This window comes from Gopherus flavomarginatus, chromosome 4 (genome assembly GCF_025201925.1).
Source record: "Gopherus flavomarginatus isolate rGopFla2 chromosome 4, rGopFla2.mat.asm, whole genome shotgun sequence".
NCBI classification, from domain to species: domain Eukaryota; kingdom Metazoa; phylum Chordata; order Testudines; family Testudinidae; genus Gopherus; species Gopherus flavomarginatus.
In genome coordinates, this window is record NC_066620.1 from 97100040 (window position 1) to 97244218 (window position 144179).

Genomic DNA, 144179 nt, shown 5'->3' on the forward strand with positions numbered 1-144179 from the left:
AGCAAAACATCAAGTATAATCCCTGAAGAAAAAATAAATAAATCAAGCTATGGCTGTATGCCGAATACAAAACTCAGTAGTACATTAAAACTATATGGCAATTAGAGTTCTCTTAGAAGAGCCTAAAATTTTTACTACATTTGTCATCAAGTTGCTCCAAATAGAACTTAAAATGATTCTCCAAACCTGTAGTATTTAGCTCCAAAATACTCCTGAAATTGAAAAGATGTGCCAACTCCTATTTTCTGCCTTGGTTATCTCCACCCCAATACAGTCTATTCTTTAAATTAATTCCACACTATACTGTCAATCTGTTAGATATGCTTTCATTCACCTGCATTTAAGAAACATACTTCTAACTCATTTAAAAAAAAAAAAACAGTCTTAATTTGAGGTTTTTCATCAGTCACTCTCACTCTAAGGATCACAGCATTAAACTGGTAATAGTGTTTAAATATAGTAAAAACCTGTACATGGTAGTATATCATACGTCTGATTTTTAGTGCTAAATACATTAGATTAGGGGTGAACTCCCAAATACTTTTTAATGGTATTACTAAGCACTGCAAATCAGTTTAAAATATGTTAAATTGTTGACTGTTTTTAAAGAACTGAAAAACAAAACCAAAAAACTCCAATCTCCAATTGTAATTCTTCACATAGTCTCCCCATCTTCTGTAGCTCTCAGTCTACTCTTCCGCTCCTGTCATTCTCCAGAAATGGTTATAACATTTTACAACTGAAGTGACGGCAGGAGAATTCAGGTTAGACAGAATAGAAATCGGTTTGGTAATTTTTAGGATAGCTTTAAAGCAAGTGTGGCAATAGGGTTTTTCCTCATTATTTGTATTATGGTAGCCTCTAGAGGCCCCAGATGAGATCAGGGCTATAAAAACAGTACCAAGACAGTAGTCCTGCCCTCAAAAAGTTTACAGTCTAAACAGATAAAACACAAAGTGGGAGAGGAAATGGACACAGAGGTGAAGTAACTTGTGGAAGTCACAAGGCTTGCAATGGAAACCAGATTTCCTGAGTCAAAGGCTAGCACTCTACTCCTTAGATAATACTGCTGGTCATCCCCGTCCTTAGCCATCTTTCTTGGTTTCTTCTCTTTAGTTGCAGCGCTTACTCACAGTTCTTTGCAAGGATTAAGTACTCTCAGACCAGACCAGCAGTTCTCAACATTGTGGGCTGCATACGCAGCTCTCTCTCTGTGTCATGTGAGCCACTTCCCCACAATGTATATACACACTAGCTGTATGGCCCTGAGGATGTCATATGAGCCACAGCTGTGTGCTAACTGGGCCACATGCAATCAGCAGGCTGAGAATCACTGCTTCAGACTACATATAACCTCCACCCCCCCTCGAAGTATCTGACAAAGGGCATGAAAGCAGGAGAAACACACCTTAGTGACTGAAGTACCCGAGACTCAGTGAAAGCACCAATTTTACAAGAAGAGTGCTTCATTCTTACAAAAACAAAAAGAAAATCATCCTCCTAACCACCTGATTCCCTTGTAGAGCTAAATGAAGGCAAAGCAAAATATTCTTCACACAGAAAACTGCAGTCCTCCCTACAATTTTGAATAGCTTTACTAATGAGAAGCTAGGTTCTAAATATCACACCCTAGTTGAGACAGAGAAAAAACCTCAGAGGAGGATACTGCTGAATTCTCTTACTTTAGAAGAAGAAAGCAGGAGGGGACAGCATTAGAAGCTTGAAATTCCCTCACCGCATTCAATTTGTAGAACTGTGCAGTAGATATTGTAAGTGAGGCAGGTATCCTACAGAGAACAGCCCCTTCACTACACAGCCTTGATTCCTTCCCAGAGCAGTCAGTCCTGTGCACTGAATGGAGGCTGAGGTCCTATGGGAAAAGACAGAATACTCCGCATCACAACATACGTGCACAAGGAGGCCAAATTAAAATTACACAGACAGCCTTAATTCTAGCATGTTCTAACTTCTCAGTGTTGATTTTTCAATCTCAACATTATTATGTATAACAGTATGGTTATTCCAAATAAATGCAAGTAAGCACTGCCCACAGCTCTGGAGGCTTTCAAAGGGAAATTTTAACAAAATATTTAAGAATCATAGAAGTCTGAAAAGATTAAGCCAATTGAAGAGAAGTCCACTTGTCTCCAACAAGTTTCTCTTTAAAGCAATTACTCATGCCCGAAGTGGAGCATGGGTATTTTTTCCCCAACTGCCATTCTGAGTCTGGCAAAGCAGTAATATCCTTAGAAATATACCATGTGTACAGGTGTCATAAACAGATAGCTAAGGGTTAATGTCTCTTTCACCTGAAACACCTGACCAGAGGACCAATCAGGAAACAGGATTTTTTCAACTCTGGGTGGAGGGTTTTGTGCGTGAGTCTTTTGTTCTGGGTTGTCTGCCTGAATCTCTCTCAGCTATGAGGAGGATTTTTCTACTTCCTGCTTTCTAATCTTATGTTTCCAAGTTGTGAGTACAAAGTTGGGTTTTTGTTTTGTATTTACATGTCTATAGTTGCTGGAGTGCTTTAAATTGTATTCTTTTTTAATAAGGCTGTTTATTCATATTTCTTTTAAGCAATTGACCCTGTATTTGTCACCTTAATACAGAGAGACCATTTGTATGTATTTTTCTTTCTTTTTATATAAAGCTTTCTTTTAAGACCTGTTGGAGTTTTTCTTTAGTGAGGAACTTCAGGGAAATTGAGTCTGTACTCACTAGGGAATTGGTGGGAGGAAGAAGTCAGAGGGAAATCTGTGTGTGTTAGATTTACTAGCCTGACTTTGCATTCCCTCTGGGTGAAGAGGGAAGTGCTTTTTGTTCCAGGACTGGAATTAGAGAGGGTGGACTCCCTCTGCTTAGATTCACGGAGGTTGCTTCTGTGTAGCTCTCCAGGAGCACCTGGAGGGGGGGAAGGGAAAAGGATTATTTCCCTTTGTTGTGAGACTCAAGGGATTTGGGTCTTGGGGTCCCCAGGGAAGGTTTTTGTGGGGACCAGAGTGCCCCAAAACACTCTAATTTTTTGGGTGGTGGCAGCAGTACCAGGTCCAAGCTGGTAACTAAGCTTGGAGGTTTTCATGCTAACCCCCATATTTTGGACGCTAAGGTCCAAATCTGGGACTAGGTTATTGACAACAGGTAAATGACAATTTAATGTTGCTGATTCTAGATTAGCCTTTGTTCCATAAGAAGAATGTAAATTGAAAGTAGATGTTTGAAGAATTTATAGTAGGAGCCCAGTAAACTCAGAGGGCAAAGTAAAGTCTGGGGACAGAAAGAGACCTAAGATGAACTCAGATTCCAAAGACTGGGGTGTCTGGAGACAGACAGGACTACCACCAAAGAGAGACATGTGCAGACGTTTTGTTGTTTTAAAAATCCTTGTCTTATGTAAAGCTTTAGTCTTACTGTTAAGATCAAACAATTCCTTGGATTCATGGCTGGTCAAAAGCTCCTAAGGAGAACTACCACAGAAGGGGGGGGGGCGAGAAACCCAAAACACCCTCACAAAGCAGAGTAATTAGATATTACATAAATAAAAGTGAATTTTATTCCAGAATATAGTGTCCACCTGGGGAGCTATTCCAGTTAATCTCTCCATGTAGTCATGGCTTCTCTGAGCTACAAGAACTCACTTGGTCACTCTTGCAATTTACTGCAGTTTTAATTTCAGCTGTGATTGAGATGATTTTTTACAGAATGAAATCTTTTATTTTGCCTCTCTATATGATCAGGTGGGACTGAATCCCTTTTGGGTAGACCATCTGGGTTCTAACATCTTTATTAAAGTTCATAGAGCACATGCTTAAAATGTTAAAGTCTGTTAATTTCATGAAATGATAAAAACTGGAACAAACATTCATTTAAATGAATTATTTTGATCAGTAACTTAAAAAGGTGCTACCAGACAAATTCTGATCTTTGTCATTAAAAAAATATCTCCCACTAAATCACAAGAAATTAGCAGACATGCACAATATAGCATACTAAAGAAAATTACAAAAAGCAATACTTAAGGAAGGCAAACCACAAATATATCAAGCTGCTTCTTACAAGCAGTTTCACCAAAGAACAGATATGCAATGTTACTGAACTTTTAACAAGGATAGTCAGAACACCAAAACTGGGCTGTGCCACCTTTTGAGTTCTACAAAAAAAGTACCTAAGCTTGCTGAATTATTCACACACACGCTGAATAGAAGTGATTACAGTATTCGTCAAAAAAGACCCCCTACTGCCCTATTATCTTCTTAACACACTGAAAAGTCTTGGCAGTGGCTGGAGTAATAAATGGCAATCAAACATAACCTTTAAAATCAATCTTCATAAAAATGAAGTGTACATCTGTATTTCTCATAACCATTTACTTCAATATACTGCACTTCAAAAAGATTTCTGGTGAAGGGAAGAAGTTTTCAGTTTTGGTCCTTGATTCACACCGTGGATTGTGCTGTAACACCACATTTCAAAAGCACGACTAGAATGCAGAAACTGCAGTCCCTTTACTCCAGATAGAGAGATGACAAATTTATCACATGCCAATCAGATGATAGCCATCAATGAGTATTTTCACAGATATTATAGACAACTAGTGTGCGGGTCACTAACTTGCCGCAAGAGGCACATGACTTGAAGCCAGGGACCAGTGCATAGTCCTTCAACAGGGACAACTATTAAACACTACTATAATAACTATACAGAATATCAACAGAGAAAGTCGAACCTGTTCTGATCATGCAGAAACAGAGAAAGTACAGCCACTGGGAAAGAAACCTTGCCACAGCAGGAAGGATCATTCCAGCAACCGTTATAGGTGGTAAGAAGGAACTGAGAGGATGCTGGGCCGGCAGCGCCACTTATACTGGAGCATATGCATGTGGCTCCAAAGGACAGTAGAGCTGATCCTACGAATACCACTGAGGGAAAAGTCTCCAGCAACTGTGTACAGGGCGTGCACATATCTACTATGGCGAACATCATTCACATGAGCAAGCACTTGAAGACTACTGTGTCTCCTATCACTAGTTACCTCAAGCTCCCCCATCTCTTCCAGCTATCCATACCGTCTTCTGTTCGGTGGAGTCTGAATATATGTAGGGCGGGATGAATTAGAAGCAGTCAAGATAACTATTTACAAAAATCCGTACTAAAAGAACATGAAAGTTGCAAAGTGAAGCATTCAAAAGTAGGAAAGGTCAAACGATAGCAGCCTGTTCACTAGGTTACAAACACTGCATTACTTTTTAAAGTTATGTCAGTTTTAATAATCTGACCACATAGCTTGGACAATGAAAACAGATGTCAAATTCGCTTTCAAAATTCTCATGCTCTAAGACAGTGCTACAAGGTCTGGGTAGCAGACACATTCTATTGATCTTAACTTTGTAAAAGCTTGGTATTTAAACAACCTAAATTTGGGATTAAATTTAACCTGGCAGTGTCTGTTTAAATAGTACAAAAAGGGAAAAAACTATGAATTATCTTCCACAGTATTTCAACCTCTTTCATTATTTAAAGACCTGTGAGAGGGAAGTCTTGCTTGCTACATTCATCGCTCCCCTTCATTTAACAGAGTCAATTTTTTCAATGGCTACAGTAAAGTGCTCTTTTAATAATTTTTTAATTTAGATACCATTTTAAAGAGACCAATTAAGCTAATACCTGTAAGAAGGTGAGAGACTGACAGCTTCTGAACACAAAACTGAAATCATCTTTTTCATCCCACAGAATATTAGGCAGCCTCACTGCATGCTTGCCCACATTGTCCAGCTAACATGCCTCAACACTAATCTGAAAGGATCAACTCCAGTAACAAATTTCTATGCCCATTAAATGTGACCTTTGTGCCACATTAGAATTAATTGTGTGTGTTAAAGCTCTTTTTAGAAGCCTAGGACTATTTCAACTGTCAAATATCTGATCAGTAGATGTTGCTTGAATTAATCTACTATGCATAAGACTTAGAAAGTAGTAAACTCATGTTCCCCTCTCAAAAATAACAAGAGTATTATTTCCTCATGACACTAACAATCAAGAAAAATTAGGGATTACAACAATCGTTAAAGAAAAGTCTCTAGAAAATATGCTTTAAGTCTGTTCATGGTAAAAAATAAGGTTATTTACACATGATGTATAAATACATCTTTGGGCTACTTCTTAGCAACTTTAACTATTGGTTAAAACTTTTCAGTCATGTTTGAATAGAAAAGCACGTGTTGGGAAGGGTGTGTTTACTTTTCAATAAAGCTGGAAGCTAGCCCATAATAGTTTTACATTCAGGGATCAAAAAGTGTGTCAGTTGCTATTTTAAAGTCAGACTTTATTTTCTGGTTTTCCCATTCACAGCCAAATGCCTGACCTTGAAAACTCAACCAGGAGTCAGAGGGTACGTCTACACTACGGGATTATTCTGATTGTACATAAACCAGTTTTGTAAAACAGATTGTATAAAGTCGGGTGCACGCGGCCACACTAAGCACATTAATTCGGCGGTGTGTGTCCATGGTCCGAGGCTAGCGTCGATTTCTGGAGCGTTGCACTGTGGGTAGCTATTCCGTAGCTATCCCATAGTTCCCGCAGTCTCCCCCGCCCATTGGAATTAGGGGTTGAGATCCCAATGCAAAAACAGTGTCGCGGGTGATACTGGGTAAATGTCATCACTCAATCCTTCCTCCATGAAAGCAATGGCAGACAATCATTTTGCGCCCTTTTCCCCTGGATTGCCCTGGCAGACGCCATAGCATGGCAACCATGCAGCCCGTTTAGCCTTTTGTCACTGTCAATGTATGTGTACTGGATGCCGCTGACAGACGCGGTACTGCAGTGCTACACGGAAGCATTCATTTGCCTTTGCAAGGTTACAGAGACAGTTACCAGCTATAGCACCGTCTGCAACTGGAAATTGGTGATGACGGTTATCAGTCATTTAGCACTTTTTGCAATTGGAAATTGGCGAAGACTTATCAGTCCTTTTGTATCGTCTGCTGTTGTCATGGGTGCTCCTGGCTGGCCTCGCTGAGGTGGGCCGGGGGGGTCACGGACAAAAATGGGAATGACTCCCCAAGTCTTCCCCTTCTTTATGTTTTGTCTAAAAATAAAGTCAGTCCTGCCTAGAATATGGGGCAAGTGTACTAGAGAACCAGAGAGCACAGCCGCTCTGGTCAGAGCCACAGAGATCCCGCAGAAATGATGATGCCATTCTAGGGGGTGCCACTGCAACAACTCCACCCGTTGCTTCCCTCCTTCCCCAACCCTCCTGGGCTACCATGTCAGTGTCCCCCCCATTTGTGTGATGAAGGAATAAGAAACACTGACTTTTTAGTGAGATGAAATGAGAGGGAGACAGCCTCCTGCTGCTGTGATAGTCCAGGCATGGGGGGGGGCTGATGGAGCTCAGCCCCCAGTTGCTATGATGAGGACGGTTTTCAATCCTTTTGCACCATCTGACGGGAATGATCAAGAGTCATTCCCATTGTTGCCCAGACGCCCCTGGCTGACCTCACCAAGGCCAGCCAGGAGCACTCACAGGATGATGGGGACAGTTTTCCACCATTTTGCACCATCTGCCATCAAGAAAGGAAGGGGAGGGGATGCTGCTGTTCAGCGCTGCAGCACCCAGTCTACCAGCAGCATGCAGTAGACATAGGGAGACATTGAAAAAAGGCAAGAAACGATTTTTTTCCCCTTTTCTGTCATGGGAGGGGGGACGGGGAAGGGGGTAAATTGACGAGACATACCCTGAACCACCCGGGACAATGTTTTTGACCCTTCAGGCACTGGGAGCTCAGCCAAGAATGCAAATGATTTTCGGAAACTGCAGGGACTCTGGGATAGCTGGAGTCCTCAGTACCCCCTTCCTCCCTCCATGAGCATCCATTTGATTCTTTGGCTTTCCGTTATGCTTGTCAAGCAGCACTGTGCCGAGTCCCTGCTGTGGACTCTGTATCATAGCCTGGAGATTTTTTCAAATGCTTTGGAATTTCGTCTTCTGGAACGGAGCTCTGATAGAACAGATTTGTCTCACCACACAGCGATCAGATCCAGTATCTCCCGTACAGTCCATGCTGGAGCTCTTTTTGGATTTGGGACTGCATCACCACCCGTGCTCATCAGAGCTCCATGCTGGGCAAACAGGAAATGAAATTCAAAGGTTCGTGGGGCTTTTCCTGTCTACCTGGCCAGTGCATCCGAGTTCAGATTGCTTTCCAGAGCAGTCACAATGGTGCACTGTGGGATACTGCCCGGAGGCCAATACCATCAAATTGCGGCCACACTAACCCTAATCTGACACAGCAATACCAATTTCAGCGCTATTCCCCTCATCGGGGAGGAGTACAGAAATATGTTTTAAGAGCCCTTTATATCGATATAAAGGGCTTCGTTGTGTGGACGGGTGCAGGGTTATGTGGTTTAAAGCTGCTAAATTCGGTTTAAACACATAGTGTAGATCAGGCCCTACATTCCCTCCACCTGATTTTAGATGAAGTAAAAAATGTACATGATAGCAGTAGAAAAATACCAAAATTTAAACACTTTCAAAACATTCTAGAGACCACAGCCCTGCTGACCTATAAGAAGGAAAGAGCATGAGAAAGGCAGTAAGAGAAAGAATGAGGGGGAAGGAGAGGCTAAAAAAAAATTATTTTATTTAAAAAAGGGCTGGGTGCAGGGGAAATTGACCCACATAGCTGTAGCAGAATAACTCGGCATGTAGAAACTATCCTACAATAAAGACTTCATTCTAGAATAATCACTTCCAGTCAGGTAAAATGCAGCACTACAGGGTTCATTCTTCAGCTGGAAGTGGCCAAATAAACACTCTCCTGTCATTACGTGTAACTAGCGTGACACTAGAAATGGAATACATTTTTAAAGAAATGTCAGTTGAGTGTAGACAATAGCTTTTATTGACTTCAGAGGGGGCGGGAAAATGTTAAAATTCACTGCGGCCAACTGGGAATGGATATACACTTTACACAGTCTATTCCAACATTTTACATTGTATGCTTTCATACAATAGATATTTTATGTACTGGTCTTGATAAAGTAATGATAAAAAGTTTACTTTCACTGGTTCCACACCCAAAGTTTGCTTAGCCTTACAGCCATAAGTTATTCTCCATCACTGCAGTGCAAATTCACAATCCTTCTGCTGTCTTCAGAAACCAACACAAAGCAAACACTCTACCTCTGGTTTATTACAGAGCTGTAGCAGCGATGCTAAAACGTATGGCGAAGTCACTGTCATTCTCATTCCCTCTTTTCTTCAAGTGCTTTTAAATCTACGAAATAATTTCACATTAGGAAATTTTTATTCTAATTTCTCATTCCATATTTGAACACTTCTTTACTAGTTTAGCTCCGTCTACTGTAGGGCTTGTGCAGGCATAGCTATGCAGTTAAAAAAAAAAATTCACACCACTTAATCAACATGGCTATGCCAGTAACAATTCCTAAATGGAGACCTGCCTTCGATAATCTTTTCTTCCCTGAATATACTGCCATGTCAGCACATGAATGTTAGAAAACAAATCAATCACCAACTCACATATTTAATGGTCCCTTCTGACCTTAAAGTCTATGAGTCTATTTAGCAATCCTTCTTAGCAATTCACACTTCATAAGTTATCTGTGCCTTTTGTACCTATCTTTCTTCATTTTTTAAAAACACATTTACCTGAACTGCATTCGTTGCTTAAATAAAAAGTAAACAATGGAATCATTTTGTTTGCTTGAAAGAAGACTGGACTATTGATCAAGAAGACCATGATGTTTAATGTGTATTCAAAACTCCTAAACAGCAGTAAACAATTTTTCAACTGACTAACTTGATAAAATGGTAGTGTAGCTCCAAGTAGATGTGTTCCCCACTCTTGAATGGTTAAAAGAATTAGCTCATCTACCATGTTTTAAATTCATTATAAAAAATACACTAACGCAATATTTTGCTTAAGAATTTAAACCACACAATTCACAAGTTGCAGCTGTTGTGAAAATCAACTTTTCTATGGCTAAACTTTTCTGAGTTTAAATTCTCAGTGTTGCATTAGAGTTGTACTTTGCATCAAACTTCTTTTTTAAAATTAAGAAAAAAGAATGACTGCATACAGTAAATATACTAACAGCACTTAGTACAATGTGAGATTTAAATGGGGGGAAAGTAAAACAAAAAAGCAGCTGATCTCATTAGTTAAGCTCATTATGCAAGATCTCATTAGCTACTGTGACACAATAATGTGCATCAACATTACAGTCACTAATCAAAAAGAGAAGGAACAGGGACATAGAAGCTAAATCACTGTTATATTTCAGCAAACCAATCTCATAATTAAAATGTCAGAAAATAATTCAGTAAGTACTGTAATTCCATAGTTTCCCAAAGCTATGGGGCTGATTTTGAGAAAGGCCTAGTACTAGGGTAACTAGACAGCAAGTGTGAAAAATCAGGACAGGGGCTGCAGGGTAATAGGTGCCTATATAAGACAACGCCCTGAATATCAGGACTGTCCCCATAAAATCGGGACATCTGGTCACCCTACCTAGTACCCACACACCACCACTGGGCGTTTCAGATGGTTCAAAACTTTTTAGAATCAGGCCAAAGGCTAAATTAGAGAGGCAGTAACCTATACACAAGTTAAAAAAAATGCAACCAGCTTAAGTTACAAAGTCAGATTTTAGCTTCCTCCCACAACTTTGCCTTGAAAAAGGGTTTGGTCTAAAAAGCTGCGCATTTACTTTGAAGGCAAACAGCATTGGTGCAAAATGAAAAAAAAGTGTACTGAAACTTTTGTTATGGTTAATTATGAGTCTCATCCTGCTCCCACGAGTGTCAATAGGACTTTTGCCCCAACTTCAGTGACAGAACATTGTGCACTGTATGCGTGCACAAGCATCTTTTTATTGTCTGGCTGCAACTCAGAAAAATTATAAGTATTTCTATAGCTGCCAATTAATAGTGTTTCTTTAAAGTAAGTTATCAGATTAAAAAAAAAAAATCAAACACTTCCATATCTGTTACACTAAAACAACCTTAGGTTATTACCCTTTAAAAATAATCTAATGCATTTTTCTATCACTGCTCTGCATGTCATGCAGCTTGGACAAATGCAATAGGTTTTCAGTTTAATTTTTGTTGCTCATACAATAGTTCCAGTTTCAATGTTTGGATTGCAAGTATTCAAATCTAAATAATAACTTTTCATGGGAAGTTTCCAAACATTAGTATTATGTTTTGCACGTTTTTATTGTGTTTTATAAATACATAATCCAAGGCCTAAACTACTAGAGAACTTTTATTTATTTATTTTTTTTAGGGCAGACTACTGTCTGAAGTGCCCAACTTCTTTCCTCTGTTTCCGTAGAGCTAGAAATTCACTTCTTTAAAACTACATCAGCACAACTCAGGAATAAGGTTGTTATAGAGAGTACAAAGCAGCGTTTTTGTCTAGGTCCTATGTAAACTAATTTCCTTCTCCTTTCATAGTGAAGGAGATTTAAAACAAATATAGAGGAGTTATTTGAAGCAGAAAAAATCCCAAGCATGCTTAATAATAAAGAAGCAATTTATATGAAGAATGAAAACCTCAAATCCTTGACTGGTGAATTAAGAACACCATTTCACCAGGCAGACACTTCAAATCCAAAACTTTACGATTATCGTCTCTGTATTTCTTTGAAGGTGCACAAAACCACTACCGATAAAGACTATCCAGAGTTATTGTCATAAAATTTTTGCAAGGGATATTAAATCTCATGCTTCAGGGGTCAAGACAATCTCTAAATTACCAGAGATCAGGATGTGACCTGATGTGGGAGACAGATTCTCTCTCATCTGCCTACTGCAGGTTTCTTACTCTTTCCTCTGAAGCATCTGTTTCTGATAGTGGCCAGCACTGGGATACTGGACTAGATGGACTCAGGTCTGACCCAGTATGGCAATTCCCATGTTTTCCAATCATGCTGATGCCTTACTGAGTATCCATTCCTTCAAATTTAGTATTGGGAATAAAGCTTACAATTGTGAGCAGCTGAGGTAGTTAATGTTTGTACATAGACTCAGAGACCCATAACTTTTAGAATTTTTATTAGAAAAGTGAGTTACTAAACTATAGACGACATTTTGAATGCTGCATATAGTTTTAGAGAACCAATGGTTCCACACTGAGATTCTATTGTCTGGGACTTAATATGAACAAAATTAAAATTATGCACAAAACACATCACCACACAAATTACCAAGTCTGTGTGTGTGTATTTCAGCAATAAGAAGTTTCATTTATTCCCTGAAAACAGAAGAGTGATCCAAAAAACTGATGTTGTACATCTCTCTCTCTCTAGCATCCATGTGGAAGTGCCAATGGTTACTTATGCAGCAGAGAAAACTCAGATCTGGGGTCTCCAGTTAGCTATTTCAGACAAACATTTGGTCAGAATAATTCAGTCTCTTCACCAGAAAGGAGACATTTTTCATGACAGAAGACATCTAGATTCCCATTAAAATGGACAGACATAGAACAAAGACCTGAAAAAGAGAGAGATGGCTCTAAGCAAAAGAGACTGCCAAGTACATTTTCACATTTTACTCCAAAGATTTTTCTACACAAGTTGCCCAAGGCCACACTGATTTCTCTCTCAAGGTTCTTAAATAGGTGCCCATCACCATAGTATCTGATGTTGTCACACCCATGCATCAACTCCCAGCAACACAGAGCTAGGATTTTTTCCCCTAAAGAATATTAAAAAAATAGCTTTATATCCATTATATTAAAGTTGGGGAGAGGAGGAGGCTGAAAAACACAAATGCAGCTATAGGAGGGAAAACAGGAACAGAGGCTAAAACTAGGAGGATGATTTAAATTTGCACCCCTCCAACTAACAACCTATTTACTCTTTTACACTAATTTGGGGACTACCATATAAATGTAGCCCATTTTAACAAACATTACAATGAGAACTGTTCAATATTCCCAATTTTATAGAAATGGAGTTAAAAGCAAACATGATTCTGGGGAAAATAGGAGGAAGATGAGACCCAGAAGTCCAGGCAATCTTCTTTTCCTCTTATCTTTCTATTAGGAAATATTTCCCATGTATGTACTGAATAATCACCAACATTCACCTTGTTTCTTAAAAAGTGACATTGACAAAGTAATTGTTCATGTTCAAGTCACAAATTCCATGCCAGAGTGCATGAGTAGGCTACTTGTGAAATTTTAGGGTAAAGTAAGATATTTGGCCTTATATCTTATAATGCACTCAAGGAATGATCCAAAAGCTTATGAGCGTACATCTAGACAGCAAAGTGCTGTCTATATTTTAAAGAAGGGGCTAGAACAAAAAAAGTTCCATTTAGCCCATGACAATATCTAGGATGCATGCTTTCAGCAATGAAGCTAAGAAATGTATTCATTTACCCACTCTCTCATAATCAAGGAGAGAAAAGTCCCCTCAAAAGAAAACTTACATTGAGTACACTTACTGCCTCAAAAATATACAGAACTCATTGATAGTTACCATTTTTCAACTTGGATAATTTGAAGTGGGGATGGTAAAGAAGATGAAGACGTTGTGTATGTCAGTAGATGGGTATCATCCACAAGGAAAATATCTAATGTATGTTGCATAGTCTAAATACAGAAAGTGTAGTTCAGAAAGGTTTTGTTTTTTAAATAAATCCCAGAGATAAGTTCTCTCCAACATGGATGCTTTAAGCAGAATGTAGAAAAGTGAATTCCATCACAGGCAGGGATATTACTTTTACTCTACCTTCAATTTGATGGAAGAATTTTAACAAGGAGTTGTTAGCGCCTCTCCAGTACCATCACAGCATTTGATTATGTTGCTATGCATTATTAATGCAGTGCTGGAATTACTATTTACACAGGGTATTTCCATGACATTAATTTAACTATTAATTCCTTTATTAAAACCATTTGGCCTTTGGAATTTATACATTTGCTCTAAAAATGCCTAAATATTTAGCAATTTACTACATCCAACAGTAACAAAACATTTATAAGCATATGAACAAGATACATACGAACAGGCTAAATCCAGGGGTGCTTAGAACCATATTGGTTGGCTCCAAGGTGGTCAGGCAGTATTAGCAATGAATGTTTGAAGAGTTTACTTTTTTATATCCTTTAACAAACTACCAATTACTGACTTTAGCTAAAAACCAATTTGGAGAAAATTCACCCTTATTTCCAGTCTTAATCCAAATAAGATTTTTACAATCCCCTTCCTTCCCAAGGCCTTTCCTCCCTGTCTCCTCACCTTGCCTTGCTTACCAGCACAACAGTGGGAAGGATTGTGCTTGTTCCTTTTAAGTCAGTTTCTTTTTCTTTTTACTACCAGCACTTCATTTTATTAGTTACTTTTTGAACCATCCTTCCCCACACTACAAATAATAAGTAATACTAATTATTATTCTCACTACCTTATTTTATTTGCTGATTGGGGCCTTTTCCTTACTAGCCACAAGCTATAAAACAAATATATTGTTATCCTAAGCTAATTCTTTTACATTCATAATTACCCCTACAAGCAGCTATTACATTTCACATGGGTCAGTGAAATAATTTCTTCAATTTGTGTATCCTAATGCTTACTCTAAAATACCTGTTGGTATTTTTAGGATGAGAAGTGCTATATGCAGCATGCTATTATCAGTCTTAACAGTTAAACTCAGCACAGGTAACATTTGCTGCTGAATAAGATGTGATTTAGTGATTTCCACACAGTTATTAATGCTAAGATTGATGTAATTGATAATATTACTGCTGCACCATTACTCCTGTGGGATGGGGGAAGGGACATCTGATTGTGTCATGTTATTTAAAAATAATTCTTCGTATTTCCGTCAGTGGCAGTTCCAGTTTACAGTTCAGAACCATGAAATGTATCACTGAAAGAATCATATTGTAATATTATATTAGCCACATCAGGTTGTTGGCATATTCCATAGAGGGATAAAAATATGTTTTAAACACTTATTTGACTGCTCCTACAAATATTTGACATCTTTTTCCTAACACTTGATTTTTGACCATACTGTCACTTTAAAATCTTTAGATCATGTATTAGGAGAAGACAAGAAGCAGTTATTTAAATTCCAGAAAAGGAGAGCATGCACATTGCTGCCGCAATAGGTCAAAGTAGCCTGTACGCTATGATACCCTTTCAATAAAAGCAGCAGAGTTCTGTGGCACCTTATAGACTAACAAACATATTGGAGCATGAGCTTTCGTGGGTGAACGCTCACCCACAAAAGCTCATGCTCCAATACATTTGTTAGTCTATGAGCTCATACCCAATACGTTTGTTAGTCTATAACAGGGGTCCCCCAATGCGGTGCCTCTAAATGCACCCGCGACCTGGCCATTGGCTGAGCATCTGCCGAAATTCAGCAGCATTTCGGCAGTGACGCCTCTGGATGACACCGCTTGTCGCCGACAAGCGGCATCATCCAGAGGCGTCACCGCCGAAATGCCGCCGAATTTCGGCAGCATTTCGGCGGATGCTCAACCGCCACCACGGTCCTTCGTCTGGCGCCTGCCAGATGAAAAAGTTTGGGGACCATTGGTCTATAAGGTGCCACAGAACTCTTTGCTGCTTTTACAGATCCAGACTAACACAGCTATCCCTCTGATACTTTCCAATAAAGTAATCATTTACGGTTATTCTAACCCTTGAAGTGTTTTTCCATCTTCAATTAAATAAACCTATGTATAATAGAGGTAGTTTTACAGTTAATTTGTGATTTGAAGCTAACATTATTGCTATCTAGATCAATTAAAATTTAATTTTATGAATTTTTCAGTGTACCTCTCTGATATAAATTCCAGATTTTTTTAAATCAATACTAGAAGTGTGCTAAAACACCAATAGAAAGACAAAGGCACAGATCTGTAAAGGTAGTTAGGCATTGCTTTTCTCAGTGATGCAAGGCCTACATGACTTGAGCTCCTTACTCTTCTTTTTGCGGATACAGACTAACACGGCTGCTATTCTGAAACCTGTCATTAAGCTCCTAAGTCTCACTTTCAAAAGCAATTTAGGAGCCTCAAATCCTTCAACCTGCATGACTCTCCTGAAAACAATAAGAATTTGCAGGGACACAAAGATCTATCTGCATAAAACCACTTCCAGGATTGGGACCCAAGGTTGCACACAGTATCATGTTCTATCCAAACAGAGGGGCAGGAAAAAGGCAGCTTACAAGAAGACCACCACATGTCTATTTCAGTTTGTTATGTGCGCTCCTTGAGGTTTTTTAGTTTGTGGTTTTCTGTAAGTATTTTAGTTGCTTAAAAACTAAATCCGTTTACAATTTTTGTGTGCGCACATTTGGGCCTACTGAAGAGAGGAAAGTGAAATGAAGGAAAGAAGAGACGTCACTCGAGCAAAACAGAGATGAGGCGAATAAGAGATGAAAACAGGATGCAAGGGCAAATGAGAGAGGGAAAAGCATGACAGGGATGCAGGTCAGAAAGACAGTTGGACAGCAATGAAAGCAAACTATAACAGTCAAGATGAAAAAAAATGTTTTAGAGAATGTTAGAAAATATATTGCTCTTTTGGAAAGGGAGCAAAAGAGAATCAGTGGAAAGAAAGCCTGTTCCAGATAATGGGGTAGTATGTACAAAATGAGGAGGAAAAGGAATGTATGAAGTCAAGGGGAGGAGGGCCAAATATCCACGTTAAAGTGATATAAGTTCCCAGAAATAAGCTACCAAAATTACAAAAAACCTCTCCCCCGTTTCCCTTCAACTGGGGTATAGCAGTTGACCAATTTAAACAATTAGCCCCAATCTTTCAGTTTGAGAGCAAAGTTATCTCCTTCTTCCTGCAGCAAAAAGAAAAAGCAATTTTAAGACTGGTAAGTAATAGTTCCCTTCCTAAACTTTGTTCAGATGCATGTACTCAACTCTGTATACAATTCCTATTAACACTAATAGGATACATGCACACAGAAGAGATAACATAAATCCTGTTCCTAAACTGCTATATTTCCATTGGCATAACTTGTTTGTGTATACACTCTAAAATTATTAGTGTCTTTGGGAAACTGATTTGGCTAAAGTTATTTTTAGTTTGTGCTCTTAACAATTAATGCTTTTCTCAAGTAACATATAAGCAACAAGTATTTCTTAAAAGGAAAGGATAATCACTTGCAGCAAGTCCAAGCAAGAAAAAATGACACTCAATTTAGAAACTATTCCAAAACATCACTTTTCAATAGGGAATCACTTTCTAAAATATCTGCTTCCTTGTATAGCCCAAATATCCCACAAATATACCAAGCAATTAGCTACACAAGCTGATATTAAATGACGCTTCAGATGGTGACTGACAATTCCACTGCATGCATTTTTCTGCATAAGAACAAAATCCATCATACAACAGTAACATCTATTAGGGAGAACATTTTTGGAGCTCTCCTCTTGAAACAAGTAGTTTCTTAAATTCATTTAACTACATTTTGTTCACAATTTGTTAAGCATTCAATTTGAAGGGGAAAAGAGTGCAAGAATTACTCAGAAACAGTATGTGCACACAGATATATTATGCAGCCACAAAAGTCATGAAGTTATTTTCTAGTTTCAACATTTCCAGTAGCATTAGCACTTAAATAACTAGATGAAGTTCAGATAATTTTAAATTTAATCTTCAGTGCAGCTTACATGCAGTAACACTCACATAACACCTGGGCTCAGAGATACAATTTAAATAACTTTACTGGATTTCTAATATCAATTCAAGATGGCGAAGAAAAGCTAGCAGCTAGTCCTACTTTAACAGTTTTCAATTGTGCAATCAAGCAGAATATCTCAACTCAAAATATTTCCTTGGAGGGTCCAATTGTTTTAAGTGAAAGTTACAACTTCCCCTGTCAAGCCATCATCTATAATTTACTTCAAAGTATTTCAATTTAAAATGTAACAACTTGGACCCTGAACTTCCAAGCTGCTTTTTGTGGGACCAGTATGTGCATGCAAGTCCTACTGAAGTCAGTGAGTATGTCTACACTTCACACGAAGCTCCGGGCTCTTACTCAGGTTTGAGCCTATGTGCTCCCTTCCATCCACACATAAATCAGCCTGACTCAGGTCATCAAGTGCTCAGGACCCAGTCCTAGGACCCTGGTAGGAGAATGGGTAAACCCAGCTCGAGCCATGGACCTGAGTCTAAAAGGTCTGAGTATGGACATATTAGCATGGTTGTGAGACCCAGGACCAGCAACAGAGAGCCCAGGTTTACAATACAATGTGGATAACCCAAGCACAGGCTTAGAAAAAAGGAGTCCACAAGCCGAGTCCCATTGACCCAGGTTCACAATGCAGTATAGACATACTCAGTGAGGCACCACCAAGACTCAAGAATCTGCCCATGTGGGCCTAATTAGGGACATCTAGACTGCCAAAAAAGACACCACACAACAGCAAGCCTCAGAGCTCGGGTCGGGTCAACTACCACACTCACATTAGAGGGCTAAAAACATCAGCACAGACATTCTCACTCAAGCTGGAGCTCGGGCTCTGGGTCTCTCCACCCTCATCAGAGAGCAAAGCCTGGGCTGCAGCCCAACCGGGAATGCCTATTCTTAGCCCTGTGGTACAAGCCCTGTGAGCCCGCCTCAGTTGACTCAGGCTCCAGGACTCATTGCCAAGGCTTTTTTCCCTGGCAGTCCAGAAATATCCACTGACATCTTCAACAAAATCAGTTACTAATCAAATGCACTGAAAGGAGACATTCATAATATCTGCTTAAAATTGGAAGAGGAAACATACGTAATAACTATCATTGGTGGACATATTACCATCATTGCCCATATTAGCTCAACTAGGCACAGAGGTTCAACAAGTGTCACAGAGTCTACAATAAGATTTACAGTAAGCAGTTCCCTCTGGAAAGCAGTATCTTCAATGTATTCCAGGTGACATTTAAAAATAAACAAAAACTTTCAGAGTTCTGATTACCTGCTGAACTTATCTTCTTAAATGCTACCAATCAAGTAGCATTTCTGCATTTAGCTGGTCCAATTCAGAGACTATTAATGCCGCTACTTAGCTTCCTGAAGACGGTAAGCATCAATATGCACCATATGACTGGACCACTTTACAAGCTTTAAACTATGATTTTTAGAAATAACAGCTAAGTTTACATAGAAGGAAATGGTTCTTATGGAGCTAGAAGTGCCCATTTCTGGAAGAGATTTGTTACCACAGACTAAAAATTCATCTACACACAGTTTTTGCACCAATATTGGTTTGAAACTAGTACAACTAAGCAGCACAACTCCCAGGTGCGTAATTAAATCAGTATAACTTATAATAGATGTAGCTTATTCCTAGAAATGTAGAAAAATAAGTTAGATTGATATAACTGTGTTCACTTTAAGGGGGCTACATTGATTTAATTATTCCAGTAAAAAAAGAATCACATCCCTAATTGAAATAATAAAATTGGTATAAAAACTGTGTGTAGACCAGGCCCAAGTGTGCAATTCTCCACTATCCTGCAGCTTGCACAGTCAATTTCACCACTGCAAACAGTAGAAAATTTAGTACCTTCCGATTTGATATTTTGCACGTTGCCCTGCATATCGCATACACATTACATCATTGCAATGGAGAATTAGGCTCTAAAAACTTATGTGAAGGCAGTTTACACTGACACAGAAGAAGAAACTGTACCCAGCTAGATGTTGATAGAATGCTGAACAACATTTGAAAAATTGTCACTGAAACATAGGTGGCTCTACATGCACAAACATCATTTAGACCTTTTAAACACAGAGGACAGATAGTCTAACAATTACAGCTAACTTCATAAGAGTTAAAAAAACGTAATCCTAAATAGTCCAGTGAAAGGAATGTTATCCTTCTGTGCTCAACTCTGAGAAGGTGGATGGCATTTTTGCATGTCAGTTCTGATTCTTGAGAAATTAACAGACAAGCATCTACATCAGCTCCTCCACATCCTAACTCCTGCTATTATGCATGCTTATTACCATATACAGAAACACCAGAATAATTCCATTATGAAAGCAACTACAGTACAACATTGATTATCTAACCCCAGTTACCCAGAACGTTCTTTAACAAAAACAAGGTTGTGTCCTTGATGTCTATCACATTGAATTTTTTATCAATTACACAAACCTATATCCTCTCAATTCATTCAAATGTCCTCAATGACACCTGGATGAATTCAGCTGTACTGTATCTAGTTTTCATTTAATACATGCAGTAAGAGGGTAGGAGGGAACAAAGGCTTTAACATCACTTACTCAAATGCAAAGAAGAGTCCACTGGTGACCAAGATGAGAACCAGAGTCAGGTAGAAGACTCCAGTTTGCCGGGCCATCATGATCCTTCCGTTGCAAAAGAATTTGTTTCTTCCAGGGAAAACCTCCCATTTTCTCTTGGGAGCTGCTTTCTTTTTCTTATGGGGAGACTCCATGGGAGATAAGGAGCTGTGTGTGCTGATCTGACTGTATTCACAGTCTTTCATGGGCCCACTACCACCTCCAGGAGTCATCAAGGGAGTGTAATGAGGGAAACACCCCCAAAACAAAAATATTCTTCTGACAAGATAATTCTCCCCACTAGCCCCAATTTTTTTTTTTTTAAAGGCAAGTTTGTTACCAGAATGGTAGTAAACGTATCACACAAGCCCTGATTAACTCTTGAGAAACCAAAGCTGTCATACTAGAAATGCTTGGGAGGTATTCCTTCTTCCCCACCAAAACTACAAACTGATTTAAAATAGTCTTTAATGGTTATAAGAGCAATTTATCACAGGATAAAACAGGAACCAGAAAAAATTATAAAATAGACTGCTTGTCCACAAAACTTAAGAAGTGTTCATCTTTAATGGAGTGGTTGTTCTTTCCTCAAAAGAGCACACCCTCAGATTTCTCTGGGAATCAACATTTTGGGTAAAAACAGGTTCACCGGTTGAGTCTCTCCCATTCAGAGAGAGGTGTTATATTCCTTCAGGCAGCAGGTTTTACCACAAAAAGAAAAATGTATATTCGTAAGAGAAAATCCTCCTCACTTCCTCAAAGAGACAGCACACAAGGCAAGCACACACAAACCCAGCTGCAACTCCAGCTCTGGAGAAACACACTGTAGAGGGATTTCTTCCGCCTGATTCAATGCAAAGTGGCTGCTTTGCTGTTGTTTCTTCTTGTCCGTCTGGGGAGGTGAATTTTTATAGTAGATCTGAGGAAGTGAATGTTTATTATTTTCTATTCCCCTCCCTCCATAAAGCTAAAAAATGTTAGAGCAGAGAGGAAGCAGAGTCAGTGCCTGTCCTTGGCAGAAATGGACACCGTTGGAGCCAGTCCTCATCCTTTTTATACACGCATAAAAAGAGAAATTTCTCCTCCTCCTCACCCCTGGTTTGGACAGTGGGCGGTGTCAGCGTCTGGAGGTGTGTGGGTGGCGGTTTTCAAACCCAAGTTCTTCTAGACAACAGGTAAGCACCGTTTCCTCATGCCGTTCCTCGGGCTCGATCCGGCGTGGCAGCTGGTTTTCTGCCACCCCCCAAAAGAGGACTCACTGCGTATAGCATGTGTCTCTCCGCCCAGGACTCTTCCGCCCCATCGACTTCTCCACACGGAGTCTCCCTTCCCCGACACCGTCTCCCACCGCCTCTGAGTCAGAAACGGCTCAGTCAGACGCTGTGGGGACACGGGCTGCTTCCCGCAGCGGGGCAGAGGGGCTGCCGGGTCCCACCCCGCATCCTGACACCTCCGCGCACAGGGACGGGCTCGGGCTCACACCGCCCCGCAGCTGCCGCGGCTCGTTGCCGAGCCCAGGTGAGAGGAGCCCTGCGCACTGCGCAGCGCGGGGGCCGCTCCGCTCCCTTCCCCCGGCTCTGCCCTTAGCCGGGCTTGGCCCCGGCAGCCAGACCCAGCAGCGGCAGCAGCCACCTCTTCATCTTCGGCGCGGGGTCACGAAGGCTGCCGGTGCCCAGGGGGCACCAAACCCCTCCCCAGCCGCTCACGCCCCCTAGGGCGGAGGGAGGGAGCCCGGCCCCCGCTGCTGCCCTCGAGCCGGGGCAGGGTTCGCCCAGCTGCTCGCTCCTCGCCAGGCACCGGCTGCACCCCCGGGATGGGGCCCTGCGCTCCCTGCCTAAGCCCGCAGGTCCGGCTGGCTCCGTCTGTGGCCCCCGGCGCGCTTCGTAACACCGACGCCCGGCAGCGTCTCCAGCCAGCCCCAGGCGGCAGCCGCCCCCTCTGCCAGCCGCAGGGCCCAATCAGCCGCGGAAACCCGAGAGAGGAAGGAACCCGCCGCCAATACCCGGCCTGCGCTGAAGGGAAGGGCCCCGGTCCGCTGGGAGCTGTAGTCCCGCCCCCTCCCCTCCGCGCCGCCTGACACGGGGAGGGAAGAGGGGACGGGGCAGGCAGGACTACAACTCCCAGCATGCCGTGCTGCTGTCCTGTGGCGTGTGGGCGTGAGCCGCCGTATGTGCTGAGGTGGGTGCTGGGGGGAGAATACAATTACCTCTCCTGATTGGTAACTTGTATAACAATAAAAGTCTTCTATCTTCCTGAGCCTGGATGGCATCTTCCCACGCAGACACGCCTCCTGTCCCCCCTCTAATCACCAATCACATTCTGTTTCCCAACTGAACTCTGCCCCATCTTTCTGGTTCCACCCCCCATTTACTTGGCCTGTTGCTATTGTTATTTAATCTTTGTATTAGGATAACGCACAGAGGACCCAAATACAGTTGAAGGCCCATTGTGCTAGGCACTATACACGCATGTAAATACAGCTAATGACTGTGTCCTCTTTCCTTGCACTTTCCCACCACAGGCATTAGTTACTCCCTATCCTTGGAAGAAACACTGACCAGTGCCCAACACCCTCAAGCCATGGCTGAAGAAGGAGCCAAAAGATGCTGTTCCCTATTCTTTATGTGCTTCCTCTCCACAAATGTTGTTTCCCACCTGTCACTAAGCACTGTGACTTGCTGGCAGTCCTTGTTAGGCTAGCAGTAAGAGTTTACTCAGGGGCAGCTCTAGACATTTCGCCACCCCAAGCAGAGCCGCCTGCCGCCCTCCCGGCGACCGGCGGAGTGCCCCCCTGCGGCATGCCGTCCCAAGCACGCGCTTGGCATGCTGGGGCCTGAAGCCGCCCCTGAGTTTACTCAGCCAACTTGACCATTATAAAGGACCACGTAATCCCCTTGGGCACTGAAACTGCTTGCTTCCCAAAAGCAAGTTGGACCCTAAATTAATAGGGCTTCCAAAAAAAAATGATCCTGCATCTCACCATCATCGTGCATTAACCAGCATGACTGTGGTGTACAAGACATTTCTTTTGCAAACTTGATGACATCCCTCATCAGCACATAACATACACAGCAGTAACATCATCCCCCACATCCTCCTCAACTGTCAATACTCTGCATGCTACTTTGCAACTCTGGACGTAGCTGCATTATTATTGTTCTAAACCTCCATCATGAACTTGTTAGGCCTGAATAAAGATATTGCAGACAAAGCCAGTTATGCCAGCCTGAATAAAGTCAGGCTAACAGAGGCTTCTGGGTAATTCATAAGTGGAAAATGCCCGGGAGTTGCCTGTCTCTCACAGAGTTAGGCATCCATAAGATAAAAGGAACAGCATTCCTGGCATGATACCAGATGTACTGTGTTAGGAACAATGGCAAAACTCTCTGTTTCTGTTCTCTGTTTCTTTCTGACTCATATAAATTATATCATTCTTGTTTGTAGTAATTGTTTAGGCAGTATTATTTATCTTAATCAATTAGTTTTAAACATAATAAAGGTTTGGGTTTTCGTAATTAGTAAAAGGGAATTGGACTGCTAAATGAATAATTTGTGACGCGACGGAACTGTCTATAAAAATTATATGCTAGTTGTAAAGAAGCAAGCTGGTTCCTTTTGGAAGACAAGCTTGCTCTTCGTTGTCGTGTGCACTCTTCAATAAAGAGCTTTTGTTCAGACTTTGCTGGTGTTGCCTGTCACTCCCGCGGTCAGACAACGAACCTTGCCATTATTGGGGCACCGGGGTCCCCAACAAACTGCTAGTACTTCTCTTACTTTCTCCCTGATCTCAGCACAAGCATATGCAAGTACATATGTGGAGGCAACATTTCTTATGTTGTACTGACAGGCATTTTTAGTCTTCATCAGGCCTTTATTATCGCACTGCTAGAGAGTTGTCTTGACTGCTTTCATAACGTTAATGATCATATTGTGTGTAATTGCATGTTATCTCTTGGGAAAGTTGCATAAGATCACAGGCACAGTGGAAAGAAAAGCTAATGTATGTACAGATTTAATTGTTAGCTATATCTCTGCATGCAGGTCTTGGAAATAGCTTGTACATGCCCATACACCATACTGGTGCCTATTGCAAGCTGCTGTCTTGTTCTACAGAATCTCAGCTTTTATTTTTCTTTCTTAAATGACCTCTTAAACTGTTATGGTTGAGAAGAAAACTGAAACACATAAAACAAGTGTAACTATCTAAGAGCCACCCAAGTCTGCAGAAAGTCTGTAACAATAGTTCCATTCATCTCAGTGAGGTGTTAACTCAGATGCCCAGCTAATGGCAGCTATGATCATTTAAGATGTCAACATTGTGCAGATCTGTGATCATCCCTCTCCTTTCTTATGTGAGGAATAACAATCTACTATGAGTGATGTATCATTCTGGATTCACAGGTGTGTGGTATTTGAAGATACTACTACGTATGTTTTTAACTCAGTTGGAAAGGAGCCAATCCCAATTTGCCTTGCAGAGCCTATGGGCCTATTCAAGCCCCACTGAGGAGAGGAGCCAAGTTCAAGAGCTCAGAGAACATACACTCAGTGGAGTTAGAGAATACACACAATCATATTTAAACAACAGCAAAATACTCTGTGTGCAGTGTCTTATTTTGATAATTCGAGTTGATGGAACTTATTTTGTGGAGCTTGAAAGAATGCTACCAACTTTATTTTTCCAGTCTAATCTGTTCTTCACACTGACTGTAATATCCTTTTGCAACAACTGTAGGACATGTCTAAATTCTTCTAAAAAAGTTTACCTTCAATCAAGCATTTGAGAATTCTCCTCAAAAAGTGATTTGTACAGTTCACATTCCAGATACCTTAACATTTTTTGAAGCATTTGTCTTTTTTTTGACACTGTTAATTAAAATTGGTGCAAAGCATTGTATAGATTAAACCACAAATATTAATAATGAAATTAACCAGAGCAGCTAGGAAGGACCTATTTTTTTTAATAGAACATTGCATGTTCATGTACTACAATACTTTTTTTAAATTTCTCTCTCACTTTTCACGCAGGTTGATGCCATGTAACAGGTAAGCCGGTAGCACAAACACATTATTAGTATATAAAAATTGCACTATTGAAAAAATAGTGATGTCACTAGAGATGACTATATATTACCCTGTCTCAAGTGTACAGGTGTCACAAAGGCAGGTCTTTGAAACAAAGGGGAAAACTAATTTCCCTAGGTGACAAGTCTCCTCACCTATAAATATTTATCTATTATCACAGCTCAACACTTCCAAATTATCTGAGTATATGTTTCATATATACCAACCAGACTATTTAGGTGGGTAAACACTAGCTGACAAATTGTGCCCCGTGGACCCAAGGTGTTACTTGTATACCTCACACAGTGTGTTGCAGGAAAACTATTTTTTCATTCCAATCAACACACCAGAAGTTATGGGTTAAGCACAGAATTTAAAGACGTATTGGCATTGAAAGAGAGGAGGAAGAGGGGCTAGGACCATTGCCTATATTCTCACATTACTCAGGCACATTGTCCAAATTTTTTTAACTGAATATTGAAAAACCCATATGACTGAAATCATCTCCTTCATCATGGACTTTGAAATAACATCTTCAGAAGTTAATTATGAAGCATGACTGAACATCACATATACACAAGTATGCCAGTTTACATGTTAACAGTGCATATGATGTGAACTGTTCTCTGCAATTTGTGTTTTTCCTTATCATTTGTTTTTACTTTTTTTTTTTTTTGGTCTGATGTTTAAAAGTAAACACCTCTTCCTCTAGCACTGGCAGTTCTGCTGTTGAACCTCCACTGTTCTGACTCGTTTTCAATATCTTATTGGTAGCGGTAGCAGCACCACCACCACTCCCCTTTTTTTTACTGGCAGTTTTGTTGTTCACTTGGGTAGCCACCTCTTCAAGAGAAGATTTTTCTGTCAGATTTTAAACAATTGCATTTTCCATTGCCAATGCAGTATCTCTCGCAGACTGGATAATAATGTGGAGAACAGTCAATAAGTATTAAAATGCACATTGAGAAACAATCTGCAAGGAGCCCCAAAACCAACAAGAAGGTGGTCATAAGTACAATACAATACATTTAACTAGTTGAAGAAAGCTTTTGAGTGTTTCCCTATCACTACATTTTAGCAAAAGCAAGTTCTCTAGTAATTTTTTCTACATCACAGTTCCACCACAATACTACACACTCTCCTGTCTCTCTGGCAGACTTATTAAGAAAGTGGGAAAACTTTTATTCAGCAATCTCTGGAGGCTAACACCAAGTTTTATTTATTACTTGTTATAATCATATCACATGGTTGTTCTTTCAGTTTTGAATAATCAGAAACAGATTGGACTTAGATTTTAAAGGTCTAAAATGACTTGATTTAGAACTAGCAGAAATTTAAGGCAAAATAACTATAGTGTTTTAAGCTATAATTTTGGCTTCTCTTATTATGGATCCACTGCTGTGAAGAGAAGTCAGAACCCATGAATAAGTCCATCTAGTCCAGCAGAATGAAAGCAGAAATCCACTTTGACAGCAAGAAGAAAAGGAGACGATGACCAACAACAACCCTCAACTGAAAGTTTTCTGAAACAACCATGTTCTCCCACCCAAAGATTATTCTAAAACTGAGGAGACACAGAACTAGAACAATTATTACAATTTCAGTTGAAGAAACACACACAACCATTCTGCTGATGTGATGTTTTAACCCCATTTAACTTCCTTTCTTGTCCTAACTTCAAGGAAGGAAAATACAAACTCCCAGTAAAACAGGTCCATATAGAATTCCAGCTAAGCATAGGGAGGAGCCAAAAAGGTAGTTCCATACTAGAAGAAACCAAAATTACAAAGGCTATCAGTCCTCATTCTTGGGTGGCATAACTATCCGGAGTTAGGAAAGAATTATCCCCAATCCTATATAATATATTAGTATAGTACCACTCAAATAGTCACATGAATTATATTTTATTTTCATCTTCCTATGAACAGTCTAATGTGGGGTATTGCTAGAAGCAGAACATCATTCTAGATGCTTGTTTGATCTGTCCCCCAGAGAAACTCCTAAATATTTGACAAAGATCAGCTATCCATTTTATTGATTTGTAGATTATAATGGATTCACACTACTCCATCCTGACTCCAGTTCACCAAGCTGTCACTCTTTCCTCACTGAAGTCCCTCTTAAAACCCATTTTTCCATAATGCCCACAAGAAGTGTGTTTATCGCTTTAGAGAAAAAAAAGCAAGCATTAGGTCATCCCAATTTAGTTTTCCAAGTACATCCTGCAGTGTTAAGCGTTTGTCTTTTAGATTATGAACTCTTTGGTACCAAGACTGGCTTTATTTCTGTATGCAGTATAGTGCCAAGGACATGACCAGTACTAAAATATAAATAATACACACCTACAGTAAATTATATTAAAACAACACTATCAATGGTATTTTTAATTAGTCAATTAAGTGTTTTGATGGAGCATTCTTTTAATAGTATGTCCATATTTAAAATAAAATAAAAAACAGGTTTTTTTCGTTTTCCTGCTAACGTTTCAAAGGTTCTTTCGGGAAGGCCCAAGAACACCACCGAACACATTCAGGCCCATGTCTCCTACAACCTCTTTCTCTTTCTGTATATATATATATCCCCTACCACCACTTCTTCACTTGTATCTGTATTACTGGTAAACAATCTCTTGCAGTGCCTGGGGAACTGTGAACACAAGCTCCTGAGAGGGGTGCATGAGAGCGATGACATCATGATAGTAAATGAGAGTCAAGCTCATTTAATGGAAATTCCTATTTTTAATTGGGGGGGGGGAGAGATAAGGTTCAGTCCCTACCAGACCCCAATTCAAGTTGTTTGTAACATCCTTCCCCTGTTTGCAGCACACAAGGGGTTCTACAAACAAAAAGGTCTTTTTCTCCCTTTCCCTTGAGAGAGGGGGGGAAATCAGAGGAAAAGAAAGGCAAGAGAAGTCTGTATCTTAGGTGGTCTTTTGGGGTCACCCCTTGGAGCTTAACTTATCAGCTGGTATAGTATCTCTAACTAGGATCTACCATCAGCTGCCTTCTTGGGGCACCCTGCTTCAAGGCTGGTCCATGCAGCATCAGGAATAGTGAGGCCTGTGACTGTTTCCCTCTTGACTAGTCCATCTTTAACATACAGCAGCCTTCTTCCTATTCACCACTTCCTTTGGGGGTGGGGGGAGGTGGATATTCCTTTTTAAGCTCACCACCCCCACCAGGCAGCACAAGCCTTACGGGTGTGCCTGGTTAATGTTGAATAAGCCCAGAAGAGCTGGCTTGTTTCCTCTCTTCTAGAGTAAGGGTGTGCCCCTTCACAGGTGGGCTGTAGCTTATATTTAGGACTACATATTACCACCTAGGCACAGCAGAACTCCCACTTCTGTCAATAGAGCATATCCATAAAAATCAAGGTAGATGATGACTTTTAGCTATTATTATTTGTTTAAGGTAAAAATTTAAAGAGTAAAATTTTCAAACTATTCCGATGGGTCTTAGGTGTCTAATGGGGGTTTCAAATATATCTAGGCACCTATCTGCATCTTTATGCACCTACATACCTTTAAAAATTTGGCCTTAAATATCTACATGACTTTTGGAAAATAGGACTTAGGTGCCTTTGAAAATGTTGTCCTTCGTGTCTTATTGTCACATTCAGCACCATTCACTGGGAAAATAATTTCACCTTTAGGACCATTATCATTTCTGCCATTTTTTTTCCTTTTCCTCTTCAGCCTCCTTTTTCTATCATTCCATTGTCTTTGTGTCTCTCCTTTTTTCCCTTCTGCATCTTCTTCCCTTCAGCCATCTCCGATGTCTCCCTTGTAGGTTTCACTCCCAATCTTTTCCCTCCTATATCTGTTAAAATTATCAGCAATGAGCATTAATGCTGACAGTTGGATTAATGAAGAGTGGATCCAGTCACACCTCTCAGAGCTATTTTCCAGGCTCTCTGAAGACTCAAGAAAACACTGCAATGACTGCACTATTGTAACATTTGAAAGTTTATTTCTGAAACCAATAGGGCTAGAAACTTAATTTAAATGACAGTGTGTATTCTGCAGTTCATACTATTTATCAAAATAAATTTAGGAATAGGAGAGTGGAATAGAAGGCGCACAACTGGAAAAAAAAGTTCTCTTAAACTTAAAAGAAAATTAAATTGGGGAAAACATACTGGATCAAATTCAGACCTGATGTACCTCTTGCACCAGGTTTGAATTTGAATCCAGCCTTTGTTAAAACATATATATTTCTTAGGTAAAAAGAATATTCTTTAAAATATTGAGTTTTCAGGAGAAGGAAGAAGTGACAGAAGGAATTTATCCTGTTCTTGCAAAGATAAATTCAGAGATGTTTTGTCACAAGAAGAGATTTTGTGATTTCTTCCTTATATTTATTTTTGTAACCATTTTCTTTTAAGATTTAAGGTAGAGATGTAATATTTAAAAATATATTGTGTAAATCTTTTTTATTTTTACAATAAGCAATAAACAGCATAACTTTGTTTGACAGCACTATCCCTTTAAATAGATAAAAATACTATCAGATGCTGCATTCAATAGATTAAGAATGAAATTCATTTTGTCAAAGGAGCACAGAACACTATAAATATAATCTATTAATACTAGGGACAGCAGAATGAATTGTACTGTGTAACAACTTTCTCTTAAGGTCTCAAAGCAGTCTTACCTAACCATAGGAAGTTTGGGAAACTGAGTTTGTGTCTACAATTTCTGGGAAGGCCTGGGTAATCTAAAACGATGAGGCAGTATAGAGCTAAGAATGAAAAGACCACCAGCAACATAGTGTAGGCAACACCTACCACAGGCCTCAACCTTGGAATGAGCACTGCATAGCCATACCTCTGTGCTTACACAGAGCTCATTACAGGACCAGGGACATGTTTGTTCCAAGTATCAAGGAACTGTAAACTGATGAAAAATTAAGCATATTTTAGTTCTGTGAGTATATCAAAGCATTCTAAAACAAAGGGTTCATGCTCTTTTGTCTATTTGCTTCATTTTAGCCATTGTATACCAATTAGTGCAACCCAGGACCCAGTGCAAAAAGGTTTAAAATAAAAGCTACAGAAGGTCAAGAGAATTGACAGCACTTTTCTAGAGAATAAATATGGACCACTAAATGCAGAAGTGATTAGGATGCCAGTGTTTAGTTTTAAACTTTATTTCTGCTCTAAAAATGAAGCCCCATTTACAGCATAATGGAATTACAGACTTACTTTAATGATAACAGCATGAGTGGCGCCACTGTAATGAAAAATGGAAATTAATTTCCTAAGTATGATTTACAAAGTACAGTACTTCATGTCTCTACGAATTTTCAAACATGATGGTGCTCTAAAAATATCTGATCAAGCTAACTAACAGTGTTCAGTTAGTCATTGATCCTTTAATGTACTAGTGCACTTTACCTTTACTGATTTTATTTTCGCAATGTTTCAAGAGTCAGAAAAAGATTAGAGGAGATTAAATATTAATCAACAATTCCAATCTGCTTCATACTTGGGATCTTGATGTTATTATTTTCTTCTCCCCTCTGCCTCCTCTCTGGAACAAACCCCCTTCTCTGCCGAAAAAAGGTACCATGGAGCGTGTAACAATTATGCTTCATGTAAACTTGATGCGAAATTATACATGTTTTGAATATTGAGCTGTATAGAATACCAACTGACAGATGTGAGCAAACCAAAGAAAACCTAAGTCTGAGGTCAACTGAGTATTTAGCTTCAGCTCAGTTCTGTGATGATGAATGAAGCTGATCCACAGAAAACTGATGTTAGTCTATGAGGATATTCTGTCATTACTCCATGGTAGTCTCCTCAGAGTGTATCAGTTTACACATTTATTTTTTAACCATATACTGTTAGCTACCATATTGTACAGTACAGTACTGTTAGCTACTATTTAGCCCATTGATAAGGAGCCTAGTTACTATGGTGACAGGAAGATTAGAAGTGCATAGATAGATTAGATGGAATGTTTTGGTATTTACAGGAGAGCCAGATTTTTCAGAGGACCAAGATATTGCAGGGGGAGATTTTCAAAGGCACAAGGAATGCTTAGGCAACCAACTCCCATAGTCTGTCAATGGGAGTTCGTTATCCATCTCCCACTTATGCCTTTGAAATCTCCCTCCCTGAGTTGAGTATACGTGCTAAATGAATAAATAATTTGGTCTTTTAGGGAGGCCTGAAAGCAACACCGAATCCATCCAGCCTGCATATATCAGGCTGTGGAGCTCTCCCTTGCTCTTGGGAATGGTGGACTGACTATCTTTAGTGTGTTTCTTGAAAAACATAACATGATCATTTCTTGATGTTTTCAGTTCTGATGTTCTAATTTTCTTGTTTACTTGATTCACTGTATTGTCTATTAATGGAATTCTTTAAAGCAAATCCAATGTAGAGAAAATAATTGCATTTTCTAAGGAGTCCAGACAATTCATAGACAGTAATTCACTACAGTAACTTTCACATTTTCTTCTCTTGCTCAAAGGACACCGCCAACCTCACGCAGTTGGATATTAATTTCCTACTTTACCCCCTTTCCCTGGATGTCTCAAGCTGCTAATTAGCGTTCCTGTTTTCCAAGGTATTGGCATAATGGCTAATGTCTTGTCAAAAACCCTCACAGAGACTGAGATGAGATTAAAACAGGAATAAAATGTGAGTATTCTATATGAATCCCTGCCAGAACACCCTTTTCATGATGACGGCGTTCAAGGTTATACTCATTGCTTTTTCTTTTTGAGAGGAGTGGGAGTCTGGGGCGGCGCTATCGCTGGTGGGCTTGAGCCAATCCAATACTGCAGTACTTTCACCCTGCAGAAATTATTGAGCTGTTAACACAATGAAAATCTGTATTTTTTAAAGATTATTTAACATGCAAATTGATATTTCAATATGCAACTTGCTGTTCTTATAAACAGTATAAAAAGGAAATAGTATAAATAGAAAATCAGAAGCACTTTATTCAAATCACAGTATTAATTTATGTTACATGAATCATTTAATTAGAGGTGCTTTTCCTCTATGTACCCACAGTGATAATTATCTTTCAGTATGAGCCTGAGAATCAACTACTTCTTCCAGGCCTTTTTTAATTGCAATTTTAAACCACAGTAATTAAGCTGCAAGAATGACCACATGAAGATCATTTGGATAAAATGTTCACTGAAGCCGTTTAGGAGATGGTCCCTTTCACATTATGCCAATTATTTTGATATTTGATATTTAAGTACATAATGCTCTGTATTAAGTGTGGATACTTCCTCTTGATGAATGAATTGGCCCAGTTTCTTCTATCTTTGGACTACTTTGCAACATATTGCCAGTGGTAAGTGGCCCACAAACCAATTTAGCCAGCCATGGGAGGACCCCCCAGGTGGCATAGCAGCTCCTACATGTCCCATCCCAGGAACCAACATAGCAGCATATTAAAAGGTTGTGGGGAAAAATTATGTTTTCCTGGTGCCAGAACAGCCCTTTGGGGACTTTGGTAGCCAGTGTAAGTTAATGCACCGAGTCAGGATCAGAAGATAGCTAATACAGCTTAAAACCATGTTCATTCAGCCCCTCTCCTGAGTTGTACTGTGTGCTCCTCAAATGAAGCCAAAGATATAGGTCACAATCTACTCAGAGCAAAGTTATAGTTGTTGAGTGGCTAAAACCACATGCAACAATTTCAAAATGTGCCTCAGTATATTCAGTGCCTTTTAATGTTCCATCAACTGTAGACTTCAGTCACAAACTGACCAAATTTACTATTGAAGAGGTTTGAGTCCCCGTTACATCTGTAAAATGTACAGTTAGTTATTTTGCTGCCATCTCAGGATCAGTGTCTCTTGTTAATGAGGCCTCCTGTGTAGTCTGACCTTTAAGTAGTTTAAGCAAAAAGGCAAGGTGACCATTAATCCACCATTGTCTTTAACAATATAGCTTTTAAAAATTCTTTTGGAAGGTTTGGGCTTACACTTGGGCCCCAAAGGAAGCTAGATAAACCCAAATGTCTCAATCTTATTTATATTTTTCCATCTTTTTTTTAAATTCAGGTTCAGATTGCAAGTTCTTTAGGGAAGAGCCACATTTTCCTGTTTGTTTTATAGTGTCTAGTAGAATGCAGCCCATGCCCTAATTGGAGCCTTTAGGGCTACCATAACACTAATGAAAAAAAAAATATGAAGCCGTTTATGGAATGGAAATAAGGCAAGATAGTTTTCTCATGCTATTTTCACAGTCCAGAGACTAAACATGAAGTGCAAATACTACAATCCAGACACATGTCCAATTCTTCAGCATGGTGAGAGATGTCAAGGACTTGTGTCTTTAAAACTGTGGCACTTGGTGCTTGCGTTAAAAAAAATCCGTTCAATAGTTTTAAAGCATTGTCACAGGGTACAATATATATCTCTCAAGTCTTCCCTTTTCTGGCAGTATAAGCAGGAATATTCTGGTGTAACTGAATCTGGTCTCTTGCCTCCCAGAGGGATACTCCTTGCTACTTTCTCTTTTTATATATGACTGTAATGGGGCACGACTCACTGCTGCAGCACCTCCCGCTGTCATGCTGGGAATTAGCTCTTTCACAGCCCTGGAGTGCCCTCTGCAGGCCCATCTCGCCTTGCTGGACCCTCATGTCCCTCCCAGACCCCAGTGCCCCTTTCCACTGGGGTTCTGCCCCTTGCAGTACCCCCAAAGTCTCAGTGGGTCTCCCACCCCCTATCCTCACCTTGCCTCAATCTTGGCTACTGCCAGTCCCCATCTAGCCCATTCACTGGGGCAGACTGCAGTATGATTGCCACTCATCACTGGCAAGGAGGGTTTGGGCCTGCTGCTTCTGCCTTCCCATGGGCTGCCCTCTGCAACCCTAGTACCTTTTGGCCTTGCACTAGGCCAGCAGCCGGGGGCGGGAGGTTCTAGGCCAGAGCTCCCCAGCTTCTCTTGCCTTCCCCCAGCCCTACTCCACCTTAGGTACTCAGGTACACTCCACAGCAGCCAAGCCCTTCTCCCTCTAAAGGCAGAGAGAGAGTCTCAGAGCACCTGGCTCACAGCCCTTTTATAAGGGCCAGCTGTGTTCTGTTTGGGCCGTGGCCCCAGCTGAGGCTGCTTCCCCAATCACAGCCCTCTCCTAGGCTGTTCTAAGCCCTTTAAGGTGGGAGTGGTGCCACCACCCTGCTCCAATGGCCTAGTTGGGTTTCAAGACCTAGCTGCACCTGCTCTACAGTCACTTAACCAAACCCAGACACAACAGGGAAAACTAAAGTTTGGTCCTTGGCTCTGCTTTGCCCAACTACTAGTCCAGGGTCTCCTGGGACCCAAATGCATAGTATACTTTGTCACACAGATGCAGCTGTAGAATTCCAAGGAACCCTAACTCTACATGGCTCTGTTGCTGTAGATACTATATGTATTTTATACTTCTACAGACAGCTCCAACAAATATTTGAGGGGAGAGGCTGGTGGGGGTGGAGCAAATTTAGTGCTACACAATTTAGATTAATAGTGACAATGATAAAGTCATCTTTTTATCTACATAACTAGTTCAACAAGGAACGCAACAGTGCAATCTTTTCTGATACTGTCCTACCAATGTGTCTCAACCCTGTTCTGAAATAGCTCTTTCATATTCCAGAAGTGGTTTGATACCTAGTCATTCCTTGGTAGCAATACCAAGAATGCCAACAGGATTGCAAATTAATGCCATTTGTGAAGGTAGATTTTGTGATGAATAATGTGGACAGTGATCCACTGGAAACGGGAACGAAGTCACCAACTCATTTGACATAGACAACCAAGCCTTCATCACATAGTTATTATTTTTACTTTCTACCAAAGTGAGTTGGATTTGAACTGGTGAATGAGGCTGTATTCCTTATCAATCTCCTGAGCCATCAAATCTCCTCACTTATAATCAATTTTAACTGGAACGACCAGCATGTAAACAACAGAGGTTTACATTTCACTGCATGTCATTTTCACATACATAAAAAATAAAATTTCTCAGAAAGAGTTAGTAGGCTGGAATAACATCAAGTATACAACTTGTTCTCACTGTGTTTTTTTCAGCATATACATCTGAATGTAAAGAAATTCCAACTCACTGAACAGTTAACCCAGACTTTTAGTCTAGACCCTCCTACCTTCCATACAGAAAAACCTCTGACCAGGTTTGGAGATTCTTCAAGGGTGGGGTAGTTTACCCAAGTGGGTGGATAGGTTAGAGCCATGGCTCCCACTTTATCTTGAATTGGAACTCACTCTCTTTGCAGTGAGGATGCAGGCTAAATCACTCAGGTGCTAACAGTCCTCCAATGGCCTTCCCACAATTCTCACTGAAGGGCAGAGAACTGCTCCCACAATCGATTGGGAAAAGATCCTCAAGAATCCTCAAGCATCTCAGCACAAAGAACCATGGGATATGTCACCAGACACATATGGATAAATGCAGAAACCATGAGAACAAAGTAACACGGGTAGTAGGGAATCTGCCATGTGGGTTAGGCTAACGCAAGTACCAATCACCTGTGATAACTGTGTAGTGAAGACAAACTCTAAGTATGTGTGATGTTGGTGGACAGAGTTCACACTGGACCAGGTATAAAAGGCTTAATGAACTGTCCTGGAGACAGGGGAGGAGATTGAAGCCATTTCCGTTCCATATCACTAACCTGCAATATCGAGCATAGAGAAAATAAAAAGTGAGGAAGCTGGCTTTAAACGGCTGCTGCCACCCTTACAGATGGGTCTTGAGTCTGAGACAAAGAGAGGTCCTAGTGTGGGGGCTGAGCAGCCCTAAGGTAAAGAATCTAAATTTCATTTATTGAAATCTCAGATAATGTGAAGATTGGTTCTTCAAGTGGTTCTCCAAGACGTTTAGATAATCTGTTTGTCAGTACCATGTAGAACTCCCTTCTGTTATCTACTAACCTTGCCTGATATCGTCTTTCCCTTTATCATATCACAGCTCTACTTATTATGGGTAGCCCTTGTGCAATTAATTCTTAGTTATGCAAATAATCCTATTGAAACCTAATCAGGTCTACTTGCATGAGTATTCAAGTGAGGGCTACAGCATCCATAGCACCTCCCAGCAGGGATTGTGTCTTCTATTTTTCTGTAGGGTACTGTGCACATTTAAGGCACCTGTGGTGGGGTCAGATCTCCCATCAGACCTTATTGCTGCCACAGTTTCCCCTTCTGGGAAATTAAATAACACCCATACTTGGTGTCTGTTTATTAAAACAACAGTTCAAATGTCAGCTTAAACCAGCACAAGTCTTTCTATCATGCCACAATTTCTTCAGCCCCTTGCTAAAAGAAGGCTTTGTTGCTTAGAATTTCATCAAGCCTCTTCTCTCTATGGCTCTTGCTCCCACTCCTCACAAATATTGTACAGGAAGTAGCTTCAGACAGACCATTTCCTCTGGCTGGTGTGGAAAGTCCTGCCCCATGTTCCATCCCTATCCTACTTACCCTCAGCATCTCCTGTAAAGCTATTTCCTCCCCCTCTCAGATACAGCAGGTTCCATCCTATGGGAAGTCCTGTCTCCAGGCTACTATTAGGTGATTTTGGTCACCTGACCTAACTGCTGATCCAAGCCTAAATCTATCACCTACAGACGGATAACCAGTGACAAGGGGGTTGAGCCTAATTCTCTTAAAGGGTCAGCCCACCCTGTGATGGCCACATATAAATAGTTATTCATTCTTTCCATTTCTTGCATGAAATCAGTCAAAGACACATTTCCTTTGGGCCATATTAAAATGCTTTTCAATTACACTGAAGCAAAATAACAAGGCAATTAGAACTATTAAACTTTTACAGAGCACTATGCCAAAGTGAAATACATCCTCAGATCTTAAAGATACTACAGTAGAATCTCAGAGTTATTAACACCAGAGTTACAAATTGACCCGTCAACCAGGCACCTCATTTGGAACCAAAGTAGCAATCAGACAGCAGCAGAGACAAATAATAATAATAATTAATAATAGCAAATACAGTACAGTACTGTGTTAAATGTAAACTAGTAAAAAATAAAAGGAAAGTTTAAAAAATATATGACGATATAGGGAAACTGTTTCTGTGCTTGTTTCATTTAAATTAAAATGGTTAAAAGCAGCACTTTTCTTCTGCATAGTAAAGTTTCAAAGCTGTATTAAATCAATGTTCAGTAGTAAACTTTTGAAAGAACAACCACAATGTTTTGTTCAGAGTTATGAACAACCTCCATTCCTGAGGTTCTACTGTATATCCAATGGGAACTAGGAAAGCCTTTGGGAAACATATTTGCTAGCTCACTAAACACAAAAGTAATACTCCAGGACTTGGTGAGGGATTTGCAGTTTTCCCTCCTTATTTAAGAAAGGAACATGGGCAGGCCCAAGGAAGTACTGTATAAAGATCTAAAAGACTGATAGCAGTTGAGGAAGAGGTAGATATTTTAAATAGCAGTCAGGAACAAAATTACAAAACTTTTAGAAATATATAATTTAGCAAGGGACAAAAGAAATTTTAAAATGAGAAATATCCTGAAGATACTGGGTTCTATTCTTATCAGAATAGGTGCCTTCTGCAACATGAATGAAAATGTTAATCAGCTCTTGGCAGGTGCTATGTAACAGTATCCTGCCATCAACAGAGCAAGATTAAGGCAATCTGGGCCTCTAGGCACACCACAACATAGGTTCCTATGTAGCCTTCAATGACAGCAATTTATTTAAATGATTTTAACCCAAGTTAATTGATGGGACAATTTTCCCTAAGGTAGCAATGGGGTATATAGCAACCTGAATCATATGCACTGTCAACTGTTGCAAAACCCTTGGGATTCCTCTTGTAGACCACATTCTATTGATAAAACAATGCTAATTTAAGATATGAGTGAAATTATGGCCCAACTGACAATAGGTGTTTAGCCATTGACTACAGTGGGGCCAGGATTTCATCCAGTATATCTAAGATGGTGCTAATATGGTGCCAATTTCTGTAATATGTAAGCACAGACAATCATGTCATATTCCAACTCTGGCCTACTGAATAGCTGGAGACAAAATTAAGGTAAAGTAAATGTATTTAATCTTCTAACGAACTAAACTATAATTTAGGAAGAATAGATTTATGTTTAAGGAAGAGGACCTGGAATCAGGAATCCAGGGCTTTACTCATGGTTTTGCTAAACATCTCCAGTGTGACTTTGTGCAAGTTGTTTAATTTCTCTGTGCCTCAATTTCCCACATCTGTAAATAAAGAAAACGCCATAAACAGAATTTGTGAAGCTAATTTAATTAATATTTGAAGAATGCCTTGACATCCTCAGATTCAAAGCTCTGGTTTATTTTAATTATTTCTTTATTTGACAACTAACTGCAGAGTGTCAAGAAAGGTGAGAGTGTATCATTCTGTCTATGGTACAATTGGTAAATAATTATTCAATGAATGAGAGTCTTGTTCTACAATAGATATTGAAAAAAACGCAGTGACCTGAGGACCTGTTCTTGACATGTGAATTACAATCAGCAGATTTTTATTTCTGGATTTTTATAAGAAAGACATTGTTCTCAACAGTTTTTCCATTAAAACCCTGAGGGTGGTGTAGAAATCTTAATCATAGGTTCTTACTCTGTTCTTCAATTCTTGCCCAACAGACCAAAAAGCTATTTAAATGCATTTAACTATCACGCAGAAAATAGCAATACTTGGGATTTGAGAAAGATTATACAGCAGCTTGTTCATGTCTCCATCTGTCCACAAAGCTTTATTAGAGTGGCTGTCCTGTAGTTTCAAAAATATTAAGAGACCAGGTGAAGACCCCTTCAAAGACTGCATTTATAAAACCCAGCAAATGACAATCACATCAGTTTTACTCTATCTTAACTGCTATATTCCCTCCCTTTCCAAAAATGTGTCTGGCTCCCTCCTGGAAGTATTTATATAACCAACTTCTGTTGCTGAACTTGGCAGTTTGACCAATATTCAAATCATCCTTCTATATATTGGAGTGTATATATATCATATCCAATCCAATAGGCCCAGAACCACAAGCACAATTCTGTAGCTAATTTTGGCTGCAATTATTGTGGTTACATTCATAAATCAGTTATCTGTGTATGCAGCTAGCCAGTTAGATGAATTAGTATATATATTTACTAATTTTTGTATTTCTTACTCATGGCTCAGTGGGCTTATACATTACCTTTTTCTCCTCTGAAGAGCTAGATTCCAATGTGTCTTAGGTCACGAATGAAATTATTTTGGTGGCCTCAAACTAGTCTTCAGTGGAGATTTGCCAACCTTATCAAGCCACTATACAATCTTGCACAATTAGCAATCTCTGCTCAGAAGAGGCCAAGAATAGTAGGGGAATTGAAGGACAGAATTCAGATCCATTCACAGGGCTATGCTGGAAGCTTGCACACTGTGCTTGGCTGTTCTCAATGCTGTCAGTCTGTTGCTGGCAGGAATACTAACATTCACCAAATTAAAAAAAATTTAAGCAATGTATTTACATAAACCTGTTCCTTTTGCATTTTGCTTGAAATTCTCTCTTTCTGCCTGTTTTCCCTTGTTCTAAGATAAAGACCAATGCATACCTTGACAACAAAACATTTTGATTGCCCCCAATACATATTTTAAAATTCAGTAACATCTTTATCATAAAAAATCACAAATTATAGTCTGTGTTTTTATATAGTGACTGACACAATAAGTTCTACTGATTTATATTCAATTGTATACATTTTTTAATGTAGTTTCTATACTGTGTGCTCAGAATTACTATTGTGTAAAATTCTGGATATCCGTGTTTTTGTGTACACACACATGCACACACGAACACATGCAAACAGCAACTTTGTAACCAAATTTGATGGACCCAAACTGAGTACCTCCAATTTTGCAGTTTGGTTATGCAAATACAGTTGATTAGCTCAAATTCCAGTTTATTGGTTCTCAGGTTGTAGTCAAACTCAGCTAGCAAATGTCACTAGAAACTAATTTATTTTTATTTTTCAATTATCTCAACACTGTATCCTTACCATTTGTGCATATAGGATTTTAAGCCCTAATTTAATGACCGTCTAGGTATCTGATATCTGAAACATTAATAAAATCAGTGTTTCAGAAAAAACAGATGTTGGGTTCTATATGAATTTTGGAAAAAGGGGACAAATTAATTTTGGATAAAATTTTTTGGATAAACAAGCTTAAGAAAACTGACATTTACATGTATAGCCTAACAGTGAGAAGAGCGGAAGAAAGAAAGGTGAATTGGGAAATGCAAGCCCCTTCTATAAGGGATATTTCTCTTCTTTTTATGTAAGTGTAATTTTTTTATTCATGGTTGATGGTGCAAAATGAAGCCCAAGTAGCTAGTTTATAGTGAAGTGACACTATATCTTTCTGCCTAAATAGACCTGGTTCTGGCAGATCTTGATTGGTATTGTTCACTAGAACAAGCACCTTTACTTTGTAATCTCGAGAAATATAAATGTTATTCAGCAAAGAGACTAGATTTCATGGTGTCAAGTATCAGAGGGGTAGCCGTGTTAGTCTGGATCTGTAAAAGCAGCAAAGAATCCTGTGGCACCTTATAGACTAACAGACGTTTTGGAGCATGAGCTTTCGTGGGTGAATACCCACTTCTTCAGATGCATGTGGTGGAAATTTCCAGGGGCAGTATATATATGCTAGCAAGCAAGCTAGAGAGAACGAGGTCAGTTCAATCAGGGAGGATGAGGCCCTGTTCTAGCAGTTGAGGTGTGAAAACCAAGAGAGGAGAAACTGGTTCTGTAGTTGGCAAGCTATTCACAGTCTTTGTTCAATCCTGAGCTGATGGTGTCAAATTTGCAGATGAACTGAAGCTCAGCAGTTTCTCTTTGAAGTCTGGTCCTGAAGTTTTTTTGCTGCAGGATGGCCACCTTAAGGTCTGCAATAGTGTGGCCAGGGAGGTTGAAGTGCTCCCCTACAGGTTTCTGTATATTGCCATTCCTAATGTCTGATTTGTGTCCATTTATCCTTTTCCGTAGAGACTGTCCAGTTTGGCCAATGTACATAGCAGAGGGGCATTGCTGGCATATGATGGCGTATATTACATTGGTGGATGTGCAGGTGAATGAACCAGTGATGGTGTGGCTGATCTGGTTAGGTCCTGTGATGGTGATATATATGCTAGCATATATATACTGCCCTGGAAATTTCCACTACATGCATCTGAAGAAGTGGGTATTCACCCATGAAAGCTCATGCTCCAAAACGTCTGTTAGTCTATTAGATTTCATGGGTTTCATGTTCTGTTTTGTGGCCCTGTTAACAATTAACAGAGCTTGATCTTTCCTGAATCCTTTAAAGATAGATTAGAGGCTTTGCACATACTAGGATTAAACAGCACCATTACTCATTTCCTTTATTTTTACTTCCTAGTTCTGGGGAAAGTTTGAAAGAAGGTTATTTCTGATTTCAAATCATTCAGGACAAGTACCTTGTAAAGAAAATCCAGGAGTGATCAAAGGAGTATTTTATCATCAACTTTGTAAGGGAAAACCTAGAACAATATGAAATTATCTGGCATACAGTAAATGAATTAAAAACTGACTGATGGTCTCAAAAATGTAATTGTAAAAGAGGAATCATCATTGAGTAGGTGTGTTCCTAGGGGTCAGTTGCTGGCCCTACACCACTATTTTTCAACCTTTTTTCATCTGTGGATCTCTAAAAGGTTTCAAATGGAATGTGGACCCCTTTGGAAATCTTACACATAGTCAACAGACAACAGGTTGAAAATCACTGCCCTACACTATTAGTGCCTTACGCTATTTAGCCTTTTTATCCATGATCTGGAAGAAAACATAAAATCGCCACTGGTAAAGTTTGCAGATACCACAAAGAGTGAAGAAGTGAGGAGAGGTCACTGATACAGAACAATCTGGAACATTTGGTAAGCTGGAAACAAAGAAACAAACAATATGTGTTTTAATACAGTGAAATGTAAAGTTATACATCTTGAAACAAAGAATATAGGCTATATTTACAGGATGAGGAGCTCTATCCCACGAAGCAGTGACTCTGAAAAAGATTTGAGGTCATGGTGGATAATCAGCTGAATGTGAGCTTCCAGGCAAAAGCTTTGGCCAATAGGGCTTATGTGATCCTTGGATGTATAAATGGGAATATCAAGTAGGTATATGGAGATAATACTGCCTCTGTATTTGGCACTGATGTGACCACTCCTTGAAAACTGTATCCAGTTCCGGTGTTCACAATTCAAGAAAGATGTTGGTAAATTGGAAACTACTCAGAGAAGAGACACAAGAACTAATTATTAAATAATTGAAAAACATGCCTAATAGTGAAAGACTCAAGGAGCTCTATCTTTTTAGCTTAACAAAGAGAAGAGTAAGGGTGACTTGATTATAGTCTATAAGTACCTACATGGGGGAAAGATATTTGATAATAGAATGCTCTTCATTCTAGAAGACAAATGTATAACAAGATCTAATTGCTGGAAGTTGAAGCTAGACAAATTCAGACTGGCAAAAAAGGCCCAATTTTTTAACAGTGAGGGTAATTAACCACTAGTGGTGAATTTTCCATCACTGGCAATTTTTAAATCAAGATTGGATGTTTTTCTAAAAGATATGCTCTAGGAATTTTTTCAGGGAAATCCTATGGCCAGTTCTACACAAGTGGCGAGCTTAGATGATCACAATAGGCCCTATTGGACTTAGAATATATTATTATTAGTAATCCTATGCGCTACAATGCAATATACCACCAAAACAAAATGGTGGTGTTTTATACTCTCTTTTTACAGGTGCAAATGACTTCACAAGGAACAAGGCAGTGGAGAGTGAAGCCCTATCTATAAAATGTATTCAACAGTATTAAAATCTGAGAATCCCAGCTGCATAAAAGCAGTAACATATTTCAAAATAGGTCATTTAAAAATGGTTCCCATTTTTAGTTTATTCAACAGAATCACTTAAAACTTTCCAAAACATTTTATTTGGACCACTTTAGTAACATATATAAGTTTGAGATAGGAACAATAGACATAAGACTACCCACAAATAAAAATAAATATCTGTAACATACAACCAACAAAACACAAACCCTAAACAGAAGGGAGAGAGTCAGAGAGTCCTTGTTTTCCACTAGCAAATTTGCTATTGATTTTTACATAGACAGTACTCATACTATGGTAATGCACAGCAGTATGTGTCACATAGGTGGATTCCTTCAGCAAAGCATTACACATATGCTTAGATATATGCTTTATTCTCATTAACTTCAATAGGACTTCAGCACATTAATTTTGCTGACATGGGGTGTTAGTGACAACTGCTTGTCCATTTACAATGACTTGCATGTTTGGGATATATGGAAGTTGAGACCTGTGTGCGTGGTGGGGAAGTCTGAGAAATTTCCATTCTAAACTAGTCATTCCCTAACTAATCATTCAATGGCTTCCCATCCCCTCAGGAAACACAGTTTTCTCTCCTCTTCTGTATATATATATTTTTTTAACCAAGTGTATTATGGCATTATTTACTTTGTTTTGCAGAGTAAATACCTTGATGTGACTTTCCATCTGCCTGTCCTAAGTATTTTGCAAATAAACCATCGGTGGAGAAAACAAAAAACTGAGATGGAGAGATCATATAGACTGAATGTTAATTAATTATGTGTTATCAAGCTATCTTAGGCCCTATCCTACAACTTGATCATAGCAGGGTGGATCTGTGACTTTAGTGGGGCTCTATTTGGGTGTAGGAAGTTACATGCATGATATAATTGGCAAGACCAGTGTGAATTTTCTCTTCCAAAACACTACCAAAAAAGAACTGCTTGGATGCTAGGGATATAGCTAAAATGGAAAATCATAACATCATAGGACTGGAAGGGACCTTGACAGGTCATCCAGTCCAGTCCCCTGCACTCATGGCAGGACTAAGCATTATCTGGACCACTGGTCACTAACCAGTAGATCGTGATTGACTGATCGATCCTGGAGCCTCTGCCAGTCTATTGCAATCTCTGGCTGCTAAAAGTCTGGCAGCACAGCAGGTCTAAGGCAGGCTCCCTGCCTGCCCTGGCCCCATGCCACTCCCAGAAGCAGCTGGCATGTCTCTGCGGCCCCTGCGGGGCCAGGCAGGTCCACGCACTGCTGTAGCCCCTGCCCACTCCGCAGCTTCCATTGACTGGGAACTGCGGTCAATGGGAGGTATGGGGGTGCCAGCAGGTCTCTGCATGCTACCTGTGTCTTAAAAACGGTCTAAAAAAAGCAGATAAAGCACAGTATCTGCTAAAGGAAAAGGTATCTATCTCATGTTGAAGAGTGAGAGAAATAGTACAGTTTAGGAATATGAGAGAGAGAGATATTAAATGAGTCCTTGAAACAGTCAGCAAAAGCTCTCTGTGCCCTGGTTTCCCCATCTATACCATGGGGCTAACCATACTGACCTGCATGGTAATGCGCTTTGAGATCTACTGATGAAAAGCACTAAAAAAGTTAGGTATTATTTGCCATGTTGTAGCTGTGTTGGTCCCAGAATATTAGAGAGGCAAGGTGTCTCTCAGGTATTATTACTAATGAGCATATTTACATTGAGCTTTACAAAACATAGAATAAAACATATTTTTCCTTTATTAAAAAGTGTATTTTGCAGCAACGGAAAATACACTATAGTAGTATTATTGTAAAATTATGTGTCTGGCCAAGGACCAGGACCCCACTGTGCTAAGCCCTATACAAACACAGAACAAAAAGACATTCCCTGTCCCAAATAGTTTATATTACTGCAGAATACTTTAGTATTTTTTAAGAAACAAAGGCTGCCCCAAGAAATGGACAGACTATAATACACATGCAGCGTTAAGCCACACACCACCAATCTTCATGGGATTCCCGCTGCTCTCACAGCTTGTCCCTTCTTTTACAAAAGAAAAAATATATTTTATTGTCATCAGTTCTAGCCCAAACAACTTGTCCCCTATAGGGACCTCATGGTCAAGGGGCCACCAGATGTGACCTGTGGGTCTATATGTCCCTAGGACCAACTCCGCACACATCAGAAGTGGGAGGCCCTCTGAACCCTAAGTTAATACCAAGTCTGAGGTCTCTCTGGAAGGTGCCGATCTGCAGCCACATCTCTCCCCTCAGTGGGTGGGACGGAGCACACCCTCAACATGGGGGGGGCGGAATTTTAAACAGCTTTCACTCGCTTTATCCACACCGCAGATTAGCCTGCCTATGTCAGCAACGGTATGGCTACACTTGCAGCTATACATTGTTGGGAATTACAGCTGTCTTCGTACAGCTGTGTAGGGAAAGCGCTGCAGTGTGGCCACACTGACAACTACCAGCGCTGCAGTGTGGCCACATTTGCAGCGCTGTTGGGAGTGGCTGAACAGGCGTTCTGGGATACCTCCGAATACCTCTGGAGGCCAATTACAGCGTTTTTGGTGGCCACGCTGGCGGAGCAGTGCTGCATCACCAGTGCTGCAATCGTTATACCCCAGGCAGAGCAGGAGTACAGCCAGCGCTGCAGCCAGGGAGATGCAACGCTGTATGTGCCTTGCAAGTGAGGACAGTGGGTAGGTTACAGCGCTGTAAACCCACCACCAGCGCTGCAACTCTCCAGTGTAGCCAAGCCCGACATTTATAGACACTCCCTCAGCCGCTGTTTTTAAGTTGCCCCTTCTGGCTGATTGTTTCACTACTTTCTGTCACAAACCAGCCCCATAAACTGCCCCGCGGAGCACACCTCCCTTGCAGCTGGGGGGGGCATTATTTAAGGCAGTTTTGACTCCTAGGGGGGAGGTGTATCAAGGGGGAGGCAGGGCACCCCCTTAGCTGACGCTAGAAGGGACCGGAGCTGCGCCTCCCCTCCGCAGACGCGTCTAGGCGGCTTGGGGAAGCCGTGCCGTGGCAGAGTGAGGCGTACGAGGCACTCTGAGCCGAGCGCTGCCGGGTGCACAGGCGGGGCCTGGGCTAGCGAGTCCCTGCCCAGCTCGGTTTCCATCCGGGTTGCAGGGCGGAGCCTGGCTCGCAAACCCGAGCATGGTGCCGGCTGTGGGCGCGGGCGATCCCGAGGGCACCGCTGCTCCAGCTGAGGGGAACCCTGGGCTGGGAGCGCCCGTGGTACGGGCGGGCCCTCACCCCGCAGCAGCCCAGGACAAGTTCTTCTTCATCAAAGGTGCAGAGAGCCTGGGGGGTAAAGGCCGGGTAGCGAGGGGAGGGCGCTGCTGCTGTTGCTGCTCTGCCTAGTCTCCACAAGGCAGGAAGATTCCCTCTTCTCCTAATCACAGCAATAGTGTGAGAAAGCCCCTTGTCTCCAGGGCGGACAGGCTGTGTCCCAGGATGGGCTGTGGGGCTGGCTGGGGTGGCACTGGCCACAGCCTTGGTTGTAACAGGAAGGTCACAAGGATGCTGCTGCTTCTTCCCTCCCCAGCTGAGCTGAATTCCCCACTCTTTGCCCTTTGCCTCCTTGCAGGACGTATGGGTTGCAGGAGAGGTCATTGCTGCTCTAGCAGGTGCTGTGGCTTCAGCCACATCTTGGTAGTGACAGCCTCTGTCCACCCACCCCCATCTCTGAAGGGTGGTTCCCCCTGCACTGCTGCTGCCCCAGCCCCCCATTTAAGCCCCAAAGGGAGCAAGGGGACCATCCCTTTGGGTGGAACCTACTTCTCCTGCAGCTTGCTCAGAGGGCAGCAAGAGAGCGCAAGCAGGTTTGGAAATGTTTCTGAGGCTACTGCACTTGTCACAAAGCCACCACTCTGTATCTGACCTCTCAGGCCTCCGCAGAGGAAACCTGCACAACAGCTTCAGAAGATGAGCCTGGGAGCTAAAATTCACACTTTTACTAGACTGCAAAATATAGACTGAGCAGACACACTGGATTTATGGCTCATTATAACAGCAATCTGTTACCCTCATAACCAGCCTGTGACTGGAAAGTTGTTAATGGGCCACTGTACCTTGAATGGTCCTTTGAAATATGTGTTAACTATTTATGCTAAATAATCTGTTCCAGCTTATGTGTATCAATGAAATTTGAGTACATTTCCCAGACGTGAAGAACTCTGTGTAGCTCAAAAGCTTGTCTCTCCCATCAACACAATTGGTCCAATAAAATATATTACCTCACCCACCCTGTCTCTGTGAAGCAACTGAAAGTTGCACTTCCCCTTCTCCCCAAGACCCACAGAAGCCCCTCAGCTACCACCATGATATGGAAATGGTGCTCCAGGCAACAACAGAGATAAAGCTGGAGAACAGCTGCTGAACGTGTCTTCAAATATGGGCAGATTTCCAATTGGCAATTTGAACTGATGAGTGCTGCAAAAAGCAGTTAAGTCTCCCCCTTGAAGAAATGGTGCTGAAGTGTACAGCCATGGGATACATAGCTCTTGAGAGACCCAGGCTGCTGTGGGGAGATATTGTTCAGAGAGAACTGTAAAGGAGAAAGACCTTACCTGGGAAAGCCTGCAGTCTGCTTAGTTTTATCTGACTTTCCAATAGATGAATGCAGTATAGTTGTAGTTCTGTCATTCCCAGAATATTAGAGACACAAGGTAGGTGAGATAATGTCTTTTATTGGACCAACTTCTGTTGGTGAGAGAGACAAACTTTTGAACCACACAGACCTGACCAGAAGAAGAGTTCTGAGTGACTTGAAAGTTTCTCTCTCTCAACAACAGAAGTTGCCTCACCCACCTTTCGTATTGATCAATGGTTTTCAAACTAGGGCCGCCGCTTGTTCAGGGAAAGTCCCTAGGGGGCCGGGCCGGTTTGTTTACCTGCCACGTCCGCAGGTTTGGCCGATCGCGGCTCCCACTGGCTGCAGTTTGCCGCTCCAGGCCAATGGGGGCTGCAGGAAGGGCGGCCAGCACGTCCCTGGCCTGCACCACTTCCTGCAGCCCCCATTGGTCTGGAGCGGTGAACCGCAGCCAGTGGGAGCCGCAGTTGGCTGAACCTGCAGACGCGGCAGATAAACAAACTGGCTCAGTCTGCTAGGGGCTTTCCCTGAACAAGTGGTGGTCCTAGTTTGAGAAACACTGCTACAGATGATCAGTCTCTACAGGGATTTACGGGCAGTGTGCCCTTTTTCTTCTCCAGGAATGTGAAGTAGCAAATCAGTTTTAATTTGTTGATATAAACTAATAATTGATTTTTAAAGTACTATATTACAGAACTTTCCACGTCATTCACTAGATTGAGAAAATGAGCAGTTTGACAGCTATTCCTTTCCCTCAGGCAGCAGCTGATAGATTTGCACTTCTGATTTTTTTTAAATGCTTGAACACTTTTTTTCTAGGAAAGAAATTCATTATTTTAATTTCTTAAATTTTGTTGGCAGGTGGAATTTTTCTAGGTACTGTTGCTACTGCAGGAATGATCGCTGGTTTTGGTACAACACTTGCTATGGCTAAAAAGAAAAACCCCAACTGGTTCAATAAGGTTTGTCTCTTTTAAAGTACTATACAACCAGTCAAAAGTAAAAATAAAATCTTTGCTTCATAGTATATTATTGCATGCTCATTTTGGCTATACTAATTGTTAAGGATATAGTAGTTTTATAACCAGGAGGCCTGATTTTGCATCAATGAAGTCAATGAGAGCAGGAGTTAATTCTAAGTTACGTGTTAGTGTTCCTTACTGCTCTAGTGGCAGATCTGGGCTGGTTATAATAAAACCCATAAAAAAGTTTATTCAGTCTGCTGTGATCACATTATTATAATCCAATGAAAAATATTAAATAAATGTGTCACAGTTCAGGACAACTACATCTGTATTCCCCCTCTATAGTCCATCAAGGGCACATACGCTAGGCTTCTGGCTCTCCAGCCATTGTCTCTCTTGGGTGGAGACATGCATCTTTCATTTTTCTGACCAGGATATTTCCAGGCTACACAGCTCCCTAATTATACTATAAATTCACCAGCAAAGTCAGACCGCCTAAGCAGACCTGTTTGCTTTTTCTTCAGAGACTAATAATAATATTACTGCCCACAGTTGAGCTCACAGCACTTTCTGTGCAAACTTATTTATTCTTAGGGTAAAAGCATTACAGAGAAAACATATTAAAAACAATAAAAACCTACATGCACGAGAGATCATCCCAACTCCAACATGGGTTCTGACAGGTGATTAGTCCTTCAGACCCCACAAAGGATTCTTGCCTATGGTCACATGTTTATAACAGCCTCAGCACAGAACTAGCGCACTCATGAAAAGTTTAGTCCATTCTCATAGTTCAGAGCTCTTTACCTGCTTCTGGAAACTCCAGATTAATCAGTAGACAATGGGTTTTCCTCCCCAGGGCACAGCTTCAAATGCCGTCCCAAGTACCTCCTAGGAAGTCCACTTCACACATACTGTCCTAAACAGTTCTTTGAAGTTCCTAACATTTCCCCAAGGTATACATTAGTCAGTATCCTAGAAAAGTTGCATACAGTCCTACAACTACACAGACAATTCTATTTTTAATACAATGGATCCTTAAACTTAACAAGATTTAACTTAACTCAGTACGGTTTATCTGAGATGTTGCAAGAAATTGCCCTCTGTCACAAAATGATTGAAACACAAAGCTGTTAAACAGTAAATTTGCTGTTTAAAGCCTTGATTCTGCAAACATATGTAAACTTTACTCATGTGAGTGGTCCCATTGACAAGTTTAAAATTAAGCACACACGTTTGCAAGATTACAACCTATAAGATTAAATGAATATCATGTAGATAAATACACTGTCACAGATAAACCTAGTATGTGAATGATCACTGTTATAAATAAATACGCAGAAAGCTCTTTTAGTAAGATTATACAGAGAAAAACATGGACATTCAAACTTAAAGTGTTTACTCCATTTTTAACTTGTCCCGTGCCACCTAGGTATTACAACACATGGTAAATGTACTGTCTGTGACTCACATGTATGTAACACTTGCAATAAAATAAATAAAAAATATAGTGTTAGATCGTTCAAAAAGTTTCTAAAAGGTATTCAAGTTGAGGATATTTAGTATGTATCATTAATGTAAGTAGGGAATTTTAAAATAAAGATTATGTAAATACATAATATTGACCTAGTACAGGGGTAGGAAACCTATGGCACACATGCCGAAGGCAGCACGCGAGCTGATTTTCAGGGGCACTCACACTGCCTGGGTCCTGGCCACCCGTCTGGGCGGACTCTGCATTTTAATTTAATTTTAAATGAGGCTTCTTAAACATTTTTAAAACCTTATTTACTTGACATGCAACAATAGTTTAGTTATATATTTTAGACTTATGAAAAGAGACCTTCTAAAAACGTTAAAATGTATGACTGGCACGCGAAACCTTAAATTAGAGTGAATAAATGAAGACTCGGTACACCACTTCCAAAAGGTTGCCGACCCCTGACCTAGTAGAACATCTGTGCCATAAACATTTAGACCTAGAAACCTATAAATATTTTGCATTTTTAACTGCAAGGACAAACCTATGATGGGACTGTATGTGCAAGTATATCTAATCTTGGAATAGAATACAACTATTCAAGAAGAGTTTTTCCTTAAGCAGTTTTTCATTGAATGAGCATTTGTAAAATAAACACTTAAAATTGATCAAACACTAAACCTACTATAATATCTATTGCACCTAAGAGATACCTCATCCTCTAAATCCTTTTGATCTGACATACAAAATCATATCATTTTATTCATTGTACTTTCCATTAAGTTTATAACAGCATTTATTCTGAACCCTCAAAATCTCTTCTTTTGAAGGAGGGAATATCTGAGATCCATCCATCTTGCAAAACCTTACTTTAGGCTGAGACATATCACTCTGTGGCTGTTCCATACTGATCCCATGTCACCTCTAATACTAGAATATCTAGCAAAAAATGCAAACGCCCTCTAATTTCAGGTAGGTGAACAGTAAGATCCAGCGTACACATTTTTTTCTGTGAGTAATGTAATAATTCTTCTAAAGACAAACTAATAGAAAATAAATTATCAAAATCTAGATAATTTTAAATAAGAAAATAAACAGCAGGGTACTTTTAGTAGCAGAAAACCAACAGGGATCAGTTTTTTAACATCCCATCCTCTCCAACAGTGAAAAACATTTTTACAGTTTAGCACAGTGGTGGGCAACCTGCGGCCCATGGGCCGCACGTGGCTCATCAGGGTAATCCACTGGTGGGCTGCGAGACAGTTGTTTACATTGACCACCCTCAGGCATGGCTGCCTGCAGCTCCCAGTGGCCACAGTTTGCTGTTCCTGGCCAATGGGAGCAGCGAGAAGTGGCAGCCAGCACATCCCTGTGGCCTGCGCCACTTCCCGCCACTCCCATTGGCCGGTAATGGCGAACCGCAGCCACTGGGAGGTGCGGGCGGCCGTGCCTGCGGGCAGTCAACATCAGCAAAATGTCTTGCAGCCTACCAACACATTACCCTGATGGGGGCTGCATGTGGCCCACGGGTCACAGGTTGTCCACCACTGGTTTAGCACAATTATTATTCTGTTCAGAAGAGCCTTGTGTTACTAGAATACTGGAAAAGGTGTGATGTAGGCAGGGCTGGCTCTAGCAATTTCACTGTCCCAAGCACGGTAGCACACCGTGGGGGGCGCTCTGCTGCTCGCCAGTCCCGCGGCTCCGGTGGACCTACTGCAGGCGTTTCTGCGGAGGGTCCAATGGCCCGTGGCTCTGGTGGAGCTGCCGCAGGCATGTCTGCAGGAGGTCCACCGGAGCCATGGGACCAGCGCACCGTCCGCAGCCACGCCTGCGGCAGCTCCACCAGAACCGCCTGCCGCCCTCCCAGCAACCGGCAGAGCGCCCCCCGCGGCGTGCCGCCCCAAGCACGCGCTTGGCGCGCTGTGGCCTGGAGCCGGCCCTAGATGTAGGTGAGGATTAAGGTACACTGGGTGAGATTTTTTGGAAAAGCTTGCCGAGTGCCTTTCTGCCTTATACCTGGCTTTAGCAAGTGCTAAATATTTTGATGAATATTACATTTCACTGGATTTAAAAATAAACAAGCCAGGCTAGTTGTAGAATGTATATATACATTATTTTGTGGCAATATTGTATTTTGTATGGCCTATTTAGATTTGAAAATATACACAGAATTACTTAGTCTAATAATGCCCAGATTTTTTAACCTTCAAAGCTGTCTGCAAAATTCATCTTTCTCTCTCAGCTTTTGAGGAGAGGAGGGTTTGAGGGATATAAAGTTATAGTATCAGTTATTATGTTTTGTTTTGTTCTACTTAGAGTGTGTGAGTATAGTGTCATTGGCTTTTTTATGTGTAATTATTTGTAATTAATGTTGTGACATTCAAGTTTTGCAAGATATGTAGAAACTAAGACAGTTGTCTCATTTTAAATATATTAAGAAGTAAGCACACGGTATAATAATGTAATTCCACAAATTATATAAATCCTGTTACCAATAGCACAGTTGGTTTCATTCTGACTGGCTATTATTTTTTATCATCTTGCAATGATGTTTTAAAACAACTGTTTCCTTGGACATTACATTAACACCATTTTAGATCTGTATGCTCTTCACTGGCTAACCTGCCCTACTACTCAATATGAAATTAATCTAGAGGACATTGAGAGGGGATCCTCTCAATGACACTGATGAATAGTAGGTAGATTGTACATGGCACCAAATGAAGTGAAGGATTTTCCTTTTCGGTTGAAACCTATATTTGCTGTTAGCCCTGCAACTGAATTAAAACAGTTTATCAGCAAACATCAGTGTCTACCAAGAATTAGAACTTTAGAGAGCATAAAAAGGAAGTGCTGCTTTTTGTCATGCTGTGAGGATAGCTGGTGAACAGTTTCACAAGACTGAGGCTAGACTTTGAAAATGGTATAACTGTCAACAAAAGAATGGCTGAGGACTAGTCACCAAAACAGAAAAGCAGCTCTGTAGTAGCATTATTAATTTCATTTAGAATTGTATATTTAGAGCACTGAACATTATAATTTGTAATAATATAACTTTTAAATGATACTGTACAAAAATAAAAGCATAACCACGAATAACTAGCTTTAAAGTTAAATGCAGTCATCATAAATGTAAAATGCATAGTTAAAATGAATAATGTTTTTATGCTCACAAAAGTGAGAGACTAACAGCAGGGGTAAAAGCCAGGCATGATGCAGGAAAGGACTGCTGTAAATAAGTAAGTAAATAAAATCCATTTATTCATGTCTGACTTTTGGTGAAACCATAGCAGAATTTTCAGAAATCTTCTCAATCCATCACTAGCTTTAAGCACTCAGCAGCGGACCTCCCAGTGATCTGCTGGACACCATCTATCCATCTCCTGTCGCCATTCCTTACATGATAACTAGGGCCCTACCAAATTCATGGTCATGAAAAACATGTCACAGACCATGAAATCAGGTCTTTTGTGTGCTTTTACCCTGTACTATACAGATTTCACAGAGGAGACCAGCCTTTCTCAAATTGGCGGTTCTGACCCAAGAGGAGTTGCAGGGGGCATCACAAGATTATTTTAGGGGGGTCATAGTAATACCAGCTTAGTTCTGCGCTGACTTCAGAGCTGGGTGGCTGGAGAGCGGCGGTTGGCGGCTGGAGAGTGGTGGCTAGTGGCCTGGGGCCCAGGTCTGAAGGCAGCGCCCCGCCAGCAGCAGCGCAGAAGTAAGGATGGCAACACCCGTACTTTGCCATCCTTACCTCTGCGCTGCTGCTGGCGGCGGCTCTGCCTTCAGAGATGGGGTCCTGGCCAGCTGCCGCCACTCTCCAGCTGTTCAGCTATGAAGGCAGCACTGCCACCAGCAGCAGTGCAGAGGTAAGAGTAGTAGCACTGAAACCTCCCCTACAATAATTTTGCAACCCCTTCCCCCAATTCCTTTTTGGGGCAGGACCCTATAGTTACAACACTGAAATTTCAGATTTAAATAGCTGAAATCATGAAATTTATGACTTTTAAAATGCTATGACACTGAAATTGACCAAAATGGACTGTGAATTTGTAGGACCCTAATGATGACTTTCTCAGGATTATTTCCATCTCTATGCCTGACATGACCACAGTACACAAGTTTGCACCTTTCGATTAGGAAAGTACAAGGCAAGGCCCTAATCCTGAAGATACTTATGTAAATGCTTCGCTTCACTCCCATGAATTGAAATAGGAATCAGTGTGACTACTCATGAGACTAAAGTTAAGCATGTATGGAGTATCTGCAGGACAAGCTCTGATAATGTACCTTAATTCTGACTTGCAACACCCAAAGGCAGAAACTGCCAATTAAGAGATTTTTTAAAAATAAAATCTAGTGCCATTAAATGACAAACTCGTGATTTTTTTTTCTTGTGATTTAGGCTCCAATCCTACAAAGATTTGTGCATGCGCTTAACTTTACTCACAGTGGGGTCAATCATGCCAGGTGCTGAGAACTCTGGCCCCAATCCAGCAAAGCAGTGAGCATGTGCTTAAATTTAAGCACCTTGAAGGCAGTGGGGCTTTTTGCAGACATAGAAAGCTGCTCAAATGGAGACAATTGCAAGTTTGGGGCCTTTGTCCCCAGGGCTGGTTCCAGGCAGCAGCCGACCAAACACATGCTTGGGGCGGGGCGGCGCTCGGGTTTTTGTTTTGTTTTGTTTTTTGCTTCAGCAGGGTGGCACTGGAGGGTTTTGTTTGTTTGTTTGTTTTTGTTTCGGCCTGGCGGTGCTCGGAGGGGGTGTGTGTTTCAGCGGCGCGGCACGGGGGGGCGGGGGCTTGGGCGGCGCAGTGCTCGGGGGGGGCAGGGGCTTGGGTGGCATGGCGCTCAGGGGAGGACGGGGGTGTTACAGCAGGGCAGCGCTCTTTTTTTTGCTTGGGGCAGCAAAAAAGTTAGAGCGGCCTGTTTGTCCCTAATACATTTGGAAAAGGTACCTTCAACTCTAGTGTGTGTGTCCCCCTTCCTCCAGTCTACTTCGCTCTCCCTCAATCCCGCCCCCAAAAAGTAGAAATTTGGAACATATATTTTGGGAATCAAGTCAGCTAATTCTGTTCCATATTTTCTGGCCTGTTTTTAAAAAGTGTTTTAGCAGTTTATTTTTGTATTCAGAGAGGTATTTTCAAACCTTGGAGCTGTGATGAAGAGAAACTAATGTGTACTGACAGTAAGTAACAAACGTGTGAGTAAAACCCCATTTACTTAAAAGAACAACACATAGCTATTTCTATATTTTAATTAATTAAACATTTTTTCTATGCCATTGCATTGTGGTCTCAGAAGCATTTCTCCTAGCATTTCATTCATCACTTCTCTTGAGGATTTAAATAGCTTGCCTGAACATCCTATGACAAAGATATCTGTAAACACAATTTATTTGGATACCTACCAGAGGAGTCAACTTGTGACTCAACTCTCTCGAACGACTACCAATAAAGCCAGATCAGTTTCTTCCATTATCACTTTTTCTAGTGCAATGAAGCATTTAAATATAATTCATTTTGCCAGCCGTTTTCACAAATAATGCTCGTGTCTCCCACTTAAAGATTCGGTGAAGTGGACATTTTTTGTGCACGGTTTTTCATGTTCAAAAGTAGGGAAATTCTTAGATTTTATATTATATTTGAAATATTTAGATAGGAAAAATGTCAGACAAAAAAGTTATAGAATTTCTAAAAGCAACAGAATCATTGTTATAAGCATTCATTAGTTACTGTACAAAGATCATAGGATTTTTATATAAAGGACTTAGTCTGAATAATGATCACTGTAGTTTGTGTCTTTGTGCACCAATATGCATATACACATGTATACTTGCATGCCACTCAGATTTTAAATGATGTGCGCCCGTGATTCTAAGGTGAGAACTGAGCCAACAGTGTTTGAGTTGCCCCTAGTTTAATAGCCTTTTGTTAATGGCTTCTACTCTTGAATTAGATTAGGCTATGTAAAGAGCAAGATTGCTATTGAATATATCCTTTGTGAACATATACTTCAGCTGGATAACCATGCTCAGAACTAAATCTTAGAAATTTAAAAAGTGAATGAAAATGGTTAATGTTTATGATTGTCTCTGGGATTATTTAAATATATAGTTGTTTGATGATTCAAAGTTGAATGAAAAGTTTCTGATCCTATTCCAATGTCCAGTAGATATTGGAAGTGGTGGGCACTCTACATATGCTAAAATAGATAGAAATGCAATGTAGGAGGGCAAATAGCAGGATCTATATTAAAATTTTCAGGAAGATTATTTAAAGATGACCTGCAAAAGGAAAATCAGTGGGTGGGGTGGGGCCAATTTAGATATTTTTTCTGCTGATTTACATTCTGCTGCAATATCAGTAGTGTAAAATCTTGTCTTCTCTGATTTTGCTGGACGTGACATTGGAGAGCTAAAGAACTGGTGTGGGAATTTTCTTAACTTTAGGGTAAGGGTAACCATGTTGATCTTGTAACAATGAGCTCTTTTCTCACAGCTGTTTGGCACATGTTTGAGTTAAACAGGTATTAATGAAAACAAACCAAAACCTAGAATTTTTAAAGTTTGTGACTAAAACTCCCTCTCTCAACTGCTCAGGGTTTATTTTAATTGGTAATTATGAAGACATCACCCTAGTTTATCATATCATCCATCACCATGAAGGGATTTATAAAGCATTCCAGGAAAAACAGGATAGACAAGACAGGAATTTGTAACAAACTTTTTTAGGGAAAAAAATAAAACCACCACATACTTTCAGGTCTTCTGTATATATCATACAATATCATAAACCTAATCTTTTTCCATGACAGGTCACCTTTTAAAAGCAAAAATCCAAGACCTATAAATGCTTTAAACAAGTTTGGAAATCAAGCTAATCCTGATACTTAGTTTTAACTACATATTTCTCTTTGCTATTCTTTAGAATATCTGAAAAAACGGTTCTTTAAATTCTCTTGCAAATGAATTTTCTCTGTCAGGATTTAAAATAATTTTGCAAATGAACCTATTTTTGATTAAATAATTTTGCAAATGAACCTTTTTTTTTGCATGTTTACACTTCTAATGACTATTTGTTACCTTCATACAGAAGTTTCATGCTCTTTAAAAATAAAATGGCAATTTTTGTTATACTCCCAGAATTTTACCTACCAACATACTGTTTCCATGGAGAAGGCTTCACCTTGAGAATTCATTTCTTCTGTGTTTAATTAGTTCTTCCAGAATTCTGAGTACAAAACAAAATTGCTGTTAAACAATTTTAAATAGTGTATGTAGATACTGGTTTTCTTTATTGTGCAGGTTTGAATCTTAATATTTCTAGAATAGTTTTCTTTAACCTAAGGGCTAATTAACATACAGCAATATGTTCTTTGTCTTCTGTCCTGCAAGCACTTATGTATGTACAGTCCCATTGGATTCAGAGGGAAAACTCATGTATATACGTTTAAGCACATAAAAGTGTTTCTAGAATCAGGGCCTGAATGGGAGCATTTTCAGGGTAGTGAACTTTGGAACTTACCAAGGTTTATCATGACCTTTTTATGTGGTCTGACCAAGAACTTTGCCTCATATTATAGTTAGCATATTAAAGTTTTAAGGGTCCAAGCCGGCAGTCTTTACCTGAACCTGAGTAGTTCCAATGAAGTCAGTCTGAGTTTTACTTTTCCCCAGGGGTGCTCCACCCCCAATCCGACCAAGGTCCCCCCACTCCACCTCACCCTCAAGGTCCCGCCCTCTCCCCATCTCTTCCCGCCCAACTCCGCTGCCTCCTCCAAGGCCCCACCCTCATTCTGCTTTTTCCTGTCCCTGCTCTACTCCCTTCCAGAGGCTCCTGCCCGCTGCTGGCTGCTCTACACTCTCCCCCCAGTCCCTCCATGAGCCGCCAAAGAGCTGTGGCTAGTGGGTGCTGAGCACCCACTATTTTTTTCTATGAGTGCTCCAGCCCCATAGCACCCAGGGAGTTGGTTCCTATGGTTACCAGATTGCAGTGGTATCTGGTTTACTGCAGTTACATTCTGTAGGTTACACGTATTCTACAGGAATGAAGTACACTTAATCAGATATCACAGTGTGATAACTGTAGGTAAATGTTGACTGTTCAGTGTAAACCGTACTGTGTACTCCTATATTAGTAATAGTACATTAATATTAGGACAGCACCCAAAGGCCTCAAATCACAACTGGGAACCTGTTTGGCTCAGCATGAAATGATTTTTCCAAAGAAAGATTTCTGTGTTATTAGGTTTGTCAACCCTGATGTATCAGAATTTTGACAAATGGTAAAAATGACTCAGCATGAACAGTACGGAGGCTGAACAGGATTCTACATTTGCCTGTCAATGGATTTTTGGAGAAATGAGATGCAAGCAGTTCCAGAGAACATTAATTGTTGTTTTTTTGTTTGTTTGTTATTTAAAAGCCCATTTTCAGAACTCCTTCAGGTGATGCTCCTCTCCCTCCATCCTCACATTAGTCCTTCTCTTTCTGAGGTACCCGCTCCACATGGGGCTGAAGGTCACCAGGGCCCTGCTGTTTCTCCAGCTTTCTCTCCTGTTACCCAGGGGGCCAGTGTAGAGGTCTGCAGATATCCTGTGCAAGAGGGAATCAGTCCAAAGATGAGTTTTAGAGCATTATTACACACTGACTCCTAGTGATCTGGGGCTGTGAAGGTGTTTCTGGGCCCTTCTGTTTTTCCTGGTTCCTACTCAGTTTACTGCATCTTCTGCCCCCAACCAGTCAGTCATTGATCCCCACATGGCAGCTGACATTAGGGTTCTTGAGATAGCAAGTGTGCTACCCACATGTGCTATTGACAACTGCTAGGACTGCTGCTGAGTCTCCTTCCTGGAGGATTAAGAGCAACTCATCCTGAGGAATTTTATGGAGGGTTTCAGCCCAGCTCTGTGGGAATTTGAGGGGTCAGGAAGGGATTCAACTAACCCCCTTGCTCTGCCCTCTAGTGCTACTGTCAAATCCTGCTGAGTCTTTAGTTCAATAGTAGAGTTTGCTAAAGAGACAAATGCCTAGAGCTAATTTTTTTCTTAGCTTAGATATTTTAAAATCCTTGTGTTACCGAATCTTGACCTTGTTATCTTGTTTCTAGGGTATTACTGCCACAGCTGCATTACCAGAGAATGGTTCATCGCTGGCCTTACGAGCCTTGGGGTGGGGTTCGCTGTATGCCTGGTGTGGAGTTGGGCTGATCAGTTTTGCCATCTGGAAGGCTTTGGGAGTTCACAGTGTGAGTACCACACATCATTTCCTCACAAATTGTGATCTAGGTGTGAAATGTCTTTCATGGGTCCGCCATACCACTTGAGCCCTACGGAGTGCCATCTGCAAGGATGTATGCTAAGGGAGAATGGCTGCTCAGCCTCTGTGCCCCAGAAAGCGGGGGCTTCATATTAGCCACAAATAGGCTGTTTTGGAAGGGGCTGTTGTGGGTGACGTGGGAGAGGAACTATTTATACCATACTTATATGAAGCAGTATTCCAGAGCTTTCACATAGGGCCACTATTCCAGTAAGACTAGAATAGTAGCCACAATTTTTCTCTGTGTTAGAGGGTGTGAATTCCAAGCTATCCCTTGCTTAGCTCTCCATAGAGTCTGAGTTTTGCCTTTAGCACCATCTGTTTATTTTCAGCACCCTTCAGGCATGAGATGTCCAAGTTTTGCTTTAGTACTTCAGCAACTTAAGAGCCATCTGTTTTTCTTTCAGATATCAATTTCCTCACTGGTGTGTTTCTGTAGAGAGTAAGGGGACAGTGGATGGTGGTTTCATGTGAAATAGAAGGAGGGGGAATCTTGTGATGTCAGTCAGGGCCAAGGAGCTAGGGAAACATCCTTATACCACAAGGAGTTCAAGCTATCTTCAACACAGAGGTGTTTATGCTCCAGTGCCACATAGTATTGAATCTGAACAGTAAAGATCATAAAAGCATTTCATTTGGGCCCTGGTAGTGGGACATGCCATCAGGGCTCCCTGTGACTGCAGGTTTGGTGGAGCTGTCTGCTTCCCAAGCTGAAATTTAATGAATAGATCATTTTTTTGGCTTCTTTAAACAAACTAAATAAATCTCCATAGCCTGCAAGAACTTCCCTCTTAGTTCCCAAAATGAAAAAAAACAAAAGCATACTTCAGCCTGACATTTTCCTTATTAAGCAACACCCCTATCTCCACTCCTTCCTCTGGCACCACTGTGAATTACCTCATAACCCTTCTACTAGTAAGTCATGTGTGTCATGGCCCTACTTCCCCTGGCATTTTTCCTAGAAGAACATTTGGCCCCAACATATAGTGCTCTACACACACACACACACAGAGTCACAATATTCTTAGTAGGAACAAGTGAAGGGAGGCAGAGCCTTCAGTTAGAACATGAGACAAATGCAAAGCAATTTTTTTAAAACTCAAACACTTTATCAGGCAGCAGTGGGGTACAGTGGGGGAAAGAGGATGGGGACACCTAATTATCTCCTTTACATGCTGAGCTCCAGCACGTCAGTCAGCAGCCAAAATGGTGCTTTCCACAGTATATTGCTGATTCTTATTTCCATTCAGTCAAAGCACTTCTGGCTGTACCAAAGGATGGCGGGCTTTGTCTCTAGTCAGCAATTTCTGATAGTTCTGTTTTATTGAGCTTAGTTTGTATTTCCCTGAGAAGTACAGATCTATGCTGACACTGGCCCAATAGCCAACCTACTCGCCACTGATGTATATTGTTCTGTTAGCTTTTTTAAATCTTCAGATCTTAGAGAAATTGGCATATCCCATATCTGATAACGTGGATTATCACAGATTATTGGGTGGGTCTCACCCACATGCTCAGGGTCTGACTGATGATCAGGGGGTCATGAAGGAGTTTTTCCCCAGGTCAGATTTGCAGAGATCCTAGGGGTTTTTTGCCTTCCTCTGCAGCAAGGGGCATGAGTCACTTGCTGGTTTGAACTAGAGCAAATGGTTGATTCTCTGTAACATGAAGTCTTTAAATCAAGATTTGAAGACTTCAGTAACTCAGCCAGAGGTTATGGGCCTACAAGAGGAGTGAGTGGGTGAGGTTCTGTGACCTGCAATATGTAGGAGATCAGACTAGATGATCATGGCTGTGCCTTCCTGCATTAAAGTCTGAGTCTTTTGCACAATCAAAAATTGCTGTTTTATACTAGCCACTGTCATGTATTTGTTTCTCCTCTCCTGATCTTATCATGCACCTACTGAACTGTAAATGTTTAAAGTATCTACAGGTACAAAACCTAAAGTATACTGTAAATGAAAAGTTTTCTTTTCATTTACTGAACAAAGAATTTCCTCTGAATACAAGTAGTATTTGTATTGCTGCTGGTGTTTTTTGGCCAGCCCTTTAACATAATACACAGAAGCAAGGTTGAATATCAAAATAGCATCATCTAGAGTTTAGAAATTAGTTTCCAGAGCTAGCTCCCAAGTATTCCAAGAAACTCACATTGTAACACTGTTATCATTCTGTTAGCTGTAGTCTTGCATGTGTTAGACATAATCATTTTGACCAGGAGTTACTGATATTTTTCTTTTTCCCCTGTATCCAGGGAAACATATAATTGTGGAATGATGAAGTACCAGGCAAAAATCAACTTTAATAGAAATGCTGTCTACTAACAGTTACTTTTAGGAGTGAACTTACGTTCCTTTGCACATAAAACTATTAAAGCTACAATCACAATTATAGTTTGTACCCCGGAGGTCAACATTTTCAAATCTGGGTGCCTAAGGTTAGATTCCTACATGCACACTTAGGCACCTAAATAAAAGTGTACCTTCAGCTCCCACTGGCTTCAGTAGTAACTGTGACACTGAGACGTTAAAACTTATGGACTGCATTGATCTGGCCTTGATAGCAATGTACCTGCCATAAAACTATTCTAATTCTTTTGTGCAAAAATATGTGGTGGGAAGTGGTGAGCATCTCATGCAACTTGTCTACCACATGCCTGAAAGTAAAGTGCTGCAGCGGGACTGGGATCCCCCAGGTCCTCCAGGACCTGCTACCACAATAGCAGGAGCGGGATAAAAATGCAACAAACAATGCGGGAGTGGGTATTGCATGGCAGGATGTGAGTGGCATTAAAAAAAAAAAAAACTACCCTGTGCGGGGCTCTACCTGGATGTATAAAATTAAAAACAGTGTAGGATGTTACAATATTTAAGAGCTATTTAAGGGTTAACAGAGGTGGATGAAGGAAAGGAGACTCAGTGATAGTCTTTTATAAGAGCAGTGAAACTTGAGTTGTCCTGACAGAATTGGTATAATTAAGGGTAGAAATTATGCCAGCAGTTACTGGGATCTATTATAGTGCACAGCTATGAAGGCAGAGGCATTTATTAGACTGGGTTGTTATATGTAATTGTCAAACATCCAGGTTGCAGTTACTTCCATGCAAAACAAAATCTTCCCTAGGAGACTTCAGAAGAGCAAGAGCACACTTGTCTAACATCAGAGGGTAGCCGTGTTAGTCTATAAGGTGCCACAGGATTCTTTGCTGCTTTTACAGATCCAGACTAACAGACGTTTTGGAGCATGAGCTTTCGTGGGTGAATACCCACTTCCTCAGATGCATGTAATGGAAATATCCAGGGGCAGGTATATATATGTGTGCTAGCAAGCAAGCTAGAGATAACGAGGTCAGTTCAATCAGGGAGGATGAGGCCCTGTTCTAGCAGTTGAGGTGTGAAAACCAAGAGAGGAGAAACTGGTTCTGTAATTGGCAAGCCATTCACAGTCTTTGTTCAATCCTGAGCTGATGGTGTCAAATTTGCAGATGAACTGAAGCTCAGCAGTTTCTCTTTGAAGTCTGGTCCTGAAGTTTTTTTGCTGAGCTTCAGTTCATCTGCAAATTTGACACCATCAGCTCAGGATTGAACAAAGACTGTGAATGGCTTGCCAATTACAGAACCAGTTTCTCCTCTCTTGGTTTTCACACCTCAACTGCTAGAACAGGGCCTCATCCTCCCTGATTGAACTGACCTCGTTATCTCTAGCTTGCTTGCTAGCACACATATATATACCTGCCCCTGGATATTTCCATTACATGCATCTGAGGAAGTGGGTATTCACCCACGAAAGCTCATGCTCCAAAACGTCTGTTAGTCTATAAGGTGCCACAGGATTCTTTGCTGCTTTTACTTGTCTAACAGTCACCTTCTAAGGATAATGCCATCTAACCACAGAACTGGAGAGAACATCGCTGATGTGTTTGCATTGTGTATTGCACCACAGCTACATCTGCTGGCAGGAGATAAAACAAGCACACTTAAAAAGACATTTCACAAACGTTTTAGTTTTACTTGCTGGGATTCTTTTTGTATGTTTACACAAAGAGACATTTCACTAGGGTGACCAGACAGCAAGTGTGAAAAATCGGGACGGGGGGGGAGCCTATATAAAAAAAGAGCCCCGAATAGTGGGACTCTCCTTATAAAATCAGGACATCTGATCACCCTACATTTCACACACGTTGACCTTTAGTATTTTTGTGGGTTTTAGTGATTTATTTTATTAAGTATTGTAGTAATGGTAGGATAGTACTAGTATTGACAAGTGGTTTGTATTCCTTGAATAACTGCCGAAGAAACTTGATCGTCACTTTCAGCATCCTTGCTAGTGCAGTACTGTTTCTTCTGTACATGTTGCCAGTTGTATTGAATTTTTGTGTGATGGGTACAGGTGTCTGTTATGGTCAGGTTTATGATAATTTAATGCATTGCATCACCTACAGAAAGTCAGAATTTAAATCAATGGAAAATCTAGCACATTTACTTCTACTGTATTTTATACTATAACTTTTCCAATAATTTGTTTTCATTAATGTGTTCATGTAGTTCAGAAGCAGCTGCAAAGCATTTGTGGTGATGTTTCTTCACTGGCTTCAAAACAATTAAAGCCAGCACCTATTCTGGATGTTATATCCTTAAGCCTCCAATAACAAGACTATATACCACCGCAACTTGCGCCTGCTGTAGGAGCAACCATAGAATAGTTATTGTCTGTTTCTAATATTGCAACTGTATGCTGGTGCCCTAGTCACCAGCTGGGGACAGACAGTCAGCCATGCCCATCTTAGGTTTTTGTCCCTTTCTTTAGGGCTCTGTTTATTATCTTCACAAAGAAAGAAAAAGTGTGCCAAAGTATCACAAACAGGCTGATTGGGAGTTCAAACTGGGATCCCCTGGCCTCCAGTAGTTACCAGCCAGAACCCTTTCCAACCCTTGGAGCCTCCACAGGGCTTGCCTGCCTGCAGTCTCCTGCTCTGGTTACCAGAGTGTATCTTCTCTCCTGGTTCCCTGCCCCAGTCTTCCATGGAGCTGAACTCTCCTTTGTATTATCTAGCTGAGAGTGTGGGCCAATCACGAGGTGCTGACCTGGGCTGCCTTCCATATAGTGAGTCAAAAGAAGAGACGCCCATAGAAGACTGCGGGACTTCTCTGATCGCAAACGACAGATAGGGTAATATCTTATTCAAGTTCTGGGACACAATTACAAATTTTCATAGCATTCCTTTTAACATGCAGTTAAACCTTTCTATCAATCCATCTGTTTGCAGGGGGTAGAAAATGGTTCTTACTGAGTGGACCTATGGGCCTCCTGCATTAGCAATAATGTGAAGGCCATGCCCCAATGTGTCAGGATGATTCTTAGGTTCTCTACCCAGGAGAATACTTTCAGTAACTGTTGCCTGTGTGGTTGCAGAGCACAAGGCTACAGCCTTCAGGAACTGGGTGGTGTACTCTCCAATTACTAAAATAAAATCAACATTCACTTGAACTCGGTTCTAGGAGTCCTACAAGGCCTATCCCAACCCACTCAAATGGGGTGCCTATAGGGGGGCCCCATGAGCCAGTCTGTGGCCCACTAATTGGAATTCTGGGCAGGATGCATAATAATAATCCTTGATATCTTGGTAAATGCCCCACCAAAAGAACCAGGCCAGTATCCTTTCCCTGGTTTTGTCCACCCTCCCAAGTGGCTGGCTCAAGGTATATCATAAGCTAGTTTTAATATCTGGTTCTGATATGGCATGGGAACTAGGCTCTATGGGCTCTAGTCTGTTTGTCTTGGGTCACCTTTATCAGGCGATCCCCCTCTAGTTCAAAAAGAGAGTCCTGAGCAGAGCCAACCAGTACTCCATTCGCCCTAGTTGGTCACCATATAACAGTCTGAATACAGTATTCTCCCTCTGTCTCTGAATGAACTTTTTTCCCTGGTTCAAGCCTGGCAGGTCTTCCCCTGCAATTTGGGTCTACCTTTTCTGGTAGGTGAACCCCAGGGGACCCCAAATTACAGGGCACTCCAGTGCCCTTCCCTTATCTCTTCCTCTTGGGCTCTGAGGGCTTCCCTTCTGGCTTGACGCTGTTCCCAGTGTGACTTGGGCCTTAGCTCAAACAGCATAGGGTCAGAAAAGGGGAGGACTTTCTCTAGACTGTAGTCCCACTGGGCACCAAGAGGGGGTTCTGATCCTGCTTTAATCACTGCCCTTAAAATACTGGCTACAGGGCCCCGGACTCAGCCTCACACCACTGTAGGCTAGGGCAGGTGCTGAGCTGCAGCCATACTCAAGTCAGCTTCTTGGGCCCCCCTGGTCAATTTAACACTGATTGTGGGGTAAATCAAGACACTCCCTGAATGCAGCCCACATACACCCATTCTGCACCCCATAGAGCCCCAGAAGCTACAAACTGCTCCTGTACAAATGTCTGTCCGAAGCCAGAATCCAGTAAGCCCAGCACTGTGGTTCTCTCTGTTTTGACTGGCACACCATACCGCTTCAGGCCCAAGGGTTCCTCCAGGAATTCGAAAGCACAGGCATGGGTCTAGTCACACTGCATCTAGGGACTGTCTTTATACCCAGGGCCTTCCTGATCGCAGGTAAAGCTAGTTAGAAGACATCCTCCCACCCTTGAATTTCATCAGTACCCCTCTACTACTGGTTTAGGGAGCTTAGGTTTCTGTCACTTTCTTCAGAGCTCTGTTTGTTGGCTTCACAAAGAGTGTAAAAAGTAACATAACACCTTGGTTAGGGGTTCAGACGGAGGTCCAATAGCTACCAGCAGGGCCCTTTCCAACCCCAGGGGCCTCTACAGCTACTGCAGCCTCCTGCTCTGGTTACCAGAGTAGCCTCTCTCTTGGTTCCCCTCTTGGAGCTGAATTCTCCTTTATATTGTCCAGCTGAGAGTATGGGCCAATCATGAGATGCTGTATCACCTGATTCAGAGCACCTGTTTGCTGAGCTTCTCTACAGGGCAGGGTTGGCTACTCCCTGTCCCCCAACCCTGCCTCTGGGCTATTAAAGGGGCAGATCCGGCTTTGGATCAGGCTCCAGGTGCCAACGCATTGCAACCGAAGATCTTCTTTCTCAAGGTTAAATATATATTTTGCAGAATAATGCAGAGAAAAAACTATTCTGCCTTAAAACAATTTAATTTCTGCCTACTTCCATGCTCAGAAAAAGCAGTCAGAACACAGCATTCCTGTACATTTCATCAGGAATTTTTAGATGAAGCGTTTTTTTCAATCAGAAAATGCTGGTTTGTCAAAACTTAAACTTTGTGAGAAGGGGTCAATTTAGATGAATTTCCTGTTTCAACGTTTAAGGGGGGGGGGAATGAAGTTGTCAAAATGTTGCATTTTGACATTTTCCAAATTAAAAAAGTTAAATTTTTCAGTTCTAAATGACTTTCTTAATTAAAGTTATAGTAAAAAAAAAAGTCAAAATTGAAGCTGAACATTTTGAAATTGAGATGAAGTGTTTTGATTGACTTGAACTGAATTTTTTTTTTTAGTTTGCAAAAGTTTCAGAGATTTTTTTCATTCTGATTCAGGATGGGAAATTTTTTTGAAATCTCAAATATTTTCATAGGACAGGAAAACCCACACAGCTCTCTAAATGGCAGTGTTCTCCAATTCTGCAACTAGTTCACCCACCAAACACACTTTTTATTGGTCCTAAGCCATCTTCTAAATCTATATCTGAAATTAACTCTCATATGTATTATACTTTGTCAGTTCAAGCTAACTAAGGCATTTGGGGAATAAGTCAGAATAAGACTTTAGACTAGTCCTGATCCAGCAAAGCTCTTAAGCAGTGTCCGTAATTTTAAGCACACAAGTAATTCCATCAAACTCTCATGGGATCTTAGTCCACTTCTTTCCATGTCTATAAACCTGTAGTGACACAGCTGGATATCCTGGGTGGCGGGTAACTTTTGACAAAATGTATAACTGATTTTCTTCTTTAAACTAGTTTTCTAACAAAAAAATTTAAAAGGATTCTGAGCTCAGTTCTGTTCTTGGCTGCATTGGAGTAAATGCCATTAAAGACAATGGGAATTATGTCCATGTAATGGAGGGTAAAATTTAGCCTACTGTCAGGATACTTTATCATTACTATGATGACTTTTTGTTCTTAGTAAACACTTGGAAACTTGAAACAGAAAGTTAGTACCTTACAGAATGTGGCCAAATTCTACAGTTTTATTTCTTTGGCATTACCTCATATTATAACCCTTCAATTAAATTAAGTTATAGTATACTAATGGAAAAAAAGTTTAAAACCTAAGCTGATTTGTTAGAACCAACATGACTTGCCAAACATATCTGACCAATCCTTTTGCTTTCCTCTTCTTTGTCTGTATAAATTATAAGCATTTGAAAGCAGCAATTTGTTTTCTTATATGTCTGTACAGCACTGTGGTTCTCAACCTATTTACCATTGTGGGCCACTTCCAATACTCCCTGTATGGCCCTGAGGAGGTCACATGGACTGCAGCTGTGTGCTGATTGAGCTGCAAGCACCCATGGGCTGAGAACCACTGGATAGCATCATGCACACCACATAGTTCCTAGCTCTTTTTAAAGGCTGGTATAGACAGGGACTTATTTTGAAGAGGAAATAATTTCCTCTCATTTCGAAGAGATCCTCCAGGACCCATCCTTCCAGTCAAGCATGCTACTTACTCCATTCTCCTCGCTCCTGCTGCCCTGGAAAGCTTGCTTGACTCACAAAGTCTGACTCCCATGTGGCAGACTGCCAGGCTGCCCCATTTAAACTTCCTCTTATACTGTACCAACATAAATACTTAACTAGAAATATTCATATGGTGATAATTGAGTAGAATCATTATGTTCTAGCAGAGATTACTACATCAAAAGAGAGCTCTGTCACATAAGCGTCCTTGTGTCTTGAGTCAGCATATGGAGCAAAGAACATTTTTTATATGTAATTGTAAGCCAATTCCAAGCACCATCATGAATCAGTTATTCTAAGTGAACATATGTGATGACAACTTTTCTATTAGCTTTAATTCTAGTTCCCTTACTATTATAATAGCTACAATATGTCAACAGCACAAAACACTTAAAAATGTGTAATAGTTTAGCAGTTTTCTAGCAGTTATGGTTGAGTTGTGGTCACATATTTTAAACTAGAGATAATCAGCAATACATTTTTGTTTTAATTAAACATGCAGCTATAGCATTTGGCAACTATCAAAACATACCTTTGAATGCCTATTTTCTATCACCAGCTGTTTATGATTCTTCTTCTAAAGCCAGAACAATGCCCCCAGCATTTGTAGAGCTGAAACGTACAACAATTAACAGTCAAGATAAACTGAGTCATAAAAGTCCTTTTCTTGTGCTGCCTTCAATACATCAGTTTTTTATCACCTCAGAAATAGAGATGTTCCCTTTCTCCTAGGAAAAAGGCAAGGATGATTCATGAAGGATATTTGTGGTGTCTTTTTTCTTGTTGCTTACACATCTGTTGTATGGGAAGCAGGGAAAATTCTGGTGAGAATCGTGGTAATTTGTGACTAATGTAGTTATTAACTAGAGTTTGTCACCCTTGTGACAACTTCTAACATACTGTTCTGTTTTTCATTTATCTTAACCTTTAGAAAATGTTAACAGTACAAACCACTGCACAGCTAAAATAATTAAAACACAAAAGACATGCATGCCATCATTTGTTAATGAGGGCACTTCCACAGATTTGCTGTGTGGCCTTGGGTAGGTGACTTAACTTCTGTATCACCATTTAACCATCTGTAGAACAGCAATAATATTTTCCCTCTTTAGGGGATTAGGTGTTTGGTTTAATTCTGGAAGAACTCTTTGAAAAGTACATGTAAATACAAAGTAAAAGTAGCATTAAATATGGATAAACTTCAAAAGGAAATAAATACAAAGACAGGATCTCAAAGAAAGCATCCCTTGGGCATTCATTAGGCTACATCAACACTACAAGCTAGGGGTGTGATTCGCCTGTACATATACTTGCGCTAGCTTGCTGAGAAGTACTAGGAGTATAAATAGTAGTGTAGCCAGGGCAGAATCGGTAGCAGCAGCAGAGGCAGCCACACTGCTATTTATACTCATGCTAGTTTGCTGAGAGCTAGCATGAGTATATATACACGTGCTGGGTAATCACACCCCAAGCTCATAATATAGATGTAAAAGCAGCAAAGAGTCCTTTGGCACCTTATAGACTAACATTGTATTGGAGCATGAGCTTTTGTGGGTGAATACCCACTTCGTTGGATGCATGGATATTCACCCACGAAAGCTCATGCTCCAATATGTCTGTTAGTCTATAAGGTGCCACAGGACTCTTTGCAGCTTTTACAGATCCAGACTAACACGGCTACTCCTCTGAATTTCACTAAGATTTATAGATCTGAACCAAGCACAAGCAAGTTTTACAATAAGGGCTGAATTTTGATGATAAATGAACAATTGCTGTTATCAAAGCAGTGAATTATTCAGAATCATTAAATCCATTTCTTCGTTTTTTAGTTTTGTTTGAATCCTCACTGAGGTTAAATTGGTACCATTTCTTTTCTCTGATCATGTTTCTAGATGAAGTATACAAAAACATACATGACTATTCTTTAACTTTTATTTTGTGCTATTTCATAATTAAATAACAATTTGAATCTTCCCACTTTTTCTCTGATCTAGTTTTCTTAACATAAAGCAAATTGATTAATGTTTATATTTATAGTATTACTTTATATAATTTTAAAAAATAAGGTAGGTTTATTGATATAGTTTGGCAATTCATCATCTTTCTTTTTACACTCAGGATTTTGCTACAGTACTTAAGCTGACTGGTTAGAATTTAGTTGAGAGGCCTTGTCTTCATATATATGTATGTATATGCTAGTACTGCTCCGAAGAAGTAAAAGAATGGCCCATAAACTTCCCCCATACATCTTCCAAATAATAAAGCACAACAGGACGTTTGCTGAAGGAATGAGGTCTGAATCCTATTCTAATAGATTTTAATCTCATTGACAGCAGAAGCAACTGTAGCAAAGGGAAGTATGTTAGGAATATAGGAGGGTGGTGATATGATCACATATTGATATTAAGTCTCTTTAGGAATTTTATGACTCTAATGTCCTCAGAAGACATTATGATTCTAATATCCTATCTTTGTTACCAACGACTGGAGACAAAAGAGGTAGTACAAAATAGCAATCAGCTGTTTGTGTAGCAGCTCCACATTCAGGACTTGGGCCAGTTGCATGGCTTAGGATATGGGCCTTACGTCTGATCCTGCCTCCTCAGATACATACTTGTATTACCAAAAATTTGAATAAAATGTATCTGAAACATGAAAAATTATAATGCTAAAGCTTAGCTCCATGGAATCCTATTGTCATCTTAATTGAACATGGGAACAGCATGCCTGTCTTCTACTTATATGGTCAAAAATCCCCAGATGCTCTGTTGTTTAACTAGAAGTGCCCAGTCTTCACACATCTCATATATATATTTATTTTCCTGGACCTACTGGGTGAAATTCACCTTTCTGTAGAGGGTCAGCACAGGGCTTATCCACCACTGAAATGGGAAGGTGGGATTTATGTGGTACAGATGCCTTTTGCTGACCTACTGAACAGGAGTGAATTACACATGTAGATTATACACCCAAGTATAAATTATTGTGTATAAATAGAAAAAAAACAGTGACGAGCCTTTTTGGGAGGTGTCTAGCTACAAGTGATTTTTACAGATTTTTCATTTAAGTCAAAGACCCAAACTGCAGCACTCAAGGACTACAATTGCATGACCCTCATGCTCTGATTTTGGGTCCATTAACCAATATGTTTTATATGTCTTGTATATTTAGGTTGTTTTGTTTGTTTATGAAATTAAGAATATTAGCAATAGCATAAGGAATCCAGTGTGATTCAGTAACAATGACTAAGGGTACGTCTACACTACGGGATAATTCCGATTTTACATAAACCGGTTTTATAAAACAGATTGTATAAAGTCGAGTGCACGCGGCCAAACTAAGCACATTAATTCGGCGGTGTGCGTCCATGGTCTGAGGCTAGCGTCGATTTCCGGAGCGTTGCACTGTGGGTAGCTGTTCCGTAGCTATCCCATAGTTCCCGCAGTCTCCCCCACCCCTTAGAATTCTGGGTTGAGACCCCAATGCATGACGGTGCAAAAATCATTGTCGCGGGTGGTTCTGGGTAAATGTTGTCAGTCATTCCTTCCTCCAGGAAAGCAATGGCAGACAATCATTTCGTGCCGTTTTTCCCTGGATTGCCCTGGCAGACACCATAGCACAGCAACCATGGAGCCTGTTCAGCTTTTTTTTTTTTTTTTTTTTTTTTTTTAAAACACAGTCACCGTATGTGTACTGGATGCCGCGGACAGAGGCGATACTCCAGCGCTACACAGCAGCATTCATTTGCTTTTGCATGATAGCAGAGACGGTTACCAGTCATTCTGTACCGTCTGCTGCCAGTGCAATTTGGCAATGAGATGACGGTTATCTGTCCTTCTGTGCTGTCTGCTGCTATCATGGGTGCCCCGGCTGAGATCGGCCGGGGGCGCAAAAGCAAAACTGGGAATGACTCCCCAAGTCAATCCCTCCTTTATGGTTTCTAAAAATAGAGTCAGTCCTGCCTAGAATATGGGGCAAATGTACTAGAGAAGCAGTGTATCAGAGAGCACAGCTGCTCTGTGTCAGATCCCGCAGAAATGATGAGCTACATGCCATTCACGGGGGGTGCCCCTGCAACAACCCCACCCGTTGCCTCCCTCCTCCCCCAACCTTCCTGGGCTACCGTGGCAGTGTCCCCCCCATTTGTGTCATGAAGTTATAAAGAATGCAGGAATAAGAAACAGTGACTTGTTAGTGAGATAAAATGAGTGGGAGGCAGCCTCCCCATGCTATGACAGTCCAGGCAGGACATTAAGCGGTGCGGGGGAGAGGAGCCCAGCATGTCGCTGCTATGATAGTCCAGGCAGAACAGAATCTTTTCTTTACACAGGAAAGGGAGGGGGCTGATGGAGCTGAGCCCCTAGTGGCTATGATGAAGATGGTTACCAGCCGTTCTGTCCCATCTACTGGGAATGACCAGGAATCATTCCTATTTTTACCCAGGCGCCCTGAGGCCAGCCAGGGGTATTCAGCAGTTATCAAGCATATTGTACGGTCTGCCACCGGGGAGGGAAGAGGAGCGGATACTGCTCTTTACTGCCGCAGCATCGCGTCTACCAGCAGCATTCAGTAGACATAGGGTGACATTAAAAAAAGTCAAGAAACGATTTTTTTCCCTTTTCTTTCACGTGTTGGGGGGGAGGGGGTACATTGATGAGCTATTCCCTGAACCACGCCGGACAATGTGTTTGAACCTACAGGCATTGGGAGCTCAGCCAAGAATGCAAATAGTTTTCGGAGACTGCTGGGGACTGTGGGATAGCTGGAGTCCTCAGTACCCCCTCCCTCCCTCCATGAGCATCCATTTGAGTCTCTGGCTTCCCGTTAGGCTTGTCACGCAGCCTACTGTGTAGCCTGTAGATTTTTTTTTTCAAATGCTTTGGCATTTCGTCTTCTGTAATGGAGCTCTGATAAAACAGATTTGTTTCCCCATACAGCGATCAGATCCAGTATCTCCCATACGGTCCATGCTGGAGCTGTTTTTGGATTTGGGACTGCATTGCCACCCATGTTGATCAGAGCTCCACGCTGGGCAAACAGGAAATGAAAATAAAAATTTTGCGGGGCTTTTCCTGTTTACCTGGCCAGTGCATCCGAGTTCAGATTGCTGTCCAGAGCGGTCACAGTGGTGCACTGTGGAATACCGCTCGGAGGCCAGTACCGTCGATTTGCGGCCACACTAACCCTAATCCGATATGGTAATACCGATTTTAGCACTACTCCTCTCGTCGGGGAGGAGTACAGAAACCGATTTAAAGAGCCCTTTATATCGATATAAAGGGCCTCGTAGTGTGGACGGGTACAGCATTAAATCGGTTTAACGCTGCTAAAATCGGTTTAAACGCGTAGTGTAGACCAGGCCTAATATTGACACCATGAGCCAATTTTCATATTTGGTCATTTAGCTCAATGGTTCTCAAACTGTGGGTCATGACCTCTTTTTAACGGGGTTGCCAGGGCTGATACTAGACTTGCTGGGGGCCGGGGCTGAAGCCCAAGCCCCACCACCCAGGTGCAAAGCTGAAGGCTGAGGGCTTCAGCTCTGGATGGCAGAGCTCAGGTTACAGGCCCCCTGCATGGGGCTGAAGCCCTTGGGCTTTGTCCCCCCCCCCCTCCATACAGGGCGGTAGTGCTCAGGCTTTGTTCCTCCCTCCTGGTGTCATGTAGTAATTTTTGTTGTCAGAAGGTGGTCATGGTTCAATGAAGTTTGAAAACCCCTGATTTAGCATTTGGATGTACTTTTAAGACAGTCATGATGGAAAATTAGACTACATTTGTGAGAGAACAGACTAGAGTGGAAACTGCTTATACAAAAGGGAGAAAAGTTCTACAGCAAAATATAGTATGTCTCAGTGAAGTAAAAGGTATGTGTAAGCATGCGGGACTCACCGCTGCAGCACCCCCTCCTCATCTCCAGGTGAGTTCCCCAGCAGCCAGGCCTGTCTCTCTCTCCAGTCAAAGTGAGACTGTTGAGCTCATGGCTCCCAGCCTCTTATATATGGCCAGCTGAGGCCTGACTGGGGCATGGCCCAGCTGCGGCTGCTTCCCCAATCAACCTAGTAGCTGCATTCCCTGCCACAGTGCTCTCCCAGGGCTGTTTTAAGCCTTTCAGGGCAGGAGTGGTATGTCACAACTTCTCAGCCATGGCATGTAAGCCTCATGCCATATTAAGCTGTAACCCTCACAGCTTTTGGAGTAAAATTCCTTTTGCTTCCTGATTCAGCACCATTGAAATCAATGGGTGTTTTGCCATTGTCTTCAATGGAAGTAAGATTAGTGCAGAAAGACTGACATTTTGCAGTAGCATGTATTGTTTGCTTCAAGGGAATAATATGTACCTTCCAGATTTAAGTCTCTGCTCCTTTTGTTTTAGAAAAAACAAGATAGACATTTCTAGGATTTTAAGATACAATTTTCTTTGATTTCTCTGAACCTGAGAAAGGATAATTTTATAAAAAATAAAAAATGTATATATCTACACTTGGAAAGAAAAAGGAAAAAAAAAAGAAATTGCTCTCTTTTAGCATTGCTCAGAGTTAGATCTCTAATCTCTTTTCTGATTTAAAATAATCTCCAAAATCATCCGTTGCTATAAATGTAAGGAAGTATTACTTTATATGTATAAATACAAACATCCAGACTAAAGCTACCAATGCTACTACAAGAAGTTAAATAATATACCTACAAAAATTCGTCCAGACAGAGCAACGCTTCTAAATTTTTTTGTGGTATATGTCATCTATCCTCTCATTTAAAATTGCATGGACTCTCTCTCATTTGCATAATATCCTGTGGCAACTACAGCAATTGTTTACATGGAAGGGTAACATTAGAGTGTCTTTATGTATTTGTATCTGTTATTGTGATACACCAGCTAGAAGAAGGAGACCTAGAATCACCTGACCACCCAGCTCTCTGCAGTGCGCCAGTACAATTTGAGAAAAAAGCAGAGTGGATTTTTTTTATATCAGAGTAATTTAAATCACTGTTTTTAATCATTTAAATCAGCAGGGAGGAAATCCTCAATTTTAAGCTTGCTCTGCATTTATATTTTTTAGTTATTTTCCTAAAGAAAGATTGAATTTCAGTTGGTCAGTAACCGTTAAAACATATTGATTTGCAACTATATATAGCCTTTACACTAAATTTGGTACTTCTTTTTGCCAGCCAGGAGGATACACTATATCTGTACATATTTATTTAAGTAGTTATATAGCTTAACTTACATTTATTCAGATTCTTTACATTTTTATGTTAGAAAATGGTGAATGATGAACTTTTTATTTACTAGAATTAATGTTTTCACTTGCAATTTCTGTCAAGCTGAATTTGGACAGCAATTCAAATTCAATAAAAATGCACAAAAACAGCACTTACAATTAGATCTACTTTAAATGTGCTGGATACATAAGAAAAATGTTTTATCAAAAAGTGCATCAAAATATGTTTTGGATTTAAAACTGATTTATTAAACAAAGGAAGTTCTACTATCTGTAGTTAGTGCATTAAAGTGATGGTTTCTGGTCACCATGTCTTTCATCTCACACCTAGTTTTTATACATAGTTTGGAAGAGGAAAACCAGCTTTTCTGCTTATTCAACTGCCAATTGGTTTCTTGACTTTGACTGTACTATTCATTATTCACTGAACTATTTGAATAAAATGAAATGAAGAAAATATTCTTTCTGCACCTGCAAAAGAGGCTGGTTTAGTGCTTCAGCAAACTCTATGCAGGTGTTTGGCAGTGACTTCCACCAGTTAAGAGGTTTGACTTTCTTTAAAACTTAGCAGCAAACGTGTACTACTTGATATTTTTTGTATTTAAGTGGTTTTAATATATTATAACTTTAGGCCTTAACATACATTGTAAATTACATATTTAATTGTAAATAGGTTTGTGTTTAAGAGATAAATCTGTATTTAATTAAAATTTTTAAAAATCAATTTTTAAGAAAATCATCGATTTTTATATACCCTGGTTAGAAGATAAAATCTAATCCTTCCAAGCTTTTCTACTGGTAAATGTTGATAAATATTAATTTCTCCATATACATGCAACCCTATGAAAAAAATATTTTAATTGATAATCTAAATTTACAGATAGGCAAAGTAAAAAAAAAAAAGAATTAGGCTTGTAAATTAACAGTAAAAACAGGTATGATTTGTTGATTTGAGGATATTTACTTGGTATATTTTGACATGCGATGTTGACAATTAGTGTTTTAATGGTTTATAACTTTTTGACTCTCAATAGCTACTGTCACTTAATAATTTTCTGACATCCCCCAGTAACTTCCCACAACTGTGAAAATGCAAATAGACAAAAATCTAAAAAAATGCTTAAAATAAGCATTGATATTATCCATCAAAATTATAAAAAAAAAAAATTGAATTCTGCCAAGCCTAAATATAGAGTGACTTTCAGGAAATTTTAAAGCCAGGACAGCTTCATTTTCATTGGGATTCCCTTTACAAAATAAATTTTCCTCCCTCTTCATCAATTTTAAATTTTAAAAGAAATATATTAAAGTAATATAAAGTATGGTACGCGTATATTAATTTACGATCATGTAAACAATATGGCTGAGATTCTGGAAACACTCATGTAAAGTGCTTAACTTTATGCACTGTGAGTTCAATTGATTTCAGTGAGACTACTCATATTGCATAAAGTTAAGCACACATGCAAGTCTTTGCAGGATCAGTGCATTATACCCTCCTAAAGGTTAGAATTCTCTCTGCTTCTCTGCATAAACCTGGAATACATGATCCAGAAGACAGGTTAATAAACATTCCTATGACAATACAGAGTAGAGTAGTTAAGATTAAGTATGATGTGCTGCCTAGACTGACCTTTTAGATGCTATTTTCTTACACCTGTAATTTTTGAATAATTAGGAAAGATTTATGGTACTTTTCCAATCCAGCATGAGAGCTGAGACTTTGAAAAAGGGCATTTTTCTATGCTCATTTTAGATGTCATTTTGCACATTGGCATAAAATCACCCACAATGAGTGTTCCCCTTTACCTAGAAAATTAGAGAATTACCTTGAGCTAGCAGGCTGTCCACTCTGCTCTTAGAATATTTGGAGTGGCTGCTGCTTGTCATTTTCTAAGAATAACTCACAATTTCTGTATGCTCACCAAGATCTGCATTTGCTAACTGATATGACCGCAATAATTTTGAGATTTGGGGAAAGGCAGTAAGAATAACATCCCTCTGTGATTCTCTTAACAAATCCAAAGCCTCTGAATTCAGTATAAGGCCACCTCTCTCATCTGTATGTCATATAAAATTGAGTAAGGATGATTAGAATATAAGACATTGTCATAAACAGATAGCTAAGGTTTAATGTCTCTTACACCTGGAAAGAAGTAACCTGAAACACCTGACCAGAGGACCAATCAGGAAACCAGACTTTTTCAAATCTGGGTGGAGGGAAGTTTGTGTCTGAGTTCTTTGTCTTGTATCTGTCCCTCTCGGCTATGGGAAGGATTTTTCTATTTCCTGCTTTCTAATCTTCTGTTTCCCAGTTGTAAGTACAAAAAGATAGGTTTGTTTTTTTGTAGTTACATGGGTGTAGTTGCTTGAGTGCTTTGAATTGTATTCTTTTTGAATAAGGTTGTTTATTCATATTTCTTTTAAGCAATTGACCCTGTATTTGTCACCTTAATACAGAGAGACCATTTTTATGTACTTTTTCTTTCTTTTTATATAAAGCTTTCTTTTTAAGACCTGTTGGAGTTTTTCTTTAGTGGGGGACTCCAGGGAATTGAGTCTGTGCTCACCAGGGAATTGGTGGGAGGAAGAAGTCAGGGGGAAATCTGTGTGTGTTAGATTTACTAGCCTGACTTTGCATACCCTCTGGGTGAAGAGGGAAGTACTTCTGGTTCCAGGACTGGAAATAGAGAGGGTGGAATCCCTCTGTTTAGATTCACGGAGCTTGCTTCTGTATATCTCTCCAGGAACACCTGGAGGGGGGAAGGGAAAAGGTTTATTTCCCTTTGTTGTGAGACTCAAGGGATTTGGGTCTTGGGGTCCCCAGGGAAGGTTTTTGGGGGGACCAGAGTGCCCCAAAACACTCTAATTTTTTTGGGTGGTGGCAGCTTTACCAGGTCCAAGCTGGTAACTAAGCTTGGAGGTTTTCATGCTAACCCCCATATTTTGGACACTAAGGTCCAAATCTGGGAATAGGTTATGACAGACGTATGCATACTGTATTCTGCTGCCAGTCACTATTCCATTTCAGAGTATCTAACCTTGTTTGACATGGAAGCTAATGTAAGCAAGTTTAACTGGCACAAGTACTAAAATAGAAAACTAATAATCCTCAGAATCTAGGTAGCCTTTTATGAATGTCAAACATTAAAGAGAACATTCCTTTGAAAAACTTTCATTCCAGGATTCATAGAGACGCTCCATCCCCACCCTCTTTCCATTCATTTTAATATGAACGAACCCGTTAGTGCTCTCTGTAATAGTACGATCCCCATTTTTGTATGACATTCTGACAACAATGTACATTAAAAAGACATTTATTTAATGGAAGATGCTTTTAGGTCCTCTCTTTTTTCCCCAAGATGAGATCATTAGGTTAAGATAAAAAAAAAGTTATCTGTAGCTATTAGAGATTATTTAATGCAGTAAGGTAGATGAGACCCTTTTAGAAAGAAGCCTGACAGTCAGAGGTGGAAAGTCACTGCAATTTTTTTGGTAAGAGAAAACAGCATCAGGGTTTGCAATATCTATGATAAAAATATAAAGTTCAGTTGCATGAAGTTCACTTCAGAGAGCTGTCTCCAGGAACTAAGCATGCTGGGATGTTAAATCAGGGAACGTGGTGCAAGTTGTTCACGTATGGTTAGGTTTAGAAAGGCTATGTCAGAGAGGGGCCTGTGATAGTGAAGCTAGAAGAGAAACGTACAATACATTCTATTGGTGTTCAGTTTACTAGACTTAATTGAAGATATCATTGCAATTGAACTACGTGCCCTAGTGTTGCTGACAATAATAAAGAGCCATTTCAAAACATTGCATAGCTCCGTACGCTGCACATTAGCTTTTATTATGAAATTAATTTTAGTTTGAGACTTTTGGTATGTATTGCCGGAATGTGGAAGGTAAAGATTACCGTGTAATTTGTGTTCATAAGAAAGGCTTTGTTAAGTTAGGTTCCCACCTGAAGAGCAGTGATTTTTAAATGAGAAGAAGAGGGTTTAGATATAAAGTAAAAAGCATGTTAGTCACTTCAAAAGAGCAAGTAAAGGCATGGGGCCCAATTCTTGAATCTGATATCAGTGGTACAAAGGGGTTGTACAGCTGGACTGACCAGCCCCCTGAACATTTCCTCAGCATGGGGGAATCACTGATTAATGTAGAGCTGGCTGTATGCCATCCAGGCCTCAGCATAGGGGGTATGGCTGGTTTATAGGGGTCACGGCCAGAGTACAGCAGCACTACAGTGATCCCCAGCTGCTCACCAGCCCTTTTGGGCAATTGGCAGTTAGATGCAAGTCAGAGGAGCCCTGAGGCTGCTGTCAGTTACTTTGGGGATTGAACTGAGTCCTGTGCCAAGCATAGCTGGGCCAGACCAGACCCACTGCCATAGCCAGACTCTTTCCGGACACAGTTCTAGTTTCCACACATAGGGGGAACCTTCCCCACCCCCAAAATAGTTTTTCAGCCAATCCCTGGGATACAGCTCCCAGGCACTTTTCTCCTTTGCCTCTCTCAGTCCCTCCTGCTTCAGGACCTATTGTAGGATTCTTCTCTGCTCTTTTAACTGAGCACTGGCTCCCCGGTCTCACTCTCTGGAAGCTCTTTTTCCCCAGCAGGTTCCTTCTGCCTCCCGTCCCAGGAGACACTGGCAGCTGCTCCCAGAGAATTTCCTCCTGTTCCTGTTCCCCCTTCTTTACTGACTGCCTGGCTCTTTATAGCTGCAGGTGCTGCCCTGCCCTCTTAATTGGCCACATTAAGAGTATCTGTTCTAGCACAGAGGAGCTGGACTTGCTTCATTTAAAGGGTCTAGCCACCTTGTGACAGTCTCTGACCAGAAGAGCTTACAATCTAAGTTCAGACAAATAAGGTTCAGAGGTGGGCAAAAAATATTGGAAGAGAAGGGACAAAGATTACAATAATAAGATTATTCGGTCACTGAGATATGCACATCTTGGTTCCTTTACATCAGAGGGTTTGTTTTCTAAGTTATTTCAATTCTGATAGGGAACATGGCTGAAGTAAGTTTTATGGGGAGACGAGTGCAGGGTGAAAGTGCTCTGTATATAAGTTTAGGAAGAACTTTCCAGCATTGAAACAGGCACAGAAGTGGAAGTGGGAGAAGAGAGCCTCAGTGGTGGATGGCAGGGACAGGGGAAATACATTATTAGGTAAAGAACCCCAAAACAAAACACAATTCTGCACACACAGTTTTCTTCCCAGGAAGGAGAGAGAGAAAACAAACCACTCATGACAAACATTAGCCACATTGCTTAATGCACTACTGAAAGTTGCCCAGATAGTACAGTGATGAACGTGGTTTAGGAAATAATATTGTATACCATCTTGTGAATAATACAGATATGAAAACTTCCCAATAAAAGTTAATAGCTGTGACTGTCATAAACAGATAGCTAAGGGTTAATGTCTCTTTCACCTGGAAAGGAGTAACCTGAAACACCTGAGCAGAGGACCAATCAGGAAACAAGACTTTTTCAAATCTGGGTGGAGGGAAGTTTTGGGTGTGAGTTCTTTGTCTTGTGTCTGACCCTCTCGGCTATGAGAGTGATTTTTCTATCTCCAGCTTTCTAATCTTCTGTTTCCAAGTTGTAAGTACAAAGATAGGAAGACCATAGGTTTATATTGTTTTCTTTTGTATTTACATGTGTATAGTTGCTGGAATGTGTTAAATTGTATTCATTTTGGATAAGGCTGTTTATTCATATTTCTTTTAAGCAATTGACCCTGTATTTGTCACCTTAATACAGAGAGACCATTTTTATGTACTTTTTCTTTCTTTTTATATAAAGCTTTCTTTTTAAGACCTGTTGGAGTTTTTCTTTAGTGGGGGACTCCAGGGAATTGAGTCTGTGCTCACCAGGGAATTGGTGGGAGGAAGAAGTCAGGGGGAAATCTGTGTGTGTTAGATTTACTAGCCTGACTTTGCATACCCTCTGGGTGAAGAGGGAAGTACTTGTGTTTCCAGGACTGGAAACGGGGAGGGTGGAGTCCCTCTGTTTAGATTCACGGAGCTTGCTTCTGTGTATCTCTCCAGGAACCCAGGGAGGGAACACCTGGAAGGGAGAAGGGGGGGTGGGAAATGGTTTATTCCCCTTTGTTGTAAGACTCAAGGAATTTGGGTCTTTGGGGTCCCCAGGGAAGGTTTTTGGGGGGACCAGAGTGCCCCAAAACACTCTAATTTTTTGGGTGGTGGCAGCTTTACCAGGTCCAAGCTGGTAACTAAGCTTGGAGGTTTTCGTGCTAACACCCATATTTTGGACGCTAAGGTCCAAATCTGGGAAATATGTTATGACAGTGACATCTCTACTTCAAGCAAACTGACGCTCTTTAGAAATGCTGTAACGACATAATATATTGTTTACTATTTAAGTGCCAACAACAGGCTGGACACTGTACCAGTCACAGAATATTATAGACAATTTCTCCTTTGAAGAGCTGACAATTTAAAAGATAATATGGAGAAGACAAGATGCAGTAGTAAACTTTCAGGAGAGATTAATTTGGAGTTATAATTTATTATCATCATCATCATCGCCACCACCAATGGTATTACAGAACAAGTGAGCTTATAGAAGGGATTTGAAAGCAGAGAGACTGGTAATTTTGTGCAGTGGGATGAGAAGAGCATTTTATGCATGGAGGTGGCATGGAAAAAGGCATCGAAGCTGCAATGAAAGGAGGCAAAGAATGGGACATTGAGTCTAGCATCACTGGAAAAGCAATATGATACTGTAGATGAGAAGCACAACAGATCTGTGATGGTCCTTAAAGGCAAGAAAAAGATGTCGACAATATTCCAAATTTTATGTTCAGGTGTGAGGAAAAAATTGCTTTCCCAGGAAATGAGTTCTTTTTATCTGCAGAAAACAAATAGACATTCAGCATTCTTAAAGGCATTCTTAAAGCCACAGCCATCACAAGAGATTTAGTGCTTTCTGGATAAATACATAGTTGTCAGAATAGGCCTTAGTTTAGGATGAAAAGTGCTATATAAATATACATTTTCTACAGAGAGAAGCCTTCTTTAAAGAAATAGGACATTGCTACTGCCCTGCAAAATTTGCCATAAAATTAAAGCATTGGTTTTCAATCTTTTTTTCATTTGAGGACCCCTAAAAAGCTTTCAAATGGTGGTGCAGACCCCTTTGAAAATCGTAGGGTATGTCTACATTACGAAATTAGGTCGATTTTATAGAAGTCGATCTTTAGAAAGCAGTTTTATACAGTCGATTGTGTATGTCCCCACTAAGCGCATTAAGTCAGCAGAGTGTGTCCTGAATACTGTGGCTAGCGGTGCACTGTGGGTAGCTATCCCACAGTCCCCACATCTCCGCTGCCCATTGTAATTCTGGGTTAAGCTCCCAATGCCTGATGGGGCAAAAACATTGTCACGAGTGGTTTTGGGTTGTCATAACATTTCTTCCCAGATCTGGACCTTAGCGTCCAAAATATGGGTGTTAGCATGAAAACCTCCAAGCTTAGTTACCAGCTTGGACCTGGTAATTGCTGCCACCAGCTAGGAATTATACAGTGCCTAGCTCACTGTGGTCTTCCCAAAACCTTCCCTGGGGGACTCCCAGACTCAGATGCCTTGAGTCTTACAACGAAGGGAAATAACCCCCTCCCCTTGTTTCCTTGTTACTTCCTCCCAGGCTCCCCTCCCTGGACGACCCTAGGAGATTCCCTGCTTCCAGTCCTGGAAACACAAGTAGTGAGAGATCTAATCTCTCTTCCCCCTCACCCAGAAGGTATGCAAAGTCAGGCTTAGTAAATCTAACACAAAGAGAATTTCCCCCTGACTTCTTCCTCCCACCAATTCCCTGGTGAGCTGCAGACTCAATTTCCTGGAGTCCCCACTAAAGAAAAACTCCAACAGGTCTTAAAAAGAAAGCTTTATATAAAAAGAATGAAAAAAGGACATAAAAGGATCTCTGTATCAAGGTGACAATACACAGGGTCAATTGCTTAAAAGAAAAATGAATAAACAGCCTTATCCAAAAAGAATACACTCCAGCAACTACACACATGTAAATACAAAAAAAAACCCAATATAAACCTATTGTCTTACTATCCTTGTACTTACAACTTGGAAACAGAAGATTAGAAAGCCTGGAGATTCCTGTGGTCACTCTCAGAGCCGAGAAAAGAGAACAGACCAAGAACAAAGGACTCACACCCAAAACTTCCCTCCACCCAGATTTGAAAAAGTCTTGTTTCCTGATTGGTCCTCTGGTCAGGTGTTTGGTTCCCTGTGTTAACCCTTTACAGGTAAAAGAACATTAACCCTTAGCTATCTGTTTATGACATGGGTACATGTCATCAGTCTCCCCTTCCTCCCTCTGTGAAAGGAACGGCAGACAATCATTTTGCGCCTTTTTTCCTGGGTCACCCGTGCGGACGCCATAGTATGGCAAGCATGGAGCCCGCTCAGCTCACCGCTGCTGTTGTGAGCACTGTAAACACCTTGTGAATTACCCTGCAGTGTGTGCAGAACCTGGCTAGGAGCCACCAGCACGAGGATGTGTGTGTAGAGCACATGGACACAGACGTTCCAGAAAGCACAGGATGTGGCAGTTAGGACATCATGGCTGTACTGGCCGCGAATGCATCCTGATTCTTCAGGGCAAATCAAACATTAAACACAATTGCTTTTAACCCCTGTAGTGTAGTTACAAATGTGCACTCACCAGAGGTGCCTTCTCCGGCTTCAGGGTCCGGGAACCCGCCTTGGGAGGGTATTGGCTCCAGGTTGATGAAAAGCTCCTGGCAGTCGAGGAGAATGGATTCTCTGCTTGCCTGCTGTGCATTCTCCTCCTCCTCTTCCTCATGCACAAAATCCTCCTACCTGTTGCGTGAGACACCCCCCTTGCAGGTATCCACGGACAATGGTGGGGTAGTGGTAGGGTCCCCCCTTAGAATGCCATGCAGCTGATCACAGAAGCGGCATGTATGGGGCTCTGACCCGGAGCGACCGTTTGCCTCCCTTGTCTTTTGGTAGGCTTGCCTGAGCTCCTTAACTTTCACGTGGCACTGCTTTGTGTCCGTGTTGTAGCCTCTCTCCACCATGCCCTGTGCGATTTTGGCATATATATTAGCATTTCTCCTGCTGGATCGGAGTTCTACCTGCACAGATTCTTCTCTCCGTACAGCAATCAGATCCATCTCCCGTTCAGTCCATGCTGGAGCTCGTTTGTGATTCTGGGACTGGATGGTCATCTGTGCTGCTAAGTTCGCCAAACAGGAAATGAAATTCAAAATTTTACAGGGCTTTTCCTGTGTACCTGGCTAGTGCATAGGAGTTGAAAGTGCTGTCCAGAGCGGTCACATTGGAGCACTCTGGGGGTATGTCTACACTATGGGATTATTCCGATTTTACATAAACCAGTTTTGTAAAACAGATTGTATATTTTGAGTGCACGCGGCCACACTAAGCACATTAATTCGGCAGTGTGCGTCCATGGTCCGAGGCTAGCGTCGATTTCTGGAGTGTTGCACTGTGGGTAGCTATTCCGTAGCTATCCCATAGTTCCCGCAGTCTCCCCCGCCCCTTGGAATTCTTGGTTTAGATCCCAGTGCCTGATGGGGCAAAAATCATTGTCACAGGTGGTTCTGGGTAAATGTCGTCAGTCATTCCTTCCTCCGGGAAAGCAACAGCAATCATTTCGCGCCCTTTTTCCCTGGATTGCCCTGGCAGACACCATAGCACAGCAACCATGGAGCCCGTTCAACTTTTTTTTACTGTCACCATATGTGTACTGGATGCCGCTGACAGAGGCGATACTGCAACGCTACACAGCAACATTCATTTGCCTTTGCATGACAGCAGAGACAGTTATCAGTCGTTCTGTACTGTCTGCTGCGCTACTGTAAATTGGCAATGAGATGACGGTTATCTGTCATTCTGTACCGTCTGCTGCTGTCATGGGTGCCCCTGGCTGAGGTCGGCAAGGGGGCGCAAAGACAAAAATGGGAATGACCCCCTGGGTCATTCCCTCCTTTATGGTATCTAAAAATAGAGTCAGTCCTGCCTAGAATATGGGGCAAATGTACTAGAGAACCAGTGTATCAGAGAACCAGAGAGCACAGCTGCTCCGTGTCAGATCCTGCAGAAATGATGAGCTGTATGCCATTCTAGTGGGTGTCCCTGCAGCAACCCCACCCATTGCTTCCCTCCTCCCCAAACCTTCCTGGGCTACCGTGGCAGTGTACCCCCATTTGTGTGATGAAGTAATAAAGAATGCAGGAATAAGAAACACTGACTTGTTAGTGAGATAAAATGGGGGGGACGCAGCCTCCAGCTGCTATGATAGTCCAGGCAGGACATGAAGTGGTGTGGGGGAGAGGAGCCCAGCATCCCGCTGCTATGATAGTCCAGGCAGTACAGAATCTTTTCTTTACACATGAAAGGGAAGGGGCTGATGGAACTCAGCCCCCAGTTGCTATGATGAGGACGGTTACCAGCCGTTCTGTACCATTTATTGGGAATGACTGGGAATCATTCCTATTTTTACCCAGGCGCCCCCGGCCGGCCTCACCTGAGGCCAGCCAGGAGCACTCACGGGCTCATGACCAGGACAACTATCAGTCCTACTGCACTGTACCGTCTGCCACCGGGGAGGGGAGGAGAGAGGATGCTACTGTTTACTGCTGCAGCACCGTGTCGACCAGCAGCATGCAGTATACATAGGGTGCCATATAAAAAAGTCAAGAAACAATTTTTCCCCCTTTTCTATCATGGAGGGGAAGGGTGGTAAATTGACGAGATAGACCCTGAACCACCCCGGACAATGTGTTTGACCCTACAGGCAATGGGAGCTCAGCCAAGAATGCAAATTATTTTCGGAGACTGCGGGGACTGTGGGATAGCTGGAGTCCTCGGTACACCCTCTCTCCCTCCATGAGCGTCCATTTGATTCTTTGGCTTTCCATTACGCTTGTCACGCAGCACTGTGCTGTGGACTCTGTATCATAGCCTGGAGATTTTTTTCAAATGCTTTGGCATTTTGTCTTCTGTAACGGAGCTCTGATAGAACAGATTTGTCTCCCCATACAGCGATCAGATCCAGTATCTCCCGTACAGCCCATGCTGGAGCTCTTTTTGGATTTGGGACTGCGTCACCACCCGTGCTGATCAGAGCTCCACGCTGGACAAACAGGAAATGAAATTCAAAAGTTTGCGGGGCTTTTCCTGTCTACCTGGCCACTGCATCTGAGTTCAGATTGCTATCCAGAGCGGTCACAGTGGAGCACTGTGGGATACCACCCGGAGGCCAATACCATCAATTTGCAGCCACACTAACCCTAATCCAATATGGTAATACCGATTTTAGCGCTACTCCTCTCATTGGGGAGGAGTACAGAAACCGATTTAAAGAGCCCTTTATATCGATATAAAGGGCCTCGTTGTGTGGACGGGTACAGCGTTAAATCAGTTTAACGCTGCTAAAATCGGTTTAAATGCGTATTGCAGACCAGGCCTGAGATAGCTCCCGGAGGTCAATACCGTGAAATTGCGTCTGCACTACCCCAAATTCGACCCAACAAGGTTGATTTTAGCGTTACTCCCCTCACCAGGGAGGAGTACAGCAGTTGATTTTAAGAGCCCTTTAGGTCAATGGAATGGGGTTGGTTGTGTAGATTCATTGCTTATAAAATTGACCTAGCGCAGCTAAATTTGACCTAACCTCATAGTGTAGACCAGTGCTTAGACTGTGGATGCCCAGGGGTCTGTGGACCACAGGTTGAAAACCACTGAATTAGACTAACCGTGGAGACGGTGACAACAGGGTTAGGACAAATACAGATTTGATTGTACTTATTGTTATTTTGATATGCAATGTATGATACCAGATTATATTTTAATCTTGCAGCAGACATTTTTATCCATTGAAGCTTGACTCTGTAGACAGGGATAGGAATTTCAGATCTAATTTTTCCTTGCTATTGCTGTACACTTTACATGCTCCCCTTAAAAAATATCAAAAGCAGGCTTCCTATTGCATCACATATATTCACATCGTAGGATCAAACAGAATAAAGTTATGTAATATAATTGAAGGATTTTGTATCCACTTTTTAGAGTCCCTGATTCATACTTATAGACTACCAGGCTTTCATTAAAGTGTCTTTCTCCCATTAAAATGTTCTTATCCTTTCTTTCTTTCTTTCGGAGGAATATGCACTACAGTCAAAATCTGTACTCCTGCCATTCAAGTAATTGCCCTTCTTCCCCCAAGTAAACATTGTTAGTTATATTATGTCTGTGTAGTGAATCATTTGGAAGCAAATTATCTAAGGAAGACTGTCTGGACAGTCTTGCAGAGTTATGAACCCATGGGGTTGTCCTTAGATATGTTTGTTTTCTGGCTGGTTAATTGAGATTAAAATGTCCACAGGTGGAAAGTCTTTGATTTTAATTGCTTTTGGGGTCTCTCTCTCTCTTCCTCACCTCAGGCAACCAGATTTTGTTGAGTAACCAAAGGTTGCGAGGTGTATCTGTCTTGATCTGTTTCCTCTACAACAACTGCTGACTAATTTAATATTTTTAACCTCCCTTACAGATGAAAGAATTTCGTAATAAAATGCAATCAATATTTCCAGCAATTCCTAAAAGTGCAGAGCACTCAGTCGAATGGGAAGACTTACTGAAATCCAAATGAAAGGAGCAGAAAGGATTCAGAATTGAGGGAAAAGTCCGTCTAAAAAAATAAGAAAATCAGACTGATTTGAACGCATGGAAATGAGCAAATTAGTGACTGTTTGCTGAACATGGGGACGGCAGTTATTATTTTAACAGCAAGAGAACTGTTATGTTTTTGCTGTTACTTTTTGAGCATTGTCATGAGAGCTAAATTATGGAGAAAAGAACCTTATGGGATACCTTGAAAGAAGAATATAACTGTATGAGAACGTGTTTCAGTAAAACAAAAATCAAACAAGAAACTGATCTTGAGTGGACATTTACAATAAAATACAGTTGCAAACTCTTACCCTCTCTTGCTTCTTGGATAAAATTCTAGGTTGTTTGGAAAATAAGGAACAACTGTAATTTCATTGACATTTACCTGTCTTATTAGGAATAAAGGGGGCTGAGTCTATCACATCAGATCAGTTAATCTAGTCTGTAGCAAAGGCATGTAATGGGTTACCTCAGTTTCTGAGGATAGAGGAGATACCTGAACAATACCTATGGAGAGAGGGCTGAACACGTCCAGCATACCAAGGATATACAGGAAATACCTATCTGGTGTTCTTTATAAAGTGAAGGATGTTTTCTCTATAAAAAACATTTTTTGAATCATTGTCTATTTTTTTATTGGGACTCTGTAACAACGGGTCTGATAGCTTGCACGAGAACCTGTCATGAAAATTAAGATACTATAAAACAGTGCGACGTCCGGTCTGCCCTATACCACAAACACTTTTCAGCTAAAAAGCCATGTGGGCAGGTATAGCTTTTAGTATCTGTGTGGTTCCTATGGCTCTGCTACCTGATGAGTCCTAAGTAATATATTATTTTTCATGCTGAAATGATCTCATTGTATGGGTCTAAGCTAAGAAAGAAAAATGTCTAATTCAAATGTATTTGCATAACTGTAGATCTAAAACAGTTGTAAAAAATATTTTTTATATGTAAATTCTTCCAGTGAAACAATCTCCCCAATCAGTTATCAGATTTCTTGTATTAATTGCTCACGGTCCAATTAGCCAGCCATCAGGTTTAATAAAGTGCTGTTGAAGTGTAACCTTTGTGTTAAAACCTTTTCATTTCTAGGAAAGAATATTTTTAAAAAATCATAAAGGTCAAATGAATAATAGAGTAGCATGGTTTCTCACTGTAATATACCACAAAGATATTATCTTTGAAGAAACTGCAGTGTAATAACTGACAGCATTTAAATAGCTTACCTTATGCATTTCAATATTAAACAAATCGTGGTAAATGCACTCTTCAACCCACATCCAAAGATGGCATTATTTCATTATTTCTGTTAGTTCATATATAGTATTTACTAACTATATTATTGCCTAATGCTATGGCAGCTTGGTGCTGACTTGCCAAGATTTAACAAGATGGATGTGCCATTTGCAAAGCCAAAGACAATCAAGTGCTAAACAAAATAAGTGCATGTTGCATCATGTCCTTAAGATGGCTAGGCTCTGGTTGAACTGCATTCTTGCTTCCATACAGCTAATAATGTTCTTAGGAATATACCATCCCATATGTGGTAGCACTTCTAAGGTCCAGAGTCCACCACAGATCTTAAGAAGCACCTACACTCTGGATAGACTTCTTTGGTGTTCCTAAATTCAATAGCATTTATTACTTCTGTTCTTCTAAGCCCATAGCAGTAACCACAGTGTTTCTAAGGCCTGGTCTGCACTACAGGGTTAGGTCAATGTAAGCTGCCTTGTGTCTGCTTAGCTGTGGAATTGCCTTCAGTTAAATTTGGCTCCCGTAGACACAAGTGCCTCTCTACGCCGATTTAGAAACACCACTTCCCCAGGCGACATATAGCCATGGTCAATGTAAGTAGGTTGACACTGTGTCAGTGTAGACACAGCATTGCTAACGTCAACTGTTACCGGCTTTCAGGAGCCATCTCACAATGCCCACACTGACAATACAATTGATACAAACACTCCTTGTGAGGTCACACACCGCTGACACCAGGAAAGTGTGTACACACACAAGCGATTTAATTATTGCGGTGACTGTATGCTGATATAAATTAGGTTGATATAATTTTGTAGTGTAGATATGGCCTAAGCCTACAAGCTCCACATATATCACTTTCAGAGCCATTTTTGAATATTTCACAGTATAAATACTAATATATATCAGATTTTATTAAAAACCTGGGAAAATCTACCGACAAATATTTAAACTAGAATTGAATTATATATATAATGATCCAGCAATCTGGTACAACAGTCTTAGGATATTAAAGCTAATATCAAGAGAAACAACTACTGAAAATGAAGGAGTACATAGTTCAACTTCTTAGACCATCCATTTTAGGGTTCCCTCCCCACTCTGAACTTTGGGTACAGATGTGGGGACCCACACAAAAGACCCCCAACGCTTATTTCTACCAGCTTAGGTTAAAAACTTCCCCAAGCCGCAAATCCTTTTCTTGTCCTTGGACAGTATTGCTGCCACCACCAAGTCATTTAAACAAACATTCAGGAAAAGTGTCACTTGGAGTCCCTATTCCCCCAAAATATTTCCCCAAGCCCCTTCACCCCCTTTCCTGGAGAGGCTTGACAATAATATACCAACCAATTGCCTTTAATATAAGTACAGCCCAGACCCTTTATCTTTAGGACACTAAAATCAATCAGGTTCTTAAAAGAAGAATTTCATTATAAAGACAAAACTAAAAGAAGCACCTCTGCAAAATCAGGATGGAAGGTAACATTACAGGGTAATAAAAAGATTTAAAACACAGAGGACTCCTCTTTAGGCTCAGCTTTAAAGTTACAAAAAACAAGAATAAAACTCCCTCTTAGTATAGGGAAAATTCACAAGCTAAAATAAAAGATAATCTAATGCATTTGTTTGCTCTTACTTACAATTTTTGTAATCTTAGATAGATCATTTTAGGTATGTTTTTAGGAGATGTTTTTCCTGCCTGGTCTCTCTCTCAGAGAGGAAACAACAAAGAGAGCACAAACAAAACCTCGCCCCCTAGATTTGAAAGTATCTTCTTTCCTTATTGGTCCTTTTGGTCAGGTGCCAACCAGGTTATTTGAGCTTCTTAACCTCTTACAGGTAAAGATTCAGTACAGCTGCTCAGGAGGGATTTTATGTTACCCGTAGCTGTATGTTTATGACAACCCCATAACTCTGCATCATTTATTCACATTTTGCCTGATGCAGCTTTGCTTGCAAGGAAAAGTTTGGGTAAAAAAAACAGAGAGTACATGATTTGTCAATCAGATTCCAATCCATGTCAAAAATGTGGATTACTCATCTCTATTAACTTGTGCTGTGGCTATAATCCACTGGATATACATGCCACTCTTCCTATGCCATTTTACTGCTTTTTGTTATCACATTTAGCATGGATGCTACCTGAAACCATAATAACGTCTCAGAAGGCTTGCATACTTCTGCACAAAAATAGGAGCAGGAGGGCAAGAATTACATCAGTGTGGCTAAACGGAAAGGCTCAAGAGGTTATTCAAACCAAACACAATTTGAAAAAGCTAACACTAGTGAAGCAAATAAAAGGGAGCATAAATTGTAGCAGGTAATACATAAGAAGATAATTAGAAGGGCTAATGGATTTCAAAGAATATGTAGCTAATGGTATACACACAAACAAACAAACAAACAAAAAGTTCTTTAAGTGTCTCAAAAGCAGGAAGCCTGTGAAAGAATTGATGGGCCCTTAATGACCTGATTTTGGCACCTTCCACTGATTTAAACCAGTCATGAGTGCTGAGCACCTCTGCAAACTTAGGCCATGAAAATACACACAGAGCGGACTGGCCCTTGGTTTTTAAGGTTTCATTCAAAAGCCCCCAGAGAGTTAAATGTGTGAACTTCAGTTAAGGATGAAGAGCTGAATCAACACTGCTGAGTTTGAACCTGTTGCTGTGGAGATTCTAGATGTCTCAAACCTGATGCGCAGGCCAGTAAGCAATCCCATCTGGGTAAAATGGTCTATATTAGCATTTGGAATTAAGTTGACGGAAGTTTTTTGTAATTTGTCCATTTCTTTTATACCAGGGGCATATTGTTAAACATCTCCCCCCCGTTAACTAATTTAACAGCTAATGTTATCCTTTATGTGAGCACCATCTGTATATTGTGTTCTGAATGTTCCTGGCTATGGAAGAGCAGAAATTATATGGAATTTCAACTTTGCTTTATTGTCATTATTTTGGGCAGAGTATGACAAACAATCACATTTATCGCCTGGAGCACACAATAACCCTGTTAACCAGGAAGACATTTTTCACAGACTTAAAAAGGAACAAAGCAGATATTATCTCCCCAAAAGCAATCCATTTCATAGGTGCTGAGTACTAGAAACATAAAAAGGGCTGAATGAGACAAGGTATTTCCCCTTTACATCCAAATTAAGAGGGATTTTAGTCAACAAGGCCCATTTTAGGGGGTTAATCCTGAAATCCTGAACTTGAATGCACAAAAGAGCTTTTGTAAAAAGCAGAAGAGAACTTGGTTTGAACTAATTTTTCCATGCATACAAAATACAAATTTTGTTTGGCCATTTATTACTACCAAATAGGGTTACTGTTAATTTAAGTTTCAAGAGAACAGGTCAGTTATTCATTAGACTGGTAAGTAGGCCATTTGGCCTTGTTTCATCCTATGTGTTTTTCTGATAATCCAGGCGATGGGGAAGGACACAATAATTAATAGTTTTAGTATATAAAACAATATTCCTCCTATGGCTATCTAGCCCTAGACCACAAGAGAATGGTGAAAAGAATTAAGGAGAGACAGAACCAACCCTAACTGACTGTAACAAACTATATATATTCACTGCCCAAAACTGTGTTGAGTGCCTGGTACCTTCCAGAATGTGAAGTGCACCAATACTTAAAACCTCTGCAAAACAGAAAATAAAGCATTACAGTAAAACAAATTTAAACCTTTGAAAAATGCACCTTAACTCTGCCCTCCTGGAGTTGGCTTTGGGCATGGGGACTAAACTAAGCCTGAGCTATGCCAAACAAAAATCTGCTATTTTCTGTGTTATGTTCCACACAACGCTATACTGTCATGCCTTCTCATAAAACCCTGACCCTCCCTCTGCTAGGTATAGCTGTATTGGATCTGAGATTAGGTGCAGTGAGTCGCCAGAGGTTGCACTGACATCTGAGAAGTGCAGCTGCAGCTAGACGAATCAGGATGTGTTTTTCCTAGGCTGTGCTATGTAGGCTGTCCAAGTAGATGGACACGGGCATCTCTTGACTGTAAAATCTATGAATGTATGAAATTTTTTTGACTGCTACAATGGCTGAAACTGTCACTTCCAGAGGCCAGCATTCCACTACATATGTCAAGAAAACCAAGGAAGATAAGAGAGCTTCAACCCTTTTTTAAAACTTGCATGTTCTCAGTGCCCATCAGAACTCCACATCTGCATTGGCATTCCCACAGTGCTTGCTCCATCTTCTGTACTGTACTGTTGTCCTGAGGAGTTCTAGTGGTTGGGTGGCACACATCTGTCTGCCCCAAATGCTCTATCAGGACTAACTGAAGACGATGGCCTGGAGGGAATGCCTCTGACAAGGCTGAATAGGTGTTACCATCTGGCAGGACTTTGGTGGTTTGCCTGGAGTAGGTGAAATGGTTGAGTCTAGTCTAGTTTATATAAGTTCTTACATCACCCTCATCACAAATTTAGTGTTTGCTAAGCCTGTCCTAAACCCAACCTTTATTCTAGTGCAGAGACAACCTAAGTGTCACCCCTCCCTCAACACACACACTATTCCTGTGCACTTTTCACACTATCCTCCAAATGCTCAGGAATGGTGCAGTCCTATGATCTCACAGGCAGTATGTCATTGCTCGAAGAGGAGAGAGTGAAGCTTATGGTAGTTAATCTCAGGAACTCCTTGACCAAATGACCCCAAATTTGCACCATAAACTGTAACACAGCCCCTGTTGTGGCATACCAGTTTTCAAGACAATCTCCTTATGCACATGGCATGTAGTGCAATTTGAATTTGAAAAGCAGCTTCAGAGAGGGGCATATCTGAGGCATCCCAGACCAAATTACTCCAAACTTGCACTACTAATTCTACCCACTGACCCTGATGAGGTACAGCAATTTTCAAAACAATCTGGGTATGCCTATGAATTTTAGAGCACTTTGAAGTACCAGTTGCAAATCTTCCAGTACCTTCTTAGCTGATGCAGACAGAGGGTAACTAATGTGCACAACACATTTTCAGAAAGCTATCAAGGAAAGGACTCAAATTCTCAGTACATAGGTGTGGCTCAGCTCCAATGGCCATAGCACATCACCTTGAGTCACCTGGCTACTATGGTGGCTGGCTGCCTGCAAACATTTTGGCTTGCTACAGAGTTCCAGTTCTGCTGCACACATGCAAATAACTTTCTTTAGCACATCAGGTTGTCTCAAACCTCACTGGAAAGCCTGAATAACTTTTTAAATATTGCCAGACACTAGCTCAGATCAAATCTGAGGAGGTGATACATCAGTTTGGGAAGAACCAGAGACAGAGACATTCTCTCAGCCCCAGGCATGAATAAAATAAGCTATACAACCCATAAAATGTTGCTGTCATGATAGTTTTTTGGGGAGGCTATTTCTGAAATCCCTTGCTTAAATGACCCCAAATTTAGACCATTAACCCTGCTCCAAATCCTAATGACGCATAGCAAATTTCAAAGCAATCTGAATATGCATGTAGATATTAAAGCACTTAGGGAAAAAAATCAGCTGTTGAAGGCTCAACCTTAATTAAAGTGGTGCTACCGTGCCACTCTAACATTGTAACTGCTTAGCTGTGCAATGGTTATGCCTTGTTTTCTGTATATTTCACCTTTAGATCTCAAAGGACTCTGAAGACACACTTCTTGTGTATGTTCAATGCAGCATATCAAAGGAGACACACCCTGCATGCTCTAACCATGGAGACATTGGTTCTTACTGGTATAGTTCTCTTAAACTAAATTAAAGGCTATACTGACTGAAAGCATCTATTTGCTTTTTTTATATATGGAAAAACATAACAATACATAGCGTGAGCAATCACTTCATTTTAACAATCTCTCCCACAATTTGTTAATCATCTCCTGGGCAATAGCACATTTTCTGTGAGCGTTTAAGAGTGAGACACGTTGGTAGTTGGTGAAAAACAGGAAATGGAGGTGATCCTTTGCAGTGTATTCATTTCTGCTGCACTATGCTTCACACTTAATTTTGAAATTTACCTTACTTGTAAAACCACAATGGAAACCTTTTTTCATTGTTTTGCTGACTCTTTCCCTATAGGATAATTCTGATTTCAAGCCTGCAAATTCTTATCCAGTGCAACTGATCTTAATTTACCTGTTTCTCTTCAATGATGCCTCCATAGATCTTTGCCACCTAGATTAAAGTAGGTTCGTGACTTCTCTCCTTCACCTTACTTGTTGGCTAGGAAACTATTTGGATAAAGTGGACTGAATCAGAGGTTCCTTTCTTCAGACTATGGACCAGACTACTCTGCTCAGTTACATGGTCTATTGTTTGATATTTTGATCATTCATCTCAAGAACAATCTGTGGATGGAGTATGCAAAAAAAATCTGGGATCCAGTCATTTAACTCTTGCAGAAGAAACCCAGACCACTTTCTTGGTGAGTGTCTGTGCTTTGGCCTTTTAGCCCTTAACTTCATGCCTCATTAATAATAATAGGAGATATACCTATCTCCTAGAACTGGAAGGGACCTCAAAAGGTTATCGAGTCCAGCCCCCTGCCTTCACTAGCAGGACCAAGTACTGATTTTTGCCCCAGATCCCTAAGTGGCCCCCTTAAGGATTGAACTCACAACCCTGGGTTTAGCAGGCCAATGAGCTATCCCTCCCCCACATTTTGTTCCCTGTTAAGTAGTGTAGTTGCCATTCCCACACATACACTTTTACTTTGCTTTCCCCCCCTTAATTTCCTTTTCCACCCAATTTAATATAAAAATAATGGCCACGATTTTCAGTAAGCGACAAGTGATTTTAAGTGTCTTGATTCTGAATGTCAAACTTGAGAAGCCATAACAGGGGCTAATATTCAGAGAAGAGTGCCCCGTACTTTCTGAGAAGCAGGCTCCTGCAAAGTGTTTCAGGTTGGGTACTCAAGTAACTGAGGCACCAAATTAAGCAGCCGAAAAGCTGCTCTGTATGTGCCCACTCCCAACACGTCTAGGGTTAGTGAGGTTGAAAAGCAGCTATCAGCCAGGAATGATGGGGCCCCACTAGCTTGCAGACATTTTCCATGGCAGGCAATAGAGAGCATGGAGTGCAATACAAGTCCTGCAGACTCCTCTAAAGGAGCACAAGCACTTGTTCTGGAGGACTCAGTCTGAAATCCTGATGCCCCCCCACTCCCTGTTAGCGGCTCCCCCTTGATTCTGCAGCTCTCCATAGTCCCTGTGCAGGGTGTTCAGATATTATGGTGAGGGGAGCCTCAGTCAGACAGACAAATGGGACAGGATCCAGTTACAGGGAGAAGAAAAGCCCCTTTTTGAACACTTACACTATATGTTCCGATCCCCCACAGCTCCTGACCTTGGGAATGGCCAAGCAGCTATTCCATGCTCCCAACTGTGCCTATCTGATTGTCCTCAGGATCAGACAGCAGAGAGCTCTGGCACAAAGCTCCCCAACACAGAATTAGGGTCTTCGACATTCCCTGCAAACAGTTACAGATTTACCTCAAAGACTTCTGCACATAAATCCTTAGGCACATGATTTAGTCCTCTCTCCCAAACCCTCTTCAGGGGAAGAGAAGTAGCTTAGGCAACTCCCCACCCTGCCTTCAACCATCCAGATCCCTTGATTAACTGAACCTCCCAATGTCTGAAGGTTTCAGGCATCTCTAAAGACTCTCAAATAATTAAGGCTCTACTGCATTTCAAAGCTAACAATTAGCTGAGTAAGCCATCACCATAATGTCTGACTGATGATGTGATCAATTAGGGATGGAGAGATGAGTTAAAGTAGAGTAACTGGAAAGGCTAATGATCTCATACAGAAGAGCTTTTTCATCTGTAGCTTCTCTGACTGCATGACAAAAAAATAAAACTAGTGAAGAAAGCTTAAGGTTCCACACTGCCTTCAGTAAGAATGAATCAATATGAAATACAAATCCATTAAAATTAGTTACTGTAAGTGACTTAGAAAAATTCCAGGTCCAGGTGTTTAACTGATATGCACAAAAATGTCTACCCTAATAACTGTAGCTCTGTTTGATATGTATGAGGCCTTTAATATTTTATAACAGTGATGGTTGTGCTCAGTTAAAGGCAGCAGCTTAAAAAAAAATTAAAATCCCAGAAAACACTTTGTCTTCCAATTCAGCATTATATAATATTTCAGATGTGATACACACTCATTTGAAGGCTTTGCCACCTGGTAACATTAGCATCATCTAGAAAAGATGTTTCATCTAGAAAAGTTGGTTTCAGATAGATAGATAGCTAATGAGTATTAATGCTTCATCTGAAACAAAATCAGGAACTGAATAGGAAGAGTGTTATAGAGAAAGACATTGGGGAACACATTTCTTAGGCCATGTCCACACTACAGAGTAAAATCGAAATTAATAAAATCGATTTTATAAAACAGATTTTATAAAATCGATTTTACGCGTCCACACTAGGGCACATTACTTCGGTGGTGTGCGTCCATGGTCCCAGGCTACCATCGATTTCCGGAGCGGTGCACTCTGGGTAGCTCAGTAAAAGAATGGGACCAATAACTTCGATTTCCGTCCACACTAACCCTAAATCGATATAGTAATATCGATTTTAGGGGTACTCCTCTCGTTGAGCAGGAGTACAGAAATCGATTTTAAGACCCCTTAAAATCGATTTTAAGTGCCTTGTAGTGTGGACGGGTACAGCGTTAAATCAATTTAACGCTGTTTAAATCGATTTAACGCTGTAGTGTGGACCAGGCCTTAGCTATCACACAAATTCTCAGTGAAGCCTAAGCAGAAATGCACGGAGTATCAGATCTTAAGAGAATGTAATGTACTCCAGAAATGGTAGAGATCCTGCATCCTAATATATTCAATATTTTCCTCTGACATAAACTTAAGGATTATTCCATATATTTTACTCTATCTCTGAATTAATTTTAGTTGGAAACCAGTACACATTAATGGTCAAATATGACTAAACTCCAGCTCACTTCTCTTCTTAGGTTATTAGATGTCTGCTGTGAGGCAGCTTTGTTGCAGAACATCATTTATAACAGCTTTGGCTAATGTGTTAATATTCTTCCATCCTGCACCACTGTATAAGACATGCTCAGCGCTTAAAAAAATAAACCTAAGCTTAAAGCGGCATAATCATGTAGTTTGGATCTAATATTTTACTTAATGGCAAATGCTGCCATTCTTAACTGCTGCAGTAAGAGTTTGCTTAAGTAAAGATGGCAGCATTTAGTCAAAAATATTCTCCAGATTGTAGATTATATCCTGAGGTGTGTGGAGCTCAGCCTTGTGTGTTGATTTTTAATAGCTATCACTCCGGCTTTCAATAATGTTTTATATAATGGATGATCTCTAATTATAGCCCCAATTTCTCCTGGCCAAAGTTCAGAAATTGAGGGACCTCCAGAGCTTGTCACTTTAAGACCAAGCATTTGCTAGGTAGACATAGATTCAAGTAGAAGAGAACTCATAGAATCATACAGGGCCGGCCCACCATATTTTGGCACCTGAGGCGGGGGGCTCAAATGATGCCCCCAGACTCCCTCGCTTGAGCCAACATTTGAAAGGTCTCAATTCTGCCTTCTTCCTGTTCTACTCCTCTCATGGTACTGCTCTGCCACCTATCCCAATAAAGGAGAACTAACAACTTAAAATGCCTTGTTCAAAAAATTTAAGTAACACTTAACTTTCAAACACCTGAACAGCAAATATAACTTTTCTTGTCTCCATAGTAAACACTTGCCTTTATATTTGAATGATCAAAGTGGTGCTTTCCGTGCCTTCTTGGTTACAAAGATTTGAACTGCTTCCTGAAAGTCCACAGTCTGGGCCAGCTCGTGCTCTATTGAGCTGGTTGCAAGGCCAACCATCCTCTCCTGTGTCATTGTGGAGCTGGTAGCAGGGCCTGAGTGAGGGAAGATATCAGCGTCTTAAGGGCCTAACAGGCTCCTAATACTTCAGTTGACTGCCTGTTCTCCTTAAGGGGATTCAGGGAAGCAGCAGGAAACAGGAAGCTCCCTGCTGCTCCTGGGGGTGCTAGAGAGGTACATAAGAGGCTCCTCCTCCTCCTCTCTCCCCCTAAAGCTCCTGCTGCTTTCTGTTATTCCCTCTCAGCTTTACTCCTGCCTGCCTGTTATGTCTCTTGTGCCCTCCTTCCTCCAGCACAGCACTCCACCATCTCTGTGCATCCAGAGCAGAGAGAATACATATGCAACAGCAGCAGACACAATTTTCTACACTCTGGGTCCTAGTGGTGCCCCCGACAGTGTGGCACCTGAGGCAGCCACCTCAGTTTGCCTCATGGTAAGGCCAACCCTGGAATCACAGAACTGGAAGGGACCTCGAGAGGTCATCTAGTCCAGTCCCCTGCATTCAAGGCATGGCTAAGTATTATCCAGACCATCCCTGACAGGTGTTTGTCCAACCCGCTCTTAAAAATCCCCAATGATGGAGATTCGACAACCTCCCTAGTCAATTTAATCCAGTGCTTAACCACTCTGACAGGAAGTTTTTCCTAATGTCCAACCTAAACCACCCTCGCTGCAATTTAAGCTCATTGCTTCTTGTCCTATCCTCAGAGGTTAAGAACAATTTTTCTCCCTCCTCCTTGTAACAACCTTTTATGTACTTGAAAACTGTTATCATGTCCCCTCTCAGTCTTCTTGTCTCCAAACTAAACAAACCCAATTTTTTCAATCTTCCCTCATAGGTCATGTTTTCTAAACCTTTAATAATTTTTGTTGATGGTGGCTAAAAGAACATGCAAGAGAAAAATGGAGATAAAGAGTGTGATGGGTACCATTTGTATTACAATAAAGTGTATGTGTGGGGGGGAAGTAGATGCTCTAAGTACATGCTCCCCAATAAATAGGTTTAAAAACTGAAATAAACTGTTGAAGCCATATGTGTACTTTGCTAGTTTTAGTTAAATAGCTTTGTCAAATAGTAGACCTGGAGGAGACGCATTCCCTCCATGTCTGTAAGTCTTTTTTTCTCTCCTACAAGTTTCTCTCTCTCATCACCAGGCCTCCTCTCACTAGTGATTTGCTGCTGAGGATTTGGTCCTATCCATTCAGAAGTTCTCAATCTATGGCCTGTAAACCACTGATGCTCTGAGGAGCACATACTGGCGGATCATGGAAAGCGGCCTGGTCACATAGTGTTGGCTCCATTTTAACAAATACTCAATTGTATTAAGAAATATTGAAAATACATTATATATTTTCCTGATATTAGTTTTCCATTTAAACCACTGCAATTGCTGTAGTTGCCACAAGGTACTGCCCTACTGCAGTTTGAAGGAGCTGGTGCATATGTTTATTAATGGGATACAAAACCATCTCTGTATTAAAATGATGAAAAAAGTGTGAGAAACCCTGTATGAGCTTGTTTTCCCATTTAAATAACATTGTAAAGGAAGGCGGCAACATCCCTTGGCAAACTAAATGCATTTCATTGGAAATTTATTCCTGAAAAATACGACTGTATCGGTAGCATAGCATTATGTGCAAGTTCCCTGGGAACCTTTGCTAAAAATACTGCCATTTGGTACAATCTAACCCCTTTCACAGGTAAAAGCAGCAAAGAATCCTGTGGCACCTTATAGACTAACACGTTTTGGAGCATGAGCTTTCGTGGGTGAATACCCACTTCGTCAGATGCATGTCATGCATCTGACGAAGTGGGTATTCACCCACGAAAGCTCATGCTCCAAAACGTCTGTTAGTCTATAAGGTGCCACAGGATTCTTTGCTGCTTTTACAGATCCAGACTAACACGGCTACCCCTCTGATACTTTCACAGGTAAAACCCTTGTTCTTTAGAAGTATTTTTATGATCCCCAAGTCTCAGACAAGGATGATTTAGCTACATTTATGTAAGAGTGAGCTCCAACTGAGATAGAGAAGTCATCCAATGCTCCCTTGAGTCTGCTGACTAAATTTTAACAAAGGAACTTCCAAGAGCAACCTCCAGCACATCAGAGCACCTGGCTGTGTTACTGTTGTCATAAACAGATAGCTAAGGGTTAATGTCTCTTTCACCTGAAGCACCTGACCAGAGGACCAATCAGGAAACCGGATTTTTTCAACTTTGGGTGGAGGGAATTGAGTGTCTGTGTCTTTGTTTTCTGGCTGCCTGCTTTCTCTGAGCTTTGGAGAAGTAGTCCTACTTTCTAGTCTTCTGTTTCTAAGTGTAAGGACAAAGAGATCAGATAGTAAGTTATATGGTTTCTTTTCTTTGGTATTTGCATGAATATAAGTGCTGGAGTGCTTTGATTTGTATTCTTTTTGAATAAGGCTGTTTATTCAATATTCTTTTAAGCAATTGACCCTGTGTTGTATCATCTTAATACAGAGAGAACATTTGTACTTATTTTTCTTTCTTTTAAGACCTGTTGAAGTTTTTCTTTACTTCAGGGAAATTGAGTCTGTACTCACCAGGGAATTGGTGGGAGGAAGAAATCAAGGGGAGATTTGTGTGTTGGATCGCTAGCCTGATTTTGCATTCCCTCTGGGGGAATAGGAAAGTACTTTTTGTTTCCAGGATTGGGAACAGAGAAGGGGAGTCTCTCTGTGTAGTTTCACAGAGCTTGTGTCTGTGTATCTCTCCAGAAGCACCTGGAGGGGGGAAGGGAAAAAGGATTATTTCCCTTTGTTGTGAGACTCAAGGGATTTGGGTCTTGGGGTCCCCAGGGAAGGTTTTCCAGGGGGACCAGAGTGCCCCAAAACACTCTAAATTTTTGGGTGGTGGCAGCAGGTACCAGGTCCAAGCTGGTAACTAAGCTTGGAGGTTTTCATGCTAACCCCCATATTTTGGACGCTAAGGTCCAAATCTGGGACTAAGGTTATGATATGGTGTAGCAGTGGTGGGATGATCTAGACAGAATCCAGAAGCCAGTAGGAATATTATATTTTTCTTTTCTCTGCTAAGGGCTTTTTAGCAGAGAGAGAAGCAGTTGGTTTTAAAAGGGAACCAGAGAGAAATTTTTTTTTCTGCTCTCTCTGGCAGTTTGTGGCTTGCATGTTAAGCGAGAAGCCATTAAGAAACTGTTGAGGGTCTTTTGTCATGCAATAGCCCTCCCATTAGGAGGCAAGTACCAGCACTTATAGGCATGCAAATAAAGTGGTTTTTCTGGTTTCCCTTCATTGAACATTAGCTAGAGAGAGAAAAGGAAAAAGCACTGTTGCTAGGCAGACTTCAGGAGGCAGAGAACCTGCAGTTCAGAAAATAAACACCGGAGGGCACCCCAACACAAGAAAACAGGAACCATGACTTCTAAGGCAAAAATTGAGGCCGAAGAACAAATCAAAGAAGCTGAACACAGGCGAGAGATGGAAAAACACAAACAGGAACTGGAAATAAAACAAAAAGAGATGGAGATGAAAGAAAGAGAAGAACAGATCAAAGAGGCAGCCTACCAAAGAGAACAGGCAGCCTACCAAAGAGAACAGGCAGCCAAAGAGGCAGCCAAGGAGGCAGCACACAAAAGAAAACTAGAAGAAGAAGAGGTGGCCTACCGAAGGAAACAAGCAGAAGAAGAGTTGGCCCACAGAAGGAAGCAAGAAGAAGAAGAGGCGGCCCACCGCCGAGACATGGAAAAACAACAAAAAGAAATGGAAAAACAACAAAAAGAGAATGAAGAGAAGGAAAAACAGAGAAAACATGAACTGGACTTGGCAAAAGCTGGGCTGCCTGTGCCAGCCAACCCTAACAACCTGGCGCCAAATATTGCTCCACAGCACAGGAAATTTCCCACCTACAAGGCAGGTGATGACACCGAGGCCTTCTTGGAAAATTTTGAAAGAGCCTGTCTTGGGTACAGCATTCCCGAAGACCAGTACATGGTAGAATTAAGGTCACAGCTCAGTGGACCTTTAGCAGAGGTGACAGCTGAAATGCCTAAGCACCAAATGAATGACTATAAACTTTTTCTAACCAAGGCCAGATACAGGATGGGGATAACCCCAGATCATGCCCGTCGGCGCTTCAGAACCCAAAAGTGGAAACCCGAGGTGTCATTTCCCAAACACGCCTACTACATTGCAAAAAACTATGAGGCCTGGATAACAGGAAACAACATTCAAACCTTGGAAGAACTGAACCTCCTCATACAAATGGAGCAGTTCTTGGATGGTGTTCCTGAAGACATCACACGGTACATACAAGATGGAAATCCCAAAGATATCGCTGAGGCGGGGGAGATTGGAGCCAAATGGATGGAACTGGCAGAAAGCAAGAAAGCTACTGTCAAGGGGAACGATTACCCCAGGGGGCACACAGACCATAAACCCTACAACCGAGGACAGCCAAAGACCCCACATACCACCCAAGTAAAGCCACAGATACCCTACCCTTCAACCTCACCAGTCTCCAGTAACTCACCTCGGCCCAGTGACCCATCAGATGGAAGATGCTTTAAGTGTAATGAACTGGGACATATCAAGGCCAAGTGTCCCAAGAACACCATGCGAGTGCAATTCATTACACCACCATCACACCAAAGATCCCCAGGCCCGGATGCCTCTCAAATACCCTTGGAGCGAAGGGAAAATTTGAGAGTGGGCGGAAAGAAGGTTACTGCGTGGAGAGACACGGGGGCACAAGTGTCAGCTATCCACCAATCCTTCGTTGACCCCAAATTCATCAACCCAAAGGCCAAAGTTACAATTTACCCCTTCATGTCACAAGCTGTAGACTTGCCTACAGCTCAACTGCCTGTCCAGTACAAAGGCTGGTCAGGAATGTGGACTTTTGCAGTCTATGACAATTATCCTATCCCCATGCTACTGGGGGAAGACTTGGCCAACCAGGTGAGGCGGGCCAAGAGAGTGGGAATGGTTACACGTAGCCAAACCAGGCAAGCTTCCAGACCCATTCCTGTTCCTGAACCGTCCACAGAGGCCCCGTCTGTGTTACCAGAGACCCAGACAGAGGTAGTGGACCCGGATTCCATGCCAACCACTGAAACAGCCACAGCACCTCCAGTCCCAGGCCCGGAACTGGAACAGCTACCAGCACCAGCAAGTGCAACCCCATCTTCAAACTCAACGCCAGAGGGCGCCAGCGAGCCAGAACTGGCAGAAGCAAAAGACAGCCATACCCAAAAGGCTCAGCCAGAGCCTGAAATACCCTCAGGTGCACCAGCGGAGAGCGGTTCACCAGCAACGGAAACAACCCCATCACCTACATCGCTTCCAGAGGGACCAAGCCCAAGTCCACAGTCTGAGAAAGAACTGGTGACCCCAGCCTCAAGGGAACAGTTCCAGGCTGAGCAGGAAGCGGATAACAGCCTTCAGAAAGCTTGGGCAGCGGCACGGAGCACCCCACCGCCTCTCAGCTCTTCTAATCGATCCCGGTTTGTTATAGACCAAGGACTTTTATACAAGAAAATTCTTTCTGGTGGACACCGGGAAAAATGGCAGCCGCAAAAACAGTTGGTGGTTCCAACTAAGTACCGGAAGAAGCTCTTAAGCTTAGCCCATAATCATCCCAGTGGCCATGCTGGGGTGAACAAAACCAAGGACCGGTTGGGGAAGTCCTTCCACTGGGAGGGGATGGGCAAAGACGTTGCCAAGTATGTCCGGTCTTGTGAGGTATGCCAAAGAGTGGGAAAGCCTCAAGACCAGGTCAAGGCCCCTCTCCAGCCACTCCCCATAATTGAGGTCCCATTTCAGCGAGTAGCTGTGAATATTCTGGGCCCTTTCCCAAAAAAGACGCCCAGAGGAAAGCAGTACGTACTAACTTTAGTGGACTTTGCTACCCGATGGCCAGAAGCAGTCGCTCTAGGCAACACCAGGGCTAACACTGTGTGCCTGGCCCTAACAGACATCTTTGCCAGGGTAGGTTGGCCCTCTGACATCCTTACAGATTCAGGGTCTAATTTCCTGGCAGGGACCATGGAAAAACTGTGGGAAACTCATGGGGTGAATCACTTGGTTGCCACCCCGTACCACCATCAAACCAATGGCCTAGTGGAAAGGTTCAATGGAACTTTGGGGGCCATGATACGAAAATTCATCAACGAATTCTCCAATAATTGGAACCTAGTGTTGCAGCAGTTGCTGTTTGCCTACAGGGCTGTACCACATCCCAGTTTAGGGTTTTCACCATTTGAACTTGTGTATGGTCACGAGGTTAAGGGGCCATTACAGTTGGTAAAGCAGCAATGGGAGGGGTTTACGCCTTCTCCAGAAACTAACATTCTGGACTTTGTAAGCAACCTACAAAGCACCCTCCGACACTCTTTAGCCCTTGCTAGAAAGAACCTAGAGGATGCTCAAAAAGAGCAAAAGGCCTGGTATAACAGACATGCCAGAGAACGTTCCTTCAAGGTAGGAGACCAGGTTATGGTCTTGAAGGCGCAACAGGCCCATAAGATGGAAGCATCATGGGAAGGGCCCTTCACGGTCCAAGAGCGCCTGGGAGCTGTAAACTACCTCACAGCATTTCCCAATTCCTCACTAAAGCCTAAAGTGTACCATGTTAATTCTCTCAAGCCTTTCTATTCCAGAGACTTACAGGTTTGTCAGTTTACAGTCCAGGAAGATGATGCTGAGTGGCCTGACGGTGTCTACTACGACGGAAAAAAAGACGGTGGCGTGAAAGAGGTGAACCTCTCAACCACCCTGGAACGTCTGCAGCGGCAACAAATCAAGGAGCTGTGCACTAGCTTCGCCCCATTGTTCTCAGCCACCCCAGGACGGACTGAACGGGCATACCACTCCATTGATACAGGTAATGCTCACCCAATCAAAACCCCACCCTACCGAGTGTCTCCTCATGCCCAAGCTGCTATAGAACGGAAGATCCAGAATATGCTACAGATGGGTATAATCCGCTCATCTACCAGTGCATGGGCATCTCCAGTGGTTCTGGTACCCAAACCAGCTGGGGAAATACGCTTTTGCGTGGACTACCGTAAGCTAAATGCTGTAACTCGTCCGAACAACTATCCAATGCCACGTACCAATGAGCTATTGGAAAAGTTGGGACGTGCCCAGTTCATCTCTACAATAGACTTAACCAAGGGGTACTGGCAAGTACCGCTAGATGAACCTGCCAAGGAGAGGTCAGCATTCGTCACCCATGCGGGGGTGTATAAATTCAATGTCCTTCCTTTCGGCCTTCGAAATGCACCCGCCACCTTCCAAAAGCTGGTAGATGGTCTACTAGCTGGACTGGGAGAATTTGCAGTTGCCTACCTCGATGATGTGGCCATTTTTTCAGACTCCTGGCCCAAACACCTACTACACCTGGAAAAGGTCTTTGAGCGCATCAGGCAGGCAGGACTAACTGTTAAGGCCAAAAAGTGTCAAATAGGCCAAAACAAAGTGACTTACCTGGGGCACCAGGTGGGTCGAGGAACCATAAACCCCCTACAGGCCAAGGTGAATGCTATCCAAAAGTGGCCTGTCCCACGGTCCAAGAAGCAGGTCCAATCCTTCTTAGGCTTGGCCGGATACTACAGGCGATTTGTACCACACTACAGCCAAATCGCTGCACCATTGACCGACCTGACCAAAAAGACCCAGCCAAATGCCGTTAAGTGGACTGATGAGTGTCAAAAGGCCTTTACCCAGCTTAAGGCGATGCTCATGTCTGACCCTGTGCTCAGGGCCCCGGACTTTGACAAGCCATTCCTAGTAACCACAGATGCATCTAAGCGTGGTATAGGAGCAGTGCTCATGCAGGAAGCGACAGATCACAACTTCCATCCTGTCGTGTTTCTCAGTAAAAAACTGTCTGAGAGGGAAAGTCACTGGTCAGTCAGTGAAAAGGAATGCTATGCCATTGTGTACGCCCTGGAAAAGCTACGCCCATATGTTTGGGGACGGCGGTTCCAACTACAAACTGACCATGCTGCACTAAAGTGGCTTCATACTGCCAAGGGGAACAACAAGAAACTTCTTCGTTGGAGTTTAGCTCTCCAAGATTTTGATTTTGAAATTCAACACATCACAGGAGCTTCTAACAAAGTAGCTGATGCACTCTCCCGTGAGAGTTTCCCAGAATTCAGTAGTTAAAAAGTGTTCTTAAAATGTAGAAGTCTGTTAGTTATATACTTAGGCGTATATGTAAAGGTCTATGTGTTGTATTAATCTGTTTATTTTAAAGTTCTAGAAGGAAATCGCCGCCAGTGAGCTTCCCCACTGTCTGCAATTTGGGGGGCGTGTCATAAACAGATAGCTAAGGGTTAATGTCTCTTTCACCTGAAGCACCTGACCAGAGGACCAATCAGGAAACCGGATTTTTTCAACTTTGGGTGGAGGGAATTGAGTGTCTGTGTCTTTGTTTTCTGGCTGCCTGCTTTCTCTGAGCTTTGGAGAAGTAGTCCTACTTTCTAGTCTTCTGTTTCTAAGTGTAAGGACAAAGAGATCAGATAGTAAGTTATATGGTTTCTTTTCTTTGGTATTTGCATGAATATAAGTGCTGGAGTGCTTTGATTTGTATTCTTTTTGAATAAGGCTGTTTATTCAATATTCTTTTAAGCAATTGACCCTGTGTTGTATCATCTTAATACAGAGAGAACATTTGTACTTATTTTTCTTTCTTTTTATATAAAGCTTTCTTTTAAGACCTGTTGAAGTTTTTCTTTACTTCAGGGAAATTGAGTCTGTACTCACCAGGGAATTGGTGGGAGGAAGAAATCAAGGGGAGATTTGTGTGTTGGATCGCTAGCCTGATTTTGCATTCCCTCTGGGGGAATAGGAAAGTACTTTTTGTTTCCAGGATTGGGAACAGAGAAGGGGAGTCTCTCTGTGTAGTTTCACAGAGCTTGTGTCTGTGTATCTCTCCAGAAGCACCTGGAGGGGGGAAGGGAAAAAGGATTATTTCCCTTTGTTGTGAGACTCAAGGGATTTGGGTCTTGGGGTCCCCAGGGAAGGTTTTTCAGAGGGACCAAAGTGCCCCAAAACACTCTAATTTTTTGGGTGGTGGCAGCAGGTACCAGGTCCAAGCTGGTAACTAAGCTTGGAGGTTTTCATGCTAACCCCCATATTTTGGACGCTAAGGTCCAAATCTGGGACTAAGGTTATGATAACTGTACATTGACTAACTGCAGAATCCAGAGATGAATGTGTATATTCCATCCACAATAAGTAAATAACTCTTCTCTTCAGTTTGGTGACTGAATTTTAAGAAAGGGGTTCTGAGAGCTCCCTACAAGCAGAACTCCTTCCTGAAATGTTTATAAAATCCATCTTTCAGGACAAATGAAAATATTGTGAATGGCAGGTTTTAAATATCTCCCAGCACACTAACGCAACACAGTCTCTTTCCTTCTCACCTACAGGAGGCTTTATTACTGAGCAATGAAACAATGTCATGTGTTTAAATTTCTGCAAGAAGGCATAATGAAGATGTACTCCTCACTCCACTGAGATTCTGATACAGCAGCTCTTCAGAAGTACAGGATCTGTGCAGAAGACCAGTGAAGCCTAATTTATCAGAATACAAGTCTACAGAAAAAGGGGAGTGGGGAATGGTGGTGGGGTACAGTGCTAGTTGTTAGGAAGTATGTGAAAAATAAATCTGAACAAAACACCAGAACATGCAATGTTGTCGTGTAATACGTTTGAAATTAACTTTTACTTCCTGTTTTATTTTAAGCTGCTGTGCTGACAGTCAGTCGTATTCTTCTTCTTATTAAAAAATAGCCTCTTCATCCTCAGCATATGTTCAGGACTTTCAATATGTACGTTCTGTAATTCCCCATAACGCTAATAATGTGTCTAGTAATGTCAGGACCACGAGTTTTCTTATGTTACTTCTACAATATCTGTAGCATTCCCCTTCAATTCTGAATATAAAACATCTTCAGGTTTCAAATGCTTAGAGGGAATGGTTTTCAGATGTCCTCATAAAACAGGCTTTGCAGCTTCCCTAAAGGGCAACAATTATAATCTCTTGAGTCCGCATCCATTCTAAAATATTAAACCAAAGCCTTACCTATCTCAGCCATAACTCCAAGATCTTGTAAAAGACATCTGTTGCCCTGGTTATATTACATTATATTAACAAAGGATTTGGGAGTAGAATTTATGCCTGCTGCTAATTGCATCTGATACAAAATGTAGTTTTTCCACTGTTTCACATCAATTAACCAAAGACAATGCACCTGTTACAATGTGGAAACAAGCAAGTGAAAATATAGAAGAATGTCATTTTCCTACAATGCCAGACAAATATATATCCTCCTCCATGTTCATCTAGACTATGTCCACAGACACTCAAGATTTAACACCTCAGTGTTTTTAGATACATGAGAATTTAGTTGTTTCCAAAGATCCACCACTTTTGGGTTTCCTAAAATGTGTGTGCCCCGGAATATATGTGCAAAAATCATTGCCCCTTTCTCCTCTTTGAACTCTCTTCTAATTAAAATTTAACATTTAATATGAATTTCAACCTCTTAAATGCTACTAAATCAGGGAACATGAAGAAGATTGGAGGCACAGATGAAAAATTAATGAAGATTCATGAAAAAACAAATAGTAAGCACTACTGACACATTGCTATTAGAACTGGAAGAAAAACCTCAATTTGGTTCACACCTCCTCAATTCATTTTGAATTTTTAATACAAATGGACCTCAAAAATCCAAGCAAGGCTTAACAAAATACAACACTTTCACTCTGTTTTGAAGCAAAACACTTGTGGGCAGACAGGGTGCTCTGGGTAAACTCAGCCCATATTTGCCCATAATTTCATGGTTTTAGCTGTTGTCAAGACTGGACAAAGTTTTGGGCTTAATTTCAGAATCTGAGTTTTACCTTGTCTTGAGCTTTGTTATGAAAGCTTCATAACACTAAGACCCCAGATCAGCTGATCTCTTAAGCACATGATTAACTGTAATGTCAACGCACTTCATGCTTCTTCCAGAAGGCGTCACTAATGGGCGAGACAAGGAGCTATCTTCTTTCCCCCACCTTCCCCAAGTCACTGCATCTGGTGGGCTTCCTGCCTTGTCTGATATGATACCTTGGGAATGAACACAGGATCCTTGTTCTGTTTAATTCTATCACATTTCTATGAGTGTGTGCTCCTAACTCTGACTTTTCCTTCACTCCATGTTCTATGCTTTACTGGCAGACATATCTGCAGTACAAGGAGATAAGGGCCAGTCCTCAATCTCAGTCACAGAGAAAGCACACACACCACAGTAGAAGGGGCTCTTGCAAAGTTACACAATCTGCTTGTCTAAATCCATTACTGCCTAGCACCAAACGTCTCTCCTAGGGAAAGGGTCCAAACTAACCTGTTCACAATCAACAGACAAACTCTAGGGCCATTACCTCAGGCAAATTCTCTCTCTCCACTTCCACAGTCCCCATATGGTTTTTAGATCTTCCCAGCACAGCCCAGGCTATAGCCCATCAGGTGACTGGCCGAGAGCAGTCACCACCACTTGCTGTTTTCACTCACTGTTGTGTTTGGGCCAGTCCTCTAATTTCCAGCCTCTGCCTTAATCCAATCGGGTAGGAGTGTTTGCAGCTAACTGAGCCTATATGTACACTAGAAGTGGAAGTGAGGAGAGGAGCAATCTCAGCCATGAATATCCTAACAATATCCTGCTCTCACCTTTCCCATTCTGATTAAGCAAATATGCAAATACTAAAGCAGCTCAGAGCTGAATTAACATTCAGAGATTTTTAAAAAGCTTCTGTGGCCACATGCAGAGTGACCTTTAGACCTGTTTGAATCTGGCAGAATACAGATGAGGAAAGAGAGTCACATTATAAAGACAGAACCATCTTTCTGTGTCTTGCTGTCACCACAAAAGGGCCCACAGGAGGAAATGAAAATCTAACCCAAGCAGCCACAGCTCATCTAGGTTTCACAGCAATAAATCACGGGGTATGTAAGCATGCCTCTTCCAGCAGCACTTCCCATAGGTGCAAAGAGCTGAACAGTTTGCATTAACACAAATCTTGCTGATTCTGTGCTTTAGATGATGAGAAATTAACATCTCACTCTGTTAGGCAGGGGGCCAGCTTAAGGTCGTGAGTTTGCTATGAGAAGGGCTGGGAATACCACAGAAGTAGCATGCTTACCTCGTAGGGAAGCAGGGAAGAAACAACTTGCATTGCTCTCAAGCATAAGCCCCTTCTATCAGGTGGTGCCCAGAATACCATCAACGGGTTCCAGAAGGAGCTACATTAATCCCTCTTGGACTAAAAGGAACCCTTGAAGGAAATTATGAGAAACTTCACTACCAATGTCAGATTCCTTTTTACATAGATTACAATTTATGACATTAGGACAGGAGTTCTCAACCTAGATATCACACAGGTGTCAAAGGATTGCGACAGCTTTGCCCTATTGCTAACTAGAAGAGGGGTTCTGGGGTTGTTCTGATTCGGAAAAGGTTGAGAACTGTGGTATTAGGACAATAGCAGCTATAAATATTAGAACCATCTTCCCCTTATCCCCCTTCTCTTGTTAAAGGGATACTATGTTATATCCATACATAGACTCATAGACTCTAGGACTGGAAGGGACCCCGAGAGGTCATCGAGTCCAGTCCCCTGCCCTCATGGCAGGACCAAATACTGTCTAGACCATCCCTAATAGACATTTATCTAACCTACTCTTAAATATCTCCAGAGATGGAGATTCCACAACTTCCCTAGGCAATTTATTCCAGTGTTTAACTACCCTGACAGTTAGGAACTTTTTCCTAATGTCCAACCTAAATCTCCCTTGCTGCAGTTTAAGCCCATTGCTTCTTGTTCTATCATTGGAGGCTAAGGTGAACAAGTTTTCTCCCTCCTCCTGATGACACCCTTTTAGATACCTGAAAACTGCTATCATGTCCCCTCTCAGTCTTCTCTTTTCCAAACTAAATAAACTCAATTCCTTCAGCCTTCCTTCATAGGTCATGTTCTCAAGACCTTTAATCATTCTTGTTGCTCTTCTCTGGACCCTCTCCAATTTCTCCACATCTTTCTTGAAATGCGGTGCCCAGAACTGGACACAATACTCCAGTTGAGGCCTAACCAGCGCAGAGTAAAGCGGAAGAATGACTTCCCATGTCTTGTTTACAACACACTTGTTAATGCATCCCAGAATCACGTTTGCTTTTTTTGCAACAGTATCACACTGTTGACTCATATTAAGCTTGTGGTCCACTACGACCCCTAGATCTCTTTCTGCCATACTCCATCCTAGACAGTCTCTTCCCATTCTGTATGTGTGAAACTGATTGTTCCTTCCTAAGTGGAGCACTTTGCATTTATCTTTATTGAACTTCATCCTGTTTACCTCAGACCATTTCTCCAATTTGTTCAGATCATTTTGAATTTTGACCCTGTCCTCCAAAGCAGTTGCAATCCCTCCCAGTTTGGTATCGTCCGCAAACTTAATAAGCATACTTTCTATGCCAACATCTAAATCGTTGATGAAGATATTGAACAGAGCCGGTCCCAAAACAGACCCCTGCGGAACCCCACTTGTTATACCTTTCCAGCAGGATTGGGAGCCATTAATAACTGCTCTCTGAGTGCGGTTATCCAGCCAGTTATGCACCCACCTTATAGTAGCCCCATCTAAATTGTACTTTCCTAGTTTATCTATAAGAATATCATGCGAGACCGTATCAAATGCCTTATGAAAGTCTAGGTATATCACATCCACCGCTTCTCCCTTATCCACAAGGCTCGTTATCCTATCAAAGAATGCTATCAGATTAGTTTGACACGATTTGTTCTTTACAAATCCATGCTGGCTATTCCCTATCACCTTACCACCTTCCAAGTGTTTGCAGATGATTTCTTTAATTACTTGCTCCTTTATCTTCCATTTAGGCATAATTTTTCAAGTGTCCATTAGTTTTGGATGCCCAACTGTAAAAACCTGTGGCATAGTTTTCAGAGTTACTGAGCACCCACAAGTCCAACTGAAATTCATGTGAGTTGAAGATGCTATTAAGCATCTGTGAAAACCAGGCTGTAGGTTTCTAAGTTAGGAACCAAAAATTTGTGCAGTTCTACTTACCTTAAGATTCACTTACCTTTGATAGTAATATTAGAAACTATTTTGTTGAAATGTTTTCAACAGAGTTTTCTTGGTTGAAAAATGGAATTTTCTGAAACTTTTTTTGCAAAAAATTGCTGACGTTGAGATTTTGTATTTTTTTAAATGGAAAACATTGTGCCTTTTTATATTTATTTAAAAATTTGTATCAAAACATTATAAAATAGTTTTTGATTTTTGTTTACTGAAAACCCAGACTTTGAGCCTTTAGGGTTAATAATAAACAAATGATAATAATGTTTTCCAGTTTTTCTCCACAGTAATGAAGGCTAGAAACTTAGGGATTTTTGTAACAAAAACCTAGAGTCTCACATAATGACATGACCCCAGGAGCTGGAGCTTTAAGGAAAACCCCAAATATGATGACAGGTTCCAGAGTGGTAGCCATGTTAGTCTGTATCAGCAAAAAGAATGAGGCACATTTGTGGCACCTTAGGCCTGGTCTACACTGGTGGGGGGGAATCGACCTAAGATACGCAACTTCAGCTACGAGAATAGTGCAGTTGAAGTTGATGTATCTCAGTTCAACTTACTTCGAGTCCTCACAGCATGGAGTCGATTGCCACAGCTCTCCCGTCGACTTTGCTTCCGCCTCTCGCCAAGCTCGACTTCAGCAGTCGACGGGAGAGGGATCGGGGATCGATTTATCGCATCTACACTACACACAATAAATCAATCCCCGATAGATCAATCGCTACCCGCCGATCCAGCGGGTAGTGTAGACATACCCTTAGAGACTAACAAATTTATTTGGGCATAAGCTTTTGTGGGATAAAACCTACTTCATCAGATGCATGGAGTGGAAAATACAGTAGGAAGATATATATATATATATATATATATATATATATATATATATACACACACACACACACACAGAGAACATTAAAAGATGCAGTCATGGGGTCTCTGCGGAGCTGCAGGGTCACTTTGCTCTGAGCCCTGCATGGGCAGCTTGATGCTCACAGAAATTGGGGGACAGGGTCATGTGACCATGCATTCTCTCCTGTCCCCCCACGTCGCCTCTGAACTAGAACTTATCTTTCAGAAAAACAGCCATCTTGATTTAAAAATTTCCAGTGATGGAGTATCCACTAAAACCGCTTGGTAAGTTGTTCCAATGGTTAATTACCCTCACTGTAAAAAAAAAAGCGCTTTATTTCTAGCCTGAATTTGTCTCGTTAATTCATCAGGCTCATCCTCTAACCTTATTCCAAAGTACACCACAGCTCTTCTGTATGTCCCTAATTCTTCCCATCTCCCCTTCACAGATCAAAGCCCCATTTTCCCCTCTACCTTCCCACCTATTTCCCATGCAAATGTCCCTATTTTATCTGCTGATATCTATGCATTTTTGGGAGGGTGAAAACTCCAAGCTTACCTTCTGGCATCTACAAATGTATCAGTTCCCCCAACTTTTCTCTTAGCCCCTAAAAATTCCACACACACATGCACACATTCCTTCTCCTTTCCTTAGACAGGTCTGATTCCAACCCTGGTTTACCTCCCAGAGACTCAGCCTCCCTAGTGAGGGATTGTTTTAGAAAAGTCACTGGACCACACTGCCTGTTTTCCCCCCCATTCTGTGATATTTTCTAGGGGAAACATCACGTGTCAGTCCCCCAAGAGTAGATCTTCTGGGGTGATTGAGTGGCCTAAACTGCCATCAGTGGCTCAAATGTGAAGAACCTGCAGCCAAAACCACATATACACTAAAGCAACGAGGAGTCAGGTGGCACCTTAAAGACTAACAGATTTATTTGGTCATAAGCTTTCGTGAGTAAAAACCCCACTTCTTCAGATGCATGGAGTGAAAAATTTTCCTCGTTGTTTTTGTGGATACAGACTAACACGGCTACCCTCTGATACTTGACACATATGCAGTGAAAGTATCAGAGATGGGGTTTTTTTCTGGTGTGATGTTCCAGTATTTGGATCATGGATTTAGGTATTTGTTTTCTTTAAAATAAAAAAACTAGAATTTTTAAAAACATCTTTTAAAAATTAAAAGTAAAGCAGCAGAGAACACTATAGGCTGGATCCTCAGCTGGCATAAACTGACGTAGCTTCCACTGATTTCAGTGCTGATTTGCATCAGCTGAAAATCTGGACCTAAGACTGGAAATGAGAGTTTTCATTTATTTATTTTCTGGATATTTGTATTTCTGAGCCTAACAAGACTGATAATGGAAACATATTTAGCACCAAGTGTACCTGTGGATTTCAAATTGGGTCCCTTCCTCACCTCGTTTCAGAGCCAAAGATTATAAATCATGCATTTTTAAAAAACAAACAGCAATGAATTGAAACTTCCTACTCTGGTTTCTTGTAGCACTTTACACCCAACAAGCTTCTTCACTCATGAGCATATCATATCCTTTCATCTCACTGTAGCTGGTCTATTATTATTAATTATTTGCATCAAACAGGTAGAGAGTACTGTATTTTGAAGTTATTGTAGCATTTGATGTGCATATGTATTTGAGGTTGCAGGGAACATGTTTGCAGTCAGCAACATAATATTACAGGATATGCCTTTAGGGATAGCCCTACAGTGGGAATCAAAATTTCTCAACTTTCAACATAGTGTGAAGTTTTCACTATACTTTTTTCTGTTTGAAGCTTAGATCAAAGCTAAAGGGCCTGGAAAACATCTTTTACATCTAAGAAGCAATAGTTCAAAGTTTCCTAATTTACTGCTCTTTGTTGTACAGCTCATTTTGAATACTGGTATTTATTATCCAAGACCTTGGTAAGTTGGAAAGTACTGACACCTTTGAAAAATACAGCAGTAAAAGCATTAGAAAACAAAATACTAACGTTAAAACTGCAGCAACTAATGTAAGAGAGAATCCTGGTTTTAATGCCTTACAAAGCAGTCCCAGACACCTCTCAAATATCCCAAGCCTGTGGTTAGGGTACTGTTGTCTCTGGTAAAGCAGGGAGCATTAAGAATCAGGGCACTCAAACAACATTGAGTCTTACCTGACACTAACCTGAAAAAAAAAAAGTTACTCAGGGAAAGAAAGAATAATATTTTACAGAAAATTAAGTAGTAACTTACCATTTCTCCAGCAGAGGGTGGCCTAAGTATACAAGAAACAGCCTTGCACTTCACTAATCAATGCTTTCTGCTATGAACTGTGGTAGAGATGGTGGAATCTGCTGTCTTTTTCTTTTAAATAATTGTCTAGGTAGCGAGAAGACCCGGAGACCTGCAGTGTAAATTTTAGGCTCATTGCTAAAACACAGAGAAAAAAAATGTTAAGGCAACTCATAGACTCATAGCCTTTAAGGTCAGAAGGGACCAATGTGATCATCTAGTCTGACCTCCTGCACAAAGCAGGCCACAGAACCCTACCCCTCCACTTCTATAACAAACCCCTAACCTATGTCCGAGTTATTGAAGTCTTCAAATTGTGGTTTGAAGACCTCAAGCTGCAGAGAATCCACCAGCAAGTGACCCGTGTCCCATGCTGCAGAGGAAGGCGAAAAACCTCCAGGGCCTCTGCCAATCTGCGCTGGAGGAAAATTCCTTCCCGACCTCAAATATGGCGATCAGCTAAACCCTGAGCATGTGGGCAAGACTCACCAGTCAGCACTCAGGAAAGAATTCTCTGCAACATCAAGTACACATTTAAATTAAAAACATTAGAAATTCAGCACCAATGTTAACTTGAACATGATCCACATCCTTTATACTTTATGGGATATACACAAACAGTATTATGTTACTCATTGGTACTGTTAACAAATATTTGGATTGTGGTAGTGTCTAGAGGCCCCAATTCTTGACTAGGGCCCATTGTGCTAGGTGCTACACCCCCCCACACAGATAAACATGTATCTTGGAGCAGGGAGTAAGGCCTCATCCTGAAAATACTTACACATAAGAGTAACTTTTCTAAGTGCTTGCAGGATCGGACATTGATTTTTTAAAAAAATGGAATAGGAGATAATCTCTATGTGCAAGGTGGCTGAGTTAACATAACTCTTGAAGTCTTAACTTCTGCATTTCCTGATTTCGTAATTTTCACTTTATTTTAACACAGTTACATTAATTTATGTTGCCTGGAGTCTATTACAATAAGACATGTTATCTTTATATATGTGGGTTGTGCTGTTCACTATAAAGATACCAAAGGATAGGACAGGTCTAATGGACACTCCCAATCACACTGAAGAGACCATGAGGCTACCAGCCTTCAAGGTGACAACAGTTATGGAGGAACCATGAGGTGCTTTGGGAAGGGAAGGCTGTGTTAGAAGCGGTTAAAGGGTCTGGCAGGAACTTCTATAGATTCCATAGCATCTGTGTTTTAAGATGCTTATCTGAACTCCGAACTTTTGGAGTTCTCCCATATAGGGTCTGATTTTTTATTCCATTACACCAATTTTATGGAGATGTATAACTTCACTGAAATCAATGAATAGAGGATCAGACCCAGTGTGTTTATGTATATATTTGCTATATTTACTGTGGGGTTTGATCTTATGGTTTTTGCTATGCTGCATAATTATGATCAAGCACACACAAATGACAATGCAACCTGTGGGGTTGGAAACATAGTGGATATCTATTCTGGCAGGAAAATGTGATGGTATCATTTTGATAACTAAAAGCAGCAAAGAATCCTGTGGCACCTTATAGACTAACAGACGTTTTGGAGCATGAACTTTCGTGGGTGAATACCCACTTCCTCAGATGCATGTAGTGGAAATTTCCAGGGGCAGGTATATATACGTGTGCTAGCAAGCAAGCTAGAGATAACGAGGTCAGTTCAATCAGTTCTAGCAGTTACAACTGCTAGAACAGGGCCTCATCCTCCCTGATTGAACTGACCTCGTTATCTCTAGCTTGCTTGCTAGCACACATATATATACCTGCCCCTGGAAATTTCCACTACATGCATCTGAGGAAGTGGGTATTCACCCACGAAAGCTCATGCTCCAAAACGTCTGTTAGTCTATAAGGTGCCACAGGATTCTTTGCTGCTTTTACAGATCCAGACTAACATGGCTACCCCTCTGATATTTGATAACTAAGATACTTATACGAGAAAACCCTCTAAAATGCATGCACAAGCCTTCAATGGATGGGGAAATTAAGGCGCACAGATGGTTTTATTTGGAAATTTATTCCCGAGGGAAAAAATGTATATGTTGATAACTATGGGTTTAATATCCAGGAAATATTGTAGTCAGTGGTACTTACAACCAAGTTTGACCAAGACAGTTTCAAGTTTTTTCAATCTTTACAACCCTAAGAGCAGCCCAAGAACTGAATATCTTTCTCAATGGACATTGCTTGAAACACAAATCCCACCCAGTCTACCTCAGAGTAAACCTAGATAGAGCTCTCACATATCTTAGGCACCTGAGGAAAACCATGGGTAAGGTAAAGACGTGTGACAGCCTTCTAAACAACTTGGCCAGTACTTCATGGGGAGCAAATGTCCAAACTCTCTGATCATCTGGTTTAGTTCTGTGTCACTCTGCAGCAGAATACTATGCTCCAGTGTGGCTCCATTCATCTCATGTCAAGTTGGTTGACTCAACTACACTAAACATGCATATTGTAACTGGGCCAATTTCACCCACACCAGTACCATGGCTCCCTGTGTTAAGCAACATCACTCCTCTACACATCCCTCATGGTCCCACTTGCCTGCCCCGATTTCTCTGCGACGTTGATGTGACATGAAGAATGGTCTGCAGCCAACATCAGAAACCAGTCTCTTAAGATTGACCCAACCGTGCATCTGACTGAATGCACCCTGTATTCAAGTCCTACGTACGATTGTAAATTCTTAGTACAAAATATGCCTTGTGAATATCACTTGAAAACTAACAAGTTGCTGGTCAATCATATCATGATAAAATATATGTTGCAACATTATATGTAAAGTTATAAATTCCCCCTGAATGATGTTGGTGGCACATGTTCAAACCCACATAGCCCTATAGGCTGGACTGGTAAAGCAGATCTTAAACAAAGTAATGTGTGTTTACCCAAATATACATATAAGTTATAAACAGGGTTTTCAGACAGTGAGAGGGTGAGACAAGAGGCAAGGAATATCTGCATGTCAACAAACAGAGGTGAGGAGAAACAGCATGCAACCTCTTTCACTACCAGACCCCCATCTCCATCCTCACAGCTGGAAGGAACTTTATCTCAGGATAATCCTTAGGAAAATATATTTCAAAGGGTAACTGAACTATAAAAGTGAGGGGCAAAAACATCCCAGGTGGTCTCTCTCCCTATTCATCTCTCTCTTTTCAACCAAAGATGACAAAGGAAACAGCTGCTGGACTTTGGGAACATATCCTGACCTGAAATTTGGTCAGCCCTGTTGCTGGAAACATCTGGTAAGAACTACACCATGAACCAAGTCTAATTTTTTAAATTTAGAAAGCATTTTACCTTCATTTCTCTTGTAAGCATTTCTGACTTTAATGCCTTATGCTTGTGCTCACTTAAAATCTCTCTTTTTATAGTTAAATAAACTTGTTTTATTCTTTAGTTAAAACTAATCCAGTGTTGTGAATTGTTTGGGTAACGCCATTTAAGGTAGCAGGCTGCTGTATGTTGATCTCCTTAGAGGAGCAATGGATCTAATATACATCTTTACCTCGATATAACGCTGTCCTTGGGAGCCAAAAAATCTTACCATGTTATAGATGAAACAGCGTTATATTGAACTTGCTTTGATCCACCGGAGTGCACAGCCCTGCCCCCCCGAGCACTGCTTTACCGCGTTATATCCAAATTTGTGTTATACTGGGTTGCGTTATATCGAGGTAGAGGTGTATCTGGGCTGCTCAGGAGAGAGCTGGACAATGCATAGCACACATTTTGGGGGGAAATCTGGGACTGGGAGTTTGTTGGGATCACCCTGCTAGAAGCCAGAGTGTGGCTGGTGTTTGCTGACAGGTTGCTGGGGTCAGAGCAGCTGGACCAGGGCTGTGGCTATACACACAGAGACTCAGGGTGTGACCTGAATGCTGTTTGGGTGTTTGTGAGGAGCTCAGGTTGAGAGCTACAGCAGCAAAGCATGGTGAGGTTCCCCAGGCTGCAGAGCAAGTGGTAACACAGCCCCTCACTGGTCTGGATTTTATCATGGAATGCATAGCATGTACCTGGCTTTGATGTGCCACACCACTTATGGGCCCTTCTGAACAGATTTTGAACTGGCTTGGGTCAATGTGCAGCCAGCCTTCGTACCTGGGGCCAATGAGATGATCCCACACATGGCTTTGGTCAAATTCAGACTACATCATACATCACTGATGACTGTCCCCTGAGCAGATTTGGTGGTTGTCTGACGGTTCTGCATTTTGCTGCTGCTGCTGCAAATTGGCTTGGCAAGCGCCACATCTGATAAGAATACCCAGGGTTGGTGAAGTTCCAGTCCTGGAAACATTCACACATGTTCAACTTTATGCATGTGAGTAAAGTTCCACTGACTTCAATCTGACAACTCAACATGCATAAAATTGTGCCTGTGCAAATGGATTTGCAGAATCAGGTCCTGAAAAAAGAAAGGGGAGGGGATTAAAAGTTAATTGGAAAGGAAACAGATGTTGAAAAGCAGGGGAGGGAAGAGATGCAGACAGAAAAGAAGAGAACAGAATGAAGTGGCTGAAATGAAAAGAGAAAGAAAAAGCCCTAAAGGGGGAGAAAATAAAATTTGCTGCCTACAATTTATATTGTAAAATATAGGCATTATTCATAAACACACACACACATATATATAACACAAGAGGCACATTCATTTTCATTGCATTTCATCTGTGTAGGATAATCCACAAATTAGATTAGTTATGTTAGTTATGTATAATATTAGTCATCTTATACACACATATAATTTCTCGTGGATTTAAAATTATAAAATAAAGCATTTTTAGTTGCCGATTTGCCACTTTCATACCCTCCTGAAAACCTCCTTCTCTCCTGCCCCCACTTCTCTCTGCACAGTATCTCACTGATTTTTTCAAAAAATTGGCAAGATTCAATAGGACTTGTTACCTTCTCCCTTCCCACCACTCTCCTCCTCCTTTCCCACCTTCCCACAGACACAAATTTCTCATCTGCTCTAGCCCCTCCACCTGCCACAGTGACTCCATCCCACCTCACTGCATTATTTCATGTAACCCCTAATTTATACCCCTTTCTTTGCACTTTTCCTCAATCTCTCACCCTCCTCCAGACCCTTCCCTTCACAGCACATGTATGCTTTACTGTCCCTCAAGATGAAGCCCCCCCTCCAACCACCATCCCATCCTCCTTCTTCCTTTCACCTCCAGGCTTATTGAATGTACTAACTTCTTTCCTCCAATTCAGTTCTTGCTGCTCTCCAATCTGGTTTCCATCCTCTCCACTCCAGTGAAGTGGCTCTCATTAAAGTCTCAAATGATGTCTTCCTGTCCAGATCCCAGAGCTTCAATTTCATCCTAATCCTCCTTGATACACTGGCAGCTTTGGGCACCATTTACCACTCTCTGTTTCCTCAAATCCTGTTCTCCATTGGCTTTTGAGGCTCCATTCACTCATGGGCTCCTCCTCCATCTCTATCACTACTTCAGCACTTTATTTGCCAGAGCCGCTTCTTTCCCTCTCTCTTTCATTGGGCACTCCCCAACCCCCGAAGGCTCCATCCTTGGCTGCATGCTCTTCTCTTTCTACACCCCATTCTTAGGGGCTCTTATCTACAGTCAAGGCTTCCGATACAACCTTAACACCAGTGACTCACAAATATATTCCACTAAGACCTGTCTCCTTCTACCCAATCCCTCCTCTTGGCCTGTCTTTCTGACATCTCCTTGTGGATGTCCGGCAGGCAACATGACCAAAATCAAGCTTTTGATCTCTCTCCCACCCCGCCACAAGCTTTCTCTTTTCTGCTATTTCTTTGTTGCTGTGGATAATACCTCCTCATCATCATTCAGACCTGTAATCAAGGAGTCACCTTTGACCTGACTCTCTCCACATGACACATGCAAACCATCTCCAAGCCTTGCCACTGTTACCTACACCACACTTCAAAGATTTGGCCATTTTTTTCTGTCCAGACTGCTTTTGTTCAGACCCTCATCATCTCATGCCTATTACTGTAATATCCTCCTCTCCGGCCTTGATGCCACCAGGGGTGGCTCCAGGCACCAGTGCAGAAAGCGCGTGCCTGGGGCGGGAAGCCACAGGGGTGGCCTGCCGGTCGCTTTGAGGGCAGCAGGCAGGCTGCTTTCGCCAGCGCGCCTGCAGGAGGTCAGCCGGTCCTGCAGCTTCGGCGGCAATTCGACAGTGGAGATGCTGATAGCACAGCACCGGCAGACCTCCCACAGGCATGCAGCCGAATCTGCATGAGCAGTGGACCACCCGTAGGGGTGCTGCCGAAAGCCGCCTGCCTGCCGTGCTTGGGGCTGCAAAAAACAGAGCCGCCCCTGGATGCCACCCATACTGCACCTCTCAAAGCAATTTAAAATGCTCCTGCTAAGGTTGTCTTCATGGTTCATTGCTTTTACCATTTCCTTTGGGTCACTCTGTTGGCTCTCCCTCCTCCATGACATCAAACACAAGTTCCTTGTCTTTGCCTTCAAGGCATTCACCATGTATCTACCAGATTTAGTAGTGTTTTCTGCCATTTGAATCCCACCTTCATTCTTCAAATGATGCCAGCCTTGATCACTCCATCTGATCCTCCTTCAAGTACCTCTACCCCTTCCCTCCAGCTGCCCCGTATGCATCGGGAAAACTCCCTTCAAAAATGGCAATGCTGCCACCTTAGCTCTTAAATCCCTCTTTTAAACCTGCCTATGCTCTGATACCTAAAAACAAAGCTCATCTGGCATAGGTTAAACAAGTGATGAGCTGAGACTTCTATTGTTCTGCTACATTTGGTTTATTTTATGACCTTGCCCTAGGACCAACCCCTACCCTGATTGTCTATTTTGTCCACCTCTTGTATCCTGTCCAGCACCAAGCCTGTAAGCTCTCTGAGGCAGGTATTGTTTTTCTTCTGACCTGTTTGTCCACTGCCTAGTACAATGGGGCCCTCATCACTAGGGCTCCTAAATACCACTGGAAACAACAATAGCTTCTCTCTTTGAGACACATAGAAAGTGTTGGAGTTTGTCTGCACATCCATATGTACACTAGTATAGAAGGGCCCAATCCTGCAAGCACTTAATCATGTATAATAGTTTTATTCACATGAGTAGTGCAGTTGAAGACAATTGACACAAGTGAAATTACACATATGTGTAAATGTTTGCAGGATGGCATCCCCCTCCCCCACCTCAGATTAATTTATTCTTGGCATTATCGCAAACAATGTTCTGCGCCTACTAACTGGTTACAGGGGAAATCTTGTTACATTATAATCGGTAATAGATAGCTCCCAATCCACATTTCTGAGCTATCCAAAAAGTCTTCCGACAAAAAAGGGAAGATAAGACTCAACATACCTAATATTTCTAAGGATAAAGCAACATACAAATCACCAATGGATCAGAACCAAGGTCCATCTCATCTAGTATGCTGGCTCTGAACGTAGCCAGCATCAAATGCCTGAGAGAAAGGTGCAAAAAAAAAAAAAAAAAAAGAAAAAAAAAAGAAAAGAAAAGAAAAGAAAAGAAAGAAAGTAGGCAGAAGTAGGATAATCTGCCCCTATGAAGATCTCATTCTAATTCTTAATAGTTAGAGATTGATTTAAACCTGAAACACGAGGTTTCCTAACAAGCAAAAATAACTTCTCCCCACTTCAAAAAAAAAAAAAGGCACAAACTCATTGTGTCTCCTTTGCAGAACACTTTAAGCTGCGCAATGAGAGACCAGAGATATAGAAGTCTGTGCTGCTCATGTGGGCTCTGCACGTGGTGAAAGTCAGGGGCTCAATTGATCTCCTGTTTTCACTTTCAGCTTAGTTACAGCAAAGACAGTATCAGAAAGTTTTAAAAGCAAAATAAAGGTTATATGCCATTTAATGTTGATACTCTAAATTTAAATAATAAATGAATCACCCAGCTGTATTTAATTGACAATTAACATAATTCTGGTCCAGTGTAGCTGAAAGATAATGAAAGAGCTGACTGCAAATGAACCAAGAGTAATGGGGGAGGTCATAATAGTCCCATACCTCTGAATGAAAAACCAGTTTATCCTCTAACACTAGATGCTTTGATTGGTGAAGGTCTTTATCATGAAATTAAATTCACCCATCACAGTAGGAGACACGAAAGGAGTTTCTGCTGTGTAGGTGGGGATGGTAGGTGTCTATAGAACAGGCATCCCATGTGGTTACATACACTCTGTGTATAGTAGAACTGGAGAAGCCAGTCCAAAGAGGGGAATTAGAGGTGCACAGGTGTGTGCAGAAGGGAGGGAAATGGGTGTTGCCAATTAATCCACAACTATACAGAACGAGTGGTCACAAACTGCACAGAGGGTATGCTGGGGTGGCAGCCCCTCTTCCGGCCCAGGGGATGAAGCAATGGCTGAAAAGATGACCCACACTCTGTCCACAGGTTGGAAGTTGGATAATCTCTCCCTAGCCCAGACTTTTCTTCCCATTTAGCCAGGTTTTGTGTGGTGGGACACAGGGGTGGTAGGTTTGTAGAAATTTTGGTCGTGCCCAGAAACCGCCCCCACCCAAACTCCGCCCCCCACCTGCCCAAGCTTTGGGAGGGAGTTTGGGTGGGGGAGGATGTCTGGGGTGCAGGCCCTAGGCTGGGGTAGGATATTGGGGTGCAGGCTCTGGGAGGGAGTTTGGGGATGGGATGGGGTGCAGAGATGTGGGGTGTGGCTGCAGATGAGGGGTTTGGGGTGTGGAAGGGGCTCAGGGCTTGGGCAGAGGGTTGGAGTGTAGGGGGTGAGGGCTCTGTCTGGGGCTGGGAATCAGGTGTTTGGAGAGGCTCAGCGCTCGGGCAGGGGGTTGGGGTGCAGGAGGATGAGGGCTCTGGCTGGGACTGGGGATAAGATGTTTGGGGTGTGGGAGGGGCTCAGGGCTAGGGCAGAGTGTTAGGGTGTAGGGGGTGAGGGCTGTGGCTGACACTGGGGATAAGGTGTTTGGGGTGCTGGAGGGGCTCAGGGTTGAGGGTGTGGTGGGGGAGTGAAAGCTCTGACTGGGGGTATGGGCTCTAGGGTGGGGTGGGGCAGGGCTGGGGATGAGTTTGGGGTGCACGCAGGCTGCTCCGGGACAGGGGCCAGAGAGGAGGACTCCCCCCAGCCCTTTCCCTGCTGGCAGCAGCAAGTTCTAGGGGAGGAGCCCCCCTTTCTTGCTCCCCCTCAGCAGCACACGGTCACTGCATGTGCTCCTAGGCCCCTCTCAGGTCCAGGAATGTCCCTTGCTTCCCCCATAGTGGGTGCCGGGGGGTGCTGCGTGGGCCTCCTCCCCTGCTGTTGCTCTTGACTGTAGCTTCACTGGGGGGTAAGGGATGGGGCTGCCTCCTTGCCCAGCATGGAGCAGGAGTGGTGACTGCAGGTGGGGCAGGGGACACCTGTGCTCCTGGAGGTTCCTGCTGGAAAAGGGAAGGGTCTGAGGGGGAAGGGCAGGCTCAGAGTCAGTCTGCCATGGCAGTTGAGGAGAAGGGGGGCACTAGGACCCTGAGGCAGCAGTTGCTGCAGGGAGGCAACATGGAGCTGCACGGAAGAGACAGTGTGTCAGTTTTCAGAGTAGGGGCCATGCTCCCCGGGGAAGGCAAGAGGGGCACAGGGGAGGCACAGGGGGAGGGGAGGTCAGGGAGGACACCTGGCCCCAAATATTGGTGAAGCTGGGCCCCTAGGCTCTAAATATTGCTGGTGCCTGAGCACCACGTGGCTATGGAACTCGCCGCCCATGGTGGGACAGGGTAAATTCCACCCATGACGTTTTTCTCTCTTTTCCACTCACCACCTCAGTTCATGAGCCTTTTAAAACTTAAAATTGTCATCCTATAAAATAAATCCTATGTAATGCCAATAGTAATGCTGACAAAAATCAAAAGGACAACTGTGTCTAAGTCAAGGTTCACCTTTCCCTAGAATTTGAAGTAAATCTATATTTAGCTCCTTCTTGGCCTTGGGAGAGAAAAGCCCATTTACCAGCACTTTATAATTCTGTATAAAATGGAAGATGAATCTGGCTCCTGGAAACAGATGTAATATTAATGGGGTGAAGATGCACCAAAAAACAATATGATCTAGGGAGGCAATTCACTTTCTCAGTATTAACTGTCATCACCCCAAGGTCCTTTTCCTACCAGTTAAGCCAAGTTATTACAGATTTTTTAGGAAGAGGACATAAGCCTAGATGCAGATATAAAACATTACAAATCCACAAGCTCTTATCCCATGTGTTACAAGTAGAGCTGGCAAAAAACTGGAAATCCATCCTACAAAAAAGTGCATGCTTTTGAAAAAAAAATTCTTTCTAAATGGAGACAAAATGTCAAAACTGAAATTTTTTTGCAGGAATTGTTTTAAGGAAATTTTTCAACCAGCTCTAGACAGGAGCAAAGTCTGTCTGTCTATCTGTAAATAGTTAACAGACTAAATGCCAGTAGATAGCACTCAAGTGTATGTAGCATAGTGCCTGCGTCTTGCAGGACAATAGAACTTTAAGGTGTTGTGCACTGCAAATGTGTAGTTCTTTACATCAGCTCTTACCACCATCGACTTGCTGTGATACCCAGTGAAAATATATATAATCAGGCAAGTAACTGAGAGCATAGATACCAAATGATTTCTTACAATCCTTTCATTCCAAATACCCAAATAAATACAACGCAGACCACAGATAAACAACTAATTTGATGATAACGGATAGGCCACAAGTATGGCTATAATAGATTGCGTTATCCCAGATGTGACAGAGCATGGTTTACTGACTGCAGTGAGGACGGGAAGAAGGAATGGCTAAGCAACACAGCGCTTAATTCTGAAAAGTACTGAGCATCCTGAGGTCAATGCCAGAGGAGGGTGCTAAGCAGCTCACAGAAGGCAACCAACACCTTGCAGGATTGGGCTCTTTAAGAACACTATTTCTCCCTAACCTATGCCAGTTGTTTCCTTTATTTTCTTTGACTAATTTAACAGAAAAAATCTTACACCAGAGAAAGATACTTTCCTCTGCTACTTTCGGTTGAATTATAATAGAAGTCACCAGTGATAAATCTCCCTAAAAGAAAAATCTTAGAAAATTTTTTACCAGGCTTTATTGGAATCATCTAATGTAATCTCTCTATCCTAGCTGAGTATTGCTATTGAACTTATCACAGTAGTATCTGACCACTAAATAAACTCAGCTCCACCAAACAAAACTCATACAAAGCCAATCAGGAAGGAAGAACTAGACTAGGACTCGGGGGTTATAGAAAAGGGATTTAAATACACCATTATGGACAAAATCACTAGACAGAGCTGTTACACCTAGCCTGACAAGGTCTTTTTGCATAGCATGTGAGCACTGCTCAGTCTTCAAAGACATGCTGTATTGTAGTTTTGTGATGGGGTTTCTTTTTGTGGGAACTGTTGTGAGCAGCAGAGTTTTCCCTCTGCCCTAATCTCTCTAATTGAAATCACTTCTTGGAGCAGAGTTGCTCCCCAGGAACTGGGCATAGGTGTTTTAACTGAGTACCTGGACAGACAAAATTGCCTACATGCTGTTTGACCACCCATATTCAAAGACTGATATATATAGTGTAAACAAAACAAGCTAGACTAACGCTATCTCCAGTGCCTGTATCATTTATTTCTCCTCCTATGGGAGGTCACACTAGGTTATCAGAATAGTCCCTTCTGGCCTTGGAATCTATAGGAGCTGACCTGCAGGGCCTCTGCATCTACTGCTGCTTGGCAGTGGGGCGACACATTAAATCCTGCCCTTCCATACATAACACTATCAAATTAAGGGCTCAGTCCTGCCCCAGTGAAGTCAAAGTCAAAACTCCTATGGACTAGGATCAGGCCTCAAGATATTATTTTGATTATAGTTTGTTCCAGAATGCTGGCACTGATCTGTGGGCTTTACTAGCTATAACAGAATCTAAGGAAATGCATCCAGACACTGAAAACCTATGAAGTCTTATACATAAAATACCAGCTTGTTTAATCAAAAGCTTTGCCTCCTTTCCAAGGAGATAACAGCCTTCAGTTTACTGCCCACAGAAGAACGTATTATTATTAAAACTGCCTCAGCGTATTATTTATTAAATGGCTGTTCAACGTAAAACTGGCCTGATGGCTGACACTTTCTAGCAACATTTACCAGACAACTCTCCAATACCAAATTCTACAGGCCACTTCCCTCAGACCCCACTGAGGAATACATTAAGAAACTGCACCATCTACTCAGGACACTCCCTACACTAACACCGGAACAAATCAACATACCCTCAGAGCCCCGACCAGGGTTATTCTATCTACTATCCAAGATCCACAAACCCAGAAATCCTGGACACCACATCATCTCGGGCATTGGCACTCTCACTGAAAGACTGTCTGGATATGTGGACTCTCTACTCAGACCCTATGCCACCAGCTCTCCCAGCTATCTCCATGACACTACTGATTTCCTGAGGAAACTACAATGCATTGGTGACCTTCCAGAAAACACCATCCTAGCCACCATGGATGTAGAGGCTCTTTACACAAACATCCCACACACAGATGGAATACAAGTGGTCAGGAACAGTATCCCTGATGATGCCACAGCACAACTGGCTGCTGAGCTCTGTGCCTTTATCCTCACACACAACTATTTCAAATTTGATGACAATATATATCTCCAAATCAGTGGCACCGCTATGGGCACACGCATGGCCCCACAATATGCCAATATTTTTATGGCTGACCTGGAACAACGCTTCCTCAGCTCTCGTCCACTCACGCCCCTTCTCTACCTACGCTACATTAATGACATCATCATCTGGACCCATGGGAAGGAGACTCTGGAAAAATTCCACCATGATTTCAACAGCTTCCACCCCACCATCAACCTCAGCCTGGACCAATCTACATGGGAGGTCCACTCCCTAGACACCACAGTGCAAATAAGTGATGGTCACATTACCACCACCCTATACCGAAAACCTACCGACCACTATGCCTAACCTTCATGTCTCCAGCTTCCATCCCAGGCACATCACACGATCCATTGTCTACAGCCAAGCACTGAGGTACAACCGCATCTGCTCTAACCCCTCAGACAGAGTCCAACACCTACAAAATCTCCACCAAGCATTCTCAAAACTACAGTACCCGCACGAGGAAATAAGGAAACAGATCAGCAGAGCCAGATGTGTACCCAGAAGCCTCCCACTGCAAGACAAACCCAAGAAAGAAACCAACAGGACTCCACTGGCCATCACATACAGTCCCCAGCTAAAACCCCTCCAACGCATCATCAGGGATCTACAACCCATCCTGGACAATGACCCCACACTTTCACAGGCCTTGGATGGCAGGCCAGTCATTGCCCACAGACAACCTGCCAACCTGAAACATATTCTCATCAGTAACTGCACACCGCACCATAGTAACTCTAGCTCAGGAACCAATCCATGCAACAAACCTCGATGCCAACTCTGTCCACATATCTACACCAGCGACACCATCACAGAACGTAACCAGATCAGCCACACCATCACTGGTTCATTCACCTGCACATCCACCAATGTAATATACGCCATCATATGCCAGCAATGCCCCTCTGCTATGTACATCGGCCAAACTGGACAGTCTCTACGGAAAAGGATAAATGGACACAAATCAGATATTAGGAATGGCAATATACAAAAACCTGTAGGAGAACACTTCAACCTCCCTGGCCACACAATAGCAGATCTTAAGGTGGCCATCCTGCAGCGAAAAAACTTCAGGACCAGACTTCAAAGAGAAACTGCTGAGCTTCAGTTCATCTGCAAATTTGACACCATCAGCTCAGGATTAAACAAAGACTGTGAATGGCTTGCCAATTACAAAACCAGTTTCTCCTCCCTTGGTTTTCACACCTCAACTGCTAGAAGAGGGCCTCATCCTCCCTGATTGAACTAACCTCGTTATCTCTAGCCTGCTTCTTGCTTGCATATATATACCTGCATATATATACCTTTCCACTACATGCATCTGACGAAGTGGGTATTCACCCACTAAAGCTCATGCTCCAAAATGTCTGGTAGTCTATAAGGTGCCACTGGATTCTTTGCTGCTTTTACAGATCCAGACTAACACAGCTACCCCTCTGAAACTGATTATCAGTGGCACTCACACTGCCTGGGTCCTGGCCACCGGTCCAGGGGGCTCTGCATTTTAGTTTAATTTTAAATGAAGCTTCTTAAACATTTTAAAAACCTTATTTACTTTACATACAACAATAGTTTAGTTATATATTATAGACTTATAGAAAGAGACCTTCTAAAAATGTTAAAATGTATTACTGGCAAGCGAAACCTTAAATTAGAGTGAATAAATGAAGACTCGGCACAGCACTTCTGAAAGGTTGCTGACCCCTGTATTAGATAAAATTTCCTTTGTTGTAATAGAAACAGATTTCCCACATCTCCTCTTCCAGCTCTCATGGCCTACCTTTTCTCTGCTTTGTCTGAAATTAGCCACATTTTCCACCACTTTAATAAATGTGGAACGCAATTTGGAAATTATCTGTTTGCATTAGTACTTGTAATGAACAATAGCTCAATTTTTGAGAGTCAAGGCTTCAATAATAAGGCCTGATTTTCTTCACAATCAGATGCACATGCATGCATATATATATACACACCAATATACACACACGCCACGTGTCTCTGTGAATAGGGCCCAAAACAACTGCAACCTTCCAGAAATTAATTGGATTCCGGATCATTTGCATTTTGATATAGTTTACCAACAAAAGATGGAGATAACAAGTTTATTAATGGGCAACCCCCCCCCCCTCAAAAAAACCTGTCAGAGAAAAAGCGAGTAGCATTCTGGGTGAGCTACTAATCCAAATTTTAATATATGCAGTTCCCTCCAACGCCTCACTTTATACTACTGCAGTAGACCCTCTAAGGTGGGAATTGATACGCAACTCTAGAATGCAGGCAGCTGTTAAGGACTACTAGTGATTGCCTAAGGCCCTTACAGTACTTCATCTGGGTAGGCATTATGATTTGATAATGGCCATTTTCAGACAACACCCAAGGCAATTCTAGGATTTGCTGTCACAATAGACATACTAAAAATAAAGTCAGTGTAAATAGATTAATAAATTGACAGAATAACAAGGCAGGAAGAATTAGAATGAATACACAAATGCCAGATGACAACTAAATGCATTGTGCCGCTGAGATGGGATAAGGGAAGTGGAGCTGGAGGATTTATCTGCTGGCTGTATGGCTTCACCCTGCTTCCTGACTGTACAGATGCTTATTTCATTGGGAAATGAAGTCTTTATTAGATTTCTTATCTATCTGACTTCCCACTGAAAATCTTTTTTTTTCCTAAACTGAAAGCAAAAGCTCTTTCTCTGCAGATGTAAAAAATGCCTTTGGTTTTTCAAACTAGTCAACTAGTGACTACTTGACATAACTGGTCACATGGATTTTGGAGTGGGCAGTGGGAGGACAATATTGGTCTGATTCTCAGAAGGCCACATTACCCTCAACTCTCAAGGATGTCAATATGAGCTGTAGGTGCATAGGACCTCTGGCCCTTTGTTTACTTCACAGAAGGGTCCTCAGCAAAGCCTTAGAAGGGATACAAGCGGGATTTAGCAAAAGGAATGCTCCATTGATGCCATTATTCAATTTTGTTCTTTTGCCAGAAAGAGATGAAATATGATTTACTCACTTTTAGTATGAACTGTGAAAAAACAGCAAGTTAGTACTGCAGAGTAAAAAACAACAATACAGCACAACCCCCACCACACACACAAACACTCACAAATCACACCAGTCCCAGAAATATGAAAACATGGCCACATAGTTTGACATGCAGTATAGCTACAACCGGTACATGATGTATTGCTTACCTCCTGTCATGTGCCATACCAATGTATATATAAACATTTCAGTATGGGCGAGGGAAGGGAAAAGATTAATCATGAAGATGAAGAGGATGGACCTCAGTGCTGTATCTGGAGTAAAGGTAAGAACAAATGTGGAGGGAAGTTAAATAAATGATAGTTTAGTTTAATAAGAGTTTAACTAGTCTGCATGAGCTGGAGCATAGCTTCTCTGCCATGTCACAGAATCCAGGTCAGATTGGCAGGTGTTGCTGGGAAACAGCATCTGAGCAGTGCAAATCCAGTGTCCTCAGTGAAACTATTCAAGTGCAGGGCCAGTGCAAGGAAGTTTCGCGCCCTAGGTGAAACTTCCACCTTGTGCCCCCCCCATCCCTGCAGCAGCTCCCCTCTGCCCTGAGGCACCCGCCCCCTGCGGCAGCTCCCCACCTCCGGGCCTGGGGAGCCCTGCGGTACCTCCCCACCCTAGCTCACCTCTGCTCCACGTCCTCTCCGAGCACGCTGTCCTGCTCTAATTCTCCTCCCAGGCTTGCGGCACCAAACAGCTGATTGGCGCCGCAAGCCTGGGAGGTGAGAGAAGCGAAGCAGCGACTGTGCGGTGGAACCCCCGGGCTGCCGGCGGTGCCCTGACCCAGGGGAACCCCTGGGCTCCCGACTGCCAGCTGCTGGCTGCGGTGCCCTGACCCAGGGGAACCCTTGGGCTGCTGGCTGCTGGCGGCGGCACGCTGACCCCGGGGAACCCCTGGGCTGCCGGCGGCGGCACACTGACCCAGGGGAATCCCTGGGCTGCTGGTGGCAGCTCAGACTCCCTATCCCTCCCAGGGCAGCGGCCGCTCAAACACTTAAAAAAAAATTGGAGGGCGCTGCTTTTTGGCACCCCAGGCAACCGCCTAGTCCTCCTAAATGGTAGAACCGGCCCTGCTCAAGTGGCACCTCTCAGGTACTTTTGAGGGGTTAGGCCTCTATTTGCAAAATACTTAAGGACCTGCTTGACTTTAAACATATGCTTAAGTCCCTGACTTCAGTGGCATTCAAACACATGCTTGAGTGCTTTGCTGGACTAAATTTCTTATGAAAATATATGTGCACGGAGTGTGTGTCATACATGTGTAACTTTTCCCGTCAAATTCTGTAACATAACTAATGGGGGAAAAAAAAACACCTCACGATTGTCACATTCCAAGGTGCAATCCAGACCAGTGACAGGTTGTGTCACTGCATGTCTATAGCCCTGAGGACCTCACAATGCTTTGCTGTTGTAGCTCCCAACCTTGACCACTCGCAAGCAGCTTAACAGCATGCAGGTCACCCCCAGAATGTCTGTGTGTAGCTACAGCCCTGGTGCAGCAGTTCGGACACCAGCAACCTGTCAGCAACACTCCAGTCACACTTGGCTTCCATCAGTCTTGGTTACTACTTGCAGGGTGACCCCAACAAACTCTGAGTCCCCAGTTTCCCCCCAAATGTGTTCTGCACTATCCAGCCCACACTTTGGCTGTTCAGATATTAGAGGTATGTTGCCCTTGTAAAGGATCAATATTCAACAGTTTGCTACTTTAATTTGATTTACCAAACAGTTCAGTTTAAATACAGCACTGGATTAGTTCAGAAGGCGAGGTGGAGTCTGGTGGTAAAGGTGTTCCCATGCTCTTTCTTCTCCCTTGTGTATAATGAAATACAGATTTGCCTTGTCTCCTGCTATTTCCCCCCTTGGTGTCTCAAGGACCCTGTTTACAACTTGTATGTAAATTGAGGTAAACATATATTCCCTTGTCTAGTATAGACCTGTTTAAGAACTCTTGCCTAGTCAGGGCTATGTGGATTTGAACATGTGCTAACATCATCATACAGGAGGAATTCATAACTTCACATATCATGTTTCTATATACATTTCACCCTGATATTACTGACCCGCAAGTTTAGTTTTCAAATTACACCTCACAAGGCATATTCAGTACAAAGATTATTACAATAATGTGTAGGGTGTGAATACAGGAGTGCAGTCGTTCACAAACATGCCTTGCTTTTTTCTTCTTTCCCATTCCTTCCCTCCATTATCCTTGTGCTGTATCTTGATGCCACCATTTCTTTATATTTTCCAGTGTCTGTTTTCCCTCAGTCTGATTGTAGTTTAAAGTTTAATAACTGTCCCCACTTTTGTTCTCTGACATTAGGGATTAAGGGAAAGGAATTGAGTTGCTATAAAGGGGAAAGTGGTGGAATAATCATGGGAGAGGTGAATAAAGGAAGTCACTATGGGAAGAAAAGGGGTAGAAGGAGACAAATGGAGAAGCGGTATGGCGAGTGGGGACTGAGAATCCTAATGCTTTTATTTCCAGTTTGACCTTACCCTCATTTTCTGTGGGATCTGAAATTGGAATGGATCAAGTCTCCATTTAATCTAAATCATCCCTGTTAAAATTCATCTAGGGAATGTTAAAGGAATACCTTGATTATAATTAGTTTGCTGGCATTTAGAAATTAGATGCAGCCCATAGCCAACATTATTTCTGGCAAACGACCTGAATACAATAAGATACATAAGGGAATGATGAAGTATCTAAGTACAACAGGAAGCTCTTATTTATTTAACTTTCATTAACCTTACCTGAAATTCTGCCAATGTACTTGGACAGCACTGAAAAGCCAAGCAAGCTACAGTCTCACAACCACGCAAGGTTCTGAAAGACCCAGGCTTCCTGCATTTGTTCTGCTTAAAGACTTTATAATGCCTCAGTTTCTGAGCAGTCAAGAAGAGTTTGGATTCTTGGGGTGAAATCCTTATGCCCGTGAAGTCAATTGACATCAAACTCCCATTGGCTTCAATGGGGCCAGGATTTCTCTCTTGGAATGGGTTAGTTCTTCATTGGTAGGGAATTTAGTGGAGACTGGCTCAGGATAATCTCACCTAGTCTGTTTTTATTTACACAATATGCACTGAGTTCAAAATACTAACTGGAAAAATGATGGCTTAAAAGCAGTAAAGGAGAAGGGGAAATAGGGAACTAATAGACCTGGACACTGGGGCATAACTGCTGCAGCATGTGATGAGTGGGCCAGAGCCACTGAGGGTGAGGGCAAAATTGAAGTGTGTATGTGAGAGGACAGGGAAAGCTTAGCCCTCGGGAAGTGGAAAGAGAAAGAGGAGAGGGGAAAAGCTGCCACAGACTGGAGATGAGGCTAAAGGGGGGTCTAGCCACCAAGAATTGGGATTAGAATCACTGAGGATAGAGGGTGAAGAGAGAGGCCCAGAGAGGGTGAAAAGAGAGGGTGAAGCGAGAACCCACACATGGCTTAAAGAGAGGATACAGCTACCAGGGTTTGGTGGATGCAGGGATGAGAGAGGGAAAGGAGACAGAATGACCAGGAACCAGAGACAGTCTGTGAATAAAAGGGGAAGGGGACACATTACAGATTTGTGCTTGGTGGGGTCTTATCCAAATACTGGGTATTTTACACTTCAAGCTGGATCTGTATCATTTCCAAATCAAGGAAACATACTCACGCTAGCTCTAATAAAAGTCAGCATGCTGAAAACAGAGCATAGCTGTGGTGGCACTCTGAGTATGAGACCAGAGGTAAATACTCAGAGCAGCTAGCCCCTCCTGCCACCACAGCTGCATTCTATATTTAGCATAATAGCTAAATCAGAGCTAGGCAGGTATGTCTCCTTGAGCTGGAAGCTATAGCTTGAAGTGTAGACATAGCCACTGTTACATCCCAGCATGTCACATCATAGCTGTGAAATACAACTTTAAAAACAGTAGGAAACACAGGCACAGATGAGACTAACATTCACTATTTCCAGTGCTGATCTTTTAATTGCAAGCAGATTCTGAGCTTCCTGTCACACTGGGCTTGGTGACCATTTTGGAGCTTTTCCTCAGGAGGAAGAAGAAAGCCCAAGAGCAGCTCTGGAAGACTGAAAAGCTTTTTTTCCCTACCATCAAAAATTCCATTGCATCGGAATACTCCCCCAGTTAGAAATAAAAATGTTAAACCATTGAGCAAGTAGGCAACACAAATCTATTAAATTATTTTCTGTTCAACAGAACAAACGCAGCACTGGGATGTACACTCAATAAATAGTCATAGGTGTTGGAGATGGGAAGGGTCTATTAGATCATCCCACTCCTATTGTTGCCTATGCAGGATTGTTCTTTGCAGTGAATTTTCTACTGTTTTGTGCATTCTAGCCTGAGGGATTGATCTGCCACTACTTCCCTTGGAAGACTATTCCACACTAGAGCTCATTGTCAGAAAATTTTCCTGTCTTAATTTTGCCCCATTACTCCCAGTTACACCATGACTTGGAGGTATTAGGACTTAACAAATTTCTCTTTCCTCTTGGTATTTACACTCTCCAAATGTTTATAATGTATTCTATTGCTCCTTAGTTGTCACTTCACTAAGCTATATATATTTGGCTCTTCTAATCTCTCCAGCCTGGTGACCATTTTTGTTGCCCTTCTCTGAACTCTCTTCACTTTGTCAACCCTTCCCAGTAACATGATGACTCAAACACATAACAGTGTTCCAGGGGTGGTTACACCAGAGCCACATACAGTGGGACTATTAAGTCCTGGCTGTGTGATGTGATGCCTTTCCTTGTGCAGTCTAAAAGCTAAGGTAGGTTTCCTTCCAGCTGTATTGCATTACACAAGCATATTTAATTTGCTGTTCACTCTCACCCCTGAGTAATAAAGAGGACGATGATATAATCCCATTCAATGCCCTAACATGAGCATTGCTTTCATGGTAATAAAGATGTCATTAAGAATGTTTTTATGTTTGCATTTTGCCATCAGGGATGTACCATAGTAATTATAGTTGCAACAGAATATTCATTTAAGCTCCTATATTTTCAGAGACTTATTCCTTACAGAAATATGCACCTTTTGGGCTGAAGTTTCTCTGGCTTCATCTCAGCCCCAATGCAGTTTTTAATTTTGCATAGTTTGAAGAAAATCCATTCAAATCTTTTGACCTAGTTGAGCAAAAGGAAAATAGTGTCTGTCTCCCATTTGGAAAGTTTTCTGGTACTCTATTGGGCTTGGATAATTCAAAAGTTGTTCGGGTTTAAAACTTAAAATTGGGGAATGTGCTGTCACCTGAGCAAAGACTGCGCATTTTGCTAAGTCTGAATATGGGAACTAGTTAACACCATGCTACTGAAAGGACATTTCACTCCTAAACAAGGCCTTAATGCTGCTATGAGCTCCATGTAGACAGAGCTCATTGCTGGATTGGGGTCTAGGAGGGTACCAGAAAACCACACTCAGATACCATAATGATGGGCTCAGTATAAGAACCTAAATGGAATAGAATCTAAGAGTATGTTGTAGAGATTACAAATAAATCCAGTCTTTTAAAGGATGTATAGAAAAAGTTTTATGCGATTGGAGAACTTTTTGACTGCTACTACACTTAGGCCTCAATCCTGCATTCTGCGTCCACACAGGCTGAGGCCCCAACTGACTCTAAGTAATTAATGTTGGTCCTGTGATGCTTACACAAGACTTGACAATAGTCAGGTAACTAGTGTGCTGTGATCATCACTTATCATGGATAAGTGTCATTGTTACCCTATGGTTTTCTCTTCCCTCTCGTCTCATTGTTGGACCCACCTTTTAGACAGTAGCCTGCTAAGATTGGAAGCTCTTAGAGGTAGGGGGCATCTTTTTCTTATGAGTTTGTGTGGCTCCCAGCACAGTGGGACTTGGGCTTCTAAGGGCTTCCACACCAAAAATATATAAAATAATAATATCTTTCCGAACATGAATGAAATACATTGCTTGCTGTTGTTGTTTCTCATTTATGCCTTTAGTTTTTGTTTACTTATCTCCCTTTTTAAAAAAACTCTCTGATACTACACTAGTGTTTTAACTCTAAAGATACAGTAATACTATATTGGTTAAGAAAAATACTGGCATTTTTTAATAAAATATATTAAGAAAAAAATTAGTTAAGTAATAAAGAAATGATCAGTGAGGTAGACTAATGCAGCCGTTCTCAAACCATGGGTCGCAACCCCCTTTGAATGGGGTCGCCAGGGTTGGCTTAGACTTGCTGTGGCCCAGGACTGAAGCCCGAGCCGCACTCCCCAGAGCTGAAGCCAAAGCCTGAGGGCTTCAGCCCTGGGCGGTGGGGCTCAGGTTCCAGGCCCCGTGCCTAGACAGAAGCCCTTGAGCTTCAGCTTTGGCCCCCCTGCCCAGAGCAGTGAGGCTCAGGCAGGCTCAGGCTTCCGTTCCCCCCTCTTGGGGTCATGAAGTACCGAATATACTCAATCATAAGCCGGTTCATTTATAAGCTGACCCCACAAGATGGATAAGTAAAAATGGAAACAGTTTATGACTCATTCATAAGCTGACCCTATAATTCAGGGGTCAGCAAACTTTAGCTCCTGGCCCATCAAGATAAGCTGCTGGCGGGCCAAGATGGTTTGTTTACCTCGAGCGTCCACAGGCAAGGAGGTAAACCTAAGTAAACAAAGTGTTCTGGCATGCCAGTGGCTTACCCTGATAGACCAGGACAGCAACTGGTGGGGAATTTTTTGGGGGGGAGAAGCTGGAAGTCAGGGGAGTAACCCCTGTGACCACCCGCCCCACATGACCCCACCCCTAGCCCGGGACCTCCACACTCTCCCCATTCCATCCCTTCCCACTTTATCTGGGGAGGACCAAGGGAAGATGTCTCTGAGCTGGCTGGAGCTGCTCCGGCAGGCTGGGCAGCGCGGCCGCAGCCTGCTCTGGTGGGCCAGACTGGGTGGCGTGGCCGCAGCATGTTCCAGCAGGGTGGGCTGGGTGCCGCAGCCACTACCTGCTCTGGGGGGCGGAGCCAAGCAGCACAGCTACAGCCAGCCAGCCCCGGAGCTGCAGCTGCTTCGGAGGCTGCGGGGAGAGCAGCATGGCCAGAAGCCGAGAGGCTCTGGCCCCGCCTGTTCCCTTCTGTCTCTGCTGGCTGTGCTGCCTCTCCTTGCTCCCTCTGCTGGGGGGAGGAGCTGTGTCCCACCTCTCCCTCTCTCTACTCATTCATAAGCCGACCCCCTTCTCTGGTGCTTTCCTTTTTTACTAAAAAAATTTGGCTTATGAATGAGTATATACGGTAATTTTTGTTGTCAGAACAGGGTCATAGTCCAATGAAGCTTGAGAACCCCTGGACTAATGTAATATGCCCAAGCCCTACTTTTTTGTGCTGTTATCCAGTCCGATTTCATAATCTAAGCAGGATCAGCTTGGGACAGTTCTTACATGGGAAACTGCCGCTGAGGAACATCTAGGTGTTGATTAATTAGTTAATGTTCACAAATCAGATGGAGGATGCTATGGAATTGCAAAGCAATATTATTTCCTGTACTAGCATGCTGTAACTGTGCACTATAGATGAAATACACCCCTGTGCAGAGGAACTGAAAAAGGCCTATGCACCATGTAAATCCAATTTAAGCCCTCAAAACAGGATTTAAGTGGTGCATAGCCTTTGCGTTTGCCCTCTGCACAGGGGAGAACATCACTCTATCTGTGGCTATCTGCTCAGAGCCATTGATCCTACAGACACCCCCCGCCCCCGGAACCTCCGCACAATCTGCCCTACACATTGCTTTCCTACCTTAAATAAAGTATGTGCAAGGGGCCAGCTTCCGATCCCTACATTTAAAAAATTATGGGCTCTTCTATTCAGTTTAAACTAGTTAAGTTCATCCCTCAAGTCAAATACAGCTTCACCAGGCAAACCAAATTTCAAAAGAATTTAGAAACTGTATTTTAGCATACATTTGACTTTAAACTGAGTTTGGCCCTTTCCATATTGGCTGACTAACTCATGTTTAAATCAAGACAGCACGAACTGGTTAGTTTTAACCCTGTTAAAGATACTCACACACACACGCAATCATGACCCATGTATTAAGTATGTTATGCATACTTCAGCACTGAGCCTAACTTTTTCAGCAGTGACTAAGCACCTTTCAGTCATTACTAGAGCCATTAATTTAAGTATCAACGTTGTCGGGATGTACTGTTCTCCTAGTGTGCCAAGGATGTCCACACAGTCATTGATTTAAGAGATAATATCACTTGCTTCCAAGTTTATGAGGCAATAAACAGCTCCTGCATATTGATGAATGCTGAGGTGTTTGCTCAGCACATTTGCAGGGGACATTTATTACCAAGTGCTGTGCTTTAAAAGCAAATGAAATTGCAACTATTCTCACTTTCTTTTGTGGGGGGAGAAAAAAAACTGTTGTCTTTAATTTGTTCCTCCACTTCCACTCCTCCTGTGACTCATTAAAATGACAGATTTAGCCCTGCAAGTTTCATTCTATGTGAATGGTTCAAGACTACAGTCTGGTTTTTCTTTTGTTGCTTTGTGTGAAAATGCTTTCAAAGCGGGTGAGATTGTCAGAGTACTTGAGAAGAATGGTCGAGACTGCTTTGTAGTTCTTTATTAGCCAAACCCACCTCCAATGCCCCCCGGGATGAATTTCAGGTTAGCCCATCAGGATACCCACATGGATTGTTATGATTACACTCACATTCATTCATCTGTTCATATAATATACAAATTAATTGTTTTTAATCTTTGGATCATGAAAATGTCAATGACTAGAGAGGAGTCTTTAGAGTGTTCACCAGGTAGAATGTTTTTTTTTAATCTAAACTCTTTTACCTGTTCAATATTGTGAAGGAAGCAAGGAGTGGGGGGAAAGGAATGAGACTGACTGCAAAGCTGCGTGCCAACTGAGCCATTATGAGGATGCCAAATAGAGAAAGCAACCCTTGAAAAATGCATTAGATTATCAAAAACACAAAACTGATTTATAGCTGCAGTAATCAATTCTGTGCTCTCCATTTCCATAATAGAGAGTGATTACAAAAAAGTGCATTTAAGGCTGTAATAAAAAGTTATGCAAAGATTTTCTGTAGATATTTTGTTTAGCTGTGGTTTGGAGCTAAAATAGGAAGACATTGGGATGAAAAGTTGGAATGCAAAAATCTAAGTTGGAAGAAAGAATATTTTCCAAAATCTAAGAAGCTTTTCATGAGAAAAAGAAGATTCAATAGAATCTTTTAGCTTGTGTGCATGGTGTTAAATGTAAGCAGCAGCAGATCTATGTGTTATTTTAAAAATGTGTATTTGAGCTTTTTAGTAGAACATGAAAATTCCTTCTTCATCTGTAAAGTCTGATACTGGGGAAGAAAAATACATTTTTATGCCATTATTATTTGCATTGTGTTCTTTCTAATTTAGGAGCCAGCCCTACAAATCTTACTCATGAAAGTAAGCCTTACGTATATGAGTAGTCCCATAAAAATCAGTTGATCACTTTTGTAGCATAGGAAAGAAACTACAGGATCATGCCATTAGGTTAGAGCAGGGGTAGGCAACCTATGGCACATGTGCCGAAGGCGGCACGCCATTTTCAGTGGCACTCACACTGCCTGGGTCCTGGCCACTGGTCCGGAGGGCTCTGCATTTTAATTTAATTTTAAATGAAGCTTCTTAAACATTTTAAAAATCTTATTTACTTTACATACAACAATAGTTTAGTTATATATTATAGACTTAGAGACCTAAAAACATTAAAATATATTACTGGCATGCAAAACCTTAAATTAGAGTGAATAAATGAAGACTCGGCACACCACTTATGAAAGGTTGCCAACCCCTGGGTTAGAGTAAGGCCAGTCTATTCTTATGTGTCTGGAAAGTATTATGCACCTCTGTGGGGCTATAAAATACTGGAAAATACAAATTTAAAAATACAGCTCACTTTCATCAACCTTTTTTTCAGCCACACTTATCTGTCTCCTTAATATTTCACGTGGTCAGAAAATCATCCTAACTCTAGCATTAAAAGATATCTGTTACATAACCATGTCAGCTGTTAAGGGGTTTCCACTTTTAATGGATGGTACATCATGGATGGGCCTTAGTGCTCTGAGGCAATAAAACAACACATGGAGCAGACATTTTCTGTTCCCCAGATACACCCACTCAAACAGTCCCTTCTACCTAATCCTCACAACTCCCAGTTTAATCCCAACACTTGGTCCTATTCCATCATGACCCTTTTTCTTTTTATTTATATTATGTACACTAAGGCAGGGATCGGCAACCTTTGGCACGCGACTCACCGGGGTAAGCATCCGGTGGGCCACGGCTAGTTTGCTTACCTGCTGTGTCCAGAGGTTTGACCGATCGCGGCTCCCACTGGCTGCAGTTCGCCGCTCCAGGCCAATGGGGGCAGCGGGAAGCAGTGGCCAGCACATCCCTTAGCCCGCGCTGCTTCCCGCTGCTCCCATTGGCCTGGAGTGGTGAACCACAGCCTGTGGGAGCCACAGTTGGCTGAAGCTGTGGACGCAGCAGGTAAACAAACCGGCCCGGCCCGCCTGGATGCTTACCCTGGCGAGCCACATGTCAAAGGTTGCCAATCCCAGCACTAAGGGTATGTCTACACGGAGATAAAAAGCCTTGTGGCACAGCCATGGCCAGCCCAATCAGCTGACTCAGGCTGGTGGGATTTGGGTTGCTGGGCTAAAAATTGCTGTGTAGATGTTTGGGAATGGGCTGAAGCCCAGGCTCCAGGATCCTCCACTCTCACAGAGTCCCAGACCTCAGGCTCAGCCTAAACCTGAACATCTACACAGCAATTTTTCAGACCCAGAACCCAAAACCCACAAGCTGGAGTCAGCTGACCTGGGGTGTGACATACCAGGGTACAATGCAGACTAACAGGGGGGCTGTGTCACCCCTGTCCTGTAAGTTGGTGTGCCTTGAAATGCCTTGCTGTTGTGGTCTCCAACCTGTACTGCTCATAATCAGTCATCAGCATGCAGGCTACTCCCAGATGTGTTTGTGTAACTGCAGCCCGCCAGTCATGCCTTGGCTCTCACCAGCCCTATTTATGGTGCAGGGTGACCCCAATGCACTCCAAGTCCCAGACTTTCCCCCAGAAATGTATGTTTTGTACTTCCCAGCCCTCTCCTAGACAGTCCATATATATAAAATCTGTTATTCCTTTAAGGGAATCATATAGACTAACCTGTTCTCTTAAATACAGTTACCCAGACATTTCAATTTAAACACACTGGATTAGATAAAACCATAAAACACATTTATAAACTGCAAAGAGATAGATTTTAAGTGAGTACAAGTAATGAGGCATAAAAGTCAGAAATGGCTATAAGAAAAAAATAAAGATAAAATGCTTTCTAGTGCCTAACAAACTATATTAGATTCAAGCAAAATTTCTCACCACATACTTTCAGCAAGATTACTGATCAGAATCCTCAGGTCAGGACCCTCCTCCCCCTAGAGTCCAACAGCTGTGTCCTGTTTCTTCTCAGGTACAGAGAATGCAATGGGCTGGGGGGGGTGCCTCTTGGGGTCTTTGCCCCTTCTTTTTATAGTTCCAGTCCCTCTCTTGAAAAGCATTTCCAGCTGAAAACCAGGAGACAAGGAGTCTATGGCTGTTTTCACCTGTTTGAGCTTCCTTTGTTTTCCCTTCCTGCTTGATGACTCTGTTTACTGCTTAAATGCAAATTAAGGCAAGCACACATTCCTATGTTTAGGACTGACCTGTTTGCTGGCTTCTGCCTAGCAGGGCTGTGGAGTTGGGAACATGTGTTGTTAACATCATACAGGGAAATTTTATGACTTCACATACAATGTTGCCACACATATTTTA

At 41.8% G+C, this 144179-nt stretch overlaps 2 protein-coding genes across 5 annotated transcripts in view; one reads left to right on the forward strand and one right to left on the reverse strand.

The window, feature by feature from the left end:
• The window catches only part of ZDHHC14 (zinc finger DHHC-type palmitoyltransferase 14), a 165567-nt gene extending 143205 nt beyond the window's left edge, over positions 1-22362 (reverse strand). For both annotated transcript variants that reach the window (XM_050949998.1, XM_050949997.1), the window contains exon 1: positions 20300-22362. In XM_050949998.1, coding sequence (XP_050805955.1) covers positions 20300-20550 — 251 coding nt within the window. In that variant the 5' untranslated portion in view covers positions 20551-22362. The remainder of the gene's footprint in view (positions 1-20299) is intronic.
• A 24039-nt stretch (positions 22363-46401) lies between these two features.
• Positions 46402-109012, forward strand: TMEM242 (transmembrane protein 242). 3 transcript variants are annotated; one of them, XM_050949956.1, is made up of 5 exons: positions 46402-46558; positions 48722-48822; positions 59422-59559; positions 62754-62777; positions 63478-64116. In XM_050949956.1, exons 1-5 carry the CDS (start codon positions 46423-46425, stop codon positions 63499-63501), a joined length of 423 nt encoding a protein of 140 aa, XP_050805913.1. In that variant the 5' UTR covers positions 46402-46422; the 3' UTR covers positions 63502-64116. The 3 variants fall into 3 exon arrangements, with proteins under 3 accessions (XP_050805913.1, XP_050805914.1, XP_050805912.1); XM_050949957.1 differs by lacking the exons at positions 62754-62777; positions 63478-64116 and adding an exon at positions 108769-109012; XM_050949955.1 differs by lacking the exons at positions 62754-62777; positions 63478-64116 and adding an exon at positions 88115-89299.
• The last annotated feature ends 35167 nt before the right edge of the window (positions 109013-144179 follow it).

What these genes read in the sequence shown, in the direction of transcription:
- TMEM242 (XM_050949955.1), top strand. Translation starts at nt 46,423, where the DNA reads ATGGTGCCGGCTGTGGGCGCGGGCGATCCCGAGGGCACCGCTGCTCCA. An exon ending in ACCCCAACTGGTTCAATAAG is followed by an intron (nt 48,823 to 59,421) that starts GTTTGTCTCTTT and finishes TCTTGTTTCTAG; the next exon opens with GGTATTACTGCCACAGCTGC. An exon ending in AGGCTTTGGGAGTTCACAGT is followed by an intron (nt 59,560 to 88,114) that starts GTGAGTACCACA and finishes CCTCCCTTACAG; the next exon opens with ATGAAAGAATTTCGTAATAA.